Consider the following 117,388-nt stretch of genomic DNA (forward strand, 5'->3'; position numbering starts at 1 on the left):
CACGGACACACCCACGGACACACACGGACACTCACACTTGATAGCCACTTGCTCCCCATGGCTTTCTCAGCCTGCTTTCTTGTTTTTGTTTTGCCTTTGTCTTTATTTTATGTTTTATTTTGTTTTTTTTCGAGACAGGGTTTCTCTGTGTAGCCTTGGCTGTCCGGGACTCACTTTGTAGGCCAGGCTGGCCTCGAACTCATGGAGATCCGCCTGCCTCTGCCTCCCAAGTGCTGGGATTAAAGGTGTGCACCACCACCGCCGCCACCGCCACCACCCGGCTTCAGCCTGCTTTCTTATAGAACCTAAGACCACCAGCCCAAGGATGGCAACACCGACAATGGGCTGTGATTTCCCCCATTGATCACTAATAGAGAAAATGCCTTACAGCTGGATCTCACGGAGGTCTTTCCTCAGCTGAGGCTTCTTCCTCTCTGATAGCTTGTAGCATGTGTCAACTTGACACAAAGCCAGCCAGTGCACCCCATATCTGATATATCTGGCCCAGGAGAGTGAATATCTCTTCCTTTGGTTACTCATTTGTTCAATAACTCTTTCTTGAATATCTTACTTTGTGCCTGGCACTGATCCAGGTCCTTGGGATACATGGGGACATGATGTCCCTACGCGTACAGCGGTATATCTTAAAGGCAGGAAAACAAGCAAATTACATTATGCATTCCAGAGAGGCAAGTGTCACCGAAGAAAGGAAAGGATGCCGGAGAAGCGGAACTGGCACAGATTTCTGTGTTCCACAGAAAGGGATGGGTTGACAAAGTCAGATTCAAGTTCAGGCTCAGAAGGGGTGAGGCAGTTAACACAGCCCATCTGCAGAAGGCAAGCTCTAGGTGCTCAGCAAAGCAGAGCAAAGGCTTCCTGGTGATACCGTGGCTGGGTGGCTGGAGGAACAGCCAGGTGACAGCATGGCTGCACCAGCCACCCACATGTCTTTGGCTTTACTCCACCAGCAGCTGGTTGGAGGCCCTGAGCAGAGAACTTTAGAAGGCTGGCCACATCTGGTTGCATCGAGAGCCTGAGAGATAGCCGCAGGGCCTTATGAGCCAGCTGTGATGGTCAAAGGGAAGACTGGCTAGCAGGGCTCTGTCAGAAAAGGAAGTAGCCTTGCTGTTTCTGGGGGGGCTGGGGAGGGAGAAGCTGTCTGATCCCATCCAGGTGAAGGGGCCACTGAGTCCAGGTCACTGTTAGGATTGTCCCATAGCTGTATACTCTATAAGCAATTTACAAGCCGGGGCTCCCCAACTTTTCCCCAGTGGGAGGTGCCATCTGGCAGGTAGGAAGAGGGCACAGTCCTCTGGACAACTCCTGACTCTCTCCTCCAGGATTCGTTCACTCTACGACACCGGTGAGGCAGCAGTTCTGTCTGTGCCGGCACTGAACTGGACCAGAAGCAGGGTCAGGAGGACCCAGAGGCCCTTGGAGGCACAGGAAGGATTCCTGGTGGGGTAGCAGATGAGTCTGGGCGGCGAGCAGGTACTAGTTGTGGCTCGGCTTCCAGGGGCTGGAAATCAGAAGTCTCTGGCTGGTCAAAGCCAGGAGGCCTTGTCCATTGGTGAGAGGCTCCCATCTGGAACGAGGAAGGGAGGCCGAGTCCAAGGTCAAGTGGGTGCCACCTTGGCCTGACAACAATAGAAAGTGGGATCTGCACTCCACTGAGTCTTCTCGCTTGGGTGATGGAGGAAGTGATGCTGTTTATAAAAGCAAAAAGGCCCCGCCATATTTGAGGAACAGAAAGAAGTACTGCGCGTCTGAGTGCAGCAAACCACCCCAGGGGGTAGTGGCGAGAAGTTTTGGATATTACCAACCCAAATTTTGAGCCTTGAGTCCCTGTTGGATTACTTCAAAAACAATAGTAGCTAGAGAAGGTACTGGGCAGGAAGGTTCCGGGTCGGCTTCATGCTGGAAGTATACATATGGTGACATACGGGTCCGAGGGGGTCTATGGAGGGAGCCAGGGACTAGAGAGATGGTGCTGGAGTCATGGCGGTGGAGGGGCCTGGGGGAGGGGCGTCATGGAGGAGGAGAGGGAGGTGAGGATGGGGCTCTGTTGTGATGGTGCTCCCCAAGACAGGGACAATAGGAATAGGGGGGACCCAGAGTTTTGCTCCATCCAGTTTCTGCCATGACAGCTCTGTGCACACGAGGAACATGGAGCAGACAATGGAGGACAGATGACGCGATGAGACATGAGAAGAGTGAGCCGTCACCCTGCAGGTGACCTTTGAAACCATGAGCGAGGGGCCACTGCCAGGAGGCTGGATGGAAAAGTAGACCTGAGCATCGATGAGCGAGCAGACGGGGTACATGCAGAAATCCCCTAAACGGCCAGAAGAGGGAATGGCCACCCATGCCAAACACTGTCCCCAAGACAGTCTAGACAAGCACAGAAAATGTCCCATTGGACCTTGGCACACAATCATTGGTGACATTTATGGGGGTGAGGGCTGAGAGGAACCGGGGTGATGGTAGGGAACTCAGGTGTGAGCTGTGCTTGTCTGTTAGGAAAACAATGATGGAGGGAACGGGTTTGAAAGAGGGGGGCTCACAGATAGTCCGTAGACCCTGCTGGGAGGGCACAGGAACTGCTCTAGTTGAGGCCTGGAGTGTCTTTTCCAGCAGCCAACCAAGATGTCTGCCATCCCCCTCATTCCTGCTCCTAGGACCAAACCATCTCCCTGCCTCACTCCCCCACACTGCACAAAGGAGAGGAGGGACAGGCAGAACTGTGGACTCACACAGGACAGCTCTGGCTGTCCTTCCCTTCTGGGGGAGCTCATGCCAACTCTTTGATGGCGTGTAAATTACTCCCCCGAGTGCTTTCTCACTTTCCTGTCACCATAACCCTGTGGCTCTCAGTAGTACTGAGCGAGGAGAGTGGCACTAAGCTCAGGAAGCAGAGAAGCAGTTGTGTGAGGCCAGATCTATCTGCAGAGCTCTTTATGGGACCCACCATGCACGCTGCCACACAATGTCCCCTTATTCTTTCTGAGCGGTTTTTCTTGAACGTTTTTTTTTTCATCAATTTGTTTTGTGTGTATGGATGCTTTGCTTACGTATGTGCCTATGCACCACATATGTGCCTAGTGCTCAGAGAACTTAGAAGAGGGCTCCAGATTCTCTAGAACTGGGATTAGAGATGGTTGTGAGCCACCATATGGGTTCTGGGAATTGAACCTGGGTCCTCTGGAAGATGAGCCAGCTCCTAGCTACTGACCACCTCTCCAGGCAGCCCTCTCTGGGGCCCATCTAGAGTTGGGGAGATACTTGGGAGGGAGAATGCAAAAAAAAATAAGACCACATGGGTCTCATCAGTCATTTGTCCATCCTTTCCCCTCTCAGACTCTGTCCCAAGCTCCTCCACCAACTGCCTCCCCCATGGAGACAGAGACCCCACCACCGCACAGGACGTCCAGCTCCCAAAGAAAACAGCGGAGACAGAAGCTGCCCAGACGAAGCCCCACAGCTTATCTCTGTGGGTTCTGATTAAAACTATCTTTGTGCTTGCAAGGTGACTTTGCACGCTGAGCCACCTCCCCAGCCCCTAAGCTGGTATTTAATCGCACAAGCACGATTTCCCTCCGAGCATGATTTCTTCCTTACAGCGTCTCTGGTTGTCTGCCAGGCAAGCTCAACTTTGCCAGAGACATGTGGGGGAGAAGGGCAGCTTCAAGGCCCCCTTCCTGCTCCCACAAGCCTGCCTGCCTGTTCCCCGCACCTGAAGGCCCTGCTTGCAGTTCCTGCCAGCTGACTGCATATCCTAAGCGCCTACTGTCAGGGCACGACTCTGCTAGAATGAAAAGAAAATTAAATACAAACTTTAAAACTCAGCCTCACATGGTAGCACATGCTGTCAGTCCCAGCATTTGGCAAGTAGAGGCGGGTGGGTAGCTGTGAATTTGAACCCAGCCTGCTCTACATAGAGTTCCAGGACAGCCAGGACTATAATAGAGAGACAACCCCCCCATCCCCAAAAGACACACATATACATACAATTTAAATTCAAAGTATTAAATTATATTGACTATATTGATATAATATATATTTTTGTTTGTTTGTTCAAGACAGGGTTTCTCTGGGTAGAGCTGGCTGTCCTAAAACTTTTTCGACCAGGCTGGTCTTGAACTCACAGAGAGATCCACCTGCCTTTGCTTCCCGAGTGATGGGATTAAAGGTGTGTGCCACCACTGCCTGGCTAAAAATATATATTTAAAATTAATGTCACTTTTGTACTTTGTTTAGGATTTAAATTTGTCTTATTACATGTAGCATATATGTATGTGTTTGCATTGTGTATGCGTACAGATGTGTGGGTGTGTGGACATGGCAGGAGACATCGTCACCCACTGAACTGTACCTTATTTACAGCCCTGTAGCCCTTATTTGGCTCTTGAGTGTACTATGGAGGTGGCACTGGCCTTGACTTCTGTCCTCCTGCCTCTACGTACTGAGCTGGGATTACAGGCAGACACACACACACACACACACACACACACACACACACACACACACAGAGTTTTTTCACTTTTGTATTTGCAGCTTTGAGTGGTTTTTAAATTTTTATTTTATTCTGCGTGTGAGTGCAAGGTGCACATGCGCTGTAGTGGGTGTGGAGAGGGAGGTCAGATGCTAACTTTTGGGGGTCAGCTCTTTTCTTCTGCTGTGTGTTCTGGGGGCCGAACTCAGGCTGTCAGGTGTGAGGCAAGAGCTTTTACTCATCTTGCCACCCCTGAGTCGTGTTTCTTTGGGTGCTAATTCTGGTGGGTTTGCTGCTTTTCAGTGGGAGAGAAGAGCAGTTTGAATTTCACTGGTTTCATCTGTGTCTCGTAGCTCTTGCTTAAAAAAAATTTTTTTTTTTAAAGATTCATTTCATTTTACGTGTATGAACAGTTTGCCTGCGTGCACATCTGTGCACCACAGGTGAGCCTGGTGCCCTCAGAGGTCAGGACCCTGAATAGCTTTGAGCTGCCATGTGGGTGCTGGGAATCAAGCCCAGGCGCTCTTCAAGGACAAGTGCTCTTAACCGCTGAGCCATATCCTCACACATACCCTTTATTTAAAGATTTTATTTGATATTATGTGTATGAACGATTTGTCTGCGTGTCTGTTATATGCACCACATTGTATCCCTGAGACCCGAAGAGGTCAGAGGAGGACGTTAAATTCCCTGGAACTGGACAGTTGGGAGTTGCCATGTGGGTGCTAGGAAGAGCGAATCCTCTTAACTGGCGATGCACCTCCAAACCCTTCTTGCTGATTTTACAGCGAAACGGAAAGGGCTCCTTAGATGTTACACAGCTCCTACATCCTCTCCGAAGAAAAGACGAGGCCGGGAGAAATGGCTATGCACCACAACATGGCAGGATGCTTCCTGTCATAACAATGCTGCCACCTAGTGGTCATCCTTAGAAGACGGATACACGCTCATAGCAAGCGGCTATGAGCCAGGTTCTTTGAGACAGTAGAATTTCACTCCCATATACTTCTCACCCCCCTGCAGATGCTGGGTCACCATAAGCCTTCTTCCTCTTCCATGAACTCCACGGCAGGATGTCTTCACTGAGCCCCAAACGGCTAGAGATGAGCTGGTACAATGCACGACTATGGACATGGAGGTTTGAACTCTGGCTCAGCCCATTTCTTTGTTTGTTTGTTTTTTATTTTTTCAAGACAGAGTTTCTCTGTATAATAGGCCTGGCTGTCCTGAAACTCTCCTTGTAGACAAGGCTGTCCTTAAACTCACAGAGATCCGCTTGCCTCTGCCTCCTCAGTGCTGGGATTACAGGCGTGCACCACCACGCCTGGCTCTACCCCATTTCTATCGGTCACATTGCTTTCTTTTTTTTGTTTGGTTTTCTGTTTGGTGAGATCGGGTTTCTTTGTATAGCCCTAGCTGTCCTGGAACTCACTCTGTGGACCAGGCTGGCCTTGAATTCAGAGATCCCCCTGCCTCTGCCTCCAGAGTGCTGGAATTAAAGATGTGCACTGCTACCACCTTTAAAAACAAAAAGAAGGAAGGAAAGAAGGAAGGAGGACAGTCTGCAAGCCTTTCCCCCTGGACCCCAGAGTTCTGAGGGCAGAAGCTATGGTTGAGGTCCAGAGACTGGGACTGCAAATATACTCATGTCCACGAAACACTGGGCTGGATGAGAGACAAGTAGCAGGTGAAGTTAAGCACTGTACACAGGCAAGATAACAGATAAAGGGTTTAGGAATGATGTCATAGCAAAGGGCTGTTAATGATGGCCTGATGTGATGGTCAAGACATGTCTGCTAAAATGGCACTCAGAAGATCTGAAAGCAAAGTGTGTGTGTGTGTGTGTGTGTGTGTGTGTGTGTGTGTGTGCAGGTACATGCATTTGGAAGACATCAGATGTCCCACTCTGTCACTCTCTGTTGATTGTCCTTTTTTTTTTTCATTTTTTCAAACAGAACAAAGTAGATTTTTATTGTACTTTTCTTTTTTTAATTTTATTTTATTGTTAATTTTAAATTTAATTTTATTAATTTATTCTTATTACATCTCAATGGTTATCCCATCCCTTGTATCCTCCCATTCCTCCCTCCCTCCCATTTTCCCCTTACTCCCCTCCCCTACGACTGTGACTGAGGGGGACTTCCTCCCCCTTTATATGCTCATAGGGTATCAAGTCTCTTCTTGGTATATATATATTTTTTTATTGTACTTTTCACCCACTAAGGCCTGTGAGAGTCTCCACACATTACCTCCCCAAGACTTAGTTCTCTCGTTGGTTACTGGTAATGACACGAGGTGAGATTTGCTAGGCTGTTGGGCACCAAGAGTAACCTCAGAGTCCAAAGCACATACTCCTCTCTCTTCCAACGTGCTCCAACTCTGTCATTTTTCTACTCTTCCTACTGACTTTTTTTAAAATTAATTTATTCAGATTACGTCTAAATTGTTATTCCATCCCTTGTATCCTCCCGTTCCTCCCTCCCTCCCGCTTTCACCCCATTCCCCTCTCCTATTCTGTTTATTGTCTTGGAACAGGACCTCTCACTGAACCTAGAGCTAGGCTGGTGGCCAGCAGTGGCTCTGTCTCTGTCCTGCTCGGCGCTGGGATTACAGGCGTTCATGAATTTAGGCCTTCATGTTTGTGCAGTAAGCGCTCTCTCCCTCTCCCCAGCCCAACAATGGCTTATATTGTGCGGGCTATGGCTAGCTGCCGGGACAGACTGAGAACTGTAGTCTTTATACGTTGCCGTGCAGAGGAGAAATGCTAGTGACCAAACCCAGTGCTAGATCATCGAGTTCCACCCCAACCTGCAGCCTTTTCGATTAGTCATAGATCCAGTTAAAAATCGGGATTCCACCAGGAGTGGTGGCGCACGCCTTTAGTCCCAGCACTTGGGAGGCAGAGGCAGGTGGATCGCTGTGAGTTCGAGGCCAAGCCTGGTCTACAAAATGAGTCCAGGACAGCCAGGGTGACACAGAGAAACCCTGTCTTGAAAAACTAAAAACAAAACAAAATTCAAGATTCTTGTCAGGCATGGTGTTCCTTTAATCCCAGCATTCCAGAGACAGAGGTAGATGGATCTCTATGAGTTTACAATGAATCTGGTCTATATTGTGAGTTCCAGGCCAGCCGGGGCTACATAATGAGACCTTGTCTCAAAACAAAACAAAACAAAACAAAAACCAAAGGGGGAAGGGAGGGTGAGAAGGGGGAGGGGGGAGTGAAGGAGGGAGGGTGGAAGGGAGAAGCTATTTCCAATAGAAGAGAGAGGGACTGTCTCTGCCACACCACTTCTGATGTCACTAGCCTTTGGTGGCCTGGCCTACCCTTGTATGACTGCAATGATGGTGATGTCACTATCCCAAGAACATTTGATGTTCAGGTCTGTTTCTCTGTAAGCTCCTATCTATGGCAGGCTTCTAGCACTGTAGGACCGACCACGTGCTGCATGGCTGCTGCCCCTTTCTTCCAGGCTACCTATGTGAGTCCCACATTCATCCTGTGTGGAGAGACGGACACTTTGAGGGTACGTCTATGGGTAACAGGGATCTTCTGCTTTATGTACGGAGGGACTGAAGGCTGCCTAAAAGCCAGACTGCAGCCAGCTAGCCATGCGGAAATGCAGATATTCCAATCCTTTCATAATTTTCTGCTATTTTATTTCTGGTTAAATAAAGTCTTCTTTCAGCTAGATCTAATCTTCCATTTAACTCATTCACTCTTTAATTGTTTTTTTTTTGTATGTGTATTTATTTTCAATTATGTATTTCTGAGACTTTCCTTTGATCTTTTTCAAATATACTTCAATGTTATTTTTTGCCTGATCTTTTTCCCCCGTTGCACATTTCTTTCTTTCTTTTCTTTTTCTTTCTTCCTTTTTTTTTTTTTTTTTGGCAGGGTGTCACTGTGTAGCTCTGACTGTCCTGGAACTCATAGAGACCCACCTGCCTCTGCCTTCCAAGTACTGAGATTAAAGGCATGCACCAACACAGCCAGCTTGGATACCCTCTTCCTTTGATTTCTTCAAAGTGCTTGAAGATTTCCTTTACTTCTCTGGAGTTATGGAATGCATGGATTTTGTTTGTTTGTTTTTTATTGCAATTTGCTCGGGATCTAGGGAGGCCCTTCAACACGCTGACTTGGATGCACACAGGGGCGGGAGTCCCTTCATCTGCTCTGTCTATGGCCCGTTCATCTCCGCGGAGCCCCTGCATTGCGCAGACTAGGCTGGAAGCAGTGGTGACAAACACAGCACATGGCCTAGTCCCCGCTGCCAGAGACAGCACAGTAGTGGCGGAGGGGCCACTGCAACAGGCAGGTGGCCAGCGGTACCACTCAGGAACAAAATGACACTATAGGACTTGAGGACGGAGAGCCATGAGCGGTGAAACTCAATGTCCAAAGCTGCGACCCTTTAATACCCTTCCTCATGTTGTGGTGACCCCGCCCTCCACATAAAATTACTTACGTACTTCATAACTGTAGTTTTGCTACTGTTGTGAATCGTAATGTAAATATCTAATATGCAAAATATTTATGACCCTTATAAAAAGGTCATTCAACAACCCTCGCACCACAAAAAGGGGTCATGGCTCACAGGTTCAGAACCATTGCACTAAAAGATACTTTTGTGAGGAAAAATATATTCTAATAGATGAGCAGAAGGTAGTTGCAAGCCCCGAGGGGATGAGTGGGTAAAAGGCTGAAAACAGGAAATGGAAAATTAGAAACTAAAAGGAGAGGCTGAAGAGGTGGCTCAGGGGTTAAGAGCACTGGCTGCTCTTGCAAAGGACCCGGGTTCAATTCCCAGCAATCACATGGCAGCTCACAACTGTCTGTAACTCCAGTTCCAGGGCATCTGCCACCAGCGCACAGACATATGTGCAGTCAAAACACCAATGTACATAAAATGAAAATAAATTAGAAACTAAAAGGAGCCAGGCTTGGCTTGGGCAGAGGAAGAAAGCACAGGGTGTGGCCATGTGAGACCAAAGACTGAGGCAATTCCCTGAAGAGACTAGATTCTATCTGGAAGAAAAAGAAAAAAGGTGTGACTAAGTGAGACCAAAAAAAAAAAAAAAAAAAAAAAAAAAAAAAAAAAAAATTCTGCAGAGCTGGAAGAGGAACACCAGACCTGTCATATTAAAGCCTCCACTGAGCACCTCCAGCCCCTCAATTTAGTTTCCACAGGCTACAGGAGAACTGGGAAAGTGATCACTCTGTGAAGTCCAGTGAGCAGGTGGTCAGGAGTGGAGCAATGCTGGGCAGCGACCATCTCCAGAGGGATGGTAGGGTTGCCAGCTTCAGGCTTAGCTTCTGGAATTGGATTCCCTCACTCTGAAGAGGTCAGGTAGGTAACAGCATCTGTCACCCTCAGAAGCCCATAGACTGCTAGAGTCCGAGCTGCCCACAGCTGTCCTTGGGGGGAGGGCGGGGGGGACAAGAACACCAATGCAAAAACCAATCAGCCCTGAGAGAACTGTCAGTGACCCGGCTGAGCGCATCCCCGGTTACCAGGGAACACAGGAAATCAGGAGAATGCTACAGCGACCGCCAGCATGTGTCCACCAGGACTCCAGCCAGCTGTCCTTTCTATGCTTGGCACAAGAACTGAGCAGGCTTAAGAATAGCAGCCGCTTGTCTGGTGCTAAACACTTCATCCTGTGATCGCCTCCCCCCCCCCCCCCCCCCCCCCCGGGCACAGCATCACAGCAGTTTTCACTAAAAGGCTGAGCCAAAGTCCTGAGTCCCAACATTGCAGACGGAAGCTGTGGACAGGCCACCTCTTGACTGCGTGCCACACACACCTAGAAACCAGACCGACAGGATGAAACCGCATCCCCTCAGCCGTTTCATTGCATAGTAAGTTATGTGACTTAAGCATTTCTCATATGCCACACACTCAGTGTCCCCTTGCTGCTTCCATCTGCCACTGCTGTGATATATTTATCAAAAGAAATGACACTGGTCTCCTCTGGTCTTGTCTTTGATGCTCATGAATGTGACAACTTAAGAAGTATTTTTGTAGATCTAATTCAGTTGCAGGTTCTTCTTGTCTAGGTTGAGGCTATGAGTCTTCTGGAAGAATTCTGTGGCAAGGTGCTCTTGTCATGCCAAACTAGAGGACCCATGGCGACGTGACCTCCCAGGTGCTGTGGGCTTCCTCAGTTACTGCTATTTTCCCTCTGCCACATTCTGTTCACTGGGAAGTGAGACACCCAGAACAGCCTAGTTTTAGAGGGTGGAAGTTCTACTCAGCGAACCAATCTTAAATTACTTAACAATTCTTCAATTAAGGAAAACTTGTGGCGACCCACCCCCACTTTTTAAAAATATAGTTTATTAATTTATTCATATTACATCTCAATTGTTATCCCATCCCTTGTATCCTCCCATTCCTCCCTCCCATTTTCTCCTTACTCCCCTCCCCTATGACTGTGACTGAGGGGGACCTCCTCCCCCTGTATATGCTCATAGGGGATCAAGTCTCTTCTTGGTCCACCCCCACTTTTGAAAACTAAGTTGGTCCACCCCCACTTTTGAAAACTAAGTTCAGCATGGATTTATTTTATGGCCTGGGTTTAACTAATTTTTTTAATGTGCTATTACATTTATTTATGTGTGTCTGTATAGGAGTGCGCATACTCCACACACTTCTGGAGGTCAGAGGACAGCTTGAGGGAGCTGGGCCTTTCCACCATGGGAATCCCAGGGACTGAAATCAAGTCTTAGAAGAAATCAAGGCTTAGAAGCAAGTGCCTTTACTTGCTGAGCCATCTTGCCAACCCACACCTAATTTAACGTTTTTAAACATTTAATGACTCATTTATTTTTATTTTTGTATGTGCCTACTTATATGCACATGTACATGAATACACTGTCCTGGAGACCACTGAGAGACCACGTGATGCTGAGAATTGAACCTAGGTCTTTGGCAAAAGCAAGTGCTCTTAACTGCTGAGTCATTTCTCCAGCACCGCCCCCATACCTCCCAACTTTAAAGATTTTATTTTGTGTATGAGGACATCAGACTCTAAGGCTGGAGTTGAAGGCAGGAAGGCAGTTGAGCTCCCTACACCTCATGGGTACTGTGAATGCTGGTTCTCTACATCCAGAGCCATCTTCCTATCCTACTTGATTATTTTTCTCAACCTTTTGCTAAAAAAGATGTATTTATTTATTTATTTATTTATTTATTTATTTATTATGTATACAGTGCTCTGCTTGCACATACACCCATAGAGGGCATCAGATCACATTATAGATGGTTGTGAGCTACCAAGTGGTTGCTGGGAATTGAACTCAGGATCTCTGCAAGATCAGTCAGTGCTTTGTTTTGTTTTTCAAGACAGGGTTTCTCTGTGTAACCCTAGGCATCAAACTCACAGCAATCCCCCTACCTTTGCCTCCCATGTGCTGGGATTAAAGGCATGTGCCGGGATTAAAGGCATGTACCATCACACCACCCTGCTGTGCAGTCAGTACTCTTAACCACTGAGCCATCTCTCTAGCACCATAACCTTTATCTTTAAAATTTGTATATGTATAGGTGTTTTGTCTGAATTTATGTCTGTACAACACGTGTGTGCAGTCCCCTTGGAGGCCAGAGAGGCATCGGATCCCCTGGAACTGAAGCTGCAAACAATTATGAGGCACCATGTCAGTGCTGAAATGGAACATGGGTCCTCTGAAAGAGCAGCCAGTGCTCTTAACCACTGAGCTATCTCTCCAACTGCCATTTAGGTAAAATGTGTAGTAGTTTATGCATCCAGACAATGCAGTATCATTCAACAAAGGGGCGTAGCATGGACACATGCCACAGTGTGAATCTTAGACTACTGCCCTGGATATGGCAGGGCACTCCAGTGATCCCAGCACTGAGGGGACTGACTAAGCAGGAGAATCCAGGCCAGTCTGGGCTACACAGGGAATCCTGACACCCAATTGAAACAAAACAAAATACAGCTCAAACAAAACACCTAACTACAGGAATCAAGCACTGTCAATGGACTTGAGAGAACTCAGGAGTTGCCGAGCATGGTGATGCACGCTTTTAATCTCAGCACTCGGGAGGCAGAGGCAGGCAGATCTCTGAGTTTGAGGCCAGCCTGGTCTACAAGGGAGCCTAGGACAGCCAAGGCTACACAGTGAAACCCTGTCTCAAAAATCCAATAAATAAAAGAGAGAGCGAGAACTCAGGAGTTAAGAGTGCTTATTGCAACAACAAAAAAGCTGGGCTTGGTGGCGCATGCCTTTAATCCCAGCAGAGGCAGGCAGATCTTTGTGAGTTTGAGGCCAGCCTGGTCTACAAAGAGAGTTCAGGGTAGTCAAGGCTACACAGAGAAACCCTGTCTTGGGCAAACAAATAAGCAAACAAGAGAGCTCATTGCTCTTCCAGAGAAGCAGAGTTCAGTCCCCAGTAGCCAGGTCAAGTGATTCACAGTCATCTGCGTGTAGCTCCAGCTCTTCCTCCCCACATCACACACACACGATGGTCCAGACACAAATATATATACAAAATTTTAAAATAAGAAAGAAAACCAAAATACATTTGCCAATGTTCTAGGGGATTGTGTCTGAAACAGGGTCTCACTGTGCAGACCTGAATAGAGCTCTGCCTGCCTCTGCCTCCCAGAGTGCTGTGGTTAAAGGCATGCTCCGGCACATGTGGTTGGTTTTGAGGCCGGTTTCAAATTGTATCCCAGGATGGCCCCAATTGCATGGCAACCCTAACTTCCCTAAATTTACAGGTGTGTCACCAAGAGCAGCTCTGCCAAATTAATTTCCATACTGGTTTTCTTAGCTGTGTTAAACCAAAAAGGCCGAAGACTACTCATCTTTAAGACTCAGTGCATGGGGCCAGAGATGGCTCAGTGGTTAAGACCACTGACTGCTCTTCCTTACAACCTGGGTCCAAATTCCAGCACCCACATGGCAGCTCAGTTCTAGGGGATCCAACACCCTCACACAGATATACATGGCAAAAACACCAATGCACATTAAAACAAAATTTAGTGCATGGGCATGCATGGTGGCACATGGCCTTAATCCAGAACTCAAGGTGGCAGATGTAATTGAGTTCCAGGCCAGCCAGGTATACACAGTGAGACCACTGCAAAGAAATTAAAAAGTAAACCCTTTCAGAACTCTCAGTACCATCTGATAACACTGTCCTCGGAGCTAGATGCAAGCTTCTGGAAAGAACCGTTATCTTTTTTATTGCTGATGAAAATAGGACATGGTGTGTATTTGTGGGCTAACTGATTCTTGGTACTTTATGTACCAATGTGGAACAACCTCCAAGAACTGCTAAGGAAAGCAAGGCAAGGAACAGAAGTGCAAGCTGCTCATCTTGCACAGCCGGTGTGGGGGGAGAAACACACCCACAGAGGTCTATAAATGGCTCAGGACTGGAAGGCTCTTCTGCTCAGGCTTGGCTAACAGTTGCCCCTTGCTCTACCCTTTAAGAATAAAACTGGAAGCCGGGCGGTGATGGTGCATGCCTTTAATCCCAGCACTCGGGAGGCAGAGGCATGCAGATCTGTGAGTTCGAGGCCAGCCTGGTCTACAAAGCGAGTCCTGGACAGCCACGGTTACATAGAGAAACCCTGTCTTGAAAAACCAAAAATGGGGGGAAGAGAACAAAACCGGAAGCTGTGCGGTGGTGGCGCACGCCTTTAATCCCAGCTACTCCGGAGGCAGAGGCAGGAGGGTCTGTTAAATGAGATCAAAGTGGTGCACAGAACCAGCCAGAGCTACATAGTACAAGTTAAAAACCAAACCAAACCAAACCCCAAACTGGCTAATAATAATCCCGGGACTAAAGGAAGCCAGTTAAGAGAATTGCCTAAATTTGGAGCTAGCCTGGACCACAGGGAAACTGTCTGAAAAGAATGGGTCTGTGTTTAGACAATCCAAACAGCTCCACCTCTTTGGTGTCTTCAGTTTTGCTATGTAATTGACTGGCTTGGATGTAGACCATAGGGACTTCCAATTTGTGGTCCCTGGGCTATAAATAGCTCCACATTAAAAAATTTTTTTTTCCTTTCTTGTAGTCCTAGACTCACTTTTTAGATCAAGATGGCCTTGAACTCAGAGATCCACCTGTCTCCACCTCCAAGTGCTGGGATTAAAGGCGTGTGCCACTACACCCTGGGAACAGCTCCACTTTCAAAACAAGTGTTTCGAAAGCAACAGCCTGATGAGACTGGCTGGCGTATTAATTCCATAGTGTGGCAGCCCTGGCGTCTCACCTCTCAGGTTTCTTTCCCCAGAAAATCAGTTTGCAGAACCCAGGCTTGCCCAACCTACACCATCAATATACTGTTTGGTTGCCTTGCTGTGTCCCCAGGTGACACAAGTGACGAGAAACACCAGAACTGCTCAGCACGGCAGCAAAAGCCTTTAATCTCAGAACTTGGAGGCAGAGGCCAGCCTCATCTACATAGTGAGTTTAAGGGCAATCAGAGTTATGTAGAAAGACCCCCTCAAAAGAAACATCAGAACTAAAATAGCTTATACAAAGCCATTTATTAACAGAAAATAACTTGAGAAGTCCTGTTCACAGACGCCGACCACGCCGACCTCCCTTCCTTCGAGTGCTGTCAGAGGGGATGGGAGTGACATCCTCTGTGAGAAGAAAAAAAAAATGTCATTGCCTGTAGCTACCAGGAGACTCAGGCCTCCCCAGGCACAAGTCTAACTAGCAACAGATTGTATTATTCCCCAAATGTGTCCCCAGTGGTCAACAAGCAAGGGGCCACCAGCTCACTTTCAGAAGGGGACATAGGCTCTGAGAAGATGTGTGCACACACAAGTGTGACAGAGACAGACACACGCGCACACACACACACAAACATCAGAGGTGAAGACAAGTTCCTAATTCAGACCCTGCTGACCCTAGTACAGCGTGCTCCCACATTAAGTGACAGTGGCTGTTTGCTCTTTTAGACCAGGTTATGTGCAATTTTAGGCTTACAAGGTCAAGAGCAAAACTCCCATTAAGGGCCAGCAGGTAACAGACTCGAGGGCAATCAACAGGAGTCATTCCTCTTCATCTGGACTGTCCCCAAGAGGAGTGCTCTACTAACATTTAAAGCAGAGACTAAAATCTGCTGAAGGAAGTCAGGAAGGCCTTTTTGCTTTCCCAACATAGATGGGAAAAACCATATTAGTAACAGAGATGAACTCTCACCAACACTTTACAGGTTCCTGTAATAAAAGTAACCACACACAGCCTGAACACGTGGTGTGCCTGATGGCTTGGAAGCGGCCAAATCTTCAGCATTAACCCACGTGTCAGCTAGAGAGGGCACTTACCAATCCGCCCAATCTTCATCCCTGAGCGAGCAAGAGCTCTGAGGGCTGACTGGGCTCCAGGTCCAGGAGTCTTGGTCCTGGAAAATGAAGGATTGTTGGCCAAGTCAGTTGGAATTTTCCTAAAACTTGTATGGTTTTAATTCACTGCTGAATTGGGGGGGGAAGCCTAGATTTAAATAGCTGCATGCTCTGATGGGGCCACATAATAAACTTTTTGTCTTTGTGGGACATTATGGTTTTCATATATTATACAATTTCACAATCCTTTTCTAAACTGCTAAGCTTAATAGTTTAGAGCACTTCCATCCTCGCAGTCCCCACTACCCACATGGCAGCTCACAACCATCTGTAACATCAGCTCCAAGGGATTAACTTTCCTCCTCCGGCCTCCACAGGCACCAGGCTTGCACATGGTGCACACACAGGAGGCATAATCATGTAATTTTGTACCTTTGGGGGGGGGGGGTAGAGGGCAGAAATATGCTGAAATTAAAGGTGCCACTTATACTGCAGTCTTAAAAAAGGGGAGGGGGTATGTGTGGTAGCGGGAGAGATGGCCCAGTGGTTAAGAGTACTGTCTGCTTTTCCACAGCACCCACACGAAGCTCACAACTGTCCTGTTTCAGGGGATCTACCACCCTCAGACATACATGTAGTTAAAACACCAATGTACATAAAATATAAATGCTCTTGTCCTCCCCAGTGCTGATCCCTACTTTCTAGCTGCCACATCCAAGCCGTCACTCTATGGGAGGGCCTGACGGCACACCTTCACATCCAAGGCCTTGTTCTGTTCCATTAAAACACACAAAGCCTCAGGGGGCTCCACCCCTGCTCTGTTGTTTGGTTTAGACAGGGTTTCTGTGTAGCCTTGGCTATCCTAGACTCACATTGTAGACCAGGTTGGCCTCAAACTTGCTTGCCTCTGCCTCCCAAGTGCTGGGAGTAAAGGTGTGCGCCACCACACCCAGCGGCCCCTGCTTCTTGGATCAGGCCTCCATTCCCTCCACTCCGACCTTCTTTCTCACCTGAGCTTCTCTTACACCTGTCTCTATCTGAACCACGCACCCCAGCTCATCATTTAAGCACCAGTGTTTAGCTCAAGCTGGCCTCAAAATCACTACGGAAGCAATAACCACCGGAAACACTTGATGCCTTTGCCTCCATTTCCTGGAGAACAGACGCATGTCACTACACCCAGGCTATGCAGTGCGAGGGAACATATACACCACAAAAGCACTCTACTAATGCATCGGCATCTCCATCCCAGGCCCTGAGTGTCAATCATCCCTACCACAAATCCCACACTTTGCTTCCTAGTATTTGCTACAAACTGAAGCCATACACCTCCTGTGTGCTGACTGAAGCCTGACTTTCCTAAATGGTGAGGCGCCACACAAGGCAATACGTGCAGTTTTCTCAGTACCTGGTATGCACTGGCTATTCAATAACCAAGGACAAACATAAAGAAACATCTCTCTTTTTTTTGAGCAGAGGACATTGTAGTCCAGGTTAGCCCCAAACTCTAGATGCTCCTACACCTGTTCCTGCATGCTGAGAGTACAGGTTATCAGCTATCTTGGCCTAAAATAGCCCACTTGCAGGTGTAACAGAAAATCAAATCTCACCGCCCCCATCTTCCATACCTGTTTCCTCCTGTGGCCCGGAGTTTGATGTGCAGGGCAGTGATGCCCAGCTCCTTGCACCTCTGGGCCACATCCTGGGCAGCCAACATGGCTGCATATGGAGAGGACTCATCTCTGTCGGCCTTTACCTTCATCCCACCAGTCACTCGGCAGATGGTTTCCCTAGGGACCAAAGCAGAACCATGTCTTCATTTTCCAACAAGGATGCACGGGAACCTCAGTGACCATGTCAAGGCTTATCTTGAACACATAGCCTGGTCCTCAGTTGTGTTTACTGGGGTTCAAAGACCCCTATACAAACTCCTTTGTGCCCAACAAGCACAAAGCCCTAGGTTCAATCTCCAGCACTACATAAAATCATAGCACAGGGGTAGGGGAAGCAGGAAGACCATACAGCCACGTTTATTTTAAGCACCAGGAAAGTGTGTGCTTTCTCTTATAATTCATTGGGAATATCGCTAGAGTGAATCCCACAGACTGCTAAACTAATTCTCCCAGCCCAGCTTGATTTTCTGCTTTCCTGCCCAAGTACTTACTTGCCAGAAAGATCGGTAACATGGACAAAGGTATCGTTGAAGGATGCAAAGATGTGACAGACACCAAATACATTTTCTCCTTCAGCCACTTGGGGTCCAAGGCTGATGACCTGTTCTTCCTTCTTTTCCTTCCCCTTGCGAGGTGCCATTTCTAGGTAGAAGGAGAATCTCACTGTTAACAAGACAGACAATTTCACAAAAGCTCAAAGAACCTTTATAACAAGCTTGCAGCTACAGCAATAGACCACCACACACCCCTCTTAACTTTCACAAATAGCAACCCAAAACTGACTATGCCTGACTCAGGCCTCAGGCCCAGCCTTACTCACAACTCTCCTTACTTAAGCTTGAAGTTCATTTTGTCAAGGATGACACAACAAGCAGTTGGGCAGCTGACACCACAACCAGCCTAGAAGACTCTCTGTCCACACACAGTACTTAAACTTAAGTCTTTAACCCCAGCGCTCGGAGGTACAGGCAGATCTCTAGGTCAGTGTGGTCTACAAAGCAAGTCCAGAACACCCAGGGCTACACAGAGAAACCCTGTCTTGAAAAACCAAACAAACAGAAAAGCCTAAGCCTAAGTTTCCTGGGCCCTGACACCATTTACAATTTAGGCCCAAAGCAGCCTAAAAAGACAAGGCAAAAACGTCAAAGAGCTTTCCAGCTTATCCTTGCCAACACAGCCTTCAAAGTCTCAACTCCTCCACTCAACCTTCCAGACGTCCCCACACACAAGCAGTTTACCTCCCGACAGTCTCACCGTTTCAAATCTTTAGTGCCAAACATCAAAAGCACTACTACGGCAAGGCGTGCAACTTTAAGCCCAGCATTTGGGAGTCAGAGGCAGGGGGATCTCTTGAAGTTCCAGAGATAGCCAGGCCCTTACAGGTAGTCTAACTGTTAAGATATACACGTCTACAATCCACTACTCAGATCAACTTACGCTAGCCTAGAATGTAAGTGCGGTCACAGGCCGTCCGGAAAGGCACAGCCCAGGCAGGCCTTTGGGCAAGAAGTACCAGGACGAACTACCACCATCTTCAGAAGAAACTAGGATCGAGCAGGTAAGTGAACTGAGCAGGCGGGTCTGGGCCACACAGTGCCGAAGCCTGTCCTGTGCCTGGGATCTCTCTAGTGCCTTCCTATACACTTTATTAGGGGCCCAATTGCCAACGGCACAAACAAGAGCCGGTCTAGGATGCAGTCACCTGCCCTTGACCACAAATTAAGGCTAAGACACACAATTCCACATGCCGGTCACGTGCAAATAAATCGTCTGGGCACGTCGTCTACTCAACGCAGCTTTGCCATCCCCGGTGGGGACGAGGAGATGACTACCCAGGACTACACAAACATATGGCAGCAGCCCTACTCTATTGGGGGAGCACCCGGGCAGGCAATGTGTCCGGCCAAGGGAGTAACCATCATGATGATGAGAGGTGCTCCACACAGGGAGAGGTGCTCCACACAGGGAGAGGTGCTCCACACAGGGAGAGGTGCTCCCCGATACACTGTGCGCGACAGCCCAGGGCAGGACCCGCACCCAATCCCACTTCGGATTCCCCCATCTCAGGCCAGAAGGCCGCCTGCGGGACATGGCGCAGCACTAGGCCCGGATGGGTCGGGCCGGGCGACCAAGCGTCCGTACCCCGCACTCGGCTCGGCTACCGCCCACAGACCCCGGCCCCGACCCCGCAGGCGCCCCCGATCAGCGGATGCCCCACGATTCTCGGCACCCGGGCTTCCTACCTGATCGTCGCCGCCAGACTCCTACACCGGAAAGAGAGAGACGGAAGGGGCGGGCAGACGGGTCACTTCCGTGTCCCGGAAGTGCACCTCTGAGGTCACGGAAAGAGAGGGGCCGGCTTCCCGGAAGAAGCCTCTATCGCTGTTTCCGAGGGGGCTAAAGGCGCCCGGGAGGAAGTTGGTTTATGAATGGAGCCGGGTGCTGTGTGTTGCTCTAACCGGACCTGCTTGGGAGACCGCACGGAGCGGACACGCGCGGGAGAAGCGGCTGCGCTCCAGGTCTCGGTTGCCGCAGCTAGACGGACTTCCGACATCAGGACCGCAGGCAAGGCATCCTGGGAGCGACAGCGCACCTCGTGGTGTGGAGAAAAATAACAACCAACGACCTCACGCTGCAACTTTATCCCATTTTGCACAGTACGGAGCAGTGTAGAAATAAATTATTTAACACTTTACTGCTACTCTGCTCTAACCATCTTATATTCGGTGCTTCAGTTAATGCTCAAAACAAACTAGATTATTTATTTCCGTTGTACAGAGAGGTTAATGAAATGAAACCATGTGTGTGGCTGATTTCATGTTATGATATAAAATCCTTGTGTTTAATAGTCTCTCTCTTTTTTCCCCTAAGATTTATTTATTTATTGTGTTCTGGGTTTGTTGTTTTGGTTTGGTTTTTTCAAGACAGGGTTTCTCTGTGTAACAGAGTCCTGCCTGTCCTAGACTCTCTTTGTAGACCAGGCTGGCCTCGAACTCACAATGACCAGCCTGCCTCTGCCTCCTAAATGCTGGGATTAAAGACATGCGCCACCACCACCCGCCCGGCTCTATTTATTTATTATTGCCTGCACGTAACCTGAAGGCCAGAAGAGGGCACAAGATCACATTGTAGATGGTTGTGAGCCATTATGTAGTTGCTGGGAATTGAACTCAGGACCTTTGGAAGAGCAGGCAGTGCTTTTAACTTCTGAGCCATCTCTCCAGGTCCCTCTTTTTTGTTTGTTTGGTTTTTTTTGTTTGTTTGTTTTTTGTTTTTTGAGACTGGGTTTCTCTGTATAATAGCCCTGGCTGTCCTGGAACTTTCTTTGTAGACCAGGCTGGCCTCGAACTCACAATAAAACTCCTGCCTCTGCCTTCTCAGTGCTGAGTGCTGAGGCACCACCACGCCCGGCCTCTTATTTTCATATATCTCTCTAATAATAATATTACAGGACCTTGAAGAATTGGGAGACATTGTAGATGGAAATGCAGACAAAGGGAGAAGTGTATCTACTAAAACTTGAAAAACATGGTACAGTATACACATACATTCGCTGGCTTGTCTATACATTCATAGATACATATTACAGAGCACGACAAACAGTAGAGCTGCATATACACAGACGCATATACATACAGCTATATAATAACCCGTGTGTGATGGTGGCACACCTTTAATCCTAGCACTCGGGAGGCAGAGGCAGGCAATGGATGTGAGTTCGAGGCCAGCCTGCTGTACAAATGAGTCCAGGACAGCCAGGAATAAACAGAGAAACCTTGTCTTGAAAAACAAAGCAAATAAAAAAGAACACGGGTATGTGGCAAGGCCTTTAATTCCAGCACCTGAGTGTTTTGCCTACATGTATGTCTGTCCACCACTCGTGTGCCTGATGACTATAGAGCCCAAAGGAGGTTGTCAGTCCCTTGGGGTGACAGTCATTTGTAAGCCATCATGTGCGTGATGGGACTCAAACCTGGGTCCTCTGGAAGAGCGTCAGTGCTCTTAACTGCTGAGCCATCTCCAGCCCCCTAATTCCAGCATTTGGGAGGCAGAGACAAGCAGATCTTTGTAAGTTCAAGGCCAGCTTGATCTACACAGTAAGTTCTAGGACAGACAGAGCTACTCTGTCTCCAAAAAAGAAAAAATAGTCTTACCCATTATTTTTAATTTATGTTGCTCTTCTCAATATCACTTAGGGATATGAGTATGGGAAAGGACTTGGGGGAGAGAGACAGGGTCTTCTGTAGCCCAGGCTAGCCTTGAACTGGCTACATAGCTGAAGATAATCCTGAACTGATGCTTTGCTTCTACCTGCTGAGGCCAGGATTATAGATATGCACCATCATTCTTTTTTTTTTTTAATCTCTTTTCTTCTTTTTGTTTTTCACTTGTTTTTGATATAGGATCTCATACAGTCTAGGCTGGCATAAAACTGGTACGTAGCCCAGATTGCCCTGGAACTCCTGAACTTCCTGCTTCTACTTTCAGGTTTTGGCATTACAAATGTATGTCACCACACCCAGCAGGATAATGTTACAGTTATTTTTATAAAACTGTTTCTCAGCTGGGTGGTGGTGGCCACACCTTTAATCCCAGCACTTGGGAGACAGAGGCAGGCGGGTCACTGTGAGTTCAAGGCCAGCCTAGTCTACAAGTAAGTCCAGGACATCCAGGGCTATACAGAGAAACCTTGAGTCCCCCACCCCCCTTTTCAAGACAGGGTTTCCCTATGTAGCCTTGGCTGTCCTGGACTCACTTTGTAGACCACGTTGGCCTCGAACTCATTGTGATCCACCTGCCTGTGCCTCCCAAGTGATGGGATTAAAGCCATGCACCACCACTGCCCAGCTCTTAGTTTCTCTCTTAACTGAGACTTTGTTATATTTGTCTCATAATAAGTTTCACAACACAATAACTGAGCAGTTATTACTCCATTCTTGTTTATTTGGTTTTTGGTGTTTTGAGACAGGGTTTTTCTATGTTATCTTGGCTGTCCTGGACTCACTTTGTAGACCAGGCTGGCCTCATACTCACAGCAATCCACCAACCCTGCTTTATCACTCCATTCTTAACCCTCTAAGCTAATCCGTTTTCCCCCTGTGTACATCCCAGAGACACTTGCACTTTGTAGCTTTCCTGCTCCAGCTTTTTCTCCTAACATCTTTAGGACCTTTCCCATGGCTGAATCCTCTGCTCTTTTCCTCTAACTCCTCCTTCCCTGACAGCAGGAAGTCCAGCCCTATTCTTTCTCCTGCTCAGTGACTGGCAATAAGCTGCTGTAATGGCATATCAGAGGGCAGCTGGAGAGCAGAGTTTATACAACATTCAGACAGGAGACTCTCAGAACAAGGGTTGTAACCAGATATGGGGGGATACAGAAATCAGCATTTGAATTATGCTTACAGGGTAGGTTTTTTTTTAAGTATTCAATTTTAATTTATGTGCGTTGGTGTGAGGGTGTCAGATCTTGGAGTTACAGACAGATGTGAGCTGCCATGTGGGTGCTGGGAATTGAACCCTGGTCCTTTGGAAGAACAGGCGGTGCTCTTAACCACTGAGTCGTCTCTCCAGCCCTACGGGGAAGTTTTTAAAGCCATGTTTATGTAGACAATTAACATACAAACACACACACACACACACACACACACTAGGTGGAGAAGCTGGGAGTGGTGATGTACATCTTTTTTTTTTAATAAATAAATCTTTTTTATTATTTATTTATTTATTTTTAAAGATTTATTTTACTTATTGCATATGAGTGCTTTATCTGCAGAAGAGGGCATCAGATCACCTTATAGATGGTTGTGAGCCACCATGTGGTTGCTGGGAATTGAACTCAGGTCCTCTGGAAGAACAGGCGGCACTCTTAACCACTGAGCCATCTCTCCAGCCCGGTGATGTACATCTTTAAACCCAACATTTGGAAAACCTAGACAGCTGGAGGTTTCTGAATTCAAGATCATCTTGCCAGAGTTCCAGGCCAGCTAGGGCTATATAGTGAGATCCTGCCTTTAAAAAAATAGGGGGCTGAAGAGATGACTCAGTGGTTAAGGGTACTGGCTTCTCTCCGGGGGACTCAGGTTTGATTCCCAGCACCCACATGGCTGCTCACAACGGTCTATAATGCCAGTCCCAGAGACCTGACGCCCTCTATAGGCCTCCATGAGCATTACATTCACCTGGTGTTCAGATAAACTTGCAGGCAAATAGCTATAAAATAAAATCTAAAAAAAATTATAATTGAAAAATATGTATGTATGAGTGTGTGGGTGTGGGTGAAGTACACCACTGAAGGCTGGGTGGTACAGTACTTGCCTACTGTGTTTAAGGCCTTATATTTCATCCCTAGTACTTCAAAGTTAAAAGTAAATAAATATCAGCTATTACCTCCAAAGGGTGTTTTTGTTTGTTTGTTTGTTTTTGTTTTTCAAGACAGGGTTTCTCTGTGTAGCCTTGACTGTCCTGGACTCACTATGTAGACCAGATTGGCCTTGAACTCACAGAGGTCCACCTGCCTCTGCCCTCCAAGTGCTGGGATTAAAGACATGCACCACCACCGCCTGGCCCAAAGTTTCCTTTCTGTAGATGCCACCACTTTCATATCACAGTGCCATTCTAGAAACAACATGCTATGTTTTTATCATGTAATCTACACTTACAGAATTCTATTCTTTTTTAAAATTAGTTTATTATTTATATGGCATTCTGCCTGCCTGCCTGCCTGCCAGAAGAGGGCACCAGATCTCATTATAGATGGTTGTGAGCCACCCTGTAGATTTTTGAGGCCAGCCTGGTCTACAGAGCAAATTCCAGGACAGCCGGGGCTACACAGAGAACAAACAAACAAACAAAAAGCCTTGTGTCAAACAAATATACAAAATTGCCTCTGGGGCCCAGCGTGGCGGCGCACACCTTTAATCCCAGCACTCCGGAGGCAGAGGCAGGCGGATTGCTGTGAGTTCAAGGCCAGCCTGGTCTACAAAGTGAGTCTAGGACAAGCCAAGGCTACACAGAGAAACCTGTCCTGTAAAAACTAAAACAAAGCAAAAACAAACAAACAAAATTGCCTCTGCCTCCCTACTGCTGGCATGAAAGGGTACGCCATCACCGACGGGGTCTGGAGCAGCTGAAGCTGGCCCTGAGCTCCTCAGCATCCTTCCTCCGGCTCTCACGCGTTGCAATCACAGGTATGTACCACTCTGTGCAGCTGAGACTGCTCTCTAGGGACTGGTTTGTCTGTTTACATCTTCTGTGAGCTGTTCATATTCTTTGAAGATCGGGACTTTTTTTGCTCTCCGGTAGTGTGTTGCGCCATAAAGGGAGGATATTAGCAGGAGTGAGAGCCAAGGCGTCAGTTCCTGCTTTGAGTCCAAACTGTAGGAAACCATGCTGTAAACCCGAGGGAGGGAAGGGTCCGTGGAGCTAGCCGGCCCAAAGGCAGCCTACACAGTTAGTCACCCGAGCTGGCCTCCAAGTCCCCCTCCTCCTGCTGGCCTCCAACCCCACCCCTATCCCCAACCAGTCCAGCGCCCCCTAGAGCCAGGATTACATGCCTGCGCCACTATGCTTGGTCCTCAACCTCTTCTTACCTATATCTTCCGCCCCGAGGCCACTTGCTTACATGTTGTTACCACGACCTGTTAGTCGCCCCCGCGCCACCATCTCAGTCTCGGTCCCTGGACCCCGATCAAAACCAACAGGCAGAGTGTTGTCTCTAAGCACCCTTGGCCAGTCTCCCATCTGAACACTTAATCAGTCGCTCTCGCTGTCCCCATGCTGTCCCTCCTAACCTTGACATTCCTCCAGCTTTCCAGCGTCAAGGACACGCTCAGCCAGTATCACCACTCCTTTACTCCCCTTCTGTTCCCTTGTCTCCTCTTAAGAAAAGTCATCACCTCTAAAAATCTATGTAGCGGAGAGGAGCAGTCAGAGGGCCCCTCCAGGCGTGTGGGCAGGTAAAAAGGTACTATATGACAAGTGAGCATGTTCAGTGGTGGCAGTGGGGGTGGCCGAACCCACGTCACAGCCAGTGATCTGCACCCTTATCTAAGAGAACTTTCCCAGTGACCAGAAGAGGCAGGATGCTTCGTTCCTCTCATTTACCTAAGAAACAAATAAAATTCCGAAAGGATGTCGTGATGCAAGCCTGTGCTCCAAGCACTTGGAAGGCTGAGGAAAGAAGATTGTAGCAGTCTGAGACCAGCGTGATCTACACAGTGAGCTCCAGGCTAGACAGAACTACACAGCAATCTGTGTCAGAATGCTAGAAAACAAGTGTCCTAGCTTCTCTCTGAGTTGCTGCGATTAAATATCCCGACAGGCTGGTCAGATGTGGCACACACCTTTGCCTATACAGCCAGGGCTACACAGAGAAACCCTGTTTTAAAAAAACAAACAAAAGCCAGGTGGTGGTGGTGAACACTTTTAATTCCAGGACTTGGGAGGCAGAGGCAGGCTGATCTCTGTGAGTTCAAGGCCAGCCTGGTCTACAGGATGAGTTCCAGGACAGCCAGAGCTATTGTACAGAGAAACCCCATGTTGAAAAACCAAAAACAGGCCGGGCGTTGTGGTGCATGCCTTTAATCCCAGCCCTCGGGAGGCAGAGGCAGGTGAATCCCTGTAAGTTCGAGGCCATCCTGGTCTACATAGTGAGTCTAGGACAGGCAAGGATACACACAGAGAAACCCTGTCTCCAAAAAAAAAAAAAAAAAAAAAAAAAAAAAAGGCACACACCTTTAATCCCAGCACTCAGGAGGCAGAGGCAGATCACTGTGAGCTCAAGGCCAGCCTGGTCTATAAAGCAAGTCCAGGACAGACAAGATAACATAGAGAAAGCCTGTCTCAAAAAGAAAAAAGAAAAAAAGAAAGAAAGAAAAGAAAAACAAAAACAACAACAACAACAACAAAAAACAACAATAAAACAAAACTCCAACAGAAGAAGCAACCTAAAGAGCAAGGGTTTATTACAGTCCACAGTCCATAGAGGTGTGGTCTAGTCTAGTCCACGGAGGTGTGGAAGTCACGGCAGCAGGAACTTGAAGCCAGTGCTGACATCACATCTATTTCAGGAAGCAGAAAGCAATAAATGAATGCATGCTACTGCTCAGCTGCTCTCAGCACGTACCCAGCCCAAGGTCCCCAAGACCAGTGAAGGGTGCCGCCCATGGAGAAGATCTTCCTGATTAATGTAATTAAGACATCTCTCAGGGCTGGAGAGATGGCCCAGTGGTTAAGAGCACTGTCTGCTCTTCGAGAGGTCAATCCCAGCAACCACATGGTGGCTCACAACCTGGAATCTGATGCCCTCTTCTAGCATGTAGATGTACATGTGGATAGAGCACACATACATAAAATACATAAATCTTTAAAAAGAAAGAAAGAAGTCTCTCACAGCCTGGTCTGGTGATGCAGGACTTAATTCCAGCATTTGGGAGACAAAGGCAGACAAACCTTTAAGGGTTCAAGGCCAGCCTGGTCTACATGTGAGTTTCAGGCCAACTAGAGCTACCTTGTCTTTAAAAAGAAAGAAATCTAGCCAGGTGTGGTGGCACACGCCTTTAATCCCAGCACCAGGAAGGCAGAGGCAGTCAGATCTCTGAGTTCGAGGCCAGCCTGGTCTACAAAGAGAGTTCCAGGATAGGCAGGGCTATACAGAGAAACTGTCTCAAAAAACAAAAACAAACAAAAAATTCTTTAATCCCAGCACTAGGGAGGCAGAGGCAGACAGATCGCTGTGAGTTCGAGGCCAGCCTGGACTACAAAGTGAGTCCAGGACAGCCAAGACTACACAGAAAAACCTTGTCTCAAAAAACTGAAAAAATAAAAAAAAAAATTCTTAAAAAAAAAAATTATTTATTTATTTTATATAGATGAGTGTTTTATCTGCATGTATACCTGCAGGCCAGAAGATGGCACCAGATCTCATTATAGATGGCTGTGAGGCACCATGTGGTTGCTGGGAATTGAACTCAGGACCTCTGGAAGAGCAGACAGTGTTCTTAGCCGCTGAGCCATCTCTCCAGCCCCCAAAAGAGAAAGAAATCTTAACAAACACTCTCAGAGGCCCTTCTCTCAGATGATGCTAGGTCGTGTTAAATGATTGAAACCATCTCATCTCCACTTCCTACAGCCTGACACACTAACATATCCCTTTGAACTATAACCCTTTGTCCCCATAAGCTCATGGTCACCGTACAATACAGAATACACCGGGCAAACTTCTAAAGTTAACAGTCGTTAACAGTACCAACACCTTAAAAGTCCAAAGTCTCCCGGGTTCCTATAAAATAAGACACAAGCTACATCCTTCCAACATTTTAGTGGCATAGAGTACACGTTCCTGATCCGCAGTGGAAGAACCAGGATGCAGGAAGGAACAATCACACCACAGCAAGCCCAGAGTCTGTAAGGCAAACACTTGAGTTAGTTCTAAAGCTCTCTGTTCTGCATCTGGGGCTTGTAATATAATCATCTGGGCTCCAGAATTGCTTCCAGTGCCTGGCCCCTCCATCTCCTCTGCCCTTGGCATACACAGTCCCTCCTAAGTTAGCATTCCCACATGCAGCTTTCCTCAGTGCATGGCCCAATGGTCCTGGCATCTCCAATATTCTGGGATTGCCACCATTGCTTTAGGCTTAACTTCATGGCTTTGTGCGACAGCTCCTTGGGTCCTCTCACTGGAGCCTCCACGACACACCCTCAAGCGCAGCTTTTAGGTCTTCAGAACCAGGAACACTTGGACAACAGATGCAGCACAGCCCCCTTGGACCACAGCTGCATCATCTTATGGGCGCTGACCCCCAAGGCAACACTTTCTCGTTCCAGTACAGAGCATCATGCTTCTCCTTTTAAAAAGCATTGCACAGTGGATGGGCTTAATGGCTCCCACCTCTAATTGCATCACTTGGGAGGCAGAGGCAGAAGACTCTGTGAGTTCAAGGCCAACCAGGTCTCAACAGGGAGTTAAAGGACAGCCCATATTACATAGAGAGACCCTGTCTAAAAAAAATTACATTGATACTCTGTGTGTGTGTGTGTGTGTGTGTGTGTGTGTGTGTGTGTGTGTACTGTGGTGCAGATGTGGTGATCAGAGAACAGCTTTGGGGGTTGGTTTAGTTGTTTTCCTTTCACATATGGGTTCCAGGAAGTGAACTAAGGTAGTCTAGGTTTCTCTTCGGTGGTGCTAATCCCCTCCTCTCTCTCCTCACCTCTCTCTTCCACAGACACTTACTATGTAGCCCTGCCTGGCCTGGAACTTGCTATGTAGACCAGGCTGGCCTCAAACTCAGAGTTGCCTGTCTCTGCCTCTCAAGTGCTGGGATTAGGTCGGACTGTGTTGGTACATGCCTTTAATCCCAGCACTTGGCGAGGCAGAGGCTGGTGGATCACTGTGAGTTTGAGGCCAACCTAGTCTACAAAGCAAGTTCAGGACAGCCAAGGCTACACAGAGAAACCTTGTCTCAAAAAATAAAAAAATAAAGGAAAGCAAAACAGCCTAGCAGTAGTGGTGCATGCCTGTAATCCCAGCACTCAGGAAGGAGGCAGAGGCAGGCAGATCTCTGTGAGTTCAAGGCCAGCCTTGTCTACAAAGAGAATTCCAGGACAGCCAGGGCTATTGGCAGAAAGAAACCGTTTTTGAAAAACAAAAATTGAAAGAAAGAAACAAAGAATGAATGGATGAATTTTAAAAAATAAGGCAAAACAAACTACAAATAAATAACTGTAAGTTGGGCACGGGGATCAGACCTTATAAAACCAAAGACTGGAGGCTAGGCCTGGAAGACACAGGAGCTGGCCTTCTTGCAGGACCCTTATCTGCAGCTCTGAGTGCTGAGAATTTTTTTTCTTTTTTAAGATTTTTTAAAATAGTTTATTAACTTATTCATATTATATCTAAATTGTTATCCCATCCCTTGTATCCTCCCATTCCTCCCTCCCTCCCATTTTCCCCTTACTCCCTTCCCCTATGACTGTGACTAAGGGGGACCTCTTCCCCCTGTATATGCTCATAGGGTATCAAGTCTCTTCTCGGTAGCCTGCTATCCTTCCTCTGATTGCCACTAGGCCTCCCCATCCAGGGGATGTGGTCAAATATGGGGCACCAGAGTTCGTGTGAAAGTCAGACCCCACTCTCCACTCAACTGTGAAGAATGGTCCTGCTCAAACTATGGCACCAGCCAAGGACAATACTCGAACCGCTACCCAGATCTACCCAATCGACAGGGCATTTTTTTCTTAAGGTTTGACTTATTGTATGTATATGAATACTCTGTTCGTGCACACCAGAAGTGGGAATCAGATTCCATTACAGATGGTTGTGAGGCACCATGTGGTTGCTGGGAATTGAACTCAGGTCCTCTGGAAGAGCAGCCAGTGCTCCTAACCACTGAGCCATCTCTCCAGCCCCAGCTCTTGCTGTTCAGGTATGGACATCGGGGTACGAAATATCTGTTCTTACTCAAGCACCCGCTAGATGGCACCAGGCTCCACGGTGCTGCCAGAAGGACCCAGTACTGGTCTTAGCTCTGGAGCTTGTTTATCGGTCAGGAAATGGTGGTACACATTTCAGCCAGGACATCCTACTTAAGACATAGCTGTACCGTGACCAGGGCTGAGGTGAAGCTAACGTCTGGGCAGTACCCAATGCTACTTGCCTGCTTCAGAGTTGAGCAGGTGAAGACATTCTGCATCCATGCCTTTGTGCTCTCTGCCAGGGAAGGCACAGGCTAACTTGCAGAGGACCCACCCTCCTACGCTCCTCTCTCAGAGCGAAGAACCACACCCATCGGGTTGTCTGTACTAGAGTATATAGCCTGGGCCATGTATTCAATTCACACATTCAGTGAACCCTCGTTTATATGAAAAGAGACAAAGCAGTGGATAAGGAAGTTGTAAGTCTCTCTCCTCAGGGAAAGAGCTCTCTAACGTGAGTGATCAAACAGAGCACTTTGCAAGTAGCCTAGCCATAATCGTGTCATTACAGATGGTGGTAAGTGCTGGGGAAAAAGATGACCCGATAGCAGTGGGCCACTATGCTTAGAAGAGGCCAAGGACTGCCAAGGTCAGGAAAGTCTTGTAAAAGACTACACGCAGGAAGAGTGAGGCAGGGGAGGGGAGAGCTGTGATGGATGGCAGTGAGAACGCTGGCAATCAAACCCAGGGACCCTGCAAGAGAAACAAGCACTCTTAATCACTGAGCCATCGCCCCAGGCCCCTAAATGGTGTCTTCATACGTCTGCTCTGGAGGCTCTGAGAAGTAGTTCAGTTGGTAGAGTGCCTGTCCAGCGTATATGAAACCTTGGGGTCAATCTCAAGTGGTACTTAATCCAGCCATGATGGGGCAGGGCTGTAATCTCAACACGTGGGAGGTGGAGGCAGGAGGGTCTAAAGTTCAAGGTCATCCTCAGCCAGTAAATTTGAGGGCAACATAGGCTACTTGAACCCTCTCTCAAAAACAGATGAACCAGGTGTGGTGGCGCACACCTTTAATCCCAGCACTCGAGAGGCAGAGGCAGGTGGATCTCTGTGAGTTTGAGGCCAGCCTGGTCTACAAAGAGAGTTCCAGGACATCCAGAGGCTGTGTAACAGAGAAACGCTGCCTTGAAAAACCAAAACCAAGCCGGGCGTGGTGGCGCACGCCTTTAATCCCAGCACTCGGGAGGCAGAGGCAGGCGGATCGCTGTGAGTTTGAGGCCAGGACAGCCAAGGCTACACAGAGAGACCCTGTCTCGAAAAACCAAAAAAAAAAAAAAAAAAAAAAAAAGAAAAGAAAAACCAAAACCAAACAAAAACAATCCAGATAGATAGATAGATAGACAGGTAGGTAGAAAATAAATTTTCTTTGTTTGGAGAATCAGTGTCAGTGGAAAGGGAGGAGGAGTCTGGACAAGAGAGGAAGACAGTTGTGTAAATGGGAGGTCACAGTCGCTTAGACTATGACGACACCTACGGAGAAAGAAACAAGACACAGATTTGGGAGGAGGTAGTGGTGATGTAGTGCTTGGCGAACCCAGAGCCTCCGAGACAAGTATTCTAGCATGAAGCTACACCCCCCTCCCCCCCCCCCCCCCAGGGCACTATCCACATTGGAGGGTAATTTTGGAAACCGACTCTAACCTTTTAAGATTAGTCAGGCCCAGGGCTGAGAATGATTCAGGCTGGAGGGATGAGTGAAACTGAGACCATGTGCCAAGGTGCGGAGGCCTGGGGGAGGCGCTCCTTGGGTGAAGGTGTGCACTAAGGTAGGCCCTGCCAGGCTTGAAGTCAGCAGTGTGACCACCTAGTAAAAACACAATAGCCAAGCCGTCGGAGGTTATCGGAAAGGTTGGGGCCACCAAAGTATATCAGCAGCCTCTAGATTATACTCCATACCAGAGGGCTGGAGAAGACCTCTTTAAACACCCTATAGTCTAGACAGTCGGGGGGGGGGGGCAGTGAGCGGCATTACTGTAAGTAGGGGGAGGGGCTGGCTGATGTTGGTCAAAGCTGCTGGAAAGGAGAGGCTTCTTGGATGGGAAGAAGAAGGAAGCCACCCCCAAAGGATGTCAGAAACCCCGTGACTCTTGGGCAATGTGGAGGAGTTGGCCATATATCTCTTTGTCTGGTTAGAGCCTCCTTTTTTCAATGGTACCCTTCCCCCATTGCCATATGGCAAAGCCCAGCTGCTCACAGATTCGGGGGAGGGATGGCGTTAGGGGCGGCAGCCTCGGGGATGGGGCTGTAATTTCAGCTGGAGACAGGGCTCCTCCATTTCAGCCTTATGGTTCATGTTCTTTCCAGGGGCGTTTCTCATGTGACTATCTGGGCTGTGAGACGTCCCTCCCCCACAAGCTTCTCTGCCTCTCCCCAAGGAGGGTCAGGCCCAGGGGGTGCCACCTGCTGACTCCTACCTGGAAAGGCATTGAGTGAGATGGCATGGCATCCCTAGGGACCAGGGGGTAATTGAAGGGGGCTGCCAAGTTTAATTAGTGGTTGTGCGTGGTGTTGGAACCTGCATCTGAAAGTCCCCACACAGTGGCTTTCATCTTCAAAACCTCCCCCACCAGGCTGGATGAAAGGGGCCAAGCAGAAGCCAGGTATTAATAATAATTATTAGTTTCGATAATAAAATGAAGAAGTGGGATCATCACCAAGCTCAGTTCCTCCTCTTCTTCCTCTTCCTCTTCCTCCTCCTCTCTTTGCCTTCTCTCTTCCTTTCTGTTGCCCCTTCTTCTCTCCCTTCTGTTTTGCTTCTCTCAACTCTTCACTTTGTTGTTTCTGTTTCAAGGTCTGGGGGACTCTAGCCCTTGGTCTTGTCAGGACTGGGCTGTGCTAGGACATATGGAGAGCATATCCCTATGTTAGCCTGGGTGGTAAGAGACACAACAACAACAACAACAACAACAACAAACAAACAAACAAAGTAGAAGGAGATGTGGGGCAGAGGAAGGCATGCTTCTGAGGAGCTGTGTTTTTCACTCCTTATTATACAGAGCGTGCTATGTGGTACTGACTGATACTCACTCTACAACCTAACGTTGGCCTTGACCGTGCCCAATCCCCCTGCCTCTGCCTCCTCAGTGCTGGGATTCCAGGTGTGTGCCAACAGGCTCGGCAACAAAGTCACTGAACACATGGTATGCCAAGTCCTAGGCTGGGCACCAGGGAACTCAGTCTGAGCAGAACAGACATAGGCTCTGCTGTCACAAGCCAACATCCTAGTAGGGAGGCGGGACAATAGACAGTGACTTGCAGACACGAATGATGTCGTAGACCATGGTGCACTCTGTGAAGGGGATGAAGAGCTGGCTTTTGTGGTTTGGTTTGATTTGTTGGTTTGTTTTGTTGATTTTTTTTTTTTAAGGCAGGCTTTCTCCTGGAGCTCGCTCTGTCGATCAGGCTGGCTTTGAGCTTAGAGATTCACCTGGCTGTGCTGGGATTAAAGACCTGGGCCATCTCTGACCAGTTTGATTTTTTTTTTTTTCTCCAATGCTGGGACTTGAACTCAAGGTCTTAAGTGGATGTTAAGTAAGTGCACGAACACTGAGCCAAACTCCAGACTCTAAATAGAAATTCTGAGGAAGGCTATGTGGGTGGCTACTTTAAATTAGGGAGCCATGTCGGTGACATTTAGACAGAGTCTTGAATGATAAGAGAGATCAGTTATAGGGAGAAATTGGGAAAAGCATCCAGGCAGGAAGAACAGCCCTTACAAAAGTCCTGAGGTAGACAAGCAAGCCCTCAGCATGAGGGCGTAAAACAGTGGTTCTCAACCTTCTGAATGCTTCAAGTTGTGGTGACCCCAAAAATAAAATTATCTGCATTGTCACTTCATAACTGCAATTTGCTACTGTTGTGAATTGTAATGTAAGTAGTTTTTTGCAGACAGAGAGTTGTCAAAAGGGTCTCGACCCACAGGTTGAGAACTGCTGCTGTAAAAGGAGGACAAGGGCAGGAGAGATGGTGTGGCAGCTAAGTGCAGCACTGCTCTTGCAGAGGACCAAAGTTTGGTTCCAAAAAAAACCATACTGGGTATTTCACAACCACTGATAACTTTGGACCCAGGGATGTGATGCCTTCTTCTAGCTCATTAGGTACCTGAACACATGGTCACACACACACACACACACACACACACACACACACACACACACACACACACAAATAAAATAAATCCTTTTTTTTGTTGTTCTAAAGTTTTTATTTATTTATTTATTTATTTTTGAGACAGGGTTTCTCTGTGTTAGCCTTGGCTGTCCTGGACTCGCTTTGTAGACCAGGATGGCCTCGAACTCACATTGATCTTCCTGCCTCCCCAAGTGCTGGGATTAAAGGTGTGTGCTACCAAACCCTGCTTCACACATTGGATCTTTTTTTAAAAACAATTTATTTATTTATTATGTTTACAGTGCTCTGCCTGCACGTACAGCTGCACACCAAAAGAGGGCATGAGATCTCATTATAGATGGTTGTGAGCTACCATGTGGTTGCTGGGAATTGAACTCAGGACCTCTGCTCTTAACCGCTGAGCCATCTCTCCAGCCCAACATCTTTTTTTTTTTTTCCGAGACAGGGTTTCTCTGTGTAGTCTTAGCTGTCCTGGACTCTCTTTGTAGACCAGGCTGGCCTTGAACTCACAGCAATCCACCTGCCTCTGCCTCCCGAGTGCTGGGATTAAAGGCGTGCGCCACCACGCCCGGCTGCAGCCCAACATCTTAATTTTTTGAATTAGGCCTTTTGCTGGGCAGGGGTGACACACTCCTTTAATCCCATCACTTGGGAAGCAGAAGCAGGTGGATCTCTCTGATATCGAGGCCAGCCTGGTCTTCAAAGCGAATCCAGGACAGCCAGGGCTGTACACAGAGAAGTCCTGTCTCAAAAAAAAGGCCCTTTTTTTCTTTATTTTTCAGGAGTGATGATTTTGAGTTAGGGTCTCTCTAGGTAGTGCGGGTTAGCCCTGAGCTTGAGGTGATTTTCCTGCCTTTCCTTGCTTGGGTTTATAGACCTGATTGTAGTTCCTGGCTTGAACTGGGCTTGCAAATACATAGTTGGCCATAGTAGGAAAAGCTGGCAAAAGAAGTGGGTGTCCATGCATAGAAGTGTGTGGGCCAGTTGGCTGGTGTTTGGTGAATGAATGAGTGTGTAAGTGGGTGTAGCAATCTAGGAGTACACATGGGAAGCTTATCTGGGAGGCTGTCAGAGGGAGGACCACAGAGACCAGAGGATAAAGCTTTGTGGAGCTCTTCATCCACAGACGCTGTTCAGTGGCTCCCAAACTCTGCATCACTTGTTACATTTTTCAGAGGCGGCTAGAGGCTCCCAGGATTAGGTAGACGTCGCCTGAAGCGGTGCAGTGGGTAACTAGGTAGTAGCCAGGTTTGCCCTAGTTCTTGTCTGAGAAACGGGGTAACCACTCACCATGGGTGATGGTGACCATATCTTGCCTAAGAGGTCGGAGACTTTGCAGCTAAACAACCTTGAGTTTAAATCTGACTTCATCACTCTTGAGTGGATGGTTAGCTGCCTGGGCAATCACTTATTTCTCTAACCCTTGGTTTCTCATCTGTGAAATAGGGATCACAACAGTGGTTGAGAGGATTAAATAAAGTAATGAAAGCAAAGTGCTTGCAACTAGAGTCTGGCAAAGATTTTTTCCCCCCAAGACAGTGCTTCTCTGTGTAGCCTTGACTGTCCTGGACTCACTTTGTAGACCAGGCTGGCCTTGATCTTACAGATTCGCCTGCCTCTGCCTCCCAAGTGCCTCGATTACAGGCCTGCGCCACTGCATCCAGCCTGGTAAAGTTTTTGTTTGTTGTTGTTTTTCGAGACAGAGTTTCTCTGTTACACAGAACCCTGGCTATCCTGGTCTCTCTTTATAGACCCCCACTGGCCTCAGACTTACAGAGATCTGCCTTGCCTCTGCCTCCAGAGTGCTGGGATTAAAGGTGTGCGTGATGCACCACGCCTGGATTCTAGCCGGAACAGCAGAGCTGACCCTGGTGGTGGGGTCAAAGGTGAGCCAGCCCCAAGGATAAGAGCATATGAGAGCTCAGCCCCTAGTTCATGAAAATGGGAACCCTGGCCCTTGCTGGCAGCTGCAGTACTCAGGAGAGCAAACCTTACACCTCACCTGGGCAGCACAGCCTAGACGGCCTTGGTGGAGGCAGTGCAGGTGAGGCAGCCCTGAGGGCAAGAGCGTGGGAGAGCTGTCTGGTGTGAGGTGGAGAGGTGTGGTGGGAGTGCAGCTGATGCCCTCCCTCCTTACGCCCCTCTCTACCTGTGGTAGTCTGGAAAGCTGACCCCTAGAGCATGAGATCTTAGCTCTGCCCCCTCACTGGCTGTAGCGATCACTGGGGGGTGGGGGTGGGGGAGGGGCTGCACCTCCCCTGTGCAACACAGTGGCAAAGGCTCAGGTGAGGTGTGAGAGTGGGAGAGCTGGCCCAGGGCTTCACAGGCTGCAGCATTTGGGAGCGTGGTCTGGTGGCGTTGGGTGCCTAGCTGGAGCAGAGCTGGAGAGCTCAACCTAGTGCTGTGGCTAAGGGGTAGCCAGTGTGCTCACTAACTCAACTACCACCCAGGCCCAGATCCAGGGCTCTGAATTGGCTCTATCATCTTCCAACAGTTGGGATTCATGAAAATCCCAGTTGTGCTGAGCCAAAGCTGTGGGATCTCCATGATACAGGGAAACAACAAGATAAATGGGAGGAGTCCTGGTGAGGATCCGATATTGATGGTGTCATAGGAAAAGCAGACCAATGACTCATTGCCATGAACGATCCAACACTGGTGGTGTCACGGAAGAACCAGACCAGTGACTCATTGCTATGAACACTTGCAAGTGGAGATGTATGGACAGAGCGATATACTATGGGACACACTGCCACGTACTACAGCTTCCGTGATGAGATGTTGGTTTTTTGTTCTTGTTTTTTTTTTTTTTTTTTTTTTTTTGCTTTGTTTTGGTTTTTTTGACAGAGGGTTTCTCTATGTAGCCTTGATTGGTCTGGACTCTTTTTTTGTAAACCAGGCTGGCCTCGAACTCACAGAGATCCGCCTGCCTCTGCCTCCCGAGTTATGGGATTAAAGGCATGCGCCACCATGCCCAGCTGATGAGATGTTTTCTATGTTTTGTTTTTGCTTTTGTGTGAGTGTGTGTGTTTTATTTTGGGGGGAGGCTGCAAGAGAGAAGGGAGGATATGAGGGGATGGAGAGACGAGGGCGCCTGGGGTGTGAAACTCAGGAAGAATCAATAAAAAGTTAAAAAGGCTTTTGCTGGAATGTGCTTCAGTTGACAGGGCTAGTGTGCACGAAGCCCCTCCCCTTCCCTTCCCCCCCAAAAAAAACCTGAGTGTGTTGGCACACGTCTGTGATCCTAGCACTTTGGAGGAGTAAGCAGGAAGTTCAGGGTCAAAATAAAACACCCTAAACAAAGCAAAACCCCAAACAAATAAAGAAACAAACATTAGTTATTGTTAGCCTCCAGTTTCTGGAGACCTGGGCAAACATTAACGTTGACCCCTAAATGTCTGCATGAATCTGAAGAGGTCAGTTAATCCTCCTGGCCTAGATCTCCTCTTCTGTTGAGTCAGGGTTCTCACAGCCTAACACATCTCTAATCTGGATGGCAGGAAGATCCAAGATCCTTGCTGTGAAAACTCTACAAACTGTGAACACATGAGTTTCCCCGTATGCCAACCTCCGCCTCTCCCTTTCGGGACAGGCTTTTTCTAGGTCTGCCCACTTAGAAAGAAAAGTGTCTTGCTCTTCCTGTCAGCGTCTAACACTCACTTCCCTCACTCTGAAAAATGTGCCTAGGCGTGAGCCTGGAGCTCCAAGTCCGTCCGCAGCTGGGCAAGAAAGAGGAAGGTTCCCCAAGTTGGGGCAGTGAATGGACAAAAGATGGAAGAAGATAAAAAGGCTGAAGCCAAAATCCCAATGGCTTTCTTCCTGTCTCCCTTAGGGGCAGGAAGTAGCGGAAAGCTGCAGAGAATTAGTCTGACAAAGGGCCCACTTTGTCTCCCACATCTGCTCCCCAGAGGTGGATCTGCAGCAGCCTCCAAGACTCTTGAAACCAGAGCTTTGTAGTGAGGGCTTGCAGGCTCTCGTGCCAGCCCAGGGAGGGAAATGTTAGCTTTGGGGTCAGACTGATCCAAGTGTGGTTAAGGCTGTCATAAGATCTTACGGTCTGTGCCTCATGTTTACCATCTGAAACATGGAGGTCATGCCTTCTCAGCTGGGCAGTGGTGGCACGTGCCTTCAATTCCAGCACTCAGGAGGCAGAGGCAGGTAGATCTCTGAATTCGAGGCTATCTCTTGGTCTACAGAGTGAGTTCCAGGATAGCCAGAGCTACACAGAGAAACCCTATTTTGAAAAAATATTTATTTATTATTATGCATACAGTGCTGAAAAGGGCATCAGATCACATTATAGATGGTTGTGAGCCACCATGTGGTTGCTGGAAATTGAACTCATGACCTCTGGAAGAGCAGTCAGTGCTCTTAGCCGCTGAGCCATCTCTCCAGCCCCAGAGAAACCCTATTTCAACAAAGAAAGAAAGGAAGAAAGAAAGAAAGATAGGTAGATCATGCCTCCTCATGGTGCTGTGGGAAGAACTGGGTGTTTTTTCTTAATTTTTTATTTGGTTTTGTTGTTGTTTTCTGAGGCACGGTTTCTCTGTGTTAGCCTTAGCTGTCCTGGACTCTTTGTAGACCAGGCAGGCCTTGAACTCACAGTGATCTGCCTGCCTCTGCCTGCTGAGTACTGGAATTACAGTACAGCACCACCCTGTGAACTGGGTGTTCTTAGTGCTCAGTAAAGCCTAATGCAGAATGAGTGGTGCAAAAAGGTGACTTAGTATCATGTTCATACAAACCTGATGCTGTCCAGCAAGTTGGGATGGAGTCTGACACATCTTTTTTTTTTTTTTAATATTTATTTGTACAGTAGTCTGCCTGCATGAGGGCCTGCAGCAAGAAGAGGACACCAGCTCTTATTATGGATGGTTGTAAGCTACAATGTGGTTGCTGGAATTTGAACTCAGGACCTTCAGAAGAACAGCCAATGCTCTTAACCCATGAGCCATCTCTCCAGCCCTAGTCTGCCACATCTTATATATTAGATCAAAGCCTACCCTCCTGCACACCCTTTCTTTTCTTTTTCTTTTCCTAAACTTTTGTCTTGCAGCACTCATGCAGGTATGCGTTTGTTTGCTTGTTTAGCATACATGTAGGAAATATATGGCAGTATAGTGTGGCAGATGGTCCCTGGCAGGTTTCTGGAAGGACATCATCAGAAGTTCAGGGTCATTGTTGACTGCAAAACAAGTTTAAAAGCCAGTCTGGCTTCTTCTTACCTCCTTACCCCCTTTCTCTCTTCCTCTGTCTCTGTCTCTCTCTGGTGTACCCCTTACCCCCTCCCCCCCCCCCATGCTCATCTAATAAACCTCATGTAACCTACTATCTGAAAAATAAATAAATAAATAAATAAATAAAAGCCAGTCTGGATGCTGGGTGTGGTGGCACACGCCTTTAATCATAGCACTCGGGAGGCAGAGGCAGGCAGATGGCTGTGAGTTCGAGGACAGCCTGGTCTACACAGCGAGTCCAAGACAACCGAGGCTACACAGAGAAACCTTGTGTCGAAAAACAAAACAAAAAAGTCAGTCTGGGCTATATAAGACCTTGTCTCAAAAACAACACAATAGCTACTGCTAGCCTCATTTCTGGAGCCTCAGTAAACAATAGCTTCTGCCTCTAATTGTCTATGTAATCATAAAAAAGCCACTCATACTTACTATCTGTGGGCCTAGCTCTCTGACTGCTTAGATTCTTGCTACCCTGGCTACAAACACTGCAGTTAGAGGAGGGAGCCAGGTGAGCGGCACCCACCACCACCACCACACAGCTCCGCCCAGAAGTTCTGAGTACTTGATGCCAGGCCCACCTCACGGCAGCGCTTATGCTCCAAATCTAAATTTAGAGACTGCTTTCCTGCTGCCCCCACCCCACCCCCCCCAGTTCCCTCTCTCACCTCTGCTTGGTCAGAGCTAGGTCCACTGAAGCTCCGAGCTGAGCTGGGGTTTTTTTTTGTCGCCTTCCTCAGGATCTTTGTCATTTCCTCTGTGATTCTCCTGCCCACAAAGAACCATCTAGAGGTTTCTTTGCACAGGGAAGCCCATCCTGGAGGCAGCCCATGGGAGAGGCAGCTGTGGGCCACTCCGGACTTTTGTCTCATCAGTAGGCAAGCACGGGGTGCTGGGGAGTAGAGTGGTTGATCTCTTGAGATGAGTGTCGAGCTGAGGTCTTGTAGGTGCCTGGATTCAGTCTCTCTCTGGCTCTGTGAGCTGAGACAGGCCCTTTGTCTCAGGGGCTCTGCTTCCCTGCCTGTCAGAAGAGGGGGAGAAATAACCCCTAGAGCTGGCTCTCAGGCTGGGGGTTTATCTGCAGATGACAAGTTGCCTGGCCTGCCTCTCCTCTTGTGCTCACATGTGGACACAGAGAGACTATGGCTAGGAAGGGACGTGGGGCCACAGAGCTGGATAAGGAGGCAGATGAAGAGGCTGGTTACTGTTGGCAGAGACCCTCCTGTCCGGGCAGTCAGCTCTAGTTTCATGCCTCTTCCGGGCTGGTGCCCAAGCTCTGCTGAAACTGGCCTTGAGTTCAACAGGAGCCTAGCTCAAGACTTTAAAAACAAACATGTAGCCTGGTGTGGTGGCGCACGCCTTTAATCCCAGCACTCACTTGGGAGGCAAAGGTAGGCGGATCTCTGTGAGTTCGAGGACAGCCTGGTCTACGAATAAGAGTCCAGACCAAGGATGGCTACACAGAGAAACCCTGTCTCGAAAAACAAACAAGCATCTGGTCTACAAAGAGAGTTCCAGGATAGCCGGAGCTATTATACAGAGAAACCCCGTCTCAAAACAAAAACAAACAAACATTAAATGAATACTCATTTAATGTGTGTGTATTTGTAGGCGTGTGTGTGTGTACGTGTGTAAGTCAGTCAGAGGACAGACAACTCTTGGGAGTACGTTTTCTCTTCCTATATGGGTGGTTGGGAATTTAACTCAGGTCATTGGCTCTGAGACAAGGGTCTTTGTGTATTAAACTACTACCCTTCCCCTCTCCTTTTGTAGGTCCTCATGGCAATGGGTAAGAACTTCCTTTCTTCTTCTTCCTCCTCCTCCTCTTCCTTTTTAACAGTCTTGTCTATCCCAGGCTGGTCTTGAACTTGGGGTGTAGGCTCACCTTGAATTCATGATCTTCCTGTCTCTCCTTCCCCGGAGCTAGGTTTACAGGTGTGTGCCATCATACCCAACGTATGCCGTGTTGGTGTCATGGATGGTTGGCCGACTTTCTGCCAACCGAGACACAGCCCCAACCCTTTATAAACTTTGAGGTGGGTGAAGAGATAGCAAGGTGGTTAAAAGCATTGGCTACTCTTCAGGGGGTGTAGGTTTGATTCCCAGCACTCAGATGACTACTCACAAACATCTATAACTCTAATTCCAAGGGGACACGAGGCTCTCTTCTGGTACCAGGTCTCTGGCCTCTACAGGTACCAGGCACACAAGTCATACACAGACATACATGTAAGATAAAAAAAACCTCATACATAAAGAAGTGAAACAATCCTTTTTTTCCCCCTGAGCCAGGGTTTTTCTGTGTAGCCTTGGCTGTCCTGGAACTCACTCTGTAGACCAGGGTGGCCTTGAACTCATAGAGATCTGCCTGCCTCTGCCTCCCAAGTGCTGGACTTAAAGGAGCTACCACCGCCCACTTAAACTAGTCTTAGAAGAAAAAGAAAACAACAACAACAACAACAACAACAACAACAACAACAACAACAACTTTATTTTGAGGCAGAACTCCCCTAACTTGCTCATCTTAGCTGTGATGTTGTTCTGCAGCTAAGGCTGGCCTTGAATTTCCTCTCTTCTATGGAACCAATTATCAGGACATTTCTGGGCCTGGCCTGAGCATCCTACTGTGTGGCTACCAAATTCATGCTGAAATCCTAACTCCAAACTGATGGGATTATGAGGTGTGGGCCCCTGTGGGAGATGGGTAGGTCTTGAAAACTGAACTCTATGGGAACAGGAAGATAAGAGTGAAGAGATTACAATTGGGATGTAATATGACTAAATTATAATAGAAAAAAGCAAAAGAAAACGCAACTCTCACAACTGGAGTTAATACCTTTCTAAGATAGGCCCAAGGAGCTGGGTGGTGGTGGCGCATGCTTTTAATCCCAGCACTCGAGAGGCAGAGAGGCAGGTGGATCACTGTGAGTTCGAGGTCAGCCTGGTCTACAAAGCGAATCCAGGACAGCCAAGGCTACACAGGGAAACCCTGTCTTAAAAAGCAAAACAAAACAAACAAATACCTGAAACCAAACAAACACAAATGATAGGCCCAAGGGACTCATTTGTCTTTTCCACCATTTGGAGGCACATCTACGAACCAGGAAACGGCTTGCCTCGGACTCAGTTTCTGCCAGAGCCCTGCTCTTCGATTTCCCAGCCTCTAAAACTGGAAGACAGATTTCTGTAGTTTACAAGCCCCTCCGTCCATGAGATCTGTTCTGGCAGCCCAGACAAAGAAACACCCCAAAGCCAAGAAGGCGCTACCAGACAGCAACGTGTGTGGCCTCCCTCAGCATCTTCCACATCCAGCCTTGCCCAGCTTGCGCCTTGTCCTCCCCCACAGGAGAGTGGTGATTTCTACGAGGAGCTTCGGGGGCTGAAGAGACTTGTTGCTAAGCAGATGTTCCTTTGGTCACAGTGCAACACTCACCTTGTGCCTAACTTAGGAAAGCCTTTCTGTCCTTCTGTCTGTTTGCCCATCCTCATAGTGAAAGACAGAGTCCCTGGGACCCTCGGAAACTTCTGACTCTCCAAGCGCCTGACTTCTGTGCTCCCAGGTCCCCAGACTCCAGCCTTGAGTAAATGGAAGCCTATCTCACTGTTGGGGAATTCTATCCGGGCTTAACAGACCCCAGATGCTCTCCTGAGTCAGGAAAAACCAGAGGGAGGGAGGGGCCTGCCTGCTCCCCCCCCCCCCCACCAGACTCAGGGTAAGAGTTTCTCTTGCAGGCTTATGCACATGGATGGCAGTGAAGCAGGGTCCCCCACGTGGAGCGGCACACCCACCCCATCTCCCACAGCCTGGGCCAGATGGTGCAGGCAGCTGAGGGGAGGTGCTTTGCTCCCACCTTCCCCCCCATTGGTTCTGTGGGGAACTGGATTTATTTCCGCAGGAGAGACATGTGGAGGAAAGCCTTCTTCACAAGCAGTCCTGAGGCTCAGGAAACGTTTTAATCTGGTAGAATCAGGGCTGCAGCACTAGGGAGCCTTTAGCAGGCTACAGGACTCTAGCCTCAGAGGCCCAGCATCCTGGAATGTTAAAAAAGTGAGTCACAGGATTTTAGGTTTTGAAATCATGCTCTCAGCACATGTGGCTTCAGAGCGTTTGGAATGTAATGAGAACACACAGGATTCTGAGGACTTTATATAAAGGAAAGGCTTTAAAACAGCTCACTGAGTCTGTGTGTGAGTATGTGTGTGTATGCATGTGTGTGTGTGTGGTATTTCCTTTATTTTTTTCCCCCTAATGCTTCTGAAATCCAGAATTCAGGAAATATTTTTGCTCATGGTATCTCATCTGGAGGTTTTTTTTGTTTTGTTTTGTTTTTTTTTCTTGAGACAGGGTTTCTCTGTGTAGCCTTGGCTGTCCTGGACTCGCATTGTAGACCAGGCTGGCCTTGAACTCACAGTGATCTGCCTGTCTCTGCCTCCGGAGTGCTGGGATTAAAGGCGTGTGCCACCACTGCCGGGCCTCATCTGGAGTTTTTTGTTTTGATGTGTCTTTTTGAGACAAAACATCTCCTCCAATTCTTTTTTTTAAAATTTATTTATATGCACACTTAGTGTTTGGCCTATATATATGACTATCTAAGAGAGTCAGATCCTCTGGAATTTGAGTTACAGACAGTGGTGAGCTGCCATGTGGGTGTTGGGAATTGAACCCGAGTCCTCTGGAAGAGCTGCCAATGCTCTTAACCACTGAGCCATCTCTCTAGGCCCTTTCTTTATAACAGCCCTCAAAATGTTTGAAATCCTGGGTTGGTAAATCTATCTGTGAGTGCTATGTTTTCCAGATGGCTCATCCGCCCACTCACCTTCCACGTCAGTCTCAGATGGGTCACTATGAGCACCAGAGTGGTCAGAGCCCGACCTTACGCTAGGTTTCCCAATCTTTCCATCAGACCGAACCCGAGATACTTCATGCCTCTCGTTCATCGGCCCAGCCCGTCTCCTGCTATTCAGGAAGGATGGATAGAGAATCCCGCTTGTTCTAGTGGAAGCCTCCAAGCTGCATGCCTCAATACATGTCCCCAATGGTGGGTTTCAGGGAGCCCCCCACTTGGACCTTTTGCTTCTGATGACCCTCTCTGCTTTCTCTCTTTCTCTTTTTCCACCTTGGTAACCAGCTGACCTTTTGGGATCTGTAGAGCCTACTGGCTGCCATCTCCAAGGAGGCATGTGAAGACATGTGAGACTGGGTGAAAACAGCAGTGATGGGGACAGCTGTGCCAGACCAGGTGCTAAGCAGTTCCCTAGCATCTCATGTGATCTTCTCAGTGACGCTGTGAAGGAAGCCACCATCTCTGTTCTATCAGTAAAACAGTTGGAACAAAGGCACATGACTATACCTAAGGGCTGACCCTGGATTCCAAAGGAGAACCATTTGACACCGAAGCTAAGCACTGGGTGGAGGGCAGTTTGCAGGGAAAGGGCTGAGGGCTGTGGGGAGTATGTGCTTTAGGTGTGACTGCATATTCTTGAGTGCTCTGTGTGGACATCCCCGTCATGTCCTTCACCTTACCCTACCTGGTCCCCAATTCCTACTCCATCTCCCATCCAACCCTGACAGGTGGACACGCAGAAGGCCTTGGGGTGGTAGGAATGCTCACATTGAACCAGACAGGCAGGAACAAAGGGCTAACCACATTGCTGGTCCCAGGCCCAACTTCCCATCACGATTTGCACTGCTCCCTTCCCCTAGGGTACCTCTCCAAGGACCCAGGGATAGAGTCTAGATTCGACCCTGGGGGGGAATCTATGTTGGGTAGATGCCCTTCTTGCTTAGTGTTCTACTCACACAGACCAGGGAATCAGAAATCTGGCAACCAAGGTCCTCCCTGCTGTACCGGATGGTTTTCTGTGTCAACTTGACACAGAGTCATCAGAGGGGAAGGAGTGGAGAAAAAGGCCTCCATGAGATGCAGCTGTAAGGCATTTTCTCAATTAGTGATCAATGAGGGAGGGGCCCAGCTCTTGGTGGGTAGAGCCATCCCTGGGCTGGTGAAATCATGTCTCAAAACACCACCACCACCACCACTACCCAAAACACAAACAAACAAACAAAAAGCTTATTTTACATTATGAGTGTTTTGCCTGTGTGTATCTATTTGGACCATGTGTGTGCCTGGTGCCCATGGAAACCGGAAGAGGGTAGGTGTAGACTCTATGGGTGCTGGGACCTGGACTCCAGATCTCTCTGTAAGAGCAGCGAGTGCTTTTAACAGCAGAGCTGTCTTGTCAGCCCTCCCCGTTTCTTTAAGAAGAATCTGGAGTAGTTCTGAAGTCCGACACTCATCCGCCAATAGAGTCAAGGGGAATAATGCAAGTCGATGGTATGTGCTGGGATGGGGGCGTGGCTTCGGGGCAGAGAACTAGTCTAGTGCACCTGAAGCCTGGTAGTCCACTGCTAGCACCCACTGTGCAGCAAAATGAGAAATGAGCTGAGGGCTGGAATGCTAACTCAGTTGGTAGGGTGCTTACGTGGCGTGCAGAAAGCCTGGGTCCCAGGGGGGATTTGATTCGCCAGCATGGCATAAAAACAGATATGGTGGCATAAACCTATATATAACATTAGCACTAAAGAGGTAGAGGAAGGAGAATCAGAAGTTCATAGTTATTCTAGACCACACAGCTAGTTTGAGTTCAGCCTTGACTATATGAGGCCTTAAAAAAACAAACAAACAAAAAGGTATCAGCCCTAGCTGCTTGCTTTTGGGTCTCCTCCACCACCTGTCCCTGTCTTCAGGGAACCTTGAGTCACTGGATGATAACAGTCACTTCGAAACTTCTGGCCCCTGAGAGTGTTTTGTAGGTGCAGCATAACAACGGGCCTGTTAAAGAGGGGGAGGGGGGGGAGAAACTAAAGGGATTTGCAGAGCTTGGCTTGCTTGCTGGCTTGCTACCTCTCTTGTTTTATTTCCCTTCCTCCCCCTCATCTTCCATCTCAAAACAAACTTTGGTTTCCAAAACATTTCATTTGATATCTACTGTCCACTGCATTACCTGCCCATTTTACAGGTTGTCTCCATTTGCTTAGCAGGCATCAAGCTTCTCTAGTCCTTGTCACGGAACAGTGCGCTCTCTCGCTCTCTCTCTCTCTCTCTCTCTCTCTCTCTCTCTCTCTCTCTCTCTCTCTCTCTCTCTCTCTCTCTCTCGGGTTGTTGGGGGAGGGGGAACTGTTACACCATGTGGTCAATGCTGTAATTATGGTGACCATGTTCTCCAGACCACAGATCAGGTCACATGGTCTGACACAGGCTATTTTCTGCCTCCCCTTGCAGTCCAAACATGAAATCATATGTAGTTAGACATTCACCAAATCACCTTTAATTTCTTTTTAAAAAGCAAATGACATGAAATTTGGATTATCCCTGACAGATCCCACTATTCACAGAAAATCATTAGGACCGAGATCAGGGCCTGCCCAGACCTCTGGGCAGAACAAGGTTTCCTGGATGAGGTACTGTGGAGGCTGAACAGGAGGTTTGCAGAGGGAGAAAGAAGATGCTAGAGTGTATTCTGGACAGGATCTGCTCTTCCTGCATTAGAGAAATGCAGTTTAGGCTCTGGGGAAGCTGGCTGAAAAGGCAAGGGTGTTTATGTGAGTGTACGGCCCTCCCACCCCCCTTACATCATTCCAAGGACCCTTCTAGCCCACAGACTACCAAAACACTCGGACATTGTATCTTCCTATTTGTTTACTTACATGCCTCTCTCTCTGTGGTAGCTAATACTGTATATTGGCCTATAAGAGGCCTTACCTCTCTTGCTCATTGTAAAAATAGACGTCTAAATGAACAAAGGAGTGGAGTGCCATTGGGGGGGCGTTTGCAGGTAGACATAGTGCCAGTCACGAGCCTAGTGCTATGCAGGGCACTGAAGCCTTAGGATCCCAGACAAAGTCAGTCCTCCCTCCAGTGACCTTGGATTAGAGAGCAGCTCAGCAGCTGGCAGGCGCCTGGAGGGGAAGGAAAGGGATGGGAAGTGTACACCAGAAGGCCTGGGTTGTGTCAGAGGTTTAGGAAAAGCCCAAGAGAAAAATGAAGTTTAGCCTGATAGCCTAAAGGACCGACCATCATTTAGCTAACACTTATATAGTGCTTTTCATATGGCAGATACCACTTCACATATTTATCTTCTACCAGCTCCCAGAAGCACACGCAATGATTGCCCATGCTGCAGAGATGTGAAAACAGCACGGACAGGTTGAGAAGATGACCTTGGCCACATAGTTTAGATGTGGCAAGAGTCCAGAAAGACTGGCCTTGGGACATTCCTTTAACGAACATTAGCAGCCTGGGGCTAGGCTTTTTGTTGAATGCCTCTGATCCCAGCATAGGCCAGCCTGGTCTACACTGCGCATTCCAGGCCAACCAGGGCTACACAGTGAGGCTGGGCCTCAAAAGAAATAAATGGACAGGCAAAGTGGAAAGCAGGGCTCTGTGCACTGAAGACAAGTGGGTAACAGACAGACACCACCCAGGCAAGGGACTTAATCCTAGCAGGGGGAAAAAAACGAAGCTGCTGGCCGCTTTACAAAATGGGCAGGATGAAGACAAGGGAAGGATGAAGCAAGCTAAGGAGCCTATGCACACACACGGCTCAGGGAGAGCTGATGGGAGGAGAAGGGGGGCTGAGAAAGGAAAAAGCTTGGAGGCAGGAGGAATGGGGGGGGGGGAGAATCCTGGATGGATATGGGGTAGAGGCTGAAGGGAGAGATGCGGTCAGCCTCTGCCTTGCTGAAACGGAGCAGATGACGTGACAAGAGGGCAGCAGGGAGGCCTCAGAGCTGCGCTGGGAGCCACCGGGCCTGAGAAAGGGGCCTGAGGAGTGGGCATGAGGGTAGGAAGGAGTAGACTCTTAGGAACCATTGGAATCTATGTCCTGGGGCTGGAGAGATGGCTCAGCAGTTAAAGAGAACTGGCTGGCTGCTCTTCCAGAGGACCTGGGTTCAAATCCCTACACCCACGTGGCAGCTCACAGCTGCCTGTAACTACAGTTCCAGACTATCTGACACCCTGACCACAGACATACATGCAGGCAAAACAATGCACATAAAAAAAAAACAAAGTAAAGCCAGGTGTGGTGGCACATGCCTTTAATTTCAGCACTCAGGCAGAGGCAGGCAGATCTCTGGTCTACGAAGAGAGTTCCAGGAAAGCCCTGTATTGGGTGCGGGGGTGTGGGGGGGTGGGGGAAGGAAAAGAGGAATGTAAATCCTCAATCTGGATAGTAGTGTCACATGCCTTTAATCCCAGCACTGGGGACGCAGGCAGAAGCAGGTTGATTTCTGTGAGTTCGAGGTCAGCTCTGGTCTACCAAGCTACAGAGAGTAGGTCCTCGGTTTTTCTAGATTGCCCCCTTCATGCAGATCCTCCCTCCAGCAAGCTGGAAGGCTTCTGGCTTAGTTTAGGAAGCAAAAGTTCCTAAGATTCAGAGGTAGGGAATGCTGTCAGAGACATGGCGTTACCCAACTGCCAGGCTAGCCCTCCAAGCCTGCCTGGGACGTGCCCTTGACCTGACTGGCTGCCTCCCATCTCTTTTCCCATGAGAAGACAGGTCCTCGGGATTAGTTTCAGCCCAGGCTGGACTCAGCTGCTCCTGACACAGGTCAGTCGGTCGGTCTTTCCTGAGTCAGCCTTTCCTTCCTGCTTCCTCTGCCATGCTCCACACAGCTTTTCCAGAATCACTTCCACATAGTTCATGAGTAATTCCTTGTACTAGAAAAGTCCGGCTTCCTTCTCCAATCCCACCCTAGCTGTTGTTCTGATTCTGTGTAGAGGCTGACTTCCTGGAGCCCCTCTCTCCTCGAGACAGGGTTTCTCCGTGTAGCCCTGGCTGTCCTGGAACTTACTCTGTAGACCAGGCTGGCCTTGAACTCAGAGCTCTGCCTGCCTCTGCCTCTGGAGTGCTGGGATTAAAAGTGTGCGCCACCACCCACCAACCAACTGACAAACCCTCAGTCTTGAGATGCCATAGCACCTGTCCTTTACCTCCCTGCTGACTCACTTTGGCCAGGCCAGAACGGGTGTGGGGGTGGGGCAGCAGTAGTGGTGGAGAAGGGGGTTGTTATTCATGCCTACTTGAATTCTTTGAACATCTTGATCCTACTGCCTCTAGCCCCTGAGTGCTGTGGAATTATAGTTAAGCGCCATATGTGCAGGGCTGGGGATTGAACCCTGGGCATCCTGCATGCTAGGCAACTACTCTACCAATTGAGCTAAATCCTCAGATCATACCTGGAGCATAAAGCTCTGTCCTTTTCAACTCGGCCCCTCCCACACAGTGTCTAGAGTACACAGATCATGTTGACAGCGTTGCGTGCTGACAGAAATGGACCTTCTTGACCTACCCAAGCCTCAGTCCGTTTTCAAGGACTTTACACTGCCAGGTGTGGAAATTCAGATTGCCAAGAATTTGCTGGTCTACGCTGTTTTCCCTGGCCAAACTGGTGGCGGCTGCCGTATGTAGGCGGGTCACACATCCTGTGTCTACATGGCCCCGCAGTTGTTGACTGTTGGCCCTATCTTCAGGTTCAGTCCTATTTGATGACAGGCCTTCCAGAGGGCACATATGGAGGCTGAAGCCTGCTGCTTTCTAGCTCCTAGACCAGCATCTCCTTGGGTTTAGACTTCAATATCTCCACCCTTTTGGGAGACACAAGTAGGCTGACCAACATGGGCACCTGATCCCACTGGGGGGATGGAATGGGCCTGTCCTGCCTCCCAGTGCCACCTGCCTTCTCTGAACTCCTCTCCACTGTGCTCAGATTGCTCTCAGTTTTGTTGTTTTTGTTTTTGTTGTTTCAGTTTTGTTCCTACAGTTAACAGCCCAGAGCCTCTGATGGTGCTTCAGAGTCTGGGCAGCTGTTTCCTGTGGCCCTAGTTTGCCTGGTAATCTTCAGGTACCTTTTTAAGGGCTGTCAGTACGTACACTCCCACCTGACCCCACCTTTCTCTCGTTGCAGTTTACCCGGTGGCTGGCTGGGTAGGTGTGGGGTTGACAGACCTCTCTGGGCTGAAAATAAATCTTAGCACCAGTGGTTAAGGGCTCTCAGTATAGTACAGGTGACTCAGTGTTGCCATCTGCTTAATGGGAGGGACCTTGTCCAACTTGCAGGGTCTTTGAGATGGATGGAACTGCTGAAGGCAAAGAACCAGCTAGGAGGGAGAAAGTTTTGCACAAGGCCATATGTATACCTTTATAGGCCTCAGAGAGGACTGATTAAGCTGGGAACAACTTGTTGAGGGAGGTGACATTCTGGTAAACAATGAAATCAGATCCACACAGTCAGAGCAAGGGCGTGTAGGTGTCAGTGTGAAGTCCTGCCCTGAAGGGGTCATACAGCCAGGTACCTGTTGTCAGAGCCGGCTGAGGAGACACTGGAGGGTTGTCACTGGCCAGAGAGACAGGACCCACAGCACCAGGGCCCAGCCAGCGATTCCAGGGCCCGCAAGGCGAGTCTTTGTCCCCCCCTGCCCCCCACCGCGTCCCTCAGCTGCCTCTCCGACCCCCCAGCGTCGGTTCCTCTCGGACCCCAAATAACTTGTTGGTTTCCCCAGGGCTTTGTTTGCTCGGGGTCACCGCCTCCCGGATTCTCGCGGGTCCCGCGCCTGACACCCCCCTCTTGAGCCCGGGCCCCCGCCCCCTACCCGCTCCGAGACCGGGGTCAAAGGCAGCCCGCGTCACGTGGTCGCCGAGCAGCACCGAATCGGCCGGGAGAGCCGAGGGAGAATCCGGGTGGAAGCCAGAGATCTAGCCCGGCTCGCGGCGCCCGGTCCCGCCCCGGCGCCCGCCGGGCACCCACAGCGTGCGCGCCCCGCGCCGCCGGATCGAGCCCCGCGCACGGCCACGGCGGGGGAGGTAGGCGCGGGCCGAGGGAGGCGGGCGGCCCGGCAGCCTTGTGCGCGCTCCCCACGGGCGGGGGCGCGGGCGCAGCGCGGCCAGCAAGGGGTTAAGCCGGCCCGCAGCCCTCCTCGCGCACGCCCGGGACCAGCGGCCGCGCTGCCACCCGCGCCGCTTCCCCCTTGGCGCCCCGGCCGAGGCAGGTAAGAGGCCGGAGGATCCGGGTGGCCGGCGTCCCGGGGCCGAGCGATCGGAACCCGGGCACGGCGTGCAGGCCGCGCGGGGGCCCGGAGTCGCCCCGGTGCAAGTTTGGTGCGCGCGGGCGCCGGGCGGGTGGCGGGAGGACAAAGGGGTGGGGGCCTCGCGGGGCCGGGCGGGCCGGGGTGCGGGCCGGGCAGCAGCGGCAGCTGTAGGTCACGGATAATGTCACCCACGAGGAATGCCCCCTCCCCCTCCCCGGCTCCCGAACAGGGGAAACTTTTGTCTAGCATGGGAGGGGGCTAGAGGCCGGGTCCCAGCTTCGGGAACGGGGAAGGCGGCCGGACCGGTTTTCTCCCGGCCCTGAGCGGCCTGGTCCTAACTCCCCTCCACCCTCAGGTTCTCGGAGCCGGGACTCTAGCATTTGATCAGCTTGAGGAGGGGACGCCTGTAGGACGCGGGGGTCTGGGAGCTGCCAGGAATCTGAGGACTCATCCATCACCTGGCTCTTGTGTGCCAAGATCCCTACAAACCCCACATCCTACTGTTGGTCCTCCCCCTTACCCCTAGGAGAGCTTGGGGGACATTCTGGGGGCAATATTACCCTCTGGACTGAGGGTTAGATAGACCTGGGTGCTCCGTCACTTCCCAGCTGTGTGACCTTGAGCAGGTTCCTTACCTTCCCTAGCCTCTGTTTCCTCACCTGCAAAATGGGTGTATCTGTCTGAGTGCGGCCGAAGCCAGCGTGTGGTACCTTGGAAAATGTTGGCATGCTTATATTCAACAAGTGTTAAGTGCATGTTGCTGTGTGCCAGGCACTGGGCTAATTCACTGCTTTTGCATGGTTTTAATTGCAAAAATTTCCCACGTTACTTTTAGGCACATTTTACAGAGGGGAAACGGAGGCACTGAATGGAAAAGGTCACGAAAGTAGGAAGTGGGAGCTGGGATTTGCCCCCCTCTCCCAGTCCTTACATATTAACTACAGATCCCTGCTAAGGCCTTTTGATGTGACTGGGTTTATTAGTTTCATTTTCAGGTGAATCATATGAGCTGCCTCCCTACCCCATCACCCTTCCCCCAGGTGAGGCATCCTTCTCCCTGGCACTTGCCTGGATGAGGTCTTGTGCCCTTGTTCCAGTTAGTCTGGGCATCGGGAGCTGGGAGGGGAGGTCATTCGGAGCCTGTGATCAGAGCTTCGTGATGGTCCAAGTTCCGTTGCTGCCTGGGTCCTGATAGAAACGCTCTACCCAGTGTGGGTGGTGGTTCAAGGAGGTGGAGTCTGTCTCCCTGGCTCCAACTGGGGACAGCTGGTGGCTTTGTCAACAGACTTTTCCCCAGCACCCAGGAGACCTGCACAGCCTTTTTATCTCCCTTTAGACCTGTCACTTTCAGATCAACAGGGGGTAAGAGGTTGGGCTCAAGTGTAGTACCAGTGTGTAGATGGCGACCTAAGGCCAAGGATTTATGCCCTAAAATGTCTTAGCCACGTCCTCACTTGCCACACTGAGGGACAGGCCTTGACACCCTAGCCTAAAAGGTCCTTGGAGCTAGTATGAAGGGTGAACTTTGAGCTAGCATCAAGATTGCAGAATCTTCATAGAGATACGTCTTGTTGTGGGTTCTGGAGTCCAGCTGGCCCAGTAGGCACTTTGTGTTCCCTCAGGAAAGACCTCACTCGTATCTTTGAAGAGTGGCTCAGAATCCCACTGGATTTCCTGTGTTAGGCCGGCCCAATCTTTTGGGGTGTGTGTGGAAGGGTGGGGAAGGGATGATATCATATGATTACCAATCAAGCTCTGATTGGGGGTTTTGGGTAATTACTTAAATGATGGAATACGAATTGCTAATTAATGACATCTTAAAACCTTGGACTGAGGACTAATGTGGTGGCTTCTTGCGTGAGGGAAGTTGGTGCCTACAGCTCTAACTGCTCCAAGGCCCTCCAGGCCAGAGTGTGGGATCTGTACGCTTTGTAGGCTTTCCTTGGTCCCTGGGAATAGAGAGCTCTCCCGGGCTGACATCACTGTCAGCTTGTAGAAACAAGAGTGGAAATTCCACCACTTAGCTCTGAAAAGGCAATGGGATTAAGGAGAGGGCTGGAAGGCCTGGAAAGGGTCCTTGGGGGCTGGGGCTGTGTCCTTTGGTGTGTGGTCAGGCACACTTGTTTGTCGTTGTGATCAGAGCAGAGAGGCCTCTGGGTGAGTCAACAGGTAAAGGCAGAAACGTTAGCCAAGAGAGAAGTGGAGAGGGAGAAGCCTCCTGTCACAGGAGGTGTGCGAGGAAGAGACTTCAGGTCGGGAGAAGTGGTCAGGAAGAAAAAGCAGCGGCGCCAGCAGAGATCGTGAGAGATGGTCTTGGCAGCCCCAAGCCCTCTCTGTCCTGGCCTTAGGGATCGTCTTTGCCTGTGTTCTGGGCCCACGTGTCCGTGCCTTAGAACTGGAGCCAGACTCAGAAATCCCTAGGGCTTGCACAGGCTTCTGCTAGGTTGAGATTTGTTTGGGGTATGGCTTGAAATAACAGGACTATTTGGAAGGCTTGAACATTCTTTTACTTGAGATGGAGAGTTGGGTAATTTTTTTTTCAAATTCGTATGGAAAATTTCTGTGGCCAGGGGTGGCAAGGGACATGAGAATGGGGTAAAGTGCTTTTCTGGGTTTTGACTAGAGAGGGCCGACAGGGATCAGAGCTGGGATGGCCCGTGTGATAAGGGTGCTCAGCATTAGATGATGCCCCAAGGACAGTGGAAGGAAGAGCTTCCTGGTTGGTGATGTGAGCAAAGGTTCCTAGAGGAGGCGGCATCTGAGGATTGAGTCAGACAGGACGGTGGGCATCAGTGGACTGGGCTGTAGGGGCCTACAGCGTTCTGCTCCCAAGTTTTGGGGTTTTATGCTGCAGCCGAGAAGACAGAAGGTTGTAAGCAGCTTGTTGACATGGTGCCTATTACTGTGCTCTGTGTCAGGCATGCTGCCAGGCTCCTTACAGACACCCCATTGACTTCTCACAATACCCTGCAGAGTAGCTGCTGCTGCTCGGCACCCCACCCTGCCCTATTTCTAGGTGGGGGAAATGGAGGCTCAGAGGGGTAGAGTCACTTAACAATGTCAGAATTTGAACCCATACCGATCTGGTTTTTGTTTTTTTGTTTTTGTTTTTGTTTTTTGAGTGTGTGTCTGTGTACCACCGAGTTGCCTTTCTCAGGATAGTTCGGCCAAAGATGGTGGCCAAGAGTGACAGGGTTGAGACCAGAAAACTCCTGGCTTGTGACCCAACAGAGCCAACCTAGTCAGCTCAAGCAGACTCAGGCTGGGGCATCTTGTAGCTGCCTTGGGGGGCTGGCCAAGGGGGTTTGGGGAAGGATCTCATTAAAACCACTGCTTTTGAATTCTTGGAAATTCCCCTAGGGGGCAGATACCATAGGCTGGTCCTGTAGGATTTTTTTTTTTAGTCAGAGACATCAGTAAGGTCAGGCCCAAAGCATCTAACCTGGGAAGAAACTGCCTGAGGACAAGGGGAGGACCTCATTGCTAAGGGCTGCTGGGAGGGTTAGCCTGTTGAAAGTGTGGGAGGATGTATGTGCAGGGTCAAGCTTGGGTGGTTTCTCTCAATTCCCTTTTTGCCTGAGAACTCAGGAGTTGGGTAGTGTTCAGCCTACTTCCAGCCCCACTGTTTGTTTGTTTGTTTTTTGTTTTGTTTTTGAAACAGGGTTTCTCTGTGTAGCCTTGACTATCCTGGATTTACTTTGTAGACCAGGCTGGCTTTGAACTCACGGCGATCCGCCTCCTTCTGCCTCCCAAGTGCTGGGATTAAAGGCGTGTGCCACCACTGCCCGGCCCCACTGTTCTTATAGCTCTTGAAGTGGCCTTTCCTGTGCGTCTCAGGAAGTTCAAATACCCACTGGCCCACACAGCCCCTCCTAGAGTGCCTATGCTCTGAGGATGCCCAGCACAGCTCTCTTCCAATATGTTTTCTTTTCCTTTTTTTCTTCCTTCCTTCCTTCCTTCCTTTTCTTCTTCTTCTTTTTTTTTTTTTAATGCTTTCTAACTTTTTTTTTTTTATGTGTATGAGTGTTCTGCCTGCATGCATGTCTCTACACTACCATGTGTGTGTTGGCTTTTCTGGGATGGGAGTTAGAGTTACCTCTGGAGCAAACCAGAGCCTGGCCTGCTGAGGGCTTGGTTTTACAGAGGTCTTAGCCTTCTGTTTCTACTTCCCTCCTGTGCAGTGGGGTCAGGCGCTCCGTTCCCATTGTTAAACAAGTGCTTATAGAGCCATGAATTGGAAAAGGGCTGGGGGTGTGTGGGTTTAACAGTAAGTAATGGGGATGGCGTGATGGCGCGCGGTAAGGGTGTGTGGCAGCGTGGTTCCCCTCCTTCCTTGCTGATCGCCATAGGAGTCTAGAGAATGCCTTCTCTTACCCTGGGGCCTGTCCTAAAGCTCTGTTTATCACCCTGGGTTCTGGAGTTTGGCTGTCAGTGGAAGAGTGGATGTGCCTTGGGCCATGTGGCCTCAGGGCTAGAACCAGTGTGCTACCAAAGCTCTTCCCCCCCCCCCCCCCCCCAGATGGAAGAGACCATGCTAAATAGCTTTATGGCTTATTACTTTCCTATGGGTTGGGTTCATCAAAATGGAAAATGTGTGGTGAATAAGCATTTGTTTATTTGAGGATAAGGTGTGGAGGTGACTCTACTATGTAACGGCTGTGCCCCTCTGTCCTATCCCCTCAGCCGTGAGGCAGAGCTTTTGGGCTCTCCTACCCTTTTTCCTTTCCCTGGGTATGTCCTTGGCCCTCTCTTCTTCACCTCTGTTCATGGGAAGGAGGTTGCATCTCAGGTCTTTCCTGTTCCCAATCCCCAAACCTCTGGGGCCTCATTTCCATGTACACACTTCTAACTCTCACAGCTGCAGTCGCCTGTGCTCACCATGTTCGTGGAACCTGTTTGCTGGACGCTCCTGAGCCCTTCTGTTCCTGGCTTTGAACTCTGGTTTACAGAAATAAGCCAGAGTTATCTCTTAGCGTATTAGTCATCTCTTAGTTCTGTGTTCCAGAAGCAGAAGTGGCCTGGGGCCTGTTCCCAGAGGGGTGAGCAGCATTCTGGAGTAGAATCCAAAGTTGTGGGTTGAAGGGCATGGTGGCGCATGCCTTTAATCCCAGCACTCGGGAGGCAGAGGTGGATCGCTATGAGTTCGAGGCCAGCCTGGTCTACAAAGCAAGTCTAGGGCAGCCAAGGCTACACAGAGAAGCCCTGTTGCAAGAAAACAAAACAAAACCACCACCACCACAACAAAACAAACAAACAAGGTTGTGGGTTCAAATTCCAGTTCTTTCACTGCTAGCTAATTCCTAGGTCTCTGAGTACTAGTTTCCCAGCTGCAGAGCAGTGATCAGGACATTCCTGTTTTGGGCCTGTGAGGTTGCTCCATGAGTGAAAGCACTTGCCACCACTCCTGATGATCTGAGTTTGATCCCTGGGGTCCCAGGAGGGAGAGATGAATGAACGATGGCAAAGAGAGCTGATGGGAGCAGGAAGGAGGGGACTTAACCTTAGTGATGTCCAAACCAAGTCAAGTCTGAAAGCAATGCTGGGTGCCAGACAGGCTGGGGACGGACTCCTGCTGCCTCTTCTGCTTACGGAACCTTGGGCCAGGGGTTTATTTCTTCATCGGTGCAAAGGCACAGCAACTGCCCTCACCTTGAAGCATTTTAACTGCAGACAGGGGTTACTTATGGTTATTGGAACTGGTTCTTCCTCTTTCTTTGTTCCTTTTTGTGTTTTTTCGGAGACAGGGTCTCTCTGTAACCCTGAGGGTTGGCTTACAACTTTCAGTGATCCTCCTGCCTCAGTTTTCTGAGTGCTTGGATTACTGGTATAGCCAGCATACCTATCCTTGTTTTGGGGGTGAGTAGGTGGGTGGAAGGCCAGGCTTCAATAACCCCTTTGGCTTCAAACTTGCTGTATAGCCAAGGATGACCCTGACCTTCTGATTGGCCTGCCCTATTCTGCTTGGATTAGAGGCTTATGCAGTCACCCCTGATTCATAAGGTGCTGGGGATTGAACCAAACCCAGTTTGTATATGCTAGGCAAGCACTTCACCATCTTCACTATATTACCCCTCCCCGATTTTGGGGGTGGGTACTGGGTCTGATTTAGTCTAGGATGGCCTTGAATTCACTATGTAAAAGAAGCTGGCTTTGAACTCCTGATCACCCCGTCTCCACCTTCCAACTGGCATTACTGGCATACATGACCTCCCTTAGGTCAGTGCCTAACTTTGATATTTATTTTGGAGACAGGGTCTTACTGTGTTTCCCTAGCTGGCTTATAACTCACTATCTAGACCAGGCCAGCCTCCAACTCTTGCCTCTCACGTGCTAGATTAAAGATGTGTACCACCAAGCCCAGCTTGATAGTTATTGTCTGACATACTCACTTCATTCTTACAACAGCAGTGGGAAACAGAATCGGCATCACTTTCTTTAAGCATATACGACAACCAAGGCTTGGAGGGACCTGTGGCTCCACATGGAGCTTAGACTCAGAGGATCACAGCCGGTGTTGGCTGCTTGCTGAAGGGCTCCCCTGGCCAGCTCCTTGTTCTGGGAAGCATTGATAGTCAGATTGAAGGGTAGATGTACCAGAGGGAACTGACCTCAGTTGTGTAATAAGAAAACAACACATCACAGCAGGCCAAGATGGCTGTATTTGTTTCTGGAGGGAGCAAGCTCCGTCTTTCTGGGAGTGGAACTCAGGGCTGGAGAGATGGCTCAGCAAGCTGGTAAGAACACTAGGTGGGGGCTGGAGAGATGGCTCAGGGGTTAAGAGCACTGACTGCTCTTCCAGGGGTCATGGGTTCAATTCCCAGCAACCACATGGAGGCTCACAACCATATCTTCTGGCCTGTAGTCAGAATGCTGTATACATAATAAGTAAATAAATCTTAAAAAAAAAAAAAAAAGAACACTAGCTGCTTCTTCAGAGAACCCCAGGCTCAAGCTCCAGCACCCACATGGTGGCTTACAACTGTAATTCCAGTTCCAGAGGATCTGACACTGTCTTCTGGCTTCCATGGGCACTGCACAGAAGGTGTGCATGACATACATTCAGGCAAACACTCATGCACATTAGAAAAAATAAAAATAAAAATCTTTTAGATCTGAAGTCTGGCTCCATGAGGGAAGGCCTGGATTCTCAGCACCCTCAGGCTAGCCAAGGATTGGCTTGTCCGGACAGGTTTCCAGGTGGTGGAGGGTGGAGGTTTGTTGTAGTCTTTGCTCAGTGGCAGACACCTCTGCTTTGTACCCTCCTCTTTGCTTGTACATAGCTACCTGCCCAGGCAGATGCCAGGTGAGAAGCGAATGTTGTTGTAGCAAGCCCTTGACTCAGGCTGTGTCCCTCTGCCTGCATGCCTTTCCTCCTGACAGTTGTGACACCCTGATTCATGCTTTTATGGGAATGGAAGCAGTAGGTGTCCGCCCTGTTTCCCCAGCAGGTTTATTGAGAGCTTCTCAAAGTTGGGCTGTAGGTTAACCTGGGGACTTGTGAAATGTGCGTGTCATGCCTCCTCATCCAGTCCTCCTGACCCAGGTGCGGGTGGCAGGCACAGCAGTCTTTGTGTATGCATTTGCTCTCTAAGTGTTTCTTTTCTTCCCCCCCCTCTCTCTCTCAAGATTTTTATTTATTATGTGTACAGTGCTCTGTGTGCATGTATACCTATACACCAGAAGAGGGCATTAGATCACATTACAGATGGTTGTGAGCCACCATGTGATTGCTGGGAATTGAACTCAGGACCTCTGGAAGAGCAGTCAGGGCTCTTAACCTCTGAGCCATCTCTCCAGCCCCTCTAAGTGGGCTTCTGGTGCATGAGAACCACGGGAATTAGGGCATTAAAAAAGTCAGTGGCTCTTTCTTGTCTTCAGTCCACTCAGACTGCCAGCACTAGGAGGAACCTAGGAAAGCCCAGTTCCTTTCTATCCTAGGTCATTTAAAAAACAAAGGCCCCAGCCAGGCTCAGTGGCCCACGGCTGCAATCCCAGCACTCAGGGAGGCAGAGGCAGGCGTGTGGATCTCTGAGTTCCGAGGCCAGCCTGGTCTACAAATCCAGTTTAGGACAGCCAGATCTCTTGTCTCAAACCAAAAAACCAAAAACCAACCAACCAAACAAAAACCCTGTCTCAAAACAAAACAAAAAAAACCAAAACCAAATCCCCCCAAAGGCCTCTTTCCTTGCCCTCCTGTTGCTGCATATTCGTCCGTGGAACAACTGCGCAGGCCCTTATGGAAAGTTTAGTTTCTCTCTACTCTTTTGCTTTCTTTTTTGGGTTTTTTGAGACAGTGTTTCTCTGTGTATAGTCTTGACTGTCCTGCAACTCACTCTGTAGACTGGGCTGGCCTGGAAATCAGAGATTCATCTGCCTTTGCTTCCCTTGGGTTGGGATTAAAGGCCTTCTCTCTCTCCTTCCCTCTCCCTCTCCCCCCCTCCCTCTCTCTCTCTCTCTCTCTCTCTCTCTCTCTCTCTTTCTCGTTTAATTATGCTCCTTATGTAGCTCTGTCTAGTCTGATACTGTGTGTAGACCAGACCAGGCTGACCTTGAATTTACAGCCATCCACTCCTTTTGCCTCATGACTACTGTGATTAAAGGCATACACTACCGTGCCCACTCTACCCTGTTTTGAAAGAGCTACCATTTTGGACTAGTGCTTGTACCCCAAGAAGCAATCTTATAATAGCATTGGGGTGCTGCCGAACCCTTTGAGTAAAGGAAAGAATATTGGGACAAATTGAAGAAGACATAAGTGGGAGTAGAAAGTGTGAGGGAGAGATTGTGTTGGCAAGGTGGTGGCACGCCTTTAATCCTAGTACTCGGGAGGCAGAGGCAGGAGAATCTGAGTTTGGGGCCAGCCTCGTCTACATAGTGAGTTCCAGGATTGCTAGAACAACATGAAGAGACACTATCTCAAACAAACAAACAAACAAACAAACAAGTGGTTGCCAGGAACAAGCCGCTGTGTTCTAGGCCCCTGGCCAGCGCTGGGGCCAGAGAGTGTGGGTGCTGCTTTAGAGGTCAGGTGTAGGAGGGCATGAGTGACCATCAATGTACATGCATGGTCAGTGGTCTGATGTGGGGCTGAGAAGCCTCAACTGTCACAACTCAGTGGTGTTAAACATCTCAATAGTTCTAATGATGATCATAATTGCTACTCATCTATTGACAGTTTATCAATGCTTGCTAGACATTTCTATGTCACATTCTCAGAAGCAGTTTCCAGAATCTTCCTCTAAATTTAGGGAGGCATTAAAGTCATTTCTGTTTATAGATGAAAGTACCTAGGCCATGCATAGCTGGGAGGGACTAGATTTAGGAATGTTTGGCTATCTGTTTGTTTATTGAGACCGTCTCACTATGTAGCCCTGGCTGGCCTGGAACTCTATGTAGCTAGACCAGGCTGGCCTTGAAATCACAGACATCCTCCTGCCTCTGCCTGGAATCAAAGGTATACTGCACCAAGCTTGGCTTATTTGCTTTTGGAACAGGATCTCCTGTGGTCCAGGCTGGCCAAGGATGACCTTAATTCTCCTTTTTTTGTACTTCTCAGTGCTGGGAATACAGGCATGTGCCACCATTACCTGTTCATATGATGCTAGGGATCGAAACCTGAGGTTTTGTGCATCGCTCCATCTGAGCTGCAGTCCCAGCCTTTGCTTTTGTTTGTTTTAGCATATGGTTTCATATAACCCAGACTGGCCTTAGTTTTCATATATAGCTAAAGCTGGTCTTGAACTCCTGATCCTCTTGCCTCCACCTCTCAAGGGCTGGGATTGTAGATATGTACACACCCCCATGTCTCTAGTAGATCAAGGAGCTCTGTAGTGTTCCACAGATGCTTAGGGTCTCAGGGGAACTGTGTAGGGATTGCTTGGGAGTGTTTGTGTAGCACAGAGTGGGGCCCTAGGTAGAACTTATTCTACCAAAGGAAGAAGAGAAGCCTGCTAAGATCATGCTGGGTGGTTAGGGCTCTGGCCCCCAAGCAGGGCCCTCGACTACAGATGGTGTTACTCTTTTGTTCTCTCCACGAGCCGCCTGAGCTCAAGGCCCCAGAGTAGGGGGAGAGGGGGCCTAAATTTGAGAGATGAAGTGGGTGTTTTGGCTTTTTTGTTTTGGTTGGAGAGGTGGGAGAGTTGAAATTAGTCTACAAGGGTCTGGAGAGATGGCTAAGCCACTAATGAGCACTTACTATTCTATTAGAGGACAAAGCTTTGTATCTTCGTGCCCACAAACACCTGTAACTGCAGCTCCAAGGGCTCTGAAGTCTGCTCCTGACTTCTGTGCGAGGGCACATGCACATATGCACGCATGCACATGATCACACACACACACTTTAAAAGTCTGCCTACCGCCTATCCTATTCTTTCTGCCTATGTCCCAAGTGCACTTTCTAGGCGCCGCGGGGTTTCTCGGGTGGATAGGAAGCCTTCATCTCACAGTTGAAGGACTAAGGCTCAAACGCGAGCAGGGGCTCACTCAGGATGCATAGGGTGTCAGCCCCTGTTAGGGCCAGAGCTCAGATTTGTCACTGTCCTTCCTAACCAGAGAAAGGTTTTCTCCTTTAAGCTGTCCCATCCCTCTAGTCTTTGGCCGGCTCTGAAGCCATATCCTCAGGGTGGCCCGGGGCAGTTCTGGGAAGAGAGATGGGGGTGCCCTGGGAGACAGCTGCCAAGAAGGGGTGGGGCGGGTTCCATGAGGAAGATCAAGAAGCCCAAACCCCAGACGGAAACCAAATGTATTTTCTAGGTCCTGAGAGGATATTTGGAACAATGGCAATAGAATGGGGGAGGCTGGACTGGAAAAAGGGTTTCTTGATATCGTTAAAAAAAAAAAAAAGTTGAGTCTCTAAGTTTGACTTTTGTTTCTCTGAAGGATGTTTATGTAATTTCCAAAAGGCAAGACCCAGAGCTCTGTGAAGTTGTCAGGCCTGTTGTTTATAGATTCAGGGCTGTGGAGCTCGGCAAGGCTTCCATTAGGGAGCCTCCCAATCTGACGAGGAGCCTGAGAGGTGGGAGGGGGCTGTCAGAGGTCGCCCAGTGGGAGGCAGCAGAGAACTTGGGCTAGAATGGGCTTTTCTTGGCCTTGCCACCCTCAGATTTGTTGGAGCTAGCAAGGGACATGGGTGGGTGAGGGGCTTTGGAAACTCATTGTTCCCCGGGGTTGGGGAAGGCCAAGTTGGTCTGCAGCAAGTCAGTGGGCAAAAGGCTGCATGGGGTACTGGGTGACAGCATCCCTTCCAGATGCTGGGCCCAGCTGTACCTCGCCTACCCACCAGCTAGGAGCTATGAGTCATACTCAGTGGGGGTACAGAGTCACAGGCCACTGTGTGTCCTGATTCATTCTGTTCTCCCAGTCTGCAGGGATGACTTAGGCCCTGGTCCCAATTGTGCCGGTAACTGTGGGTGAAAGGCTCAGGGCCTCCAGGTATGAGAGACCTAGAAGAGCGTGTGAGTATCCCTTCCCTCTGCTGCTGTCTACTGTCTTTAGGGTGCTGTGTGACCACCACCCACCCCCTCTCCCTAATACAGGGGTTTTTGAGCCCCTGAAATCAGATGTGGCATTTTGAAGGCATTTTTCTGTATGCTGCTGCTGCTGCTGCTGCTGCTTCTTCTTCTTCTTCTTCTTCTTCTTCTTCTTCTTCTTCTTCTTCTTCTTCTTCTTCTTCCTCCTCCTCCTCCTCCTCCTCCTCCTCCTCCTCCTCCTCCTGCTCCTCTTCCTCCCCCTCCTCCCCCTCCTCTTCTTCTTCTTTCTCTCTCTTAAATCAAAATTAAAAAAAAATCTTTTATGTGTATGGGTGTTTTGCTTGTGTGGATGTCTGCGCACCATATGCATGTCTGGTGTCTGTGGCATGCAGAAGAGGATGTCCGAGCCCCTGGAACTGAAGCTTGGGATAGTGTGAGCCACCATCTGCGTGCTGAAAACCAACTCTGGGTCCTCTATAAGAGCAAATGCTTTTAACCTGTAAGCCACCCCTCTAGTCCTTGTATTGGGTTTCTTAAAAAAAAAAAAAAAGAAAAGAAAAGAAAAAAGATTTATTTAATGTATGTGAATGTTTTATCTGCATGTATGTTTGTCTGTACACCAGAAGAGTTCATGTGGTCCCATGAGACTACAGTTACAGATGGCTATGAACCACCATGTGGGTGCTGGGAATTGAACTTAGGACCTCTGAAAGAGCAACTAACAGCTTTTAACCACTGAGCCACCTCTCCAGCCCTCTGTACTGTGTTTAAGAATGAGTCTTGTCAACTTGGCAGATTGACAGGGTGATAAGGGATTCCTGTGATGACCAAGAGCCATGTGCCCTGCAGGCTAGGGAGAAGGGCCATGTCCCACTGATATTCCAAGTGCAGTCACAGAGGCTACTGTCAGGTTTGAAGCCAGTTCCTCCAGTTAGGATTTGTGTGACCTTGGTGACTTTGTGTTTCAGGTTCCTCGTGTATAAAACGGCAGCAGCAAGGATGTTTATCTGTTCAGTCAGAACGTGCGTGTGCAGAGCTGTCAGTTGAGAAGAGTCTGGTACCCAGCTGCTGTTGCTGCTGCTCTGGGGTTTGGCCTACTAAGTGCCTGCCCCAGGTCTGGGTCTCCTCTCTCTCCTTGGGCTCACCTGGCTCCTGGGAGCTACAGGGCAAGGTTGTAGAGCTGCAGTGGGTGGGCAGTGAGGGTAGCCCTCTCTGCATTCCGGGAATCCCAGACCAGGTCCTCCCATGGTTTGCCCTGAGGCAGGCTTATGTAATAACCTGGCCTGGCCAGGCGGCCACGATTCTCAGCCTTGCTTGGTTCTTCCATTGTGTCTTCCTCTCCCTTCCCCCATGGAGCTGCTGTTAGCTGCCTTCCCCAAGCTGCAGGTCTGAAATCAGACCCCTGCTGTTCTTCCACCAATTGATTTAGTCTGATTGATTTAGTCTGTGAGGCCGGCAGCGGCTACTCCCAAAGCCTGTGCTTGCTTTGGAACCTGGCAGGCACCTTAGATTTTTGAGGAAGTGTTGGCTTCTAGGAGTCATGGGCTCTTGGTGTGATCTACTGGCCTGTAGGGCCAAGAGGCTCATGTTTCCTGGGGTCCCAGTTCTGTATCCCTTTCTAACCATCCGCCTCCCTCACTTTTCAGCCCATCACCTCTCCTAGGCAGCCTTCCAGGTACAGAGAAGCCATCTTCCTGACTGGCCTGTACAGTGCTCGTCACAGCTCCTGTGCTGAACTCTGCCGTGAACTCAACATTGTGTTTTCTGTCTTTTTTTAAGAGATCAGAGGCTGCAGGCTGGGAGAGCACACCTGCCCTATGGTCAGATTATGTTTGGCCCATGCCAGATATTGAACTAGTAATCAGTAGGAGATTTTATGTTATAAGAATCATACTTCTGGCTTTACCAGAAAAAAAAAATTGGAGCATCAAGTTGGACAAGGTGGCGTGTACACACACACACACACACACACACACACACGCGCGCGCGCGCGCGCTATTAATCCCAGGTTTTGGGATGCAGAGGAAGGCGGACCAGGAGCTGAGCTACCCTTGGTTACGTGAGGCCCTGTCTCACAGTTTCCCCTGCTCCCGTCAGACGATGAGAACGTCCAGCCTGCATCCTCCAGTGGCTCGTGCCAAGGATGAGGCCTGTGCTCCTTACTGACCCCTGTTTGTCATTTCATGTGCTTCATAATCTTGGACCCCACAGGCAACTGAGTCTACCAGCCTGTCCTTAAGGCAGGGGCTGCTTTCTCTTCTGCTCCGTAAAGTGTTGCCTGCCTGTCTCCTGTGGCTCTTTGTGGGCAGTAAGGGTATGAACTGTTCGTATCTGTGTCCTGAAAATACGCTTAGGCTCTGTGCATACAGTGGGAGCATAATAAATATACCCCGTGGGAATGAAGGCATGGGAGAGGCTATCTCTTTTTGCCAGCTGTGTATCAGCCTGCCCTGGGCCCTGGGTCCTCCCTCCAGACGGGCTGCAGCTGGTACGTGTTTGTTTGTTTGTTTTGTTTGTTTGCTTTGAGATAGGATCTCACTCTGTAGAGCAGACTGTCCTGGAACTCACAGTGATCTTTCCGACAGGCCTTCCTGGTGTGAGTGATTAGCGTGGACCATGGCTGGCTTTCTGATGGAGGGAACAGCCCCTGAGAATGCCACTTCACACTGCCACAGCGCACAGTGGTAGCTTTTTTCTTGCAGTGGTCCATCACATGCTCTCGGAAGCATCCTGGGGCCAAGGGGAGGGTGGAAACCTGTGTGCACTGTTCTGGTATTTATTGCAGGAGGCTCTCCTGGTGCTTGTGTTCCTCTGAGTAACCTGCTTTATTTAGCCTTTAGCTCCTTGCCTAGCTGTCTGTCCACGCAAGGTTTATTGGACTCCTTTTTTGTTTTGTTTTTATTTTTATTTACTTATTTATATATTATTTATTTATTTTTTGAGACAAAAATCTTATTGTGTAGCCCTGAATAGCCTGAAACTTACTATATAGATCAGGTTGGCCTTGAATTCGGTGAGATCCACTTGCCTTTGCTCTCAAAAACTGGGATTAAAGGCATAGGCCTCCATGCCAATGAAGAGGACACCTTTTGGAAGAGGTCTTTGCTGATAATTTTTTTCCTGATAATTTTTTTTCCTGATAATTCTTTTTTCTTTTTTTTTTGGTTTTGTTTGTTTTTTGAGACAGGGTTTCTCTGGGTCACCATGGCTGTCCTGGACTCGCTTTGTAGACTAGACTGGCCTTGAATTTACTACAATCCGACTGCCTCTGCCTCCGGAGTGCTAGGATTAAAGGTGTGCACCACCACGCCCAACAATCCTTTTTTCCTTTGGAGACAGGTTTTCTCTGTGTTGCTTTGGCAGTCCTGGACAGACCAGGCTGGCCTCAAACACACAGAGACCCGCCTGCCACTGCCTCCCTGAGTGCTGGGACTATGGGCATGCGCCACAGTTCCCTGCTGCTGCTAATTATTCTGTGGACAAAAAAACTCTGGGGACAAATACTCTGGGACACATGCAGGACTACCTGTGGGTTTCTGTCCCCTGCCTTTGTCCAAGGGTACAGTCTTTCTGCCCCCAGAACACGCAACTGCAAAGAGCACTCTGAACTCAGAGTACACTTTGAGCACTCACTGGGTCTTAGTGCACAGAGCCCAGGGCTGATAGAGGACCCCAGAGTGACCTTAACAGGAACACCTCCCCTACCGCAGTCGCTGGCTTCTCTTTTACCCTCTGGCCAGCATGCAGGGCTCCTCCCTGTCACTGTGGCTCTGCTTGCTTCTTGAGCAACTCTTCAAGGATAGCACATTCGGCAGGTTTGTGGGGTGGAGTAGAGTCCTGTTCCTACCTTGGCCAGGCCCAGACAGTTCCCTTCACACAGGCTGGCAGCTCAGGACAAGGGTATACTAAGAGCAGTGTGCTCTCTCTGACCTAGAAGGGGAAGAAGCCAGAAGCCTGGCTCTTGGCAGGTAGGTGCTAGGCCTCTGCTCCTAGTCCTTAGAAGAAATGTCTGGTCCTCTGGCACACAGGCTGTGACATTAAGTACAGGTCTGAACAAGCCATTTACAGCTGTGAGAACTGAGGCTCTAAAGGGAGGAGGCACTTCAAACATTAGCCATGTGTATATGAAAATTTGGGCTGGAATCTCAGATCTTCTCTCTCCAAGCTGGGCTCTGCTTTCTTGTTCTCATCTCCCTCTGCACAGTTGGTGACAGATCACCCAGTGGAGACACAATCACCTGATTGTGTGAGGAGAGGAAGGCTGGGGCCTGGAAGACTGAGCAGGGCCACGGTACCCTGGAGGCATGAAATAGGCTGGGTACGTGAGCGACCCCTTAAAAACCCTGCATCCTGTTTCTTGGTTTTTCCCCTGGACTGTCTCCGATGGGCCAGCTGTCCCTGTGCCCATTTCTGCCTGGCACCGGCTTTGTGCTCTTTCTTCTGAGAACAAAGCTAATTTCTGATGGTTTTCCTGCTGACAGAGAAGAGGAGAGCAGGCCCTGGCTTCCCCCTCCACCTGCTGAGAGCATTTGTGGGCTGTGAGGGAGGCCAGCAGCAGCCCTGTGAGGAAGGCTTCTGGCAGCTCAAGTGTCAGGACGTGGAGCTTCTCCCGGGGGCCCAAAGGCTGTACACAGAGAGAAATGGAACGTTGTAGTCAGTGGTCATCGTTGGCAGTTTGGCCAGAAACCTAGAGGTTTTGATAAGGTCCAGGTGTGGTACCACCCTTCAGGGCTCAGGGACTAGATGTGTCTGACTGAAGGAGGCAGTAGTCAGATTCAACACATTTTTTTTTAAACGAAGCATCTGCTTCATTTAGGCCCTTTTCTAGGAACTGACACAACAGTGCACAGAATAGACCAAGTTTCTGTTTTCATATATCACACCATCAGTGGGGCAGAGCCAGCAAATCAACAAACACATCGTCTGCGCCGCCGAGTGGTAAGAAGTACCTAGGAGCGGGGAGTAAAGCTGGCCTGGGGGTAGCAGGTGTGACTGACGGGCCTGGTGATGCTGCAGCAGGTGGGTGTCTCAGGAGGCGGGCAGGACGCTCGCAGATGTCTGGGAAGGAGTGTGCCAGGAAGAGGGAGCACCAAGCCAAGGAGGGGCTGTGGGGGGAGGGGCTAAGGCAGGAGCACATGTGAGGAGCAGCAGGGCACCTAGACAGGCAGAAGGTGGGTGGGGAAGGGCTTCTTGTCCCTTAAGAGGAAGGACTTTGATGTTTAGGTCTGAGTAAAAGGGAAGCTACTAGAAGGCTTGGGGTGGAGGACTGACCTGCTTAGCCCTTCGTGCAGAGGGATCATGTGGCCGCCTCATGAAGAAGAATCTGGAAGGGCAGGGGCTATGCAGAATCAACGGCCAGGAGATGACCATAGCCCTCAGATGACGAATGGTGGTGGCTCTGTGGCAGGAGGGGAGGGGGCACCAGGAGTGGCCTCTGGATTTATCTTGCAGGGTGAGCTGACAGATTTGCTGAGGGATTAGATGTGGGTGTGAGGAGAGTGTTGCTGGCTGGAAGTACCGGAAGGACATTGTTGATGCTACTGAAGACAGGCAAAGCTGAGGGCCAGCAGGCTTCGAGAGAGAAAAATTGCCATTTCTGGTCAGCTATGACCGGCTGTGAGCCACACTTGTGGAAAGTACCTGGGGCCTTGAGTGCTGTCTGTCGGCTTGTAAGATGTCCCTTGTCCTCCCTCACCAGCTCCCAAGTCTGCACTGGGACAAGTGGGTTAGCTCCCTCAGCTCTGTCTTTTCTCCATGCTTTCCCTCCCTCCTGACAGAGAAGGCACAAGGTCCTAGTGGAGGTCTTAGGCCCTCTGTCTGGTATGCCTCATGGGAGGGAATTTGGTTTTGGTGGGCCTAGGGGGAGCTTCAGGAGGGTGGGGCCTCAGGCTCTGGCTCTCTGCTTTGATTTACCCTCCTCTGCAACAGCAGGACTGCCCTGACCTGGAGTTCCAAGGGTGGCAGGGAACATTTGAGGAGATAGCATGGTGCAGTGATTAAGGCTTAGAGTCAGGCAAGTGGACAGTGAATCCTTCCTCTGCTGCTGGCCTATGAGACTCTAGGTAAATGAAAGAACCTCTCTGACCCTCTGTTTTCTCGTCTGTATAAACGGGTCCATCCTAACACCTGCTTCACAGGGTTTCTTTGAAAATTACTGAGAGATGTGCAGAAAATACTCCACAAAGATCTGGCACCACACTCAGAAGAAGCTGTTAGTAGCAATGACCTGTGTGGTCCAGCAGGATGAGAGAGAGGTTTTGCCTACCGGGTATCAAGCCATGACAGTTTTTCAAGCAAGAACACACTCACTTGTGGTTTGTAGGTGTTGAGATCTGGGATAGTGGGGTTCTGGGGATTTCCCTTAGTAGCCAAGCAAACTGAGGTATGCAGTGGGAGGCAAGATGCTTAAGTATCACTTCCTTTTTTTTTTCCTCATTGTTTCTTGCTCAGAATCTACCTTTCTTCCTTTTTTAAAAAAAAATATTTATTTATTTATTATTATATATACAGTGCTCTGTCTGCAAGTACACCTGCAGGCCAGAAGAGGGCATCAGATCACATTATAGATGGTTGTGAGCCACCATGTGGTTTCTGGGAATTGAACTCAGGACCTTTGCAAGAGCGGGCTGCACTGCTAACCACTAAGCCATCTCTTCAGCCCTCTTGCTCAGAATCTTAGCATGTCCTTCAGTGTGAGGACAGGGCTGGCTGAGGTGATGTGTCCTTGGCTCTGTACCTTCCCTAGCTAAGAGTCTTGAGTTGGCACAGCAGCACAGGTCTCAGGGACAAAGGTGGTAATTTTCCTTTTCCTAGAGACTCCTTGTCTCTGCTGTCCAGTGGTCAGCCCTAGGGAAACATGACTGAGGGAAATGTGACTGAGAGGCTTGGAGGGGTAGGTGATGTTGAGGGGACATAAGGGGCATTCCAGACATTGAGTTAGGTGTGGCCGTGCATTCCTCTAGGGCTAAGTACTCTAGAGGCTGAGGCAGGGGATCACTTGATCCTAGGAGTCCAAGTATGGGTACTGTAGCATTTGAGGTCCACCTAGGCTACAGAGTAAGACCTTGACTAAAAAAAAACCACAGCCAGTTCGGGCTGTAAACAGACAGGGCTGGCTGTGGGGCAGTCTAGTCTGGAGTGACATTCCTCTGTGCACTTGGATGTGGCCTTGGCTCCTGGTCTGGGTCCAGGCAGGGTGGTGCCTGCTTCAGTGGAGCCATGGAGAGGTTGACAATGAATGGAATGTGGCCCCCTGAGGACCCACACCCACACTTCACTGGCCCAGGCATGCCAGCTGAACCCTGTGCTTCTGTAAGCCTTTTCCAGCAGTTGAGCTCTGCAGGGACGGCCAAGAACGGTTCATAGTCCCTGAGGCGACACTGGGCAGTGGGGTCGTTAGGTACATGGGAAAGGTTCTGCAAATATTGCAGCCACTTTCCTTAGCACATGGGTAGCCTGAGGTCCCGAGAAAGAAGGACTCTTGACCAAGATCTCACGCGACATTCCCCTCTTGTGTGTCACCTCTTTTCTGCTCCTGTGACCCTTGCTCAGACTCCTGGCCTAGTGCCCAGACAGATGTTTATGTCCTTCTCCCTCTTGTGGCTCCCCACGAGCTTTGTTTGTCCTCCTGTTATCGTAATTTTACCATGCTCTGCCAGGCACACACACTGCTTGATATACGCCTGACCTCTTGTCTCCTTCTGGAGGTCTAGGCCGCAGGCTCTGGAGTCATACAGCCAGGGCTGACCCATTCAGCCATTTTCTTTGTATGTAGTATATTGATCCTGGGAATAACAGCCCACTGGAAGCCTCAGCATCCCTCCACTCTGTGCCGTGAGAGCAGTAGAGGCATTAGCGTGCAAGGTTGTTGGGGGGTGACAGGCAGTGCGCCAGCAAGACATACCCTCTCACATGTGCTCACATTGTCACGAAGCCTGGTTGGCTTGGCAAGTTGAGTGTGCAGTGGACTCAACGCTGCACAAGGAGGCAGGGGAGTGGGCCTTGAGTTTACCATTTCCTGTGTGCCTTTAGAGGAAGTTTTGTGTCCTTGGGAGTTGAACTTCCTTCTTTAGAGGATGGGGGAAGAAATCCCTATTACTTTTTTTTCAAAGCTGTCATGTGATACTCAAGCAGTGGTGTGAGGAAGTGTTGTCTGTGTGTATATGGTTCAAAAATGGTAGGTGGGGGTGGGTGGCAATGGGGACATTAACCATAGTGGTAGGCAGGTGGCTGGGTGGCAGCCCGGGCAATCTACAGAGTTCTCAGTGCCCACATAGACTTCCCTCTCCACCTGCCTATTCCCAGCCACCTTGTACTTTAGTTTGAATATTATGTACCAGGGAGCATGGGATGTGCAAAGATCCATGGCATTTCCCAGGACCTGATAGGGTTGGGGTAACCTGTGGCCAGTGCCTGACAGTCAGGAATGGAGAGCCAAGATAGGCACTGGTTTGAATGTCAGCTAAGTATTTTCCCCCACTGGGAATTTGAACAGTTGGCTTAACATCCGAGAACCAGTCTCCTCATTTGTGAAGTCAGGGCCTGAAGATGCGGAGGCTAAGTAAGCAGTTGGCGTAGGGGAAGTAGTGGGATTCTGGGCTGTGGTGAGCTGGGCCGTCGTGCCTTTAGGGGGATGAGGTGTAGATAAGTTGTGCTCACACTCGAATCGCACAGTAGAGGGTCAGGAGAGACCATGAGACAGACCGTCTAGTACAGTTTATTTTCCAGATGAACAAAGAAAACCCAGAAAGAGAAGGTGCTTACCTGAGGTTCCCCAGGCTGGTTATTACAAAGTTGGCCTTCCAGGCGAGGGAGATGTGCAGGCACGGAGGAGCCACCTTCACCCTTGGAGCCTGTGCCGTGGTTCAACGATTCCACACTTTGCTTCCTTCACTGTGCAGAGCCCTGGGAGCAGTGTGCAGTGTAGGACTCCACCTCAGCTCCTCTGGCCTCAGGAGCCTTTCGGGATACCTGGTGACCCTCAGAGTGCCCTGAGTCCCCTTCACATAGACCTATCTGAAGTAGGTCAGGTGTACCCTTCTGCTCTCTGCTCTCTAGAGAGGCCATGTCGTCCTTTGCCAGCCCCTCCCTACCCCCTTTGCTAGCTGTGCCTCTTGGTGGCTGCACTGAGCCCCCCCCCCCCCCAATGTCCTGGGTGTATTGGCAGCAGGCTCTTGTCATGGTGACAAGCGCCAGCAGGTCTAAAGGGACAGACTGCTTTCATGTGGGCCTTCAGGAAGCGTCCTCTTGTCTCAGCAGGCCTGTGCTGTGCCCACCAGGTCTTTAGGAGATTAGGGGCTTCTGTGGCCCTACACCTCCCAGCTTTTCTCTTTCAGAGTCATTCTAGCCTCTGGCTTTCCTCTGTACTGGCCTTAGGGCCTGCAGGCTTTTAGTGTCCCCAGGGCTTTGGCATCTTTTGAGCTGGCTGGTTGTAGTGTACTCTTCTGGCAAGTCCCATATGCTGCCCAGGCGTTTGTTTGGCTTTGGTTTTTATAACCTAGGATGATATCCATCATCTTCCCTCACCCTCCCAAGTTCTGGGGCCACAGGCGACCTATTACAAGGTAGCGAAGGCTGTTCATGCCCTCTAGGGGTTCCCAGGATTTATCTGTAGCTGGCAGGGCCCCCTGTCATGCTTGTGCTGTGACCTAAGAGACTGGAAGGTTAGCCTAGTGTCTGTCCTGGGACCCCACAAGTGTCCACATACTATCTTCCTGTCCTTTTGGTCCCACTGCGGCTCTTGGGCATGAGCTTCTGCTGTCAGTGAAGTGCTTTGTATCTTTTTTGGTGTCCTTTCAGAAGCCAGGTCAAGTTTCTTTCTGGTGGACACTTCTGAGTGTTGATTGTCATGAAGTCATTCCCTGGATGGCCCAGCCTCTCTCAGCTCACTGTGTCACCAGAGCCAAGTTGCTGCTTCTCTCTGGGCCATGGCTGTGTGAAAGCTTGCAGCTCTAGCATGTGGACACTCACAGGGACTTTGACATTCTCCATACTTCTGCCTGTCACCTTTCTTCCTCCTCTGTGGGGCGGGACAATGGGAAGGGCCTGTCAGCTCAGCTAGGGCGGGGTCAGGAGCCAAAAGCCAGCGTCATGGATATTTGACTTCCAGATGGTACCAAAAGGGAATATAATATCAATCTTTCCTCCTTTTCTCGGGACAGGTAGGACACCTGAGGCTGGGTGGGGAGGTCACATGGGAAGCCAAGTGTAGCTGGAACCGAGGTACACTTGTTGGTTGCAGGGCTTCTCGCTGCCACCTTTGCTGAGGGGGGGACCAGAGAAGCCAGGCACGCCAAGGGCTGGAGACATGTTTTCCCTTTGTATGGAAGATACCTCCAGATAGCTTCTGCTTGCTCTGGTGGCTCCCAGGCCTTGGCAGGCCTGAGAGGTCCAGGAGTCCCGGGTGGCTGCCCTGCAAGGGAGGTGGTGAGAGAACAGGAGGCTTCCTGGAACTGAGTTGTTGGCTCTGGGTGCCTTAGGGCCGTTTCCCTCCCTCCTTCCCTCCCTCCTTTCCAGAAGGGAACCAGGCAGACAGTAATGCCATTTGGCCTGGCTCTGGGATTAGATGCAGCTGTGACTGTGGAGCCCTGGAGAAGTGCAGCCAGATGCCAAGTTTCCGAGCAGCCAGGGCCTGAACTCCTGACGCTCTGGTGGGTCCTGCACTCCTGCTCTGGTTCCCCTGTCTGTGCTGGCTTTCTTGGCCATCTCGACTATTGTCCTCAGTCCCCTGCCCTGTCTTGTCTGAGTGTGTGTTAATGTATAGTGTGTGTAGTGTGTATGTGTCTGTGCACATGTATGCGTGCCTGCATATGTGCGTGTGCAAACCCACACAGCTGGGGCCTGTGTACAGCAGGCTCCTGAGCCTGGCTTGGGGTTCTGTCAACACTCAGGAGGAGAAACAGGTTCCATGAGTGTCCTGGCCACAGGGGCTGCCATAGGGAGGGTGACAGGGCTGGCCTGGTGGGTTGTTGAAGGGGAGGAGAAAGAAGAGATGGTGGTTAAGGGAAGAGGGGTTTAGTTCTCTGACAGCGGCCTGGAATAGCTAGGGGAGTCAACAGCAGCACCTGAGGCGGGCGGCCTCGGGAACTGAGGATTTCCTTCAGGCCTGTGGGGCCCCTGGCATGATGAGCTCCAGGCACTGGCTGCTGCATATGTGGCTTTAGTTCCGTCAAACCACAAGAACTGGGCGTCTCAGTCATTGTTCTATTGCTATAAAGAGACACTGTGACCAAGGCAACTCTCTCTATCTCTCTCTCTCTGTCTTTGTCTGTCTGTCTGTCTGTCTCTCTCTCTCATCTATTTATTTATTTATTTATTTATTTATTTACTTGAGTCAGGGTTTCTCTGTGTAGCCCTAGGTGTCCTGGAACTCTCTATGTTGACCAGGCTGCCTCTAACTCTGAGATCCACCTGCCTCTGCCTCCAGAGTGCTAGGATTAAAGGTGTGGGTAGCTCTTACAAAGAAAAGCACAGGTTCGGAGCATAGTCCATTATCACTATGGTGGAGAGCATGGCAGCACACAGGCCGCTGGAGAAGTATATCCTGGTCTGTGGATAGTAGGCAGAGAGAGGGAGAGAGGGAGAGAGACAGACAGAGAGAGACAGAGAGAGACAGACAGACTCATTCACTCACTCTGAATCTGGCATGGGCTTTTGGGGATTTATTTATTTATTTATACAGAGAAACCTTGTCTCAAAAAACAAAAACAATCCGGGCATGGTGGCACATGCCTTTAAATCCAACACTCAGGAGGCAGAGGCAGGTGGATTGCTGTAAGTTCAAGGCCAGCTTGATCTACAAAGTGAGTCCAGGACAGCCAAGGCTACAAATAGAAACCGTGTCTCTGAACCAAAAAAAAAAAAAAAAAAAGTTGCTGTGGCCATGATGTCTCTTCATAGCAATAAAACAGTAAACAAGACACATGTGTTATGGGGGTTTAGAAAGACAACCCGTGCTTTATTAACTTTATAAAGGCCGTTGTACTTTCCCGTGAGGCTTTTGTTATATTCTAAGAACTCCAACTCCTAGCATTCCAGGAAGTTACCTGGTTCTTGGGCAGGCGGGGCTTACAGGTTAATTTTGGGTATTACATTATGAGCCTATGGGGGGGGGTATTATTTGATCCACCACACTGGGCATGCCAAAGACAAGGCCTCTGGAGATCCAAGTTCTTAACTTGGCTTTTGGTGGGGTCTGATCATGACCACCCAGAATTTGTGGATCTGAGGAGAGTCTGCTAGCGATGGCATTACCTTCTCAAAAAAGGTCCTGTACTCTGGTGCACACACCTGGGGAAACAGACTCAACAGAAGGATTTACTCAGATGTCTTCCTGCTTTGCTGTTCTTAGCTCTGACTTTCTAGTTGGTGCCGGGACCCTGCCCTTTATCCCCCAGGTCTAACACCTGAGGAGGGCTGGGCGCTGCTGTGGCTCACACATCAGTGTATGTGCTGTTTCTCAAAATCGTAGGGGAGTGTTCAGCAGCCTGGGGTGGAAATACAGGAGGGGAAGGCAGCCCAGAGAAGTTCAGTCTGACTGATCTCCACTGGGCACAAGCGACAAGATGTCCTGCTCTGACTTGTACTCTTTTCCCTTCTGTTCTTTAGCGTGAGGCCTCTGACTGTAGAGTGTGCGTGCATTCCATGCTTCTCAGTAGGGCTCCTCCTGGGATGGGGAGGACAAGAAGGCTCCTCTGCCTGTGGACCTGACTGAGGAATGGTAGGGAGTGCTCAGCAGGGGACCCTAAGGGGCTGAGTAGATTCCATAGTGGGTTGGAAGGGTCATTCATTCTAGCCCCATGTCCACTCAGCTGTGTGATCTTCAAGTCAGTCACTTGCCCTCCTTTGAGTCTGCACTTTCTTTCTATAAAGTGCACCCCTAGTGACCCCATCCAGTGTGGTGGGCACGGCAGGGACCTTCACTCAGCACAGCTCCCATAAGCTTCCAGGGTTAATGGCTGTCAATGGAGGCGGGGCTAGGGGGTGGGAGGTGGGAGGTGGGAGGTGGGAGGGTGTTGTACTTGTAAGGAAATGTTCTTTTCCTTTAAGTCTCTGTGGCCAGAACCTAAGGAAAATCCTTGGGAAGGATTCAATGGTCTTAGGCATATTGGGGCTGAGCAGAGAGCACTGTTTTGGGGAAGGCATCCCTGCAGCCTGGCTGCTCCTGCCTTGGCTTGTCACCCACAGAGCCCATCCCCCACCTGCTGTTTGTTTGCTTGGTAAACTTTTTTTTTTTTCCAGAGCTGGTACAGAGATAAATTTTCAACTCAGTCCCTGCTGGAAGTAAGACATTAGCCACCCACAGTCTTGGGCCTGCCTTTGCCTGCCAGGAGGGGACCCAGAACAAGTTTCCAAGCCAAGAAGCTGCGAGAACAGCGCTCTGTTTGGTGTACTTACAGATGGAGGGAGGCTTTGCGGGGGCTCCTTAGAAGGGGGTCTCTGCATCTGAAACACGGTGGGCAGTGCAGAAAGAAAGAGATGCTCTAGGCAAGCAGCAGCCCTTTCAGGTGAATCAGGCCACTGAGGAAGAGCCTAGGCTTGGTCCTGAGATCCCCAGCCAGCACCATGGCTGAGAGCGCCCTGGGCCTCAGTTCTTCGTCTGGACAGTTAGGGCAAGAGAGGTCACCATTGCTGTTGGAGAGTAGAGGTAATCCCACCACGCAGTGTCCAGGGAAGGGAAGTGGCTGTAATCAGCACAGCTGGCTTGAGATGCCCACCAGAGACTGAAGGGGAAGGTTAAGGATTCCTTGCTGTGAGCACCCGCTGGAGGCAGGACCTCTCTACCTCGGGAGGCTTGTGGTGAGGCAGAGGGGCACTCATATTCAAGTGCTTATGAAACCCACAGGAGTCGGAGGCTGACCCCCAGCAGGACCTGGCTTTGTAGGAGGTAGGCAGGGCTTTAGTGGATAAGAGAAGGGGTCCAGGCTGGTGGGAGCAGGGCATTCCTGGTTGGTACAATTCAACCAGCCCATTCCTTTTCTTCTCTCTGGTCCTCAGTGCCCTGTGTACTCACTGCAGAGTGGACTATGCCCTTGTGGCCCTGTGAGTCCGAGCTAAACCATTTATTAGTCTTTGGCTACTGGTGGCTGTGGTAGTGGAGGAGTGACTGATAGGCATGCGGCAGCTTGGCCACAGGCCAGGGAGCACTGTTGGGATCATGGGGGATGGGAGTGCCGCAAACTCCACCAGAAGGGATTGCTCCTGGTCTCAGCCTCCTGGGGAGAACTTAGAAGGGAACAACTCTCCCACAGCTGGAAAGCAAATGTGGAGGATTTTCTTTGCTGCATTGGCTCTGGAGGGTGAGGCAGACAAGGCTGGGTGGCTGTGGGGTGTGGCTCAGCTGTGGGGTGTGTCTGGTGGTGGGTGGTGGTATGACTTGAGGGGTGTAAGGGCTGGGAGGAGCTGGGCCAGCTGTGGGGCATGGCTGTAGGTGCTTGGGAGACTGGCGTCTGGGCCAACAGCCGCCACCACCCAGTCCTCCCAAGTCCTTGGCCAGGTTGTACCACAACGACCCTTCAGAACTGCCTGCAGGGTTCCTCCTCATCACACAGTGTCAGTGTGGCCTGGATACCCACAGTGATGCCTTATGTGAGCGTGCCTGTGCGTCCGGTATACAGGAAGTAGGATGTGTGTACCCAGGAAGTTGGAAGGTGGGTACCCAGCATTATCAGGAATGGCTCAGATTGGATATAAGATATGTGCTGATTTGTGAGGACCTTGCCTCACCCGGAGGTAGCCCCCAGAAACCTTCCCTAAAGCTCTGGGTCACCACTGCCTCATCAGTTCCTGGTGCTGTGCCTGGCACCTCCTGGTGTGTGACAGACAGACTGGGGGGGAACTGGCAGGTCATTTGCATGCTTCCAGCTCCTAGGGTGATGTCAAACTGTTACTCTTTCCTGAAGCTCCTCTTTCTGCCTTTCTCTTCTGACTCCATCCCCCTACCCACTATCTTCTAGACTACAGATCCTGGGTTTTTGTTTTGTTTTGTTTTGTTTTGTTTTTTTGAGACAGGGTTTCTCTGTGTAGCCTTGGCTGTCCTGGACTCTCTTTGTAGACCAGGCTGGCTTCCAATTCACAGCGGTCCACCTGCCTCTGCCTCCCGAGTGCTGGGATTAAAAGGCGTTCACTACCACGCCTGCCTTTTGTTTTGTTTTGAGGCAAGGTATTACTGTATTGCCCTGGTTGGCTTGAAATTTATTGTAGACAATTCTGGCCTGGAATTTACAGAGACTCACCTGTCTCTGTCTGCTGATTAAAGGCACGTGCCACCGTACCTGGCCTCATTTTTTTAAAAAAAAACTAATTTGGAGTGTTTTTAAGTTTTTAATAAATCAGTTTATTTTTGATGTTTTTATTGTTCACTTTAAATTTATGTGACCAATGTTTTGCCTGCATGAATTTCTGTGTGCCGCATTTGTGCCTGTTTCTGTGAATTCGAGAAGAGGGCATCAGAGGCTCTGGAGCTTAAATTATGGTCAGTTGTGAGTTGCCATGCAGGTGTTGGGAACCGAACCTGGGTCCTCTGGAAGAGCAGCCAGTGCTCTTAGTTGTCGAGCGGTTTCTCCAGCCCATTAGATGCTTTCTGAAATGCATCGTATGGGTTTATAGGTTGAGCTTAAAAACACAGGTAAAAAGATCAATAGAATCCTTTGCAAAGTTCACAGGGAAGTTAAGGTACGTGCTTTGATGACTGTGGATATGGTTCATAATCTTGCTTGTCAGAGTTTTTCTTCTTTTTGCTCTTTATTTTTAAGATGGGGCTGGGGCTGGGGAGACGGCTCAGTGGGTACGAGTACTGAATTTGGAGCCCCAGCACCCGTGTCAGAGTATAGGTACAGCAAGCCGCTGGGAGTAGCTACATTTGTTGGAGGGTGGGGGTAGAAACAGGAGGATTGCTGGAGCTTACTAACTGTCAGCCTAGCTGAAAAGTAGCAGATTTCAGGTTCAGTGAGAGACTTTCTCAGGGGAATAAGAGCAGGCTGTAGAGGAGGGTAGCAGTGCCTTCCTTTGGCCTCTTCCTGTCTTGATAGTGAGCACTGACATTTGCATACAACACACACACACACACACACACACATACACACTCATACCACATCCCCCAACACACAGACACCTCCCCACACCTTTAAAAAGTCTCTTAGCCCAAGCTAGCCTCGAAGTCTCAGCAATCCTCCTGCCTCAGCCTCTTGTGTGCTGAGATTACAGGTATAAGCCACTACACCCAGCCCTCCATGGAATAGAAAAGAATATGACAAAACTATATTTTTTTTTCCCCAGCAGAGGACGGGAAACTGAGGTTCAGAGAAGTTGAGAGATTTGTCTAAAGGTCACAGGATGGTAAATAACGAAGCCAAGATTCCAGCCTGGCAGACTGCCTTCAGTCTGAGCCCTGACTGCGGCTAGCGGCCACTTAGCTTCTGTTTCTGATGGTGTTTGGGAAGATGAGCACACGGTGCTTTCAGGACCTGCCAGCACCTGGTGACACACTTCACCCTCAGATATACAGCGCACCCCATGCTTGTCTATTCTGGGGCCTCTCAATCTCAGTCCTGGAGCCCACCCTTTCATCTGAGCCCAGTAACTTGGGCCCTCTTCTGTTGCCGTGCTCTCAACAACTTGCTCTGTAAGAAGTCTTCCATTTCCTGTGGGTCCTGGGGAGGGTTGTGGAGAAGCAGCACTTTGAGGTAGGGATGTAGGGAAGGGAGTGACTTTCAACTCTAGAGCAGTGGCCACAGTTACTGTGGTATTTCCCGAAAGTGCTGGGTTGCCATGGTGTCTCCATGACGACCGGAGCATCTCATTCATTATCTCCAGCACCTTGGCAGGAAAGCTAGGGCTGGGATTGGGAGAGTGCAGGAGAAGTCGGGCTGAGGGCTGGAGGCCTCTGCACTGTGGTCCTCAAACTGCACAGCTAAGGGTCCTGGTGGCTCTGGAGCACCCCTTTTCATGGGGTCTGGATTCAGATTGCAGCTGTGCAATGCACTAGTTTTGTGATTTTGGGAAAATGACTGTCTAGGCCTCATTTTTCTCAGCTGTAAATGAGGATATTGACCTATCAATGTAAGGATTACACGAGATAAAGTATAAAAGGTGGTAAGCGCACAGTGTAGTCGTGGTAAATGCTTCACGTGTGGTGTCCGTACCAGTCATGGTGATGATTATAATTGTAATTGTTGTTATAATTTTATTAGAGGAACCTCTGGGCTTCTTGGAGGAATGAAAGACTAACTCAAAGTCAGCAAGAGTCAGTTTTGAATCAAGAGTTGGGTGGTTTCTGCCGGGTGGTGATGGCGCACGCCTTTAATCCCAGCACTTGGCAGGGGTGGGCGGATCTCTGTGAGTTCGAGGCTAGCCCGGTCTACTGAGTGATTCCAGGACAGCCAGAGAAACCCTGTCTCAAAAAACCAAAAAACCAAAACCCGAAACAAGACAAAAAAAGAGTTGTTGGTTTCCATGTGACGGTTAAGGAACCTTGCCTAGGAGCTCTGCCGTATCTGGAGACATCACGATCTGAGTGAAAATGAAGGCTTCAGTGCTGACTGAGACCTGCTCCTCACCTTTGTGTGATAGCCAGGGCTTGGGGAGAAGCAAGGAAGCAAAACGTATTTTCTAGAGCCCTAAAAGCCAGCCAGGCAGACAGGGTCTCAGTGAGTGGCAGATCGAGGGATGTGCTTATACTGTTACTGGAACATGCTTGTGTGTATGTGTGGTGTGAAAACAGGTGTGTAGGCATGTGCGTGGGCTGTATGAGTGAGGGCATATATTGGATGTGTTTCCTAATTACTTTTTCCTTGCATACTAAAGCAGGGTCTCTCACTTGAACCAGGACTCTCTAATTTGGCTAGTCAAACTAGACAGACTGCTGGGGCATCCGCCATCTTTGCCTCCTGAGCCCTGGGATTGCAGGCAGTCTGCTGTGCCCACCTGGCATTTGTATACGTGATCTGAACTCCAGTCATTATGCTTGCGTGGCCCAGGCTTTATCCACCGAACTTTACATCTCCCTGCTTCTGGGTGTACTGTACCCTTTTGAAAGAGAAGTTATAAAGGTTCTGACCACTAGGGGCAGTCTCCTAAGTTAAAGAACACATCAACCTTCTGGTTCCAGGACTGTATTTCCCACCCTCCAGCAAGGGGTGGGAGGCTTAGGGGATAGGCCTGCCTGGGGTGGGATTGAGGTGGTTTGAAATGACTTCAGAGAGGCCATGACATTGGAGTTGGGATGTTACGGATGATTAAGAATCTCAAGAGGGGCTGGAGAGATGGCTCAGCGGTTAAGAGCACTGTCTGCTGTTCCAGAGGTCCTGAGTTCAATTCCCGGCAACCGCATGGTGACTCATAACTGTCTGTAATGAGATCCAGTGCCCTCTTGTGGTGTGTAGGCACACATGTAGGCAGAACACTGTATATGTAATAAATAAATCTTAAAAAAGAAGAAAGAGGCTCAAGAGGTTGGGGGACACTTTTCTGGGGACAGGAACATCATGAGCTGCCTGACTAATATGGTGACTGGCTGGCAAGGCTGTGGTTTACAGGAAGGAGCCCAGCTGTCCTCAGCTGGCCCAAAGCTTCAGTGATTCTGGAGTGTAGATGTTCCCCAGTGCTTTGCCCCCTGGGCCCTGGCGCTCTATAATACAGGCAGCGAGAAGGGCTTTCAGTAGCTACTGGTGGGTGCCGGACCATCTTGCGGAGGCTCCTTACCAGGAAGCTGGGAAGTCAGTACTTGGTTTACAAGGGAGCAGGCTATTTTGCCCTCTCTCTGGCTTGGACTTTGCCAAAGCTTTATGCCTCGCCTCCTGGGGAAGGCCACAGCCTCCAAAGATAGGAATTCTTGGAGGAGGAGGAAGAGGAAGAGACAGCTGCAAGGATTGCACCGGCCCAGGCAAAGGCCCCCTAGTGTGTGGAGCAGGCACCTCGCTTCTGCACCTACTCTCCCTCTGTGAAATCAGGGGTCACCCCGGCTAGATTCCAGAGCTGCCAGACGGATGAGCTCCGCAGTGCTGGGTGAACCACGCTGTTGTCCGCGTTGTGAGGATCATTGTGAGCATGTTAAGGAGGCAGCAAGAGCTCAGTGCAGGCTGCCAAGTGTACTTCTGAGCTCATTCCATTTTTGTAAGCCTGAGAAATAGTATGGCTTGTAGATGAGGAAACTGAGGCACCGAGTAGTTAAGTAAATTGTCCAAGATTACACAGTTCCTGGGTGATGGGGCCTGATTTGACTTGAAGCCACGTGGCTACAGCCTGGGTGTGTACTCCGAAGGTTCCATTCCTTTCCTTTCCTTCTTTTGTCTTCCTTCTTTCTTCCTCCCTTCCTTTGTTCTTTCTCCTCTTCCTCCTCTTCCTCCTCCTCCTCTTCTTCTTTTTTTGAGACAAGGTTTCTCTGCATGGCCCTAGCTGTCCTGGAATTCACACTATAGACCAGGCTGGCCTCAAACTCAGAGATCTGGCCTCAAACTCAGCCTCTGTTTCCCGAGTGCCGGCATCAAGGGTGCACCACCACTGCCTGGCAACTCTGAAATTTTCTTAATGCAGGACTCTGGGTCTGTGCTTGGATTTGGGGCACCTGGCCTGGGTTCTTTGGGATTATTGCGTTTACAGTATATGTATATGTAGTTTTCAAAGTTAAAATAATTTTTGTTTTGCATTCAGGTCCTCTGGACGAGCTTTTAACTGTTGAACTGTCTCCTGTTTATTTAAAGAGCATTTTTGTTTTCACAGTAAAACTGATAGGAAAGTAGTGTCCCTGCTGTACTGTTTCCCCCACTATCAGTGATTCCCCCCCCCCCCCCCCACTAGAGTGGTGCGGTTGGTGTGGCTGATAAGCCTGTGCAGAACCCTGGTTTCATTCACAGCAGGCCTCACTCCCAATGCTACACATTCTGTGGGTTGGGCCGAGTGTGTAAGGACAGTATTACAGCCTTGCACAGAACCGTCTCTCTGTTGAATGAATCATTTGTGCTCTGCTCAGTCAGCCTTCCAACCTTCAGCCTCTGGCAACCATGTACATATTTAAAATGTGCCCCTTTTTTTTTTTTTTTTTTTAATATCTGAAAAACGTCAGATTCCCATCAGGGCCGTTGACCCTCAGATGCCTGAGAGCATAACTGCATTATTAACAAGCAGAAAGGCTGTTAATGGGACAGACAGAGGCCAGTGACACACACTTGAGCTCACCAGCCCCTCTTCTGTAGTGCTAGATGGATGGTGTGGGCAGAGCCATCAGGGCACACCTCCCCCCCCCCTCGCTCTCTTTGTGCTCCTGTGCTGGCATGGTGTGGGGGTCAGACCTGGCCGTGGCTGTGGCTGTAGATAGCCTTTATCACTGGTAAGTGAGATGCTCCAGCCTTCCTGACTCTGCCAGGACACTGCAGGGAGTCCTGGAAAGCATCACAAACTCCTTATCTCCGGGTTGCTGCACATGCCTTTCTTCCTTTCATTCCTGGCTGCTCCTCCTCCTGGCCTGCTTAGTACCACTAACCCCAGGAAGCCATCTCCTCTCTTCCCCATCTCTCTGTAGAGGCCGAGTGCCACTCACCTCTCTCAGAAACCACGGTTCTCTCCTGCCAGCCATACTTGCTTGCTCCCTGGTGTTGCAGATGTCTGCTTTCTGGGTAGGCGGCTTCTTCCCCAGAGGCTGCACATCAGAGACAGAAGAGCCCCCCAAGGCTTCTCTAGCAGGCAGGAAGCCCAGAGAGCGATGGGGATATATATGCTCAGGGTCAGAGTGCATGGTAGCACAGAGGGGACCAGCTCCACATTTCATGATTAAAAAGCTGAACACGAAAATCATCAGAGACGCCGGTGTTAACATGGTTTGCGTGTGTATATTTGGTACCAGTTCCTATCTTGTACATGAAACTGTTTAACAAAGGCAAGGACATTGGTGCAGATTGTTTCCGTAGTCTATGTGGCAAGGGGCCGGGGAGATGGCTCAGTCAGTGAAGTGTAAAAGCCTTGATAAGCGTGATTATTTGAGTCCCCTCCTAACATGAGGAAGAAGTGGGGTGGGCTTGTAATCCCTGCAGTGGGGAGGTGGACACAGGCAGATCCCCGGGGTTCACGCCAGGCAGGCTAGACTACTTGGTGACTTTTAGGCCGAGAAGAGACCTCACCTGGGGGGGGGGGGGGGAAGACATTATCTGAAGAGCACCCCGCCCCTTCCCTGCACATCTGTGGCAGATGTTATCCAGTGTCCTACATGTTTGCCTAGGAGCCTGCCATCACCTTAGGATTCCTTATTTGTTCGTTTGTTTTTGTAATTTGTCTGTCTTTGGGACAAGGCCTAGCTATGTAGCCCTGGCAGGCTTGAACTCACAACATACAGAACGTTTGCCTTAAACTTGTAGTGGTCATTCTGCCACATCCTCTTGGGTGCTAAGATTTCATGTGTGCCACCATGCCTGGCTTGTGTTAGGGTTTCCAGAGACTAGCCCTATGCTGGACACTTGGTATTATAAGCTGCCCTGGGATTTGGATTCTTGCAGAGAATCTTTTTTAAAAGTATTTTTTATTTAAAAAAAAATCCAATCTGTATTTGTATAATGGTGTGCGCAGATGATAATGTGTGTCTTGGATATAGGCCTGAACATGCTGAAGCATCCATGTGGAGGTCAGAGAGCAACTTCCTGGAGTTGATTCTCATCTTCCATCTTTCTTTCTTTTTTTTGAGGCAGGGTCTCACTCTACCTGTTTCTGTTGCATTGCTGCATCCTCCAGGATAGCTGGTGCACAAGCCTCCTGGAGCCTCTCCTGCCGTAGCCTCCTGTCCCGGTGCAAGGGCGCAGTGATTACTGCTTGCTGCCGCATCTGCCTTTTTATGGGGGCTGTAGGGAATCCAACGCTGCCTCACTTACGAAGCACTTTGACTCACTGAGCCATCTCCCAGTCCCTTTATATGGTTTTTAAGTTTGTATACAAAACAGTGGATTCCATTATGGCGTTTTTACACACGTGTATCATTTATGTTGTACATGAATTTTTATTTTAACTTTAAAATTTATTTTATTGTATTTATTATGCACATGGGTGTTTTGTCTGTCTGTCTGTATGTCTTTGTCCTACATGGTTGTGAGCTGCCGTGGAGGTGTTGAAAATAGAACACTGATCCTCTGGTAGAGGACCCAGTGCTCTTAACTGCTGGGCCATCTTTCCAACTCTTGTACTTTATTTTTATTTGTCCTTCCCTCTCCTTCTCCCATTCTCGGCCCTGTCTTGCTCCTCCCATGGGGAAAGCTGTGCATGCTTCCTCAGTGATTATGGCCAGGACAGATTCCTAGAAGCCCAGCTTTTGGCTGCCTATCATGTGGTCCTCATGCTGGGCCTGGGAGGAGATTAGATATCTCTACCCATAAGGCAACCCCCAGATTCCCAGTTCCCCATCTGGTGCCTCAGGCCAGCCTGTCTCACTTCCGTGATGGCTGGTGTGGGGAGCTTCTGGCTAGCTCTGCAGGGGGGGCCCGTGGGAAGTCACTGTGGTTTTCACTCCTGTAGCGGAGGCAGGAGGGTGGCGTGCAGGGCTGCTGTGGGAACTTGGGAACTGGAGCTTTTGCACAGTGTGTGTGGTCTCTGCTTACTCTGTCCAGAGGGAAATGGATGTTCTCCCTTGGACACCCCCCCCCTTTTTTTTTTTTTTTTTTTTGTAAATGAGTGTTTTGTCTGCATGTATGTATGTGTGCCAGGTACATGTCTGGTGTCTGTGGAAATCAGAAGAGGTCACTGTATTCCCTGGAACTGCAGTTGCATGTATCTGTGCGCCTCCATAAGGGTGGTGGGAACTGAATTTGGGTCCTTGCAAAAACAGTCAGGCCCCTTAACCTCTGAGCCATCTTCCCAGCTCTGCTTCTGGATTTTTCTTGGCCTAGTCTCGGCCTAATAATAGTGAAAACAGCTGCCGTTGGTGGATGCTTCACTAAGTACGTTTTTTAGTGATTTCCATACATTGTTGGCCTTTGTTTTCCAACTCCTTACGATATGGCTACTTTGGTTGCTTGCTCAGTTTCCATAGGGAGACTGAGGCTCAGAGACATAAAGGAGTAACAGGTTGGGTGGCAGTTCTTGGGCATCAGCCCACTTTGTCAGGACTTGCGTTTCTGTGGTAGGCTGATGCTGAAAACCCCTCCCTGACTCTCTGCTTTTCTCCCCAGCTCCCCAGCCTTCACTTGGTGGGCCCAACGTGAGAGAGCGGCATGCGGCACCCCCTTGCTGGCCCAGAGTCTTCTGACCTGCTGTTGACTGCCCCCAGGAGGCCCTGACGCCCTGGGGCACTTTTGCTCTGCACAGGACCACGTTGGGGTTTGCCATGGTGACATAAACGGGCGTAGAGGAAGGAAGGAGCAAGAGCAGCCTATAGACTGTGCCCCTGGCTGGGAGAAAGGGCCAGGGGCCCACAGCTTTCCCTCCACTGCTCTGTGACCGTCTCACTTCCTAAGTCTCTGAATCTCTCAGTCAGTGGACAACTCTTGGGCCTCCTGTGTGAGGTCTTGAGGGGGCCACGTCAGGCTGGGCCTCTGCTGGTTGAGATCTTGGGGGCCAGGATGCCTGCCCTGGCGTGCCTCCGGAGGCTGTGTCGGCACATGTCCCCACAGGCTGTCCTTTTCCTGCTGTTTGTCTTCTGCCTGTTCAGCGTCTTTGTCTCTGCCTACTACCTATATGGTTGGAACCGGGGCCTTGAGCCCTCAGCGGATGCTTCTGAGTCCGACTGTGGGGACCCACCACCCGTCGCCCCTAGCCGTCTGCTGCCCATCAAGCCCGTGCAGGCGGTCGCCCCTTCCCGGACGGACCCACTGGTGCTGGTATTTGTGGAGAGCCTCTATTCACAGCTGGGCCAGGAGGTGGTGGCAATCCTGGAATCCAGCCGCTTCAAGTACCGGACAGAGATTGCCCCGGGGAAGGGGGACATGCCCACACTCACTGACAAGGGCCGAGGCCGTTTCGCCCTCATCGTCTATGAGAACATCCTCAAGTATGTCAACCTGGATGCCTGGAACCGGGAGCTCCTGGACAAGTACTGTGTGGCCTACGGCGTGGGCATCATTGGCTTCTTCAAGGTATTTAGGGAGCAGGTTCCTGGGCAGTGCCCAGCACTGTCTCTACACTGGCTAGCCAGACACTTGCCAGCTCGAGTTGTGAAATGAGCGCCGGGGGTAGCACTTAGTTCCCAGGCTTGTCGTGAAGGCTACATGGTTGCCTGCCTGCTATTATTAGTAGATGCTTAATAAGTATTTAGAGGCCCTGTCTGCTGCACATGGGGCTCAGTGCACAGTAGGCACTTGCCTGAAGAAAGGAGACTCGGGGCTGGGTGCAAGGTAGGAAGAGGCATACTCTGCTAGGTACTCTGAAGCCTGCCTTGGCAGTCATCTCAGGATGAGCAAGCTACGGCACAAGGGGGTTAAGTTACACATCGGAGGGAGTTTGGTTCTCTGCCCATTGTCTTCCTCTTGGAGATAGCCAGGGGGTGGGGGTGAAGTTTGTATTTCTCCTAAACCAGAGCCATTTTGCACTAGAGAAAGGAGAAAGGAATCCCAGTGAGCAGATGGGGAGCTGTTCCCAGAACCACCCCGGCATGGGGGTCATTGCAGAAAGCCTGTCCTTGAGGAGTGGGCAGGACCAACAGATACATGGCCATGCAAGATGAATACAGGCAGCAACTGGGCACATGGCTTGGGGGCTTTGGGGGAGGTTTGTTTACTGGATACTTCCGGTGTCCTGGGCTCCTGTGCAGGAGCCAGTGCATTGTAACAGGAACGGACAAGTCCCTGCTTGCACACAGCTGATGCTGTCGCATAGTAGGGCTGGAGTAGGGGGACTGGCAAAACAGATGCTATGGCAGGTGTGATAAATGTAAGAAAAGGGGACAGAGAAGGGTCTTGGAGAGAGAGCGTTGGGGACAGTGCTGGATTCTGGAAAGCTGTCCCCTATGAAGTGGCTTAAAGGGGCTGGGAAGGGCACAAGGCTAAGGGCAGTTTTAGCGCGATGTGATAGGCTCCAGGCAGAAGGTGCCCATGTCCCAAGCCTCCCTGCACGACGTTCCTTTGTTCAGTGCCGGGAGAGGCTGCCTTAGCCCAGGCTTCCCACAGCACGCTCTTTCATGCACTAATACAGCGGGAGGCTCTGCCACTGAAAAGGGAGAGTGAGTCAAAAAAACCAAAGGCCCTTAGAAATCCTGCAGCGGGGCGGCCCGGTATGATTTGTTTCTCAGCCGGCTTGATCTCTTTCACAGAGCACCCTCTGGGGAACACTGGCCTGGTTTACGGCTTCACAGAAGCAGAAAGTTAGGCCGGCTCCATTGTCTCCGCGCTTTTTCTTCTTCTCCCCTGTACTCTATACCCTTTCCTGCCATGAACTTCATTAAGGTTGATTCAGAGCCCCAGGCCTGAGAGGCAGCAGAACGGCCGGCGTTTATTGAGAGCTCCTTCGGTGCCGTGTGCTGCCTGCCTGCTCCACACAAATTAACTTACTTCACACTAATAAGCCATTCTCCAAGGCAGGCAGAGAGAGGGTCTGCTGACTTAAGGGGGAGGGGAAACTGAGGCAGAGAGAAATTAAGAAACATACCTGAGCTCTCACCCCTACTACGTATTATCCAGAGTTTAAGTCCAAAAAGTCCTGAACCGTGTAGGCCTGGTCTTTTCTATGGTTTGACGAGTTTAGGCGCTGAATTTGCTTCATTTAATGGAAGTCTGTGTCAGAAGCCCCGTGTTGTATACTAGGCTCGGGGCCTCAGGTGTGGACATTGAGCAGGGTTAAAACAGCAGAGCTCGGACCCTATGTCACGCCGGCCCCTTGTTTAAGGTGAACATGAGGCCCATTGAAGAGCAGGGACATGCTCAGAATCTCCCTGGGGTCAGTAGCAAATGTAAATGTGCCTCTCCCTGCCCTGACTTGAAGGCTCCGTCAGGATTTTGAGCTGAGGCTTGTGATTGTGACTGTTCGGTTAGAGTGCGCGCCGCCTGGTGGCCGAGGCACATCGCTGCTCTCTGCGGAGGCTGGCTTCTGTGCTGTGCCTTGGACTTGTCAGACTCAAGTGCCAGGGCTCAAGTTCTATCTCTTTCAGAGGCCAGGTTCTCAAGGCAGGGTGAGGTCACAAGCTTAAAAGGCCAGACTCTGGGCCAAATCTTTCTGAAACTTAGAAGCAATGTGACCTTGGCCCAGATGCTCAACTCATGGTACTAGTCATAGCTGCTGCCTCTAGACCACGCTAGAAGTAAGCCAGTTGAGGGAAGCACTGAGGGCGAGGCACAGTGCCTGGGCTCACTCCACCCGTGGCAGCTGGGGCGCTTTGTCTAGTCTCTGTTCAGTAAGCACAGCAGCTGTACTTGGGCTGTGCCTCTGATGCCCCTGAGAAGTCCTTGAGGTGGGGGTCGGGCCCTCACCTGCTCCCGTTCCTAACACTGTCATGCGTCGGTCTCACAGGGTAGATGCCCTTTGTCAGAATGCACCCTGAGGGCTGGCGAAGGTCACCTGACCTTTCAGAGCCCAGCCTGTTGCTTTGCATGCTCTGTCACATAGAGTAGGCACTTTGTTTCCAGATAACGAGACTCAAAAAATTAAGTGGCTTTACCAGAGTGACAGAGTTAGTATGCCACCTAGCCAAGGTTTGACAACCCAGCTTATTGCTTCTAACTGGATGACCTCAGAAGACTTGCATAGGAAAGAGTTGACTAGAGATTCACAGACAGGATGCAGGGTTTCTTAGGGCAGCTTGCCTGTTGATAAAGATGTCTGTGCTAGGCTTTGATGGCCCACTCCTCTCTCAGGTTTTTTCTTATGTCAGGGTGACCTGTTTGGAGAGTGGCTGTCTCCTTATTGTTGAGGAGTAGGAAGAAGGTCCAGTCAGGATGGACCCTGCCTGCTCTAGGGCCAGCATCTCCAGTGCCTAGGCTGTCTGTTCCCTTCCCTGGTTGTTCCCTTTCATGGCAGCCTGTGGTAGCTGTCATGGCCTGGCTTCTCCCTCCTCTGTGGCACTCTAGCTAGCTAGACAAGCCACCAGCACCTTACAGCAAGCTCGGGGCCAGGGCTTTGAAATGAGATCCCTGAGCTCTAGTGTCACCAGTGGCTTCCCTGGCCTCTGCGGTGGCTTCCCTGGCCTCAGCAGTGGTAAACAGGGCTTGATGTGTCATGGGGCCCCCTCATAGGTCGCACTCTGGGCCAGTGCTGACTTAGGGTGGTGGGGAGCCAGGAGCCTGGGGATGAGTCTCTTTGTGGATGGGTCTCAGTCTCTTGCACCTCAGCACTGAAGCTGTGCAGGGACTTGACAGTTACTCTGTGCATTTGGAGATCTAGTGTGGTTCCTTATCACAGTTTACAGAACCAGCCCCTGCCGAGGCTCGGTGGGACTGAGAAGGCCTGGCTGTTAAGATTAGTTAACAGCTTCCTCTGGGCAGGCTCAGACTAAAACCCACCATCTAATCTGTTAAGCATGTGCCCAGGTGCTCACTGGGGCAGCCCCGCAGGTGTCCTGTGGGTGGCTCTTCTCCTTTCTCTGGGTGCAAACTGGAGCCTGTGACCTCATGCATAATCTTAGGGTTTCCTGGACCTGGGCCTAGCCCCCATGATCTTCCTGCCTCTTCTCCTTTTTGATCTCCCCATGGTTCCTTGCTGTTTCTTGATCACGCTGTGTGGTCTCCTGCCTCAAGGCCTTTTCACGGGGCTGTTCTCAGGACTTGACCTCTGCCTCCTGGTTGATCACTCGTTCTGTGACATGCTCCCAAGGCCCTTGCTCCAGGAGCCTCCTGAGCCAGCTGACTGCCCAGTGTGTGCTGATCCACAGCTTTGCCCTTTTCCATGTAGGCCTACCATGTTTTATTCTCTTAAACGTTTAGAAAAGTTTATTATAGTTTATTCAGATTACATCCCAGCTGTTATCCTCTCGCTTATATCTTCCCATTCCCACCTTCCCTCCATCTTCCGCCCTCTTCCCCTTCCCTAGACCTCTGACGGGAGGGGACCTCCTCTCCCACCATATCACCACAGCCTATCAGGTCTCATCCGGATAGCCTGCTTCCCCTTCCTCTATGTGCTGCCAGCCCTCCTCACCAAGGGGAAGTGATCAAATCAGGGGCACAGGAGTTCATGTCAGAGGCTGTCTCTGATCTCCCCACAACTGTGGAGAATGAGCTGTCCATTGGCTAGATTTGAGCAGGGGGTCTAGGTTTACTTCATGTATTGTCCTTGGTTCGTGCAACAGTTTGTTCAGGCCCCCTGGGTCCAGGTCCGCCAGCCTTGATGGTCTCCTTGTGGGGCTTCTGAACCCTCTGGGTCCTTCCATCCCCCCATCCTTCCATACCGCTCTCACCGGGGTCCCGCAGGAGTCCCAGCATCTGTTCTGGTCATGTTTTATTCTTATTTCGCTGTTTTGATAGTTATCTCTCTTTCTGGCTTGACTGTAAGGGGAAGGCCACATCTGATTTTCTCACTTTACACTCTTGTTTCCTGACTGTCTTTTTTTCTCACCATATCTCATTAAATACTTAGTATAATGTCTGGTCAGTACATAGCTGCAGACTGACAAATTATCCCTGAAACCCATGCTATCAGGTGCTAGGTATCTGTTCCTCTTCTAGTCTTAAAAATAGTTACTCATCAAATGAATGTGTGTCCCTGCTTGGTGTCAGGGATCCCAAGTAAAAAATGTACCCTTGTTCTCAAGTAGGTGCAGTCTGGTGGGAGGGAGGCTCTGAACCCAGTGCCACGATCCTAGGGAGGCCACGGCAGGAAGCAGGCATATGAGTTGGCTTTTGAGGGATGAACAGGAGCTTACCAGTTCCAGAGGAGATAATAGAGCCAGTGTAGGAGCAAGGACAAATGCACCGTGTCTAGGGTCAGCTGTCTGGACGGGTGAGGGAGGGCATGAGGAGTGGGGAGAGCAGGGAATAGGAGATGGAGTCCAGGGAATGAGATAGCAGCAGCTTCTCTGGAGGAAATGGGAGGTGGTGCAGACCGTATCAGTGTCAGTGGTGACTAGTGGGCTAGAGAGCTGCCTTTCTGTGTGTGTGTATCCATACACATGTGTCTGTCTAGCTGTGTGTGTGTATGTGTGTGTGTGTGTGTGTGTGTGTGTGTGTGTGTGTGTATCTCTGTGTGTGTGCATGCATGTGCTATGTGTATACATGTGTGTCTGTAACTGTGTGTGTGCATTCAGGGCTGTGGTAGCTCTTGTGAAATTATAAATATTGTTGACATTCCCGTTATCAACTATGCCTGACAGCTATTCTTCCACCCCACACTGCTGTAGGCCAATGAGAACAGCCTGCTGAGCGCACAGCTCAAAGGCTTCCCTCTTTTCCTGCATTCGAACCTGGGCTTGAAGGACTGCAGCATCAACCCCAAGTCCCCACTGCTCTATGTGACACGGCCCAGTGAGGTAGAGAAAGGGGTGCTGCCCGGTGAGGATTGGACCGTGTTTCAGTCCAACCACTCTACCTATGAACCAGTGCTGCTGGCCAAGACACGCTCCTCCGAGTCCATCCCACACCTGGGTGCGGACGCTGGCCTGCATGCTGCACTGCATGCTACTGTGGTCCAGGACCTGGGCCTCCATGATGGCATCCAGCGTGTGCTGTTTGGCAACAACCTCAACTTTTGGCTGCATAAGCTTGTCTTCGTGGATGCTGTGGCCTTCCTCACAGGGAAGCGCCTCTCGCTGCCTTTGGACCGGTACATCCTGGTGGATATTGATGACATTTTTGTTGGCAAGGAGGGCACACGCATGAAGGTGGAAGATGTGAAGGTAAGGAGGGTCTTGGAGTAGTGCCTCATGGGGCCATACCCCATCTGTACCTCCTGTGCACAGTTAATTGCAGACCCATGATCCCCGCTTCAGCCATTTGCTGTCTTACTGTGTGCAAGAAGCATCTAAAAATGCATTGGAGGGATTTTGCATGTGTTTTCTGGAGGAAGAGACCTAGGTAGAAACAAAAAATAAACTGGCCAGGGTTGTAATCTGCCTTTTAGCCCAGATGTGTATTATTAACTTTTTAAAAAGGGTAGGACCGGGAGGAGAGCAGGGAGGAGGCCACAATCGGGGTGCAAAGTATAAATTAATTAATTTAAAAAATGTTTGTCATCATCAGCGCTCCCAAAAGATTCTTCAGAATAAGATTCCAAGTCTGATGCACAATGCATTTTAACAGCTGTATACGGATAGCGGGATGCTTATGTTGAATTCCGAAACGAGTCATCAAATTGTTTGTGGATGTTCTTTGCAAAAAACAGGGTTACACACACACACACACACACACACACACACACACACACACACACACACACACACAGTCACCAAGAAAGAAGCCTGCCAGGGGACAGTCTGTAAGATGCAGTTGTCTCTGGTCTTCTATCTTACTGGAGACTCTGCAGAGGAGACAGCATGTGTACGGGTTGCCACCACAGAGGGCAAACAGAACCATAAAGCAGATGGAAACAAAACAGGGGATCAATTCCCAGAGCCTCCGCCTGCTGACTGGGTGTCCTCTCTGGGAGATTAGCAGGGCTAGAGATGTATTAGCACCAGGCACAGACCTCTTTGATGCTGCGAGAGGCCTCACACAGCGTGGCAGGCACTTTCCCTTAGCGCTGCAGACCCATTGGTGTTGTCCTCTTGAACTTGAACCCTCTGGCAGGGCTGGCCCAAGGAAGGTTCTACTGACTATACAGTACAGTTTCTGTAGTCCCACCAGAACCCGTAGCTGGGGTTAGGTGAGTGCTAGGCTCTGTGCTCAGCCATTTATGTGATTACGTCGTTGGGCCGTAGCGGCAGAGGAGGCCTCTGTGGCCCAGCGAGATAGAGCGGCTTGCCCAAGGCTGCGTGGCTGGATCATATGTGTGTCAGGCAGCACAGTCTTGGTCAGACACCTGAGGTAACCATGCCGCCCGAAAGCGGGCTCCTGCAGGTTTCCTCAAAGCCCTGTGAACAGTGCCGTCCTAGCCCAGAGGTCGGCCCCTTCCATGGACTAGCAGGGCCCTAGATGTGTTCACATGGGAATATTGGCACAGAGTATGTCCTCGGAGGGGTCAGGATCCTTTGGTCTACTCTCGCATTCCCCTGAGGAAGAGAAATCCTTCATGGGAAGATACTGTGGTGTCAGTGACATCGCCGTTGCCCTCATTTCTCATCACTTTTCCAGCACAAGTCAGGCAGTTTTCCAGGGGGAGTCTCTCTGCTCTGAAGAACCCCGTGAGGACAGAGCTCTTTGGTCCCCCTAGGCATTTAAGGCCTAGAGAAATCCAAAAGCTTCTCAGACGAGTTGCTGAGCCAGGCTGGAGCTTAGGTCTTCTCAAGCCAGATAGAACCTGGTATATGAGGTGTCATAGGGCTGGCTTCTTAGAAGTCCAGCCTGCGCTGCCTCACAGAGTGTATACTTACATGGTCCCTATGTGGCTGATCCCTGCTGCCATCTTGATGTTCATAGCATTGGAGCAAGGGCCCAATGTTTGCACCTTGGGCGCTGTGCTGAAGATAGAGCCCATGCCTCAGGTGGGAGACGAGTGCTCCATCACAGAGCTATCACTGCCAGCTCTGTGTTGAGTCTTGGAGCTGGACACCCCCCAGATGCTCAGTGGGAGGAGTCTGACCTCCTAACCCCCCCCTCACTGCTGCCTCTCCTCTGCCTGTCCTAGGCCCTGTTTGATACCCAGAATGAACTTCGCACACACATACCAAACTTCACCTTCAACCTGGGCTACTCGGGGAAATTCTTCCACACAGGTACGTGGTGGGTGACCCCTGCCCTCTGAACAACCTCTTGAGCGTCTCCCAAATTGCCCCTCTTCTGATTGTTGGTACAGGACACCAGATACATTGCATGAGGGTGGGGTGCGGTGAGGTGACTCCAGAGCTCATGGTCCACAAGAGACGTTTCAGCAGAGGGCATTGGGGACAGTAATAACAGCAACAGGCTTTGCATATGGCTTAGCCTGTTCACTCCTAGGTTAAGTATCTTCTTCCTTCTGTCTCCTCACCCTCTCCTTTAAAGGATTTCCATTTATAAAAGATAACAGTTGACTCAAAATGCTTTATTGCATTCTTATTTACTGTGTGTATACATATGTTTGTATTCATATGTCACAGCACGTGTGGAGACGAGAGGACAACCTTGGGTTGGGTTTCTTCTTCCACTGTGTGGATGCCTCAGGGATCGATCTCAGATTGTCAGGCTTGGCCATTTCATTGCTGACAAGGCCTTGCTGAGCTGTTTCGTTGGCCAGAAATGGGTTGAGGTTTAAGAATGCTATAGAAGTACATAGCGGGGCTAGAGAGATGGCTCAGAGGTTAAGAGCACCAACTGCTCTTCCAAAGGTAATGAGTTCAGTTCCCAGCAACCACATGGTGGCTCACAACCATCTATAATGAGATCTGGTGTCCTCTTCTGGCTTGCAGGCAGGATATTGTATACATAATAAATAAAGAAATCTTTTTTAAAAAATAGTACATAGCATAGAAATTGAAAGCACAAATGACTGTCCCACCCCAGCATGGCCACCCACATCCTCTGTTTTGTTTCAGTAGCAGGACTGAGGTCAACGGTTCTTCCAAGTTCCTCACATGCTGGGCAGGTGAAAGGGAGGCAGGTGGATCGCTGTGAGTTTGAGGCCAGCCTGGTCTACAAAGTGAGTCTAGGACAGCCAAAGCTACACAGAGGAACCAACCCTGTCTCGAAAAATCAAAAAAAAAAAAAAAAAAAAAAAAAAAAAAAAAAGAAAGAAAGAAAGAAAGAAAGAAAGAAAGAAAGGGAGTCAGCCTGTGGGCCTCGTCTGCAGTTCTAGGCAAGGCCACTAGGGGCAGCAGTAGGTTGAGGTTGAGAATGTGCAAGATGGCCCAAAGGTGTCTGAGTGCTACTGGTGGTCTCTACGTTTTGTGTTCTTAGCCTTTAGTGGATGAGAGGGAGTTATCATTGTATCTCTGGGCCAAAGGTGTAAGCATCCTGTATCCGCCCAGAACTTGTTAGTGGGTAAAAGGGCTTATGGTGCAGTTTGGATCATTGGAATAGGATGAGAGTAGGTATATGGAGATAGAAGAAACACTCAGGGTTGTTGGCTTCAAACACCAAGAACCCACAGAGGAGATGATGCCCTCCCCTCCTGCTGAGGGGAGGGCAGTCTAGACTAGACAGGTCTCCCTGTGCCAAAGCTTAGTTGACTCTCCCACACAGCTCCTAGGTAGCCTGGGATTGAATAGTCCATTGCAGTCAGGGGCAGGTTGGAGGCTGTGTGGCCAGGCGGTTGTGCTCAGCGCTCTGTGTCGCCATCATAGGTACAGATGCTGAGGATGCTGGGGACGATCTGCTGCTGTCCTACGTGAAAGAGTTCTGGTGGTTCCCCCACATGTGGAGCCACATGCAGCCCCACCTCTTCCACAACCAGTCTGTGCTGGCTGAGCAGATGGCCCTGAACAAGAAGTTCGCTGTCGTGAGTAAGATTCCCCGTGGGACAGAACCGGGGGGAGGGGACCAGGGCCTGGGCTGGGCGTCACTGGCCCTGCAGTGCTATGCGGTAAAGTTTGATAGGTCTGTTTCTGTGCCAGAGCCTGGGGTGAGCTGCCTTGATAGACATGATCTCCCGGACACCTCAAGAGGCCAGTCCCATTCTGTAGACCAGAAGCTGAAGGTCTTGGGGCCTGGGGGTACATGGCCTGGAATCCCAGCATTTGGGAGGTAGAGGCAGGAGGATCAGTTGTGACTAGCCTGGTCTACATGAGCCACTGTCTCAAAACAAAGCAACAACAAAACCCTAAAACCCAAATAAAAGAAACTGAGGCCCAGGAGATCACCTGGAGATCACGGTGGAACCTCTGGAGAGCTGGCAGAGGTACTTAAGAGAGATCAGAAGACCAGCTTGGACACACTGGCCAAGCAGAGGCAGGAGACAGCAGGAGTGTGAGTCTTCTGAGCTTAGTGCTAGGCATCATAACCAGTAAGAGTCAGGAGACCCAAGTTCTAGACTCATTTCTGCCAGCCACCCCCTTTCCACACCCCCACCTCAGTTTTCCCATGTGTACCAATGGGCTAAGACCATGTGCCCTGTCATGTTAGCCTTTCATTTTTTTCCTTGTGTTCAAAAAAGGGAAAGACTCTCATTCTCATTCTGCCTGGGTCATCCTCTCCCCAGGAGCACGGCATTCCCACAGACATGGGGTATGCAGTGGCGCCCCACCACTCTGGTGTGTACCCTGTGCATGTGCAGCTGTACGAGGCCTGGAAGCAGGTGTGGAGCATCCGTGTGACCAGCACAGAGGAGTACCCCCATCTGAAGCCCGCCCGCTACCGCCGTGGCTTCATCCACAATGGCATCATGGCAAGTGGCTAGGAGGGGCACAGTGGGCATTGTCGTCATGGGGCTGCGCATGATGCTAGGAGGCATGGCTGCGATTGCTGGGTTTGGGGTTTGGGGCCAGTTTCTGCTGCTGTTCTGCCTTGAAGGCTTCTCCGAGTGCCAGCCTGTAGCTTGTGTGTGTGTGTGTGTGTGTGTGTGTGTGTGTGTGTGTGTGTGTGTGCGTGCGCGCATGTGTGCAGGAGTGCAGGTACCTGCAGAGGTATCAGATTCACCAGTTCTGGAGTTACAGGTGGTTGTGTGGTACCTGATCCGGTGCTGGGGATCAAGTGCAAGTCCTCTGGAAGAGCAGTAAATGCTCTTTACCACCGAGCCATCCTTCCAGCCTGTGGAGAGTACTTTCGGAAGGAGGTTTGATGAGGCTATGATACAGGGCTCTATCATTTGCATGTTTGAACACTCCCCTTGAATCTCTGCTCCTGTCTGTCCCTTCTCTAGGGGCTAGGAGACACACAAGTGAAAAACCCAGACAAGTCCCTGGCCTTGTGAACCTGACAATTCTGTAGGTAGAGACAGGCAAGGTGGTCCCAAATGTGTAAGCATACAGTTGAAAGATGATGAGTTTCCCCGAGAGAGCCAAGTAGGGAAGGGATGCAGTTAGTAATAATCTTCCTGGTTAAGCAATGCAGCTGTGTCCAAGAGGGAAAGCATTCGAAGCTGAGAAAACAGCAGGTGCAAAGGCCCTGGGGCTGGGTGTGTCTGAGGACCAAGTGGGGGCAGATGGTAGTGGATATCAGAGAGGCGATGGGCCAGGCTGAAGGCTGTCCAGTGGTGGGCTTGAGCCTTAAGCAGAGACGGAAATATTTTGAAGGGAACATGATCTGTATTGATCATTCTGTCTGTCGTGTGGGGCAGAGTGTGTAGGTGCAAAAGTGGAAGCAGGCAGACCAGCAAGGAGTCAACAGGAGGTCTCCACGCGAGAAGTGGTGGGAGCCTTGGTCACAGTGCAAGGTAGAGTTGAGTTGCATGTAGTGTCTATGAGAAAAGGTCAAGGGTGATTTGCCTTTGTGACTTGATGCACTAGAAGGATGCATTGTTGTCAGCTGAGGTGATATGGGAAGGCGAGGTTCATATTTTTCCGTCCATCCATCTACCTACCCTCCCATATACCTGCTTACTTATTTACCTGCCTCTCTAGTACCTGGGACTCTTTTTCTTTGTTTTTGTAACTTTTTAAAAAAACATTTATTTATTTTTTATTCTATTCGTGTGTGTGTGTGTGTGTGTGTGTGTGTGTGTGTGTAGGGCAGAGGCCAGCTTGTAGGAGTCACTTCTCTCCACCATGGGGATTGAACAGAGACCATCCTCAGGGGCTCGGTGGCCAGCGCCCTCACCTGCTGAGACTTCTTGCTGCCTCCACCTCCTTTTGAAATTTTGTTTATTTTAAGACGGGGTCTTGAAGCCCAGGCTGGCCCTGGCATTCATGCTAACTCTGGCCATGGGGTAGTTAGTGATGAGACATGCTCATTTCCTGTTCTTAGAGCCTGGTTTCCAGAAGAAAGACAGGCAATATGGAGTTACATCGGTTCATGACTACTAGTACGAGCAGCTAAGTTCTGATGTTGCCTGCAGTGCTGTGTTAGAGGATCAAAGACCCTCACCACAAATGGTCCAAGTATCTAGAAACTCCGCTGCTCCTTTGGGGCCTGTTTATTTTGTGTAGAGAATAGCAGCGAAGTGTAAGGCAAGGCCAGTGGTTCCTGGGGAACATTGCAGCTTTGGGAAGAAGGACTCCTGGGAGTGCAGCTGTGTGACCTCATAGGAGAGCATCTTCCAAGGAGGCCCCAGCCCTTTTCCTGAGGAAGCAGCCTTCTTTTCTTGACCATGGAGATAGCATGGCCCCTCTCTTCCCGCCCCCAGGTCCTTCCTCGGCAGACCTGTGGCCTCTTCACACATACCATCTTCTACAATGAGTACCCTGGAGGTTCCAGTGAGCTGGACAAGATCATCAACGGTGGCGAGCTCTTCCTCACCGTGCTCCTCAATCCTGTGAGTGCTCTACAGCCCAAGGTTACTGTGAGGAGGGGTGTTGACAGCCTGTCTGTCACCTAAGAAGCTTCCCAGCTAGGGAAGAGTGGCCAGGCTGGCATGGGGGCATGGAAACCGGAGGTCCGCTGTGCGGTTCTGGCACTGGCCTCCTCTGGTGTGCGACGCAGGCAAAAGCATTGGTGTAACTCTTTTGTAATTGTACACTTCTATACATAAATGTTAGCACTTTTTATTCATGTTCCCTGTCTATTCTTTGTGTGTGTGTATACATGTACACACACATATACACTCACACCACAGATATTTCACCTTTTGGGAGTCTCTTCTCTGATTCACAAGGTGGCACCAACTGTCCTTACTCTAACAATATGAAATAAGCTCTGTGTGTGTGTGTGTGTGTGTGTGTGTGTGTGTGTGTGTGTGTGTGTGTGTGTGTTATCCTTAGCCTTGTGAATTGCATTTGCCCCAGAGTCTGTGTACACCCCTGTCTTGATTTATGAAACAACACAAATAGCTCCTGCTCCAAGGCCTTTTCCTACCCTAGGCCTGTAAATGTTATTAGTTAGACCTGGGCTTTCCTTGGCTGAACCTAGCCCAAGGTCACAGTTTGTTGATAGTCCCAGTGTACCTTGTCCTGGGTATCAGTTGGCAGTAGCAGGTGGGGGTAAGGGTGGCTTGGAAGCTGACCCAGCCCTACCTCCCTCTCCCTTCCCTGGAACAGATCAGCATCTTTATGACGCACTTATCCAACTATGGAAACGACCGCCTAGGGCTGTACACCTTCAAGCACCTGGTGCGCTTCCTGCACTCTTGGACCAACCTGAGGTTGCAGACACTGCCCCCTGTGCAGCTGGCCCAGAAGTACTTCCAGGTCTTCTCTGAGGAGAAGGACCCGCTTTGGCAGGTAGGCAGAACAGCAAGGCGCCTTGCTACCACATCATGCCTTCTGTTGTCAGGTATGTGCTGCAGGCTTGGGCTCAAGGCTCTGCCGTTATGTTTCGTACTTCCTCAGCAGTGTGGGCACACGTAGGTGCAATGCATTCCATACTCTATATGCCCCCACCTGTACTCTTAAACCTCTGTGGGCTTGCACACTCATACACAGCCGTGGCAAAGAGCCTTAAAGAACTGTGGGTGCAACTTCTCTTTGTTGGCACCCAGTCACGCTTGGGTGCCACTTTTGTGTCAGCACAGCAGAGCCCAGAGAGTACTGTAAGCCTGCCATGTTTACTAAACATTTCCCAAGATGTTTGTCCCGCTCCCCAGGGAAAGTTTGCTGAACCCTGGGTACAGGCATAGCTCGTGCAGCTAAAGTCAACAAGTGCTTGCGAGTTCCTGTTAGTGATGAGCACATAGCTGGCCATTTGCCAGGCTTGATGGAGTTATACTATTAACCAGAATGGTTCCTGTCTGTCACAGAGTGGTGTCTGGAGGTGAGGCTGTGTCAAGAGCACAGGGTGGGTAAGAGCTATGTAACTTCTGGGTATGAACATGCAGGCCTCTAATCCCAGCACTTGGGAGGCAGAGTCAGGTGGGTCTCTGTGAGTTTGAGTCCAGCCTGGTTTATGTAGTGACTTCCAGGCCAGCCATGGTTATATAATGAGACCCTGTTTGTTTGTTTGTTTGTTTTTAAAACCAAACAAATAAAAACATAAATCCACATATGGAGGGAGTTCACTCATGGGCCTTAGGCCTCCCTCACTTCCTTTCCATTGCTGTTTTAGGATCCCTGTGAGGACAAACGCCACAAAGATATCTGGTCTAAGGAGAAGACATGTGACCGTTTTCCAAAGCTTCTCATCATTGGCCCCCAGAAAACAGGCAGGTCTCTTGACCCTTGACCCAGCTTCCCCCGCTGCCCGTTATCTCAGCCACAGAATTCTGGGGACCATCTTACTTAGATATTCTGTCTCCTCTTAGCAGAAATGGGAGCAACGTGGGGACAAATATGAATTGCCTGTCATTCTGGGGGTGGAAAGCAAAGGGGGATGTGGCATTTCTTTTGAGCCAGAGCCTTAGAGAACACCCTGGATGCCCTCTTTGGAATCTCTGAGATAAGCCAGGAAGGCTGCCTAGTTCACCTTCTCTGCAAATTTGAGCGGTGCCAGGAAAAAGTGGGTCAGTGCAAAGAGGACTATGATCAATTAGTCATGTCTGTCAGAAAGAAGCACTCAGCTCTGTAAGGACAGCTAGGTACTCCCCTTCCTGGACAAGAACAGAGGTTCAGAGAAGTTAAGAGACTTTATGTAGCATAGTTGAGCAGCGATGGTTCCAAGTCTTGAGACCTGACCTCTGTGACCCTGAAGCTTATCCACATCGTCAGATTCACAGTCTCTCTGCATGTGCTGGTTACACAGAGCCACCCAGAGCGTGAGCAGAAGGTCTCTCAGAGAGGAGGAAGGGAACGTGACAGGGAGGCACCAGCAGGAAGGGATAGTGGACCTAGGCTTCCTGGCTTCTGGAGAGTTTTATGTTGGCCAGCATTGGAAAGCTGAGGCAGGAAGAGCCCGGAGGCTCAAGTAGCCTGAGTGAAACAGGACCCTGTCAAAAAGCAAAAGCGAGCAAACAAAACAGCAATAAAGGGCAGCAGAGGAGTGTCCTGTGAGCGGACCTGATGGGCGGTGCTTCCTCGGCCCTGGGCTGTTCAGGTTCCCGTGTGTACAGAGGCCCAGAGGTAGACCCGCAGGAAGCACCTAGTTTTGAGCTTGAGGAGCCAGCAGTTAACTGGGCTTGGAGTGCAGTGGTGAGAAAGACTGAAGAAAACCCCTTGTTTAGTGATGGAGAAGGCTATGAGAGATTAACGGTGTCAGAAGGACTATAGGACATACCCGTTTGTAGACCTCACCGTCTATCTGCGGTTAGTGCACCCTTTATTATTCTCATGAGGTAACTAAGACTCCGGAAGGGAGGAGATTTTCCTAGGCCCTCTCAGTGAATAGGGAAGACAGGCCCAGAATGTACTCTTGTTGTTGCGAGGCTGGGCTGAGGTCTCAGCTACTCCGCCGCCCTCCCCCCATAGGCACCACGGCCCTCTACCTGTTCCTGGGCATGCACCCAGACCTCAGCAGCAACTACCCCAGCTCCGAGACCTTTGAGGAGATCCAGTTTTTTAACGGCCACAACTATCACAAAGGCATTGACTGGTAAGTGGACTACTGTCTCCAGCAGGCCAGGAAAGGCCATCATGGAGCCAGCTTGAGTGGCCAATGTGACCACAGCAGGAAGCAGCTGGGGCTTGCTCACACGCAGCTGAAATTTCTGTAAACAGGGACAAGGCACAGTGACCTTTGAGTCATGGTGCAATGGTGTTTGTTGTGGCAAACAGGACACTGGATGAGGAAGCCCTTTGGCCAGGGTCAGAGCTAGCTAGATCGAGGTCCACCCCTCCCTGACTGCCATGGTGACAGCAGGGTAAAAATCCAGGTGTTCTGACTGCCTATTTCCATGTGGCCACCTATAGGAGAGGAGTTCTTGTGGGTTTCTAGGAGTCTCTGGGTGTGTTGGGGGAGGCAGTAGAATCCCACCCACTTCCTACCAGAGCTTTCCCAAGCAGGCATCGTATCAGGGATTAGCATGGGCTGGTGTTGCCCATTTGTTTTCCTATTTGTGTGTCCTTGTCCTTGCCTTTCTAAGCCTTGTATGCACATGTTCTGCCATTATGCATTATTGATTAATGAGTTCCCTGGGTACAGAGATTATAGGTCTCTCTGTTTGCCTTCTGCTATTTTTTTTCCACAGTGTTTTCTTTCATTTGCCATATATCATATGTCCATGTTTATCCATCCTTCAGTCTATATTTTTAACAAGTGTATCCTCTTACCTAGAGCCCCTTGTGGCCAGATGCATCTCTGCCAGCCAGCATGTTTAGGATTTTAGAAGGAAATGTGGGTGAGCTGTCCTTGTGGCAGTACACCCCTATTCTGTCTGACTACAGAGTGCACAGGCGCATGCTTCCATGTGGATAGCAGGCAACCCATGGGGATACCTCTGCCTGGAAGGTTAAGGGGCTGGGTACTGTTGCCGGATACTCCAAGCTTAGGAAATGAGTCTTCTGTTTTCTGAGCTTTTCTTGGGGTCAGGTATTACAAAGAAAGTTGGTCCCATTCCTATGACCTTGGTTTTATAGGTAGGTCTGGGGTAGGGTGTTAAGGTCTGATATGTCCTTAGGGGGTTCCATTAAAGGTCCTTGGGACCACTGAAGAAATATGCGCTTCTTAGTTGGGTGCACTGTGTTTCCTTTTTGGTGTCTCCTAGAGGGTCTTTTCTGTTTGGGTTGGAGGAGGGCATCAGGTGGAAAGCTGTGCTCATCCATGGCAGTCTACAGAGAGGGGTAAGAGTGGCAGAAGGTGACTGGAAAATACAATCCCATCTGGAATTGGCAGAGGGCATCCCTCTTCCTGGAGGTGTCCTTCCTGGGTGGGAGTCACTCAGCCTAGCTTGTCCCAAGACAGAGAAGTCAGGGTCAACAGGTCCCCTCTCCAGGTCCCATAACCCACATCGCACCCTTAACAATCTCCAGATTTTTGACTCCCTAGGGCCCACTGAGAAGAAATGAATTTGGAATAGGAGACTGCCAAGTGGCAGTCCCTCCCGAAATCCCCATCAGAGGCAAGCCCTTGCTCGCCGGGGCAGTGCACCTTGCTTGAGTTTTGAGGGAATTCTACCTCTGTCAACGCTCACCCTGTCACACTGTGTTCCTGGGGCCTCTGGCTTATGAGATTTGGCCTTGAGCCCTGCCTCTGGGCTTCCTGCAGGTACATGGAGTTCTTCCCTATCCCCTCCAACACCACCTCTGACTTCTACTTTGAGAAAAGTGCCAACTACTTTGATTCAGAAGTGGCACCACGGCGGGCAGCTGCCCTGTTGCCCAAGGCCAAGATCCTCACCATCCTCATCAATCCAGCTGACCGGGCTTACTCCTGGTACCAGGTGAGTGGGCTGGGCTGCGTCTCCCGTAGTGGGTGGGCTCTGTATATTTGCTCAAGCCACACTGAACAAGCACCATCGCCTGGTGTGTGTGGTGGGTGAGAATAGTCTTCCTCTGTGGTGCTCCTGGCCTGGTGATGGTGGCAGGCGGAACTGATGTTGAGTGTCAGCTGCCAACACTGATGTTGCTACTTGCTGGTTAGCCAGTCCCTGAAGTGGCAAGAGTCTCAGAGACTGTGTCAACGAAGAGGGTTTGGGAAGCTGGTATAGTACATCTCCTACTGCTCAAAGATGTGGGCTGGGGGCTCGGGGTTTCATGACTCCCTGAGGGTCAAGCAATGAGAGGCAGAACCAGGACATCAGCCTAGGCCACCCACTTGCTCTTGCCCCACCTGTGAGATGCCCTCATCTTCTTCCCTTGCCTGCAGCACCAGCGAGCCCACGATGACCCGGTGGCCCTAAAGTACACCTTCCATGAGGTGATCACAGCTGGCCCTGATGCCTCCTCAAAGCTGCGTGCTCTCCAGAACCGTTGCTTGGTCCCTGGCTGGTATGCAACGCATATTGAACGCTGGCTCAGCGCCTTTCATGCCAACCAGGTAGTTACCTGCCTTGTCTCTTTAGAGAAAGAAGTGGCTTTAGTTTAAAGGGACCTGGAAAGCTAGGGGAGGGGGAGGGTTGGTGGGGGGCTAGAAAGGAGGAGGGGCCAGGGTGTAGTGGTGGAGGGGATGCCTGAATGGAGGGTTAGCAGGGTTGGGTCACAGGATGCCTTCTAGAGAAGCCTTGAAGCCTGGTGCAGAACAGTGTGGGCTGCAGGCTCTGCAGAAGGCTGCAGTAGGGGCACTGCAGGGGTGTGAGGAGCAGGGACGGCTTTGCTGATAGCTTAAATTCTGGGAGAGAGTAAGACGGGGAGCTGGCAGCGAGCAAGGAGTTGAGTAGGGGCTGAGGAGTAGGTGGTGGACTTTGGATGCTCAGGGCCCTGTGTCTGCAGCCAGGCTTTTCTTGCTGCCGTGGGCACGGGCAGTTTGCCACTGGTATGAAAGCCAATCCAGACAGCTCTTTTCTCTTTCCTCTTCTCCAGATCCTGGTCTTGGATGGCAAACTGCTGCGTACAGAACCTGCCAAAGTGATGGACACAGTGCAGAAGTTCCTCGGGGTGACCAGCACTGTTGACTACCACAAAACCTTGGCGTAAGTGTTGCTTTGGCCTTCGCATGAGGCAGTTTCCCTAGCCCAGAATCCTGGTCAAGAAAACAAAGGCTTGAGTGGCTGGGAGAGACAGACCTAGGGTTGATTCAAGTTAGTAAGAAAACACGCAACTCTTCCCTGATGGTGACTCTAGCAGAAAAGTAAGTGTTAGGATTGCTTAGGTCATGTCAGTAAAGCTTTGGCCTTAGAAGGGAGTGGCGAACCTCTTCTGCTCAGCCATCCTCCAAGCATTCTCTTTAGTGCAGTTTGGGCTCTTTTGCTGAAGTAGCTCCCACAGTAAGTGTCAGGCTGGGCTGCCTGGGCCTGGGTCTGGGGAGGCTGCCTTCCAGTTCTGTGTCACACACAGGCAGTATATTCAATCCCAGGAGGGGGGTCCCAAGAGAATAAAATTCCCTTCATTAGCTGCTTTCCTAGGAGTGTTCCCTCCTCACTGTCAGGGATCTTGGAGACAGAACAGAAGGAAACTACAGCACCCCCGAGTGTAGGCTGCTTTGTCACTGATACTTGGTTAGGACCAAATAGGACAAATAGGTTTTGTTCTCTTCATCACTGAGTTCTGTGACCTTTGACAAGTCCTCTGGGTTTTGGAGCCTGCACTTGCCATTCTGGAGGTGGGGATAGGAGGATAACCCCTGCTTCCTAAGATGGCTGGCATGGGGGCTGGAGAGATGGCTCAGAGGTTAAGAGCACTGTCTACTCTTCCAAAGGTCGTGAGTTCAATCCCAGCAACCACATGGTGGCTCACAACCATCTATAATGAGATCTGGTGCCCTCTTCTGGCCTACAGGCATACATGCAGGCAGAGCACTGTATACTTAATAACAAATAAATCTTAAAAAAAAAAAAGATGGATTTGTGGTACTCTGGGCTCTATGTGTGGCTGCTACCATCTTAAAATTTGGGGGTTAAAGGAGGCTTGGGTTCAACACAAAGCAAAAACTAACCCCCACTTTATATCAAATTAGAGACTGCTTAGATGTCTCCCAGGATTATGTGGGGCTGGAAAGAGTCCACAGGGATTATAGGAGGAGCTGGGGCTGCTCAGTTTGGACCAGAGTGACTTAGAACGTGGAGGTGGGGCTCTGGGAGAGAGGTAGTGTGCCAAGGCAACACTTGAGCTACAGATGGCAAGTGTCAGCCATCGTATTCACACAGTGTGAGTAAAGGAGACTCCCCACTCCTTGCTTGAGGAGCAAGGCTGGGCCACTCACTCTCAGGCTTCCAACCTCTTCAGGTTTGACCCAAAGAAAGGATTTTGGTGCCAACTGCTTGAAGGAGGAAAAACCAAGTGTCTGGGCAAAAGCAAGGGACGGAAATACCCGGAGATGGACTTGGATGTAAGTGGAGACTGTAGTCCTATACTGGTGGGCTGAGTAGGAGGGGTCCCTCTTGGGGGAGGCCTTGAGTATGGCAGTGGCCTTGGGGCCTCTTGCACAGTAGCCATTCTCTGGAGAAGGAAACAGGGGTTGGGCCCTGGCAGTCAGCACTGCTTCTAGTAAGGGCGGCACTGTGTGTTCCGTGAGTAATGCAGGCGCTGTGCGTGGCCTTCACACACTCAGAAGCAGTAATGCAGGCGCTGTGCGTGGCCTTCACACACTCGGAAGCAGTAATGCAGGTGCTGTGCGTGGCCTTCACACACTCGGAAGCAGTGCAAGGCAGGAGTGCTCACACGTGCACTGGGCATTTTGAGTAAGGGCTGTGTTATAGGCTTAGAGGGGCAGTTGGGGACCATGCCCCAGGATTCAAACCTGTGGAAGGCAGAGATAGGCCACCCCTGTAGTGGAGAACATCGCAAGAAAGCACATTGAGATAAGGTTACAGATTGCATCTTGTTTTGTGTTCTTCCTTTTTGCCTGGGAGTTTTTGTTTGTTTTGTTTTTGTTTTTCGAGACAGGGTCTCTCTGTGTTAGCCTTGGCTGTCCTGGACTTGCCTGGAGTTTTGATGAATGCTTTCTTACTCACGGGTTTTGACCTTGGGTATTGCGTTTTGGAGCTCCTTCTACATGAACATTTTCTCTGGAAGCTTCTTTCTAGGAGAGAATTGGGATAAAGCAGAGTATGGTGTTATAGAGGGGGTCATGTGTTGGCATGCCACCCCTGACCTGCGCTTTCTTCCCACTGCAGTCCCGAGCCTTCCTGAAGGATTACTACCGGGACCACAACATTGAGCTCTCTAAGCTGCTGTATAAGATGGGCCAGACACTGCCCACCTGGCTGCGGGAGGACCTCCAGAACACCAGGTAGCCTCGGCCACCACAGCCAGACAGAACGCTTGTGTTAGCAGGGATGTCCTGCCTCACACTGAGCCAGACTGACCTGCCGAGAAGGGTGCTGGGCCCGGCCAGCCAAAAGCAACGAGCAATACTCTGCTAAGGCCCATCGGGGCCGGAAGCCCAGGCAGGTCTGCAAACGCCTCAGCATCCACTGCTGGATGTGTGGCCCGTGGGACCTCTCTGGTACCGGAGGTCCATTCCGTTCGTTTGCAGCCTCCCTGCCTGGGGGAGACCACTTCCTGTTGGTAGAAGGTCATTTCCTGGTAGGAGGAGTCCTGGAGACTCCCTCCTATCCCTCACTGTGTTCTACCACTCCTGCCCTTTCCTTTGTCACATCACACCCTGTCACAGCAGGGTGTCCCCTCAGTATTAGCTGCCGTATTTCCCTGTCCTCCAGACAGTAAGGGAGAAGAGCGCAGCTGGGCCTTTTGCCCGACTAGGTAGGAAGACCAGGCATGTCCCTGAGGGTTTTGAGCCAGGCTCTGCCGGGCTTTCGCTAGGCACCCAGATGCACTCATTGGATTGGATGTGAGGGCGGCCATCTTGAGAGGACATATGGCCTCTGTATTTGGGTTATCACTATCACAGCTCATCTCCCCTTTGCGGGAAAGACTCTGCTCCCTATCGTATCCACCTAGCACTCATGGTCTCCTGTAGGCCCTGGGCCACTGCCATGCCACTGGGCCCAGAGACGTGGGCCTTGGCCCTGTCCTGTTCACCTGGATGTGACACGTGGTGTTTCCTGTGGTAAAGGCTGAAGCGAGTCAGGAGTCTGCCAGTGTCCTTGCTCCCATGTACATATCTCGTTTCACAGCCACCGCTCGGCCCAGTGGACACAACAGAGGCAGCAGGCAGTGCTGTCCACTGCTCTGCCCAGCAACCTGTGGCCGAGGGTCCCCAGAGACCCCCTTAACCTCCCAAATACTAAGAAGCTAAAGTATTTTAATATTATGTGTTTTTTTTTCTTGGTGCCAGAGTTTATACCCTGGGTGCTGGGGTCGCACTGTGTTTTATATATATATATATATAATGTGTATATATATATTATATATTTTTTTTTGGTTGGGTTTGTTTTCAATTCAGTCGTACACAATGGTGGCAAGCCCTGGCCTCAAAGGATGTCGTATCTTAATGCTAGAGAATGAGGTGGAGGGAAGGGGAGCGTGTCTGTAAGAGCCCAGGCCTCAGGGAGATCGCGTGAAGGGCCCTTCTTCCCTCTCCTACAGAGGGAACAGAGATGGGAAGATGAAAAGGAAGGCCAGCTCTCCCCAAGAAGTCTGGCTTTACAAAGACTGGGGTATTTGAGTCACGGGGGAAAAGCTGGCCTGCGGTGGGAGACCTGGGCCGAGAGCTGGCGTTTCCCCCCCCCTCCCCCCCATCCCCCCGTCACATGGTGCTAGGTTGGGGGCTGACTGGGAGTGGGATGCCCACAGGGACCCACAGAATTGTCTCCAGTCCCTGCAGACACAGGGCCTCTGGCTGTCTTCTGTTTGGGTTCTGTTCCTTTCCCCCTTTTAACAATGTGAAGTGACTGAGGTTGGGTGTCCTTTCCCTATCCGCCCCACACCCCCCCCCCCCCCCCACCACAACTGCCATTTCAGTGTCTGCCAATCATCCAGGACATTTCTGTCGTCCTAGGCTTGGAAGGGTCCCAATATGGGCACAAAGTGGGTCCAGGAATGGGAGTTGGCCTTGGGTCAGTGTCGCAGAGCTGCTGGAATCAGTGCCGAGAGCTAAATTCAGGCCCCTGATTCTGAGCCCACGGCTCTTCCAGGACCACACTGCCTCTGAGCCCACCCCCCGGGACTCTAGTGTGTTCCAGGTTCCTGTCTTTCCCTCAGTCACACAGCTGTGGTCATTCCAGGACATGGGGACAAACCACTCTTTCCCAGCCAGGTGCCTTTAAGCCCCTCCCTTCCAAGGCCTGTCCTCACTCTTTCTTCTCTGTTCTCTTGCTTCTGGAGTTCATCCTCCCTGGCAGTCAGGGCGGTCTCCATTCTGAGCTAGTCTCTCCTGGAGCTCTCCATTGTGGGGGAGAGTGTCGGATGCTCAGGGGATCTGCGTGCATTGTCTTGGTGTGCAGAGAGAGAGAGAGCCATGTCGCATCATGTTTCTCATTGGGGCCTTGGAGCTTGTGAGCCCTGGTCATTACACAGAATATGGGGTGTGCTCAAATGCCCTAGCAGTGAGCTGGAGCCAGACTCAGAGTTGGGTCAGAGTGCACGCCCTCAGCCTCACTTCCCACCGGTCAGTGAGGATGGCTCCCGTATGTGGTGTGAAACCTTGTGAGAGCTGAGTTAGGGTGGTTGGAGTGCCCCCCCCCCCAATAGCATGCAGCTCCATCAGTCTCTGCCTCAGGCGGAAACAGGCAGGTTTGAGACCCTGGAGACTGCCCCTGCCATCTGTTCCAAGCCTGGGGGTTGTTGCTGCCGTGCCGCTCTCACTTCTGGACCCAGAGCTGCCACGCCTTGCAGATACTGGGCCTTGTGAAGCAGATAGGTCTTAGGATCGCTCCACCGGAATGTCCACTGATTGACTGGAAGCATTAGGAAAAACACAAACAACAAGTTTGAGGGAAAGCACTTCAGTTCTTCAGGCCCACTCCCTGTCTCTTTTGCAGTCTCTGCCGACAGCCTTTGCCTTACGGGTGCAGATCCCCTGCTGCTGCCTCAGTCATTCGAGGTCCCAGGGGGGGACCTAGGGGGCAGGCCTCAAAGAACATGGAGGATGAGCACAGGGTTCAAACGGACCTTCTCAAACCTGATGTGTGAGCAGTGGGTGCTTCCGAGTCTGCTCATTTCCAGAGGAGGGAAACTGCTATCCGGTTCCACCTAGAGCCCCACAGGTGTGTCAGTGGGAAGGGCAAGCTCAGCCTGGCTCGCCGCTGGGCTGTGACTGCTGGCCACCCTCCACCCAGAGTTTATTTGCCGAGTTCTCTTCTCTCTTTCTCTCTCTCTCCATGTACGTATGTTTTAAAAGTAAGTTGCAGATACCGTGGGACGGTTTATCCGCAGTGTTGCCCTAAGAGGTAGGGCCTTCTGCCAGACCAGCCAGTGCCACAGCCAAGACGGTAGTCTGCTCCCACTGATAGCTGCTGTCTAGTCTGCGCCCACCTTGTCCCCTCCCCCTCAGCACACCTGGTTTTAGTATTGGATCCAGTCAAGGCAAGAACATTGTATTTTATTTAAAAATTTCTTCGAATACTAAAAAGTTTTCCTCTGTCCATCTGATTTAAAAGAAAAAGAAGAAGTTTTGCTTTTTGTTTGTTTTTTGAGACAAGGTCTCGTTACATAGCCCTGGCTAGCCTAAAATTTGCTATGTAGACGAGGCTAGCCCTGGAACTCATAGAGATCCACTTGATTCTCAAGAGCTGAGACTAAATGTGTGCACTTAGAAGGCCCAGTCCAAAATGGCATCTTGTTTGTTTTTTGAGACCTGGTCTTACCACGTAACTCTGGCTGTCCTAGAAATTGCTATGCGAACCAGGCTGGCTTTGAACTCAGAGATTCACCTGCCTCTGCCTCCCAGATTCTGGGATTAAAGGTGTGTGCCACCGTTCCTATCCCCCAAATTGTATTATTTTCAGGGCCAGAGGGTGTGTCGTCATAGAGAAGCCCCACATTCCGGATCTTTAGCCCACGTGCTTTCAAGGGCAGTTTTGCTTTCTGTGCTGATGTAGCTCCCCCCCCCCCCCCCACCTAAGGTGTGGCTCCTTCCACTACCACCTGCAAGGAGGGCCAAACCAGCTTGGAGGAGGGGAAGGGGCTCCCTGAAGAGGCAGCATCACATTGGGTAGGGGCCAAGGGCACTGTGGAGTGGGAGGGCCTGCTGGGCTGCCCCAGGGAGGCCAGTCTGGGCACCGAGTGTATACAGCTTGGAGCTGGGCTGCCCCAGGGAGGCCAGTCTGGGCACTGAGTGTATACAGCTTGGAGCTGGGCTGCCCTATGCCAGACACAGCCTCCATCTTTGTCCATCTCTGTCCTTCTCTGTCTTTGTGTCGGTTTCCCTGCTCCTCTTCTGTGGGTCTGGGGTCTTCACTTACTAGATGGTCAGTGTGCACTGGAGCAGGGATAAAGATCTCAAGCTGTGATGGGAAGGGCCTGGATGGAGGAATGCCTCCTTTAGGCCGTGGTGTGGGAAGAGCCCTGGGTACAGTGGGTGGCCATGTGACAGTCCTCCTTCCAAGGCATTAGGAGATGGAGGCTATAGCAGTGGTTTTCACATGTCCATGCAAGAAGCAACTGTGCTCTGTGAAGTCTGCCTCCCCCTGCCCCCCCTCCTCCCCCCAGGCCTTCCATGCAGTCTGGCTGTGGGCTCTGAGCAGGCTGAGCAATGCCTGTATGTGTGGACTCTGCTGAGGGCCAGTGTGAAGGCCAGGGGAGACTCCTGCAGTGTTTTCACCTAAGAAGTTCACCTTTCCCTCTTCTCTCCCTGGCCTGGAGGAGGCTGCTAGAGAAAAGGGTTTTCTATGACTGAGCTAGCTTTTCTTACGGGCGAGAGGGCTCTTTTTGTAATTTGTGCATGAAATTCATGTTATTTCCTGGGGAGAGAAGAGGGCCAACCGAGTGGGTGGGGGGCACGTGTGGGAAGCAGGCAGAGGTTTCCCTCCCTGCTGGGGTGGGGAGGGGCTGCAGAGGGCATGCTACCCAGCTCACCTGAAGAGGGCTCTTGAACCAGCCGTTTTGGGTTGTGTTAAACGTGGGAACTTTCCTCCATTAATGTACAATCTTGAACTAACTGCTAATAAAATGGGATTCTGTTTGTACATATTGGTTCTGTTTGTGTCTGACCTTTGGCTGCGAGGGGAAGTGGAGATAGGGAGGTTTGTGTTGTGGCCCAAATTTGCCCAATTGACATCCTGCCTTGGTCGAGACAGACAGTTTCTCCTGGGCTCTACATTGATGCCTTTGGAAGTGCTGTAGGTGACAAGACCCTTTGGGCACAGGGTTGTCAGAGTGATTGGGTGTGGCCACCATCCCCAGAAGACACACCCCTTTTACCTTTAGATCTGTAGTTCCCTGGTCTTTTAGGATGTGAAAGGAGTTAGACTTACTGGCCTCACCTAGAGAATGTGCCTGGAATGCCGATCCCTAGGCCCTGGTTTTAGAGCTTGACCTCCAGCAGGCATGGTCAAGACACTTTGAACCTCTTCTGTGCATTGAAGGCACTGCTTCTAGGGACCCAGGCTCAGGCAGAGGGGTCCAAAGGCTCCTCCAGGAAACTTAGCCCCCGACCCCTGCCAGTTCACTAAGGACCTGCCTTGAGATTATCCCAGGGAGAACCAGAGTGTTTCCCAACAGACAGAGAGTCTGTCCTTAATGTTTGCAAGGCAGGTGTCTGGGTCCAATTCCAGAATCCTCTTGGGAAATGGATATTCCAGGTGCCCTGTCCAAATCCACTCACCCGGAGCTTGGGAGGGAGATTGAGCAATGTGGATTTAAGAAAGCTCACTGATGTTTGGAAAGCTTGGGGAACATTTAATCAAGCTCCCAAGTGAAGAAATTTCCCCTCCTCACCTTGATAAAAGGAGGACAGGTATTCCTTCACATCTGGGAGGAGAAGGGAGCCCAGGCTCCAGGTGAGCAGAGCACACCTGTAGAAGCCTCTCGGGTTGGTTAGCAGCAGGTGTAGCAGATCATGAGACATCACTGAGCAGAGCAGCTGGAGGTGGTGTGACCAGGGGCAGACACAGAAGGTATGGTGCAGATGGCACACCCGTGCCTGGGAAGATGCCGAGGCTTCCTGAGTCGCCAGAGTAGGAGGTCAGCTACAGGCAGGTGTGCTGTACTTGGAGGGTGATGCTGAGCAGCTTTGCTCATCCCCGTCCGTCCGTCCATCCATCCATCCATCCATCCATCCATCCATCCATCCACTATTGTTCGCATGTATGTATTTATTATATGTATGTATTGTATGTATGTAGTATGCCTCTTCTAGCTACTATCATCTGTATGTGTGTGTGTGTGTGTATGTATGTATGTATGTATGTATGTATGTATGTATGTATGTATGTATCCGTCCGTCAGTCGGTCTGTCTGTCTATCTACCTATCCTCATGTCTTTCTGGAATTCTAGGGTTCCTTGAAATAGGAGAACCTAGCCCAGCTGTTTGCAGTTCTCAAGAGTTGCACAGTGCCAACAGCTCAGTGAAAGAAAGTCCCTTAGACCCTCGAACCAGTTAAACTGCCCCAAGCTTCTAGAGGACACACTTCCTTGGAAAAGCCTTAGGGTGGTTTTTTTAGGTTGGTTTCTTTTGCTTCAGTAAACACCACGACCAAAAGCAACCTGGGAGGAAGTGGTTTATGTCAGCAGACACCTTACAGTTCACCACTGAGAGAAGCAGGCAGGAGCTTGAAGCAGGAATAAGGCAGAGATGATGGAGGGGTGTTGTTTCCTGGCTTGCTCAGTCTACTTATCCCCCGGGAACTACTGGCCCAGTGGCAGCACCTACAGCAGGCTAGGCCAAGAGAGTGTCCCACGGGCTTGCCTACAGGCCAGTCTGACTGGGACATTTCCTCAGTCAAGGCTCCTTTTTCTCAGATGACTCTTAACTTGTGTCAAGTTGACAAGAGAACTAACTAGCACAACTGACCCCTTGAAAACTCAGCACACAAATACATCACTGTTAAACTAACTGTTCCTTTCTTGTTCCTAAGGTGTCATGTGAATGTCACAGTATCAAACTTTCTAACATTTAAAACTCCCAGAGTCTTTAAAAGTTCAGTCTCTTTAAAAAAAAAAAAAAAAAAAAAAAAAGAGGTTCCCTCTCCTCAGATGACTCTAGCTTGTGTCAAGTTGACAAGAAGCTAACAGCACAGGTAGCATGTTTCATAAGAGCAAAGTGCCAGGAACAGTCCTTGATAGAAGAACCATATGATGAGACAGTCAAGCCCTGGGTCCTGTGTTTGATCCTAAAAAGAAATCTGGTCCTGGTGGCATATGTTTGCAAGTCCAGTGATGGAGCAGACAGGTGGATCCCTGGGAGCTTGCTGACCAGCATTCTAGCCTTCTTGGCCATCAGGCTAATGAGGGACTCCCCCTTCCTCCAACGAGAGGGTGGCTAGCTGCTGAAGAACACCATCTGATATTGTGCCTGGTCTACACACACACACACACACACACACACACACACACACACACACACACACACACACACACACACACCCTCAGACTCCAAGCCTTGGTCAGTTTTTGTTGTGTAACAAGAGAGGTATGAGTCTGTTTCACTGGGAATATAAATATGTCCCCCACCAAACCAACTGCATGGGAGCTTCTGGAGGAGGAAGAGGAAAGTTTTCTAAGAGGACTGTAGCCTCTGTAGAGACATCCCTTGCAGAATCAAAATTCTTAAAGAAGCAAAAAAGGGGCTCAAGATAGCTTGACTTGGTTGGGATGGTACATGGGGGGGGCCAGTGCTGCCCCCCCACCCAGCCTCAGGCTCCTTCCAGGAAGAGTTCTGAGCAGGCCCATGGTGCTGGTGGAGGACTTTGACGTTGGTCCTGAACACTTGCCAAGAAGACCCCCTTAGGCTAAGAGCCTGACCTAGCAAGGCAGCTCTCCTTGGTGTTGGCCCCTCTCTCACAGAGGCATTAGAGTTGTAATCAGCAACACTGAAAAGGCTGACGTCGTGTGGCCCCTGATGAGAAGCCCGGAAGACTTGGCTTTCCACCTGTGAAATCACCATCTAAGAGGAAACGAGAGATGTGTTCTTACCAAGACATTTTGCTGTGTAAACTATCTGAAACTCCCAACAATGGCAAGACGGAGCAATGGCTAGGGACTGAAGGATACTGACCAGGGCACTCAAGTGCCACTGACAACCCCAGGAATGAACCTGGGTCGTTAAATAGTCAGCTATGAAGGACAATTTGTCAGTCTGGACTATGCAGTCTAGGAGAGTGTTCTCTGAAAAGGTAAGCTCTCTGATTCGGGCTATTTTACTGGTATTTAGGAGTTGGGTGCCGTTAAGAGTACATGCTGAAGTTGGAGGTGGTGACTCATATCTGTCACACCTGCACCTGGGAGCTAAAGCAAGAAGATCGCCATGAGTTTGAGGCCAGCTGGGCTGCATAGTAAGCACACACTGAAATATTTAGTATTTAGGGGTAACAGAAGAAAGAACAAGCTGAATTTTGGTATGTATAAAGACAATCTTCGATGCGCCCACTAGGGGGCACTCTCAGTCCAGTTTCTTGAAGGCTGCGTGTGCTCCTCACCAGACTGGGCTTCTAAGTTAACAATGTGAGGCAGCATTCCACTGAGGCCAGCAGGACTCAAACATGTGGGAGAGTAATAAAAGATGCTTCCCGCGTGTTGGTCAGGCACTCTGCTCCTGGAAGCTGTCCTCTCGGTGTTTGTAACAAGGCCCTGAGGTGGGTGTTCTCACCATCTGATTGCAGATCCAAAATCTGAGGTCCAGGGATCTTAGTAACTGCCAGAGACCCCTCTGTGATCCTGCTTCCTGGGGCTGGGGCTGGGAAACAACCCTGACCTTCAGAGAAGAAATGTGTAATATCTTTGGGACAGAGTCGGACAACTCGTTATGCTTGGCTCTGTTCCTTCCAAGGCTAGCCAGGCAGTCCTGAGATGGGCCACTTTGGGTCCTTAGAAGTGTATACATTCAAGAACCCAAGATAAAGCCAACACAAGTACAGCAGAGTGTACTGAGGCTCACCCCCAGACCCCTGCTTCAGAGGGAGCCACCACTGCTGGCTTTGTACATGTTTTCAGAATGGTATTACATAATCAGACATGGTTTGTTCTCGTCATGTTATTTTCCATTCTTTTTCACAGAGGCCTTGGGCACCAGTACAGGGCAGGCTGCTGCCTTACACGGGGACTTGTGGAGGGGCTCCTGTGTCATGGGTGCATGGATAAGATGAAATCTGCCTCCCCAGCCTTTGTCCTGTTTAGGGGGTGCTCACTCATGCTATGGTGGACAAGCTAACATAGCCATCCAAACATTCCAAGACGGTAGATCTGACCTCAAATCTGGACAGATACAGGCCATGTTACTTGGGGCAGATGACTTTGCTCTCCATTTGTAAAATGTGACTTGGGTAACTGAAGAGCTCATTGTAGAAGCCCACTGTGTAGGAAGTGTGCCAGACAGTCTTCTGTAGGTCTTGGCGACCAGTCCACACAGCCCTGTCGCTGAGCCCAAGCAGCACTGCCACTTCAGTCCTGAGGGCCCAGCCTGCATGGGAACACCACCTTTGACTGCGTTCCCCAGGACCCTTGGAATTGAAGGGTTTAGTGATCTGGGACTCTGAGAATGATCCTTAAAACACAGATGTAGCTGCTGACGAGCACAGAAACAGAAAGGAGCTTGGGAGACCACAGGGACGCCCACACACCAACACACTGGAGAGCTTTGGAGAGCTTAGGTGAAGGAGACAAATTCCCAGAGCTGCGGTAATGGGTCATCCAGCAGATGGAGCCAGGAAACAGACCCAGAGATCAAAACACTCCCAGCAAGAGCCCGGCATGCTGGTATGTACTCCAGAAACAGAAACAGAAATCAGAAATAGGAAAATGGCGGGCTGGAGAGATAGCTCAGAGGTTAAGAGCACTGTCTGCTCTTCCAGAGGTCCTGAGTTCAATTCCCAGCAACTACATGGTGGCTCTCAAGCATCTGTAATGAGATCTGGTGCTCTCTTCTGGTGGGCAGGTACACATGAAGGCAGAGCACTGTATACATAAATAAATCTTTAAAAAAAAAAAAAGAAATAGGAAAATTACCATAAGTTTTAGGGCCACCTGAGATAGATAG

At 50.1% G+C, this 117,388-nt stretch overlaps 2 protein-coding genes and 1 long non-coding RNA gene across 11 annotated transcripts; 1 reads left to right on the top strand and 2 right to left on the bottom strand.

Moving 5' to 3' along the window:
* Positions 1 to 14,873: 14,873 nt before the first annotated feature.
* On the bottom strand, positions 14,874 to 19,897 carry RPS14 (ribosomal protein S14). Its single transcript, XM_084778231.1, has 5 exons — positions 19,747 to 19,897; positions 17,995 to 18,145; positions 17,459 to 17,620; positions 15,813 to 15,889; positions 14,874 to 15,122 (listed from the first exon to the last, which is right to left on the bottom strand). Exons 2-5 carry the CDS (start codon positions 18,141 to 18,143, stop codon positions 15,055 to 15,057), a joined length of 456 nt encoding a protein of 151 aa, XP_084634357.1. The 5' UTR covers positions 18,144 to 18,145; positions 19,747 to 19,897; the 3' UTR covers positions 14,874 to 15,054.
* A 16,719-nt stretch (positions 19,898 to 36,616) lies between these two features.
* Positions 36,617 to 54,496, bottom strand: LOC311595484. Of its 3 annotated transcripts, none has more exons than XR_014778461.1 (3): positions 52,496 to 54,496; positions 40,011 to 40,359; positions 36,617 to 38,516 (listed from the first exon to the last, which is right to left on the bottom strand). It is a non-coding gene; the product is annotated as an uncharacterized lncRNA (long non-coding RNA). The 3 variants fall into 3 exon arrangements; XR_014778462.1 differs by lacking the exon at positions 52,496 to 54,496 and adding an exon at positions 50,997 to 51,071 and having other exon boundaries at positions 40,011 to 40,363; XR_014778463.1 differs by lacking the exon at positions 52,496 to 54,496 and adding an exon at positions 41,228 to 41,325 and having other exon boundaries at positions 40,011 to 40,363.
* Positions 51,072 to 112,381, top strand: NDST1 (N-deacetylase and N-sulfotransferase 1). 7 transcript variants are annotated; one of them, XR_014778460.1, is made up of 16 exons: positions 51,072 to 51,207; positions 86,041 to 86,943; positions 92,130 to 92,624; positions 94,511 to 94,598; positions 96,144 to 96,298; positions 96,998 to 97,183; positions 99,080 to 99,208; positions 99,930 to 100,112; positions 100,933 to 101,029; positions 102,228 to 102,351; positions 103,963 to 104,137; positions 104,563 to 104,733; positions 105,216 to 105,325; positions 106,578 to 106,680; positions 107,468 to 111,462; positions 111,515 to 112,381. XR_014778460.1 is itself a non-coding variant. In XM_084778223.1 (15 exons), the coding sequence occupies exons 2-15, from the start codon at positions 86,431 to 86,433 to the stop codon at positions 107,585 to 107,587; spliced, it is 2,649 nt and encodes an 882-aa protein (XP_084634349.1). In that variant the 5' UTR covers positions 51,072 to 51,207; positions 86,041 to 86,430; the 3' UTR covers positions 107,588 to 112,381. The 7 variants fall into 7 exon arrangements, 6 of the variants coding, with proteins under 6 accessions (XP_084634349.1, XP_084634350.1, XP_084634354.1 ...); XM_084778223.1 differs by having other exon boundaries at positions 107,468 to 112,381; XM_084778224.1 differs by lacking the exon at positions 51,072 to 51,207 and adding an exon at positions 51,221 to 51,392 and having other exon boundaries at positions 107,468 to 112,381.
* The last annotated feature ends 5,007 nt before the right edge of the window (positions 112,382 to 117,388 follow it).

The sequence above is a fragment of the Acomys minous genome (assembly GCF_964271855.1).
Source record: "Acomys minous genome assembly, chromosome: 4".
Taxonomy (NCBI): domain Eukaryota; kingdom Metazoa; phylum Chordata; class Mammalia; order Rodentia; family Muridae; genus Acomys; species Acomys minous.

Bases quoted from the DNA above. Each gene is read 5' to 3' on its own strand.
- RPS14 (XM_084778231.1), bottom strand. From the start codon at position 18,143: ATGGCACCTCGCAAGGGGAAGGAAAAGAAGGAAGAACAGGTCATCAGC. The intron at 17,621-17,994 runs GTAAGTACTTGG...TTTGGTCCCTAG, and splicing joins GTTACCGATCTTTCTGGCAA to GGAAACCATCTGCCGAGTGA. The intron at 15,890-17,458 runs GTATGGAAGATG...TTCATTTTCCAG, and splicing joins CGGGCCACAGGAGGAAACAG to GACCAAGACTCCTGGACCTG.
- NDST1 (XM_084778223.1), top strand. From the start codon at position 86,431: ATGCCTGCCCTGGCGTGCCTCCGGAGGCTGTGTCGGCACATGTCCCCA. The intron at 102,352-103,962 runs GTAAGTGGACTA...GGCTTCCTGCAG, and splicing joins TATCACAAAGGCATTGACTG to GTACATGGAGTTCTTCCCTA. The intron at 104,734-105,215 runs GTAGTTACCTGC...CCTCTTCTCCAG, and splicing joins GCGCCTTTCATGCCAACCAG to ATCCTGGTCTTGGATGGCAA.